Raw genomic sequence first — 144,179 nt, 5'->3', positions numbered from 1 at the left:
AATTTTGACCACCTGGGTATCTTTAACGTGCACTGACATCGCACAGCACACGGGCGCCTGTTCGTTTCGCCTCCATCGAAACGCAGCCGCCGAGGTCGGGTTCGAACCCGGGTACTCCGGCACAGTAGTCGGGCGTCTTACCACTGCACCACCCCGGCGGGGCCCATAGGGAAGGAAACAAAGTAGAGGGAAAAAATAAAGAGAGAAAGAGGAGCCGTAGTGGAGGGCTACGGAGTAATTTCGACCACCTGGGGATCTTTAACGTGCGCTGACATCGCACAGCGCACGGACGCCTCTTCGTTTCGCCTCCATAGGGAAGGGAACTGATTTAAACCGATTTATTTATAGGAAGGGAAAGGCGCGGTAACTGTCTCACTTGTTTTCTGTGGACACAGCAACCGCGCCGTAAGGGAAGGGAGGAAGGTGGGAGTGAAAGTGAAAAGAGAGAAAGAGGAGCCGTAGTGGAGGGCTACGGAGTAATTTCGACCACCTGGGGATCTTTAACGTGCGCTGACATCGTACAGCACACGGACGCCTGTTCGTTTCGCCTCCATCGAAACGCAGCCGCCGAGGTCGGGTTCGAACGCGGGTACTCCGGCACAGTAGTCGGGCGTCTTACCACTGCACCACCCCGGCGGGGCCCATAGGGAAGGAAACAAAGTAGAGGGAAAAAAGAAAGAGAGAGAGAGGGGTACCGTAGAGGAGGGCTACGGAGTAATTTCGACCACCTGGGGATCTTTAACGTGCGCTGACATCGTACAGCACACGGACGCCTGTTCGTTTCGCCTCCATCGAAACGCAGCCGCCGAGGTCGGGTTCGAACCCGGGTACTCCGGCACAGTAGTCGGGCGTCTTACCACTGCACCACCCCGGCGGGGCCCATAGGGAAGGAAACAAAGTAGAGGGAAAAAAGAAAGAGAGAAAGAGGAGCCGTAGTGGAGGGCTACGGAGTAATTTCGACCACCTGGGGATCTTTAACGTGCGCTGACATCGCACAGCGCACGGACGCCTCTTCGTTTCGCCTCCATAGGGAAGGGAACTGATTTAAACCGATTTATTTATAGGAAGGGAAAGGCGCGGTAACTGTCTCACTTGTTTTCTGTGGACACAGCAACCGCGCCGTAAGGGAAGGGAGGAAGGTGGGAGTGAAAGTGGAAAGAGAGAAAGAGGAGCAGTAGTGGAGGGCTACGGAGTAATTTCGACCACCTGGGGATCTTTAACGTGCGTTGACATCGTACAGCACACGGACGCCTGTTCGTTTCGCCTCCATCGAAACGCCGCCGCCGAGGTCGGGTTCGAACCCGGGTACTCCGGCACAGTAGTCGGGCGTCTTACCACTGCACCACCCCGGGGGGGCCCATAGGGAAGGAAACAAAGTAGAGGGAAAAAAGAAAGAGAGAGAGGGGTACCGTAGAGGAGGGCTCCGGTGTAATTTTGACCACCTGGGTATCTTTAACGTGCACTGACATCGCACAGCACACGGGCGCCTGCGCGTTTCACCTCCAACGAAAAGCGGCCGCTGAGGCCTGAATTCGACCCCGCGTCCTTGGGCACAATAGTCGTGCGCCCTAACCACTGCGCCACCTGAGCGGGGCTGATGTGTAAGCAATTTCACGGCATTACACCTCTGCTGAAATGTATAATTAAGCGGTACACAGCGTAAAACGTCATTAATAAGACATCCGCAAAAAGGGCAATACGATATTTATATATAGTTGCATGGTTTACATTCATTTACGGTAAATTATTCTCGGTGATCTATGTGTGTGTTTGTAGTCATATGTGTCGGATTGATACTTATTTAGCTTTGTGCCCTTCGCGACAGCCTTACAGCTATGTGTTCATGTTCATGAGTGCCTATTTTAGAGCAAGTAATTAAATAAAAGTGTAACACTGCTAAGTTACACGGACCAGTCTCTATGAAACGTAAGGACTGTGCTTAACGACTTGTTTGCCAGTGGGCTGCGAAGCTGCAGTATGAAGTTGAAGTGGTCTGCCTCCCTGCCTGAGGAGAAGTTGACATTTTGTTTACGATGACATTCCAGGAGTAACTGCGCCGAAGACAGGAAGCTCTTCAACTGTTTTCTAAACGTCGGCAGCTTCACTTCAATGTCTCTTGGTATAACGTTTTTCGACATCCTGAAGACACGATGCTTTGAATACGGATATCCCACCAAGTGTGCCCGCTACGAAACGTAAGGCGGTCCCACAAATGTTTTACGATAAGCTTTGTATGTAACGGCTAAATACGGGGCTGATCAAAGTGGGGAGCATATTGGATAATATTGTTAAAAGGTTTATTTACACAGTTGTTAGGATGCGCTGGAGATTAGCACACCACAGCGGACAGGCCCAGCTTCCTCGTCCTCTTCTGCTTATTTCGCCAAACCTCATCTTCCTTCAATAAGGACCACAGGAAGTGCGTGACACTGCCCCCTTCGCAGACGATGCCCGCCGGGCGAGTCAAGGTTCGTCACGTTGATAGAAGGGCTTCATGCGGGCCACGTGGACTACTTGAGTCTTCCGAGAACGACGCCCTTGAGTGGTCAGGCGAGAGTCTACAAAGGTTATTTCGCTGAGGCGTTCCAGTACAACGAAAGGGCCACTATAGTGGTGCAACAGTTTCTGGGACAAGCCGCGCTTACGCAAATGCGTCCAAAGCCACACCAAATCACCAGGGGTATAATTAACATCTTGATGACTCTTGTCGTAGAATTGCTTGTAGCGTTACTGGCAGGCAAGAGTGCGAATTCTAGAGAATCGACGAACTTCTTCAACAAAAGAGAGTATGCGCGAGTGAAGTTTCAGCAGGGAGTGAAAAAGGTAAAAACGTGTCCAGAGTAGTTCGCGGAGGTCGTGCATAAAGAAGAAAAAAACCGACTGTAGCCTGTCGTTTCGTGCTTAGCAGTGGTAAATGCGTATGTTATAAACGGAAGGACTTAAATTGGTTCACAGGAAGGGAAAGGCGCGGTAACTGTCACACTTGTTCTGTGGACACCCGAACCGCGCCGTAAGGGAAGGGAGGAAGGTGGGAGTGAAAGTGGAAAGAGAGAAAGGGGAGCCGTAGTGGAGGGCTACGGAGTAATTTCGACCACCTGGGGATCTTTAACGTGCGCTGGCATCGCACAGCACACGGACGCCACTTCGTTTTCGCCTCCATCGAAACGCAGCCGCCGAGGTCGGGTTCGAACCCGGGAACTCCGGCACAGTGGTCGGGCGTCTTACCACTGCGCCACCCCGGCGGGGCAAAACGGAAGGACTTCATACCAGTTTTTGTGGCGGAAGTCGACCTACATTGCGAGAATATTGCTAAGCGTCCGATTGGTGCGTTCGGTAAGACCATTTGTTTGTGGGTGGTAAGGACTTGAATGGCGAAAATGGGATGAGCAGAGGCGAAAAAGTTCTTATACAACTTCTGCCGTAAACTGTCGGCCACGATCGCTTATTAACACACGAGGAGGCCCATGTCGAAGAATGATGGACCGTAGGAGGAACGCCAAGACATCAGAAGCAGTGGCTGACGGTTGTTAGGTTTGGGTCGCGTGCGCCTGGGTAGCGTACCACTGCCACCAGTTATTACGTTCGTGGCTCGCGTGCTCAGCCCACCGCTGACGCAAGTTGTTACATGCGGCACGCGGCCCCTCGGTAGCGTTGGCCTGGCGGCTCCGTGGACGGCGGACGGCATGAACGGTGCCAGCAAAGACGAGGCGTCTTCTAACGAAACAACCTTTACTGCAACATCATGAAGAAACGGGCAGAGAAGCTGACCCGCAGATAATACAGACACGTTCACACAGCTGGTGTCTAGCGTCGTCTCAACGGCGCGTCAAAGTAGTCTCTCTCTCAGCGGAGTCGGCCGCTGCTTTTTATAGGTTTTCCAGTTCACAGGGAAAGGAAAACCCTCACAGGGAATGGAGAGCCCGACAAGTCTGGGCACGAAGGGATGACTCAATAGCAGGTGATCCGACCGCATCTCCTCCACCTCCTGAAGACGGGCGAGGGCGGCGCACTCTCTCCCGAGCTCCAGGCTTGGCCGGCGTTTGTACATACACGCACGCACACACATTCGGCGCGTGGCAAGATCACGTCGAGACATTACCGCGGGAGGAAGCGTTGCGCGGCCGATGAACGGCGCCGAAATGACCGATCCGCTCGCGGTTCTGCCTGTTGCTATGCGGTGGCCGCGTCAGCTGTCCCACTTGTCGGTGGAGAAACGTAACAGACTGCCCCGCCGGGGAAGGGAGATCCCGAAGGGCAGGGGACTGCATCCGCTGTCCGGAGGGATCGGGATGTTGCTGCTAGCCGGGGTCGTCCGACTCTGCTTCTCTTGAGCCAGTCAGCCTGAAGAAGTCCTTGGCAAGTCCGGTCTCCAAGGAACTCTGCAACTTTTCTTCAGAGATTTCTGACAACCCACAACGTCACAACCACGCTAAAGACTCAACCGTTCAGCCAGCAAGCACGGCACAATCTTCACTAAGTTATGCCAGACTATTTCCCTCTTATGCCCCGTCCTATAATAAAGGGCAGCTCAGCAGCGCTTGGAACGCGTCCACAAATTTGAAAAACGCATTTTCAAAACATCACTTCAAACAAATATAATGAATATAAATGTTCAAAATCCTACGTCAGGAAGAAAAAGACCAAGTAAAAACTGGCGCTTCTTCTCACGTTATGGGCTCCGACCACAAATTTCAAAAACGCATTTTCAAAACATCACTTCAAACAAAGATAATACAATACAAATGTTCAAAATCCTATGTCAGGAAGAAAACACCAACAAGTGAAAACTGAGGCTTCTCACGTTAGGGGCTCCGACTCAAGCCATCGGCGTTACCGTTGAGATCACCCTTTTCACTAAAGCTTCGGCTGTCCGTTTCACGGAACAACCGTACCTTCCTGTTTCTGTGCAAAGAAACGCATGAGCATAAGTCACTAGCTTTGCTAAACAAACCTGTCCCTCTCCTTATGTGTGGCGCACCAGTCACGCGATTTCTCGGCACGGGCGCATTTGTGCCTTTGGGATAGTCGCTTTCTTTTTTGCGATAGCCTCAACTTGCTCCATTCTTTCTGGCGCCTGCCTTTCCGCTTTTTTCTGCGGCAGCCCTGGAACACATGCTTTCTGCTTTCTTTTTTCAATCGTTTGAGTTTGCTCTCCTTACGATGGCAGCATTCTTTCTCGCGCCTGCCTTTCCGCGTTTTTCGGTGGCAGCACTTGAATACTCTAGTCCCACTTTCTTTCGGTGCGAGCTCCGGCAAGCTAGCGGTCAACGTTCTAGCGGTAACCGGAGCTAGTAGGACACAGGTGTCGTCTGAGTGGTCAAAGTGTAGTGCCGCGTCTGCATCGCGGCCAGCAGCGCATGACTCACCTCCAGACAAGTCCGAACATCAACGGCTGACGTCAGTCCCCCTTCTAGGCATTTGCTCTGGCGGCTCGCCACTCAGTGTGTCGTCTCGCTCAGAGCTAACCGGCGCACTATCAAGCTCCTTCGACAGCTGGGGCGCTTCGGATTGTGTGAGGGTCATGTGTGCTACGTCCGCGTTCGCACTGGGGTTGCTTTCGCGAATACAACCTAGCGTGGTATTGGGGCAAGAACGATTCTGACTCTGCTCTGGTCGCTCGCTGTCGGCTTCGAAAGTCTCGCTCTCTACAGCGTACGCGCACTCCTCGTCGGTCTACCCTGGCTGATCACAACTCGCGGGCTGCGCAGTTTCCCTGATCGGCACTTCGTTTGTTTGCGTGCCCTGCTCTACGACACAGCAAAACGCAATTTTCTCATTTCCAAGCTGGCTTCCTTCTCCGCCACGCTCTACACAAGCTTCTGCTTTTAACTCGAGAGGCTGTTCAGTTACTACCAGTTCCCCACACTCATTTGATGGAACTGTATCTCCTACAGCTACTTGGGTCAGCGTGCATTCACCTCACTGAACGGCGTCACTTCGGACTTCTCGCCGATTTTAAGCCTGTGCTAACCGTCTCAGCTAGTGGCTCGACCAAGGTAACACGATGCTCTTCTGTTCGAGGATCGGTCGGCTCACTACTGCGGTCACGTTTCTCGGCCGCTTCCCCAAGCTGTGTCTCACACTCCGGTGCAAGTTCGATTTGCTCCGGAACTTCCGCACTGTCTAGCCATTCGCTTACAGCGGCTTTCAACTGATGCGCCAAATCAAAGTACGTCGTGTTACAATGTTTCTCGCTCTCATATGTTTTCCGAAGATCCTGAGGCGTTATCCGATATCGTATCAGCAATGACTCTTTTAGTGCATCGTAATTTTTCAAGCGGTCGCCAACCAATCGCTTGATATCTTCCGACGCTTCAGCGGAAAGAAGAGCTACCAACTTCTGCGCCCAACTATCTCGCTCGAAGCGTTTACTTCTGCAGAAATTCTCGAAGTCTTCCAAATACTCGGCCACATCCTCGGCAATGAGGGACGGTGGCGGACCATCTCGCGGTATTGAACCGTTACACTGAATGACAAGCTTTAATCCTTTCCACGCTCCTTCTATGTGCTGAAATCTCCAGCTGCATCAGTTTCCTTACGCGCGCGTCCTCTTTCTCGTGACGTTCCCTACGTTCACGAATCTCTTTGTCGTGACGTTCACGTTCCTCTTTCTCATGACGTTCACGTTCCTCTTGACGTTCGTCAATGATCTCAAGGCATCCCAAAAGCTCGTCATATTCAACTTCCAACGCAAGAATAGCCTTTAACACTTCTGGTTTTCTGAGTTTGTCTGACAAATCCAGACCCAACTCCTTCGCAAGCTCCACCAATTTTGGTTTGCGCAACGACTTCAAATCCAAACCCATGGCTGTTCCGAGTGCTGCCTTCTCAACTACCCACTATTGCCTTGCTGCAATTAACCCGGCAACAACGACAACACAATTACCAGCTCTGTTCTTTACTTAACAAAATCCTCGCAAAACTCAGTAGAAGAAAGTCCTGCACTCACCAAACCTCGCAGCCAAGAATCCAACGCAGTCGTTCCGCTGCAGGCAACCAGTCATCACACAGGGCTCGTTGCACTGCTCCCGACTTTCCGCTGAGCTGCTTTGATTCACGAGTCACGCCTGGGACATCTCCGCTCTTCCCACCAGATGTTGCACCTCGGTCAGGCCTGTCTCATTTCACCGACCACGGTCACGGCTTGGTCGTCCTTGTCCCTCCGCTGTTCACGTTGTTGGACGAAGGTATCGCCTACCTCGTCTGACTCGTCCCTCCGACCACGGTTATGGTTTGGTCGTCCCACCGCTGCCTACCAGTTATTAGGTGTGTGGGTCGCGTGCGCCTGGGTAGCGTACCACTGCCACCAGTTATTACGTTCGTGGCTCGCGTGCTCAGTCCACCGCTGACGCAAGTTGTTACATGCGGCACGCGGCCCCTCGGTAGCGTTGGCCTGGCGGCTCCGTGGACGGCGGACGGCATGAACGGTCCCAGCAAAGACGAGGCGTCTTCTAACGAAACAACCTTTACTGCAACATCATGAAGAAACGGGCAGAGAAGCTGACCCGGAGAGAATACAGACACGTTCACACAGCTGGTGTCTAGCGTCGTCTCAACGGCGCGTCAAAGTAGTCTCTCTCTCAGCGGAGTGAGCCGCTGCTTTTTATAGGTTTTCCAGTTCACAGGGAAAGGGAAAACACTCACAGGAAATGGAGAGCCCGACAAGTCTGGACACGAAGGGATGACTCAATAGCAGGTGGTCCGACCACATCTCCTCCACCTCCTGAAGACGGGCGAGGGCGGCGCACTCTCTCACGAGCTGCAGGCTTGGCCGGCGTTTGCACACACACGCACGCACACACATTCGGCGCGTGGCAAGATCACGTCGAGATTTGCCCGCGGGAGGAAGCGTTGCGCGGCCGATGAACGGCGCCGAAATGGCCGATCCGCTCGCGGTTCTGCCTGTTGCTATGCGGTGGCCGCGTCAGCTGTCCCACTTGTCGGTGGAGAAACGTAACACGGTATAGCAGCAGTTTCACAGTCCGCGTAAGGCAGTCTACGCACACTATGACCAAGCGGTTTCCGTTCGAGGAACGGGGAAGGGGTCCTAGAAGGTCAATTCCCGCCTGTTCGAATGGGGTTCGTGGTGGCGTTATAGGCCGAAGATGACCCGGTGGTGAGCAGGTTAGGTGCTTGAAACGCTGGCACTGGAGGCAGCTGGCCATATAACGTTGAGCAGTTTGACGCATCTTCGGCCAATAAAAACGTTCCTTAGTCCTGTGCAATGTCCTCGCGATACCCAAGTGTCCAGCTGTGGCATCGTCGTGCATTACCCGAAGAACCTGACACCTAAGACTTGTAGGAACTACCAGAAGAAGCCGCGCACCTACTGGCGAGTAGTTCTTCCTGTATAGTACACCGTCACGAATGCAGGATGAGGCCTTAGGGTTCCGGGAACTTGCGGCATCAAAATGCGGCGCCAACTCGCTGGCGTTCCGCTGCGCTATCTTGAATTCACCAACATCGGGGAAACGTGTAGAGGTAGCAGCTATATATTCATCCAATACCTTATTGTCGCAATCAGGGGTTTCAAGTGGCAACCGTGACAGGCAGTCAGCATCATGGTGCTTACGACCACTCTTAAAACACACAGTAAATATGAATTCTTGAAGGCGCAAAGCCCACCGCGCAAGGCGTCCACAGGGGTCACGAAGGTTTACAAGCCAACATAAGGAATGATGGTCCGTCATAATTTTAAATGCACATCCATAAAGATATGACCTAAACCGTTGCACACCGAATACAACATAAGCATTCCTGTTCAGCTACTGTGTAATTACGCTCAGCCTTGCTCAAAGAACGGCTTGCATATGCAACGACACGTTCATCGCCATTGTGGCGCTGTATGAGCACAGCACTAACTCCAACTGCGCTGGCGCCAGTGTGAAGTTCTGTTGGAGCTGATGGACAGAAGTGGCGTAGTACTGGTCCTGATGTCAAAATGAATTTTAACCGACGAAAGGCGGAGTCACAATCGGCAGTTCCCTTGAAAGGCACATCTTTTTGCAGAAGACAAGTAAGGGGATATGTCAGGTCAGCAAGCGTCTGAACAAAACGCCGAAAATAGGAGCAAAGCCTCCAAAAAAACTCCTGAGCTGTTTTAACAATTTTGGCGGTTTGAAACAAGTGACAGTTTCGATCTTTTTCGGATCAGGCCTGACTCCATACTTGTCTATGAGATGTCTAAGTACCACAGTCTGGCGTTCTCCAAAACGACATTTCTTGAAATTGAGTACCAGACCAGCTTTCTCAATACACTCCAAGACAATCTCTAATCGACTGTTGTGTTCATGAAAAGTAGTCCCGAATATCAGTACATCGCCCAAATAACACATACAAATGTGCCACTTCAGTCCGCGCAAAACTGTATCCATGAATCTTTCGAACGTGGCTGGAGCGTTACATAATCCAAACGGCATCACATTAAATTCATACAGCCGGTCTGGGTGATGAATGCCGTCTTTTCTTTATCTTCCGAGTGCATGGGGATCTGCCAATGGCCTGATCGCAGGTCAACTGAGGAAAAATAGGAGGCGGAATATAAGCAATCAATGGCGTCATCAATACGTGGTAGGGGATACACGTCCTTCTTGGTAACAGTATTCAGCCGTCGATAATCAACACAAAATCGCCATGTGCCATCTTTCTTTTTGACTAGAATCACAGGGGCAGCCCACGGACTAGACGATTCCTGAATTATGCCCTTATGTAGCATATCACGAACTTGTTCTTCGATTGTTTGGCGCTCTGATGGGGATACACGATAAGGCTTCTGAGGGATAGGATCAGCAGTCCCAGTATTGATTCGGTGCTGAGTACGGGAAATGGGAATCAGTGGTGGCGAGTCCCGAGAGAAATCGGAAGCCGCAGTATGTTTCGCCAGAACTTCCACTAAACTGTGACGGTCACTTGGTGGCAGGGATTTGTTAATTATGGCAAGAAATTGTGTCTCATCTGCTCCTGAGCATGCGGTAGGCTGGGAATTGTCTGTGCTGAGCATGGCCACTGATTTAAAAGTGTCTTCGTCAAAGTTGGCAAGTTTTAGACCACGTGGTAATACAACAGGTTCGTCAGAGCAGTTAGTCGCCCACAAAGAAGAATGGCCATTCATGACTGAGATGATGCAGCGGGGAATCAGAATACTTTTCTTCGCGCAGTTGAGGATGAGTGGTTCAACCACAGCGTCGAACGCATCACTGGCACAGCTTGAACTAACAACTTGCATAAACTCTGCTGATCTTGCAGGAATGCCTATGTCGTCCGAAACCGAAAGCGTGCTAGGATTGGCCGGTGAATTTTCACGAAAAACAGGTTCAATTCGAGTGCTCACAGAAATGTCTCCGTTGCGAAAGTCGAGAGTGACCCCACATTGTTCCAGGAAATCGAATCCAAGAATTACGTCATGCGTTGATCGAGCAAGTACAGCGAATACAGTTCGGAATGTGTGGCCGGCGATAACAAGATTCACGGAACAGACTCCAAGTGGGTTAAGCGGTTCGCCACCAACACCACACAATGTTGTCGCATTACCCCAAGCAAACATAATTTTACGACCAAGGCAGTCTTTAAAAGCGAGACTTATAATAGAAATGGTCGCGCCTGTGTCGAACAACGCCATAGCACGTACACCGTCCAGAAACACTTCAATTCAGTTCTTTAACATCGAAACGGGCAGAGGCATGGGTAAGCTAGAACCATTTGCGACCTCACCTCCATCGGCCGCATTCACTAGTTTCCTGGAGGTGGCGACCGTAGTCGGGGAGAAGGGGAGCGTCGTAGGCGCCGAGATGCTGGTATCAGGCTACGGTCAGAGGCCGGTGAATCGTTTCGGTTCACCGCCATTCTGCGTTCTTGTCGGCTAGCTGTTGCTCTGTACTCATTCCGGCCAGGTGTTCTTTTATATGAATCATCATTGTCAACAGGAAACCTTGTACGGGAGTTCACCCACTGTCGGCGATACTGCTGGTACGGATGGCGGTTGCGGCAAAAACACGGGGGATCGATCATTCCACAGGCATAACACACTTGCAGCTCACGTTCATTCGATGAATGAGGCCCATCGTCGCTTGAATTAAACGCTTCATGTTCTGGATGTAGTCGACGAGGAGGACGAGTGCTCGCTATTGCAGGCGTTGATGGTGAGAGGCTGGATGTTCGGGCAATGAGCAGCAGAGCATCGGGTGTCCGAAGGAGGTGTAAAAGAGGGAGCATAACAAGTAGAAGATGGGCTATTGTCTGACGAAGAGGTGCCAGTGTAAACTGGTCTGACGTTGGCCCCCAATATCTTGATGCCTCCGAAGCTCTTCGCGGACGATCTGTCGAATTGTATCTGTATCTGCCATGCTTGTCGTTTCAGACACATCCACACTGGAGACAGCTGTGACATTAGGCAGCCTACCAAACTTCGGAATGATATGGCGTCGCTTCAAACATTCAAACGTGCGGCAGTGTCGTGTTACATCAGCGGTGGTATTCAAATCGTCCTTGCAGATACGAAAGTTGTACACGTCTTGCGCTATTCCTTTGAGGAGGTGACCCACTCTGTCTTTCTCAGTCATCCGAGCATCAACTATTCTGCACAGCTTGAGGACTTCTTATATGTACGTTGTGTAGCTCTCCCCCGGTGCTTGCGCTCGTTGAGCCAGAGTCTGTTCCGCGCTCTTATTTCGAGCATCGGCATCGCCAAATCCCGCCCTCATTTCTTTCATGAAGCGATCCCAGGTGGTGAGGAATGCTTCATGATTGTCAAACCATGTTAGCGCAGTTTTCTCAAGAAAAAATACCGCATTCGCCAACTTGGTATTCGCATCCCAGCGGTTGTATTTGCTCACCCGATTGTAGTGGGTGAACCAGTCATCCACGTCTTCCCCGGGCCTGCCATAGAAGTGCCGGGGTTCCCAATAAGGCTCTGCGTTGGTCGGCTGAGCTGCTGGCGTGGGCTGCGTTGAACCATCTGCTTGCGCCATCTCCGTCCGTAGGGGGGAGGGTAGCCCAGCAATTCTGCTTCGGCGAAGTAGGAGAGGTTCCTTGGTGTTCTGTAGCCCGGAAACTCCACCACACGTTTTACGAGGTTTATTTACACAGATGTTAGGGTGCGCTGGAGACTAGCACACCACAGCGGACAGACCCAGCTTCCTCGACCTCTTCTGCTTATTCCGCCAAACCTCATCTTCCTTCAATAAGGACCACGGGAAGTGCGTGACAATATTTTGATCCGAAGGAATGAGAGCCACGCGGGGGCTGTGTGGCTGTGCTTTGCACCTTCGGTCACTATGGTACATTCAGATGCGCCGGCTGTAGGGGAGGACGGTGTTAAAACGAGCGGATGGATGCCGACTGTAAAGCAAAAAGAAAGGAGAGAAACCCCTGCCAGATTGCTGGATTGAAGTACAATTACTCAGTTCGTGTGGTTGGACCCGACGTACTTCGCGAACATTTCACCGATGGTGCGATTAAATTGTTCAGTAAGGCCGCTTATTTGCCGGTGGTAGGCGGTGCAAATCCCGTGAATGATGTTACACAAGATAAGAAGGCACGGCCTCTGTCGCTAAACAGTTCGCGAGGAGCCCCGTGGTGAAGAATGAAGTTCATTAATAAGAAACCGGCTACATCTCAGGCTGCAATAGTCGAGAACGCAGCGGTTTCGGCATATCGTGTCAGGTGGTCGACGGCGACAATGACCCAGCGATTGCCGTCAGCTGTGCACAGAAGATGGTCATAGAGGTCGATGCCAATACAATCGAAGGGTCTAAAATTACCGATTATAGGCTGCAGCTCTCCATACGAGTGGTGAGAGGCGTGTTTGCGGCGTTGGCAAACCAGGCATGATTAAAGTACTCGAGAACCGAGTCGTACATACCGCGCCAATAGTAGCGAAGGCGGATTCGAGCGTACATCTTGAAAACACCGGCGTGACCGCACTGTGTATCGGGGTGAAAAGCTGTGCATATTTGAGTCCGTAGATGGTGCAGAATCACGAGAAGCCATTTCAGTCCACTTGAGTTGTAGTTGCGCCAGTAAAGGAGGTTTCCGAAATCTCACAGTGGGTAATGTAGCGGCGAAGGGCACTTAAAGGGGTAATCGCTGAGTGGACGGAAGGGTATACCCTTCCGTCCATTCAGTGCGCTATTTTTCATGAGCGCTATTTTTGCAGCCAGCTGAAATCAAGCGCATTCCGTTCCAGCCCGTTCTGTCACGTTCCCGAACAAACGACAAACAGTGTAGCAATGCGGTAGGCCATTGTTACTGTACCCGCACTGCCCGCCTCGGAATGTGATTGAGTATGCTTACCTTTACAGACGATTGCGTAAGCCGTCCAGAAAGCTGTTCGCCTTCGCACCACCGGTGCCGAATCAACAAGTGGGTTCAGTTGGTCACGCAGAAAAACATTTTCACGCATTCTTCCTTCCAACTTCTCAAACTTGTCACGGTGAACCAACCAATACGCTTGAGCAAAGCAGAGCACGAACACTGAAAACTAGCCGGCACGATTAATGCCCGTTTGCCCGAAATATAATCTATCGACGGCACTTCACGGGCGTACACACTTCTGCAACAATTATGCACGCGAAACGCAGCACATTTCACGACGATTCGCAATCGATGCTGCAGATTAACGATCGTCGAAACGTGGTCAAGTCCGCAGCTTGCAAGCAGCCATGTTGGCGAGAGGAAAGTATCCTGGGTAGCTACCGGCGGCCGCCTGGCGGTGAAAGGGTGAAAGCATAGAGTATAGTTCGTTTCTGTTTCAGTTTCGTTACAAAAATGAAGCTTGCGTGTTTTCTGTTTTTTAGTGTTATTTCTAGTGCCTTATTTTGACATAAAGGCATATTGAAGACAGAAGAATCGGAGCAATACCCAGGAAATTGCCAGTTGGGGGCAATGTGAAATAACGACCTGTTGCTTGCTTTGCATTGAGTTTGAAAAGTGCACGTGCCAGTTCAGAGGACATCATTAATACGATTCTCATTTTCCGGCGGTGGATCAGCGAAGCCGAACAAAGTGCACATGAAATTTTGTTGTAGAAAATCAGTAGTTTCGAAAACGAGGCAACTGTCTAAAATATATAATCGGCAGCACAGCAAATGAAGCAGCAGAATTGGAACCCGAGTAGGAAGTCCGTTGTCTATTGTGCACAGAAGTGTCTCGCTATGCGTGCAGATAATACGGTGCTGAACAAAGCTGTCTGGTAAATGTGCTGACAAAGATCAGACGACGCAGATAACTTTCTCTTTTTCTCCTTTCTAATTAGTGCTGCGCGTCGTTTCCTACACGTTTTAAAGGTGTGTAGACAATTCATTTTTGAATTCGTGTTTTATCATTTGTAATAATGCGTAAGACATTACTATAAATGAATCGTCTTATGATATTGGCTTACGCTCGCTGTATAATTTATAAACGAATTTCTTTTATCAACAGTTTTGGTTTCGCTTTCAACAGTTGATTGATTGATTGATTAAAACTTTAATTTCCATCGATTTAGGAGGCCCCCTACTCCCCGCTCCTGGCACGCAGGCCTGAGGAACGGGGGCTGGAACCTCCGCGACTAAGGACTAAGACATCGAGCTATGGCTATGACGTCACAGTCAATTCTAGGTCACGTGAGGCATGAAAAAAAAAACAGCGATAAAATCGCTCCAGTGTTGTTTTAATTCAGCAGAAAACAAAAGCCGTCTTTCTTGTAGGACAAGAATTACAAAAGATGAAGAGTCTGCAATTATATTGCTGTTTTTTCAGGCCGAGCGTCGCGTAGATTTGATTGTGATATCACAGCCATCTCTCAGCTGCTGAAACCAAAACTAGCACGAAACGCAAAAAAAAAAATACTGAGTGGTCGTAGGCAAAGCCGATTGGTAATCCATATATAGGAATGTCTTACGCACCTTAACAAAAAAAAATGCCAACAACATTTAGTGTCTATTGTCCTTTAAAAGTGCTTTATTCGATGTGGTGTAAGGCAATCAAATGCAGCCTTTTTAAAACATCTATGTAGTACGTAATTCGAAGAGGTGCCGTACTGAGGTGCAAAGGCTGCAAACTCTTCACGTGTACGCAGTCAATGTGTTAATGAGATCTAGGCATTCTCGGCGGCGAACGTGTGTTACTGAGAACTTCGCAGAATGCCCATACTCAGCTGAATCTCTGCAATATAAAACCATGTTTGGAAGGGGGGGCTCGGTGCTCGCATTCGCTTGACAGCTTCAACAGAAACCGGGCCAACACGTAATTATACAGAATTTTCAGTCAGCTGACTTAGTTTTAAGAGTACCTTCACCCATTATGTCCCCTCACCCTCCAAGATTTGGTTCATTCATTGTTGATTGTCATCCAACTCTAACAACCCAAAAATCCCAAATTTTCTTGCAAGGACCCCACATCCCTCCAATATGACTTAATATTTCTATTCTCCCAAACAAATTTCCCACACTGCCATAAATTTTATAATCATTACAATTTTTCATGCACTCTCTAAACCAGTACTGATTGTATTTTGCTGATGCAAAGGTCATGTGAGGGATATGTGCATGCTAACTGCAATACATTTGAAAAAAAAAAAGAAATTGAACTAATCAACTTTCCTGACAGATTATATATTGTATACAAACGTTCAATATCTTCTGAGGTTACCGTCGCTCAATTCCACTTTATTTTTTCGTGATACATATTAACAACGACGCTTTGTGACGTGTACACCATTCGAATATATACTGTACTTGCAGCACTCATTTGTTGCCGCACCCTTTGGCGCCGTCGTTTGCACCCTTTTGGTAAATGCCCCATTCTGCACCCTTAATATAGGGCGCATCGGCCGAAATAAGGTGCAATTTGTAGCGCACCCTTTTTCTCACCCTTAAAGGTGAGATAATGCCAAAAAGGGTGCTTAAAGGGTGCGCTATGGGGTGGAAATACGCGGCGCACCCTTTTTTCCACCCTTACGGGTCAGAAACTGTTTAGTGTGTAGTCAGGAAGAGAGATGATCCATGGATCCTTCCATTGTTCTACAGGAATGCCACTGACGTCGAGCGAAGGCGTCATGGAGTCCAATACAGAGAGCAGGCAAGACCGGTTGGAAGCGGGGAGCTAGATAAAGGATCGGCGTCTTGATGCTTGCGACCAGATCGGGAAATAACACGGATATCACATTTTTGCAGACGAAGATCCCACCGTGTCAAGCTATCGGAGTCCTCCTTGAGCGATGAAAAGCAGCAGAGGGCATCGTAGTACGCGATCACTTTAAAAGTACGGCCATAAAGATAAGGGCGAAACTTTGTGAGCTCCCAGACAATGGCAAAACACTCCTTTTACGTTACGGAGTAGTTCGGTTCGGCTGAAGCAAGCGATTGCGTATTCACCAAAGCCAGAGCGGGCGCTGAGGAAGCACAACGCCGAGGCCGACACCACTTGCGTCTGCATGTACTTCAGTGGGCGCCTTGGGGTCAAAATGGCGCGCAGTGGGCGGGGCGGTGAGGAGGTGGCGCAAGGTGTTGTAGGCGACGTCGCATTCTGGGGACCACAGCAAAATATTGCGTTATTGTCGAGGAGTTGTGTCAGCTCGGCAACAAAGGAAGTAAAATTTCATATAAAACACCAAAAAATATGAGCACAGGTCCAAGAAGCTTCTCAGTTGCTCGAGGGTAGTAGGTTTCAGGAAGGCAACCATAGCCCGAAGTTTGGTAGGATCAGGGCGAACACCTTCCAACATGATCTAAATTTGTGCGATCACTAGCATCAAAACGACACTTCTTCAAGTTGAGCTCAGACTGGCTTTCGCAAGTCAAATCAAGCCCTGCTTCATGCGAGAGAGGTGGGTTGCAAAGTCCGGTGAGAGCCTCACAATGTTGGCAAGATAACTGAGACACGCCTTCCACTTCAAGCTATGTAGAATTATATCCACCATGCGCCTGAACGTAGCAGGTGCATTAGAAAGCGAAAGGCATGACGGTAAATGCAGGGAGCCCATCAGGAGTGACTAATGCAGTTTTAGTGTAACAGACAGCAGCCGTGGGCACCTCTGGCAGTAACCGGATCGTAAATCGAGTGAAGAAAAGTTCAGTTTTTTATAAGCAGTCCAATGCATCCTCGATACGTGGAAGGAGATAGACGTCTTTCCGTGTTATTCATTTATACGTGTGTAGTCGACACAGAAGCGAATAGAACCATCTTTCTTCCTCATCAGGAAAGCAGGAAGGACCACGGGCTGTTAGAACGCTCAATTACGCCATTCAGAAGGCATTATCGGTGCAGCGCATATGACGAGAAAAACAGAAGACAGAGACACGGTGCTGTGTCTGTCTCCTCTCGTCCTCGTCGTATGCGCTGTACCGACAAAACCTAACCACATGCCCAAGTGTCTACTTATTGTGAAGGCATTCTGCGAGAGGTACTGGGATTGATACCATGCACTTCCACGAAATATAAAAGAAGGTTTATTTGACGACGTCGAGGTCGATGGGAGATGCGAGGCGATCCAGTCTATACCACAAAGACTTTCGCCTTGTGCGACTGCAATGCGACAGGCTGCTTCTTCTTCGTCAGCTTCTAACGAGGGTCCGTCTTCTTCACATGTGCAACATTTCACGAAATTCGTTATGATTTCACTCGTGCTTGTGACCAAGGCGCCACGAGAGTAAAATGTCGGCGTTGCTTTAGTAAATCCATGATTATGCTCATGAAGCAATGCTTGCCGAGCGGGGAGCTGTGCAATGCCTAAGTAAAAAAGAGAACAAATAATCAATTTAAGATGCATTTTCACTGCTGCCTGAAGACAAGTCAGAACTTTCAAATTCAAGCTCATGAAGTTTTAAACGCGCTTTTAGCAACTCTTTTACTTTAGCTCATTTAAGGTGGGTACTTATTGACTCGATTTAATTGTAACAGTACAGAAGAAGATGAAGCTTACAACACAAGTGAAGGAGAAAGACGTTTTGGAAAAAGACTCTCGTGCCGGACGCGCTGCCGTTGACCAGCTGAGTTCCCTGCCCTATCGTCTTGTTGTTCAGCGCTCCGACGTCTTACTTTCGTCGTAACAAATTGGTGGTCAGGTGCTGGGTACGACTACCCTCAAGACGCATCCTCAACCGCTGGAGCTTCGTCGGAGCCGTCGCCTCGCTGGTCTTCCACCCTTTTCAACAAGAATGCAGCAGACTACCGAGCAGCCCCGAACATCAACACGGGACCCTCTACCCCTGTCTCGCGAAGCGCCGCCGACCACCACGAATGCGACGCTACCGTTTCGCGAGCCTCGTTCCTTTGCCGGCCAAGCAGGGGAAAATGTTGATGACTGGCTCACTCGTTATGAACGTGTGAGCCGCTATAAACACTGGGATTCCGTGGCTAAACTAGCGAATGTTTTTTTTTTACGCAAACCGCCTTGATGTGGTATGAGAACCACGAGGACTCCCTGACGAAATGGGAAAGTTTTGTCGAAACAATCAAGGAATGTTTCGGTGACCTAGCTGCAAAGAAGAAACAGGCCGAGCAGACACTTGCTCAGAGGGCCCAGGCAGCAGGAGAAACTTGCACCACCTACATCAATGCCATACTCAAGTTGTGCAAGACCGTCGACAGCAGGGTGACTGAAGACAATTAAGGAGGCCATCTTCTCAAGGGTATTGCGGAAAACGTCTACCTCTTCCTTATTGCCAAGGAGAACTTGAGTTCGGTCTCTGACGTTATCAGACATTGCCGAACATTCGAGACCCTAAAGACTCGCCGCATTACACCAAAATTTGGACGGCTCGCAAATGTCACTACAGTGGCTAGTATTGAAGAATCGCCATCTCAAAGCCTCCTGTGTGCCATCCGTGAAATTGTTCGAGATGAGATGTCACGACGTGAGCACCTTGCCCGGCCCAATGGCTTCGGAAGTGACGTATATGCTCTTCCAACCTATGGGGATGCGTGCCCACCGATGGCCGCGAATGTCCCCGACTTCGCCTGCCGCGAAGACCTATGCACTACGCGAACAAGACCCGAAAAGAGTTACCAACAATTCTCTTGCCATAAGCGTATAGATCCTCGCCCTTACTCCAGTCGTACATCGCGCCGATCGCCGGACAGCTACATCGCCCCGGAACCACCATCTAGATATTCGTCGCGGTCTATCATGCAGGAACCAGCTGAGACGCCACTTCTTGACCGATCTCTTCCGGTGTGCTACCGGTGTGGTGTCGCGGTTCACATTTCCTGCTGCTGCAATCAGCGCGCATCGTTCAGGAATCCCCCGATGGCAGCAAACCGACGCACCGTCCAGCCCTACATCGACAGCTATCGGCCAGAACATCCCTCCCGGAAAGACCGTTTTCAAAACGAAGGGCTCCGCAGCCATTCGCCAGCGCCAGTCCGTAGTGTGACACCACCTCCGTCATTTCGTGTGCGCCGCTCCCCGTCTCCACGGCTCCAATCTCCGCTACCAATGACAGAAAACTAGCCAGCGCGGCCAATGGAGCTGAGGTCACTGGAGAATGTGCGCTGCTACCTATTATTCCTCCGTCTGTGTGCATGTTAAAGAACAAGGTCAATGTGCTTGTTGATGGTTTGCCAACGATGGCGTTGGTAGACACTGGTGCTACAGTTTCAGTAATGAGTTTAGATTTTAAGAACCTTTTGAAGAACAAAGTTATGGTTGTTTGGGACAAAATTGCTAATTTTCATGGAGTAAGTGGAGAGTCATTGTATCCGGTTGGGGTAGGCAGCGTTAAAGTTTCTTTGGGGGGAACATTATTTCCGGCGGAGTTTGCAGTACTGCCCCGATCTACACACGATGTAATTTTGGGAATTGACTTCCTGCGTAAGTGCGGCGCTACAGTTGATTGTCGAACGAGAGAGCTTAGTGTTAGTGGTTCTCTTCCTCGTGAACTTTTGGAAGAAATGTCAAATTATGAAGACGTTTTGTGTGTGTGTGTGATGAAGTCGTCGTACCGCCACATTCTGCAGTATGCGTCCAAGTGTCCTGCTCCCGTGCTATTAACGACTCTTTTGAGGCTACTGAGGCTTCTTTTAATTTACAGTGCGTAAAAAAAATGTGTTAGTGCCGCATTGTTTGGTTTGCGTGAAAGACGGCCGTACCGGACTGTGGACTATAAATTGCTCACCGGAACCAGTTATGTTTCCAGCGGGCTCCAAACTAGCATCATGTAGCGCAACTCTCCCGAACTGTGTAGCTGTCGTTACCCCTTCCCTAGACAACCCCGCTACTAACTCACCTGCTGACAAAAAGCTTCTTCTGATGATCAGCGCATCGTTGAACACCTCACCACTGCATATATTGAAGAACCGCTTGTCACAGCACCTACCCGTCTTTGATTTTGCGCCGTCCGACGGCTCGCAACGTTTTCCGCTGTCGCGCGCACGCCACAGGATTGACACGAGATCTGCCCATCTGATCCGTCAAAAGCCATACCTTGTGTGGCCATCAGACCGTAAGATCATCACCGAGCAATTTCCGAGACATGTTGAACAGGGGCGTAATACAGGAATTCGCCAGTCCTCGGGCTGCTCCCGTATATTGGTAAAGAAAAAAGACGGAACATGGAGGTTCTGCATCGACTATCATCGCCGCAACTTCATCACTAAAAAGGATGTGTATCATCTCCTGCGCATCGACGATGCCATAAATTGGCTTTTCTTCGTGTCTTATTTCTCTTCAGTTGATTTGCTATCGGGGTATTGGCAGATTCTGATGGACCCTGCTGAGAAGGAAAAAACTGCATTTGTTACGCCGGACGGCCTGTTTGAATTTAACTTGATGCCCTTCGGCCTATGTAATGCGCCGCAACATTTGAAAGATTTATGACGCAATACTTCGTGGCCTCAAGTGTGAAATCTGCATGTGCTATGTAGACTATGTTGTTATTTTTGGCCGGACTTTTACTGAACATAGCACGCGACTCGCTATTGTTTTAGATTGCCTGCAGAAGGCTGGCCTTGTCTTGAATTCTAAAAAGTGCCGTTTTGGCGAACTCAAGCGCTGGTACTCGGGCATCTCGTCGACCGTGATGGAGTTAGGCTAGATCCACAGAAGACTGCAACAGTTGCAGCATTCCAACGACCCCAGACTCAAAAGGAGCTCAGCAGTTTTCTGGGGCTGTGTTCTTACTTTCGACGATTTATTCCAAGGTTTTCCGACGTCGCCTACCCTCTGACATCCCTTCTACAAAAGGACGTCCCTTTCGACTGGAGCTCAGATTGTAACGCGTCTTTCCCCCAACTAAAGTTTCTGCTTAGGTCAAATCCCATACTACGGCTCCGACTCCGCTCCGACTGAAGTCCACACTAATGCAAGTGGGATTGGTGTTGGCGCCTTGCTTGTGCAACGTTCGGCAACCGGCGAGCATGTAATTGCGTATGCAAGCCGTTCCCTCAGCAAACCTGAGCGTAACTACACTGTTACGGAGCAGGAGTGTCTCGCTGTAGTTTTCGCTGTTAAGCGGTTTTGGTGCTACCTATATGGACGCCATTTCACGGTTGTGACGGACCATCATGCCCTGTGTTGGCTCGTCAACCTTCGTGATCCACCTGGTCGTCCGGTACGCTGGGCCTTTCGTCTGCAGGAGTACAACTTCACTGTTTAGTACAAAAGTGACCGCGAACACGCCGATGCAGACTGTCTTTCACGTCTTCCTCTTCCTACGAACGAACGTGACTCTGCTGATTTCGATCATTACATCGCCTCCGCCGTGCCCGAGTTTCCCGACGCCTCGGCTCTGCGGATTGCGCAAGAGACCGACATATGCCTCGAGCCACTGCTTGCGGAGGCGAGGGATTCCACTGCCTCCAGTCCATTTTGTCTCCGTGATGGCCTTTAGTACAAAAAGGCGTACTAAAACACCGGCACCAATTTTCTGCTTGTGGTTCCCGAGAGCTACCGCTCGTGCATCCTGCGTGCCATGCACGAAGACCCCACTTCCTGTCACCTGGACTCTGCACGAACGCTCCATTGTGCCCGTGACCGGTTTTATTGGCCAAAGATGCGCAAGACGACTGAGCGATATGTCGCGAGCCGCACTGAGTGCCAACGATACAAACGTCATACGTCCACGCCACAGGGTCTGAAACATCCTGTGACTCCACCACGTGGTACATTTGAGAAAATCGGAATCGACCTTATGGGCCCCTTCCGGACGTCATTCGACGGAAATAGTTGGGTCGTGGTTTGTGCCGACTACCTCACCCGCTACTGCGAAACGGCAGCTCTTCCTTCAGTCACCGCTCACCACGTGTCCCTGTTCTTGCTCCGTTCTGTGACCCTCCGCCATGGACCTCCGCGAGGGATCATCAGTGATCGAGATGGCCAGTTTATGGCAGATGTTGTGGAAGAGCTTCTCCGTTTATGTGCGTCGCATTTTTGGCATTCCACACCATATCACCCTCAAACCAACGGCTTGACGGAGCGCAGAAATCGCACACTCACAAACATGCTATCTATGTACATCGCATCTGACAACTAGAATTGGGATAATATACTGCCGTTTATAACGTTTGCATTCAACACTGCAACACATGAGACGACCGGCTATAGCCCGGTTTTCCTTCAAAATGCCCGTCCTCCTCGGTATTGTCTATACACCATTCTTCCTTACTCCGTCCATGACGAACCGTGCATCGCGGAAACTTTGTCGAGCCGAAGAAGCTTGCGTGTCGCCCGTTTGCGAATTCTCGCTTCGCAAGAGCATTCAAAAGCTCGGTACGATAGCCGGCATAACCATGTGTCTTACGCCCCTGGAGATTTAGTGTGGCTTTGGCGACCTCTCCGAAAGCGTGGTTTAGCCCAGAAAATATTGGCGCATTACGCTGGCCTTTACGTTGTACTTGAGCGCGTCAGTGAAGTGAACTACCAAATAGCATGTATGACAGCCAGTGGTCGTCGCTCAGTCAGAACCAAAGTTGCCCATGTCGCCCGGATGAAGCCGTGTCACTCTCGTGGAAACGAATAACTACTGGGGGGCTTCGTCTGCCCAGGGAGAAAACGTAACAGTACAGAAGAAGATGAATCCTAAAACACAAGTGAAGGAGAAAGACGTTGGAAAAAGACTTGTGCCGGACGCGCTGCCGTTGACCAGCTGAGCTCCCTGCCCTATAGCTTTGTTGTTCAGCGCTCCGACGTCTTACCCCCGTCGTAACAATATGCATCAAAATTCAGGCTTAATCTGTTCCGCTGCAATATCTAAATGCATTCTTTTGAAGAAACAAACTAGGAAGCGAATTCTTTTGTGGTTTGTAATAATTGTAGCCTAATAATTCCAAATAGTATCACATCGTATTATTGTCCAAACATTGTAGCCTATTGAGTCTGGAAATCGGGGTAGGTGCATTCACCAATAGGCATATGTTACAGAGTTTGTACCTTGGTTGTTTCGTTCTATTGTAGCTTAAAAATAGACCATGCTTCACCCTCTTTACCGAGCAAGGAATGCTTAGTATACGCAGCGCATATGCTGCTAAATGTACCGCTCACGTTTTTGGGAAACCCATATACGTTGAGACCTAAGCAGAGTGAATTGTATTGTTTTCATGCGCTTCAGCAACAATCTTCGGACAGCACTTAATCAAATCATGAGTCAATGGTCACGAACGCGATTTTATGGCTATAACGAGGAACGAGATTACTTGAAGACCGGTATTCTGTAATTGTTAAACAGTTTTTTTTAACTATATTTCAGAGAATTTGCAATGTTTATGTTGTTTTTGTTCAGCCACTACCTTGAGCCGCTACCTTCAGGCAGCCGTTCGCAATCGGTGCCTCTAACTTCGGAATAGGAAAACAACAAACCCAAACTAGTTTCACAACACGAGTATTATGAAGAAATCGTAGCTAAAAAAGGCTTAGCACATTAACCTGCGTAACCAGATTGGCATTTCCTTCCGGAGTGTACAGAATGGTAGCAGGCCCCTGATGTACACCGGAAATTCAGGCGGCTAAGCTTTTCTATTTCTGCTCCATCCTGCGGCAACGACGTAGAGCTGTCCGAAAATACTTTAGCACCCGCGGCACGGCATGGGTGCTAAATTATGGCTTTCAAGTGCAAGTGCCTGCATGATAGGGTTGGCTGCTTAGCAGGTGCGATACCCGGCTGCGGCGATTATTTCTTTGCGCAGTGCAACGGCGAGGGAAGCTGACCTGTGGGCTGCAGCGTGTATATGTATCATATGCTATCGGCCATCGGCCGTATTCATTTTTTTGCTTTGTTTATAAAGTGCCCATCACGTGGTGCGCGAAGCCGCACTTTGACCCCGGCACTGTGGCATCAGCGCTTTCAATCGTCATATCCGACATTCACCGGTGTGCGATCCTTCGTTCTGCGCATTCTTGAAAACACGCCATGTTCAGACTTGAGTTTTGTGAGAATTCGGACTTTACGAGCTCAAAATTGGCGGTGCAAATGCAGTGTTCAATGCCGGTCATGCCACACCAGTGCATGCGACGCGCACGCGTAAATAACTAGATAGCAAACACAAGCAAAACATTGTTAAAAAACTTTTAAAAAGTTTTAGTGCTTTATTAGGGACCTTTAGTTTAGCACTACCGCTTACCGCCTATCGCGTGAGCATCAGTACGCACGCGCTTATCGCCCCGAGGACGACAGATGGCGTCACGTTCCCGTCAAATACCGGCGGACTTGACAAGCAGGGACAATCAGCGCATGCTATGCTGGCGGCACACCATAGGGGTAGAGGGCTGCGGTAAGCTAAAAGTCTCTATTGTTTCTTTGTATCCGCTCCCGGAGGATTGGACAGGGATGCTAACAAGGTTAGCATTTGCTGAGGAAAATTTGGAAAGCTAATAGCACTTTTAAGACTGCAGTAAAAGTCGATGCTAGCTCACCTTTGTTTATTCATAGCAGTCATGATCATCATATGAAGCTTTTCTTTCGAGGCTGAATATGAACTTACAAAATTGAAACTTATGCTCGCTTCCAAACGAGGCTGCGGTGGCCTTCAGGTAAATTATTATGAAGTGGGCTCATGCACTAGCGGGGCGCAACAGCCAATGTTTCGAGCTCTTTGTCTGCGAATTGGAAAAACATTCATGCTGTATAATGCAGTGCTTTAGTAAAATCAATGGATCAATTCTGAACCCAGCAGAATATTTTTCCGACGAGTAAGAGTGCATTTTTAATTTAATGGGCTGCTTCTACTTTTTGATTGAACCGTTAGTCGGTTCACCCCTTATAGCATCCTTCAGAACAAGCAAAGGGACTGGCATTCTTAACTGATTGATTTTTAAACTTTACTTCCACCGATATAGGAGGTTCCCCTACTCCCCTACTCAGGTACGCAGACCCGAATAGGGGGCTGGGACTCCACGACTAGAAGCTCGCAAGAATACATTGATTTGTCACGGCGTCAGCCGCCAGGCGGACGAATTTTTGTTTTGGGTCTCAAGATTTTCGCTTTATAGAACGGATTCCCAATCTTCCGAATCTTGAATGTTGGCCATTACCCCAGGCGAAAAAGGGCAGTGCCAAATTATGTGGTCTAGTGTACCTCTCTGGCCGCAGTGTTTACAGTTTTTGTATCAGATAAGCGGTTTCAAGGATTACACCAGCTAATTACCCTTGTACCGTACCCTGTCGTATTTGTTCCCTCTTGGGGCAAATTTGTCATATAGAACTACACTTAGCCCGACAGCGTGATCTACTTAATCAAGTGACGGCCTTAAACCGACGATAAGTCTCAGAAGGTGGCCTCATAGCCTAGAGCTTTTAGCTAGGAAGTGGAGGATCGCGACCATCAGCAGCATGTAAGTTCAGTGATGAATGCTTCAATCTCACAACCACAGCATTTATTTCCAAGAATGCCGTTCGATCACCATCTTTCTGGCACCAGTAATGTCTCGATTTCTCCTACGGCCTACAGTAACTTACATAACACCCAGGTGGTTGTCACATGCAAGCATGAAATCCCGAATGTTTTCATTTAAAACTAAGTTTAAAAACTTAATTGGGCGTATTTTTCTGCGGTTCTCGGTTTAAACCGTGCTTTTAACCCATAGTTGTCAAAATGAGAGCTACCTCTTCGTGCCCTTCTCCAAGGTCCCGCTTGATATAATATTTGTCACCATACCACACTAGTGATTTATAATAAAATAGGTGTTGGAAAAACATGGTAGATGTTAGGTGGAAAAGTTTTAATATATTTGTTAATTGAAAACCATGGACGCATGTAGCTATGGACAGAAATTTCCGAAAACCCAAATTCAAAGAACATTTTCTATTAGGAAGCTTTACGTAGGTTTCATCTCAACACATCAGTTATTTCCTACTCGCAACAATTGTCAAAAATGATACACTGATGTTAATGGCCCATTGATGCCACTTCATGATATCCACAGCTTCCTAGCGTTAGAGCCAAATATTTTCCCCGTAAAAGACTGGATGCATCAACATGTGCGCCTACACTAGGTACAAGTCAAATGGAGTAAGAACTTGCTTTATTTACATTCGACGTTGAAGTACAGCATAGAAGTTCGAGTTCATCCATCCTGCACTGGGCTAGGTTATAATAGCAAAAAGACAAAAACTATTTTGAAGGCGAAATTGGCTCGCATAGTCTTTTAAAATACACTTGTTGCATATTCATGCAAAGGACGTCATATGACTTTTTGCACGCCTGCAAGCTTTGAGTTGTGTAAGTAGGACGTTGATGTCTAACCTCCTTTTCTTTCTTTAGCCAAAGTTCGCATTCTGCAATTAAAGAAGAGAGAGTCATGTTATATGTGTTATGAAATAGTCAACGTACCGTGTCGCACGTACACATTCAAATGCGTAATTCCTGATGTAGTAGAGTGTTTACACGTAAGATCGAACAAAGGATGGTCGGGCGACCTTCTATATTTATTTCAAAATTTTATATATTGTTGCTTGATGACTGGAAAGAAAAGATCTGCAATCGGCTTTGCAACCAAGATGTTTTTTGAGGCACAGAGAAATAATGACTAAGAGGTGGAGCCCCGGGCTTATCGCCTTTGCTGTTTTGGCCAACTTTGGTTATGAATTACACAAAATATGTTAAAGTTAGGTACATAAAAGTTGTCCGAATAAATATATGCATGTTTTTATTTGTATGCTGTAAATTTTCGTTTTTCTGGATAGTGCACGTTTTTTTATATGTATCAAAATCCACCCACGAAACAAAATTTTACCTAATTTGCAGGCCTTTATTTAAAAAAAAACGTTGAGGCAGAGCAGCAGTATTCGTACACTATGTTCTTAGCATAGTTATCTACCAAACAGCTAAAACATATATCTATATAACGCTTCAATACAGAGATCCGATCATGCTAATTTCAAGAAAACAGCGAACAATGAAAATTTCTGAGGACAATTAGAAAAAAACCTAATTTTTTTTATGTTTTTTAAACTTTGTCCACCCATTCTCCTCAACTTCAGCTTTCAGTATTATTAAAACATATTGCATAATTTTCTTGCACTAGTAATTATGGCCACTTCAATAAGGCCCTTTGCAACGCATAGCGCACCACGCAGATCTCAAGTTTCCATGGAATTTTTAAATCATCCACAATTTTTACATTTTTGCATGTTATTGTAACAGGAAGAAATATATTTACCTAAGAGGATTAAAGATTATACACTGAGCTAGAGCCAAGGAGCTAATTTCAAGAGAACAGGGAACAATAAAACTTTCTAGAGAACTACTAGAAAAAAACCAAATTTTTTATATTTTTCAAACTTTGTCCACCTATTCTGCTCAACTACAACTTACAATATAATTAAAACATATTGCACAATTTTCTTGCACTAGTTTTTATGACCACTTCAATAAGGCTCTACTGTTTCTTTCCCTTCCACAAACAAGAGCGCAACTTCGTCCTCATTATTCTCCAGCCGTAAGTGTTGCTCCTTGTCGTTTTTTTGTCTCGGCGTTGCTAATTAGCTGTTAAAGACTTAGCAATAAATTATTCGAAATCATTTTTGTACGCGTAGAGTTCCTGATGCTCTCTGGTACTCGGCAACACACAGACGGGTTTCGCAATCACCTTCACATTAACGCGGATTACACAAAAAAGGCGATAAAGTTCAATGAGCAAGCAACGTATTCTTAACACTTTTTAGTGTAATTTTTAGTGAAATGAAAATTTGTAAGGGCATGGAGACCTTCCCTATTAAAACAGCGTTTCTGGGCTGCATTCGCTTATTCTAATGATTCGACAGTGCCCATCATTTTCATTCCTGTACACAGTGTCTGTACAGTTCCTGTACATAACGTAAAGTGCGGTTTCGAAGTTCCAAGATGAGAACCTTTACGAGGACCGGGACGGTGACCGAGCTACCGCCACCAAATGTAAGATGTTTATTGGAGCCTCACGGTGGTAGGCGATGCCTTAATACCGCGTTCCTCGGACCAGCTCTGAAATGTCAATCAGGCTTCTGGCTCCATTTCCTCGACTTCGTCGATGTGTTGCATGCGCTGCTGTCGGGCCGGAATTATTAGTTACATATATCACACACACACACACACACACACACACACACACACACACACACACACACACACACACACACACACACACACACACACACACACACACACACACACACACACACACACACACACACACACACACACACACACACACACACACACACACACACACACACACACACACACACACACACACACACACACACACACACACACACACACACACACACACACACACACACACACACACACACACACACACACACACACACACACACACACACACACACACACACACACACACACACACACACACACACACACACACACACACACACACACACACACACACACACACACACACACACACACACACACACACACACACACACACACACACACACACACACACACACACACACACACACACACACACACACACACACACACACACACACACACACACACACACACACACACACACACACACACACACACACACACACACACACACACACACACACACACACACACACACACACACACACACACACACACACACACACACACACACACACACACACACACACACACACACACACACACACACACACACACACACACACACACACACACACACACACACACACACACACACACACGACTTATGGAATAGCCCGCCTGACAGCATCGGGTCGCGGTCTGCCAAGTGCGAACTATGTCATGTTGCCCACTTGAAGCCGTGTCAGCCTCGCACGGCTCACGAACACGCCCAGAGGGCTTCGTCTGAGTAGGGGGGAAATGTCACGCTAATGACGACGATGAAGGATGGTGATGGTGTGGCAGAAGAGGAAGAAGAAGCGTTGGTTTCTGGGCGCTAGTAGGCTTCATCTTGTCCCGCTACATCAGCACTGTAAATAAACCCCCCTTCTTATTTCATCGTAACAATATATATATATATATATATATATATTGGGTGTGTTTGTTCAGGGGTGTGTTTATTCAGTCGACGCAGATGGATCCAGCTGTTTGGGAAGAGCTCGCAGCGGGGCTGCTTGGGAAGAGCTCGCAGCGGGGCGTCAGGCGTAGCGAATCACGAAGACAACGACCAACTTCGTTCTTGAGAGCGCCAGCACGCGACGCACGTTAGTGGCTATAACGATGAAGATTACCACACTACAATATATATTGCCACGTGCCTAGCGCCGCGCGACAGCCGTGTTTGGTGCCGACGACGACGAAGCGGTGGTTGGCACGAGCGGCGCGCTGGTGCTGGACTCTGTGACTCTGTGTTCGGAACTACAAGCCGAACTTATTCGCGGGTCCTCGGCTACGTGTACTTTCACGGCTCCCTCTGACTTCAGTCGTGACACTGGTGGAGGTGCCATCGATGATCCCTTCTCCTGCGGACGACCCTACGCGGCCGCCTCTCGTGACCACTCCTGTTCATCGTACCAGCCGACGGCTCCGAGGCTTGTCCCCCGAGGCCTTCCCTCTTGACGAAGAGACCTTAGCTATGGCAACGACACCGCCCGCCCGTACCATGACTGTCCCTTCCACCCCTTCGTCCTGTCTCATCCTTCAGACCCCACGTACCCCTAAACCATTTCACGGTGAGCAGTCTGAAGATGCCGAGGACTGGCTAGCTCACTATGAAAGGGCCGCGACGTTTAACGGCTGGGACGACGCTGCGAAAATGCGGAACGTCTACTTCAGCCTTGAAGACGCTGCTCGGACATGGTTCGAGAACCGCGAGGCCACATCCTCTACGTGGCCGGCCTTCCGAAGTCAGCTCCTCGGTACGTACGCCAACAGTGACCGCCGAGAGAATGCCGAGCGTACTCTGACCTCTCGAGTTCAGCGTCAGAACTAGGGGGTCGCAATGTACGTTGAAGACGTCATGCGCCTTTGCCATCGCGCCGACCCGTCCATGAGTGAGGAGAAGAAGGTTCGGCACCTGATGCACGGCGTCAAAGAACAGCTTTTTTCCGGCCTCGTGCGGAACCCGCCCACCACCGTCGCGGCGTTTCTGGCTGAAGCTGTGACCATGGAGAAACTGCTACAGCAGCGATGCAGCCAGTTCGGTCGGCCGCTGAATTCCACCTCCACACTACCGCCGTCTGACCGAACCGACTACAATCCCGGGGCAGATATGAACTCCCTTCGCGACCTCATTCGCACCGTGGTTCGCGAGGAGCTCCAGCAACTTCATGGATCATTTACTCCTGGCGCAGCTTCCCTGGCCAGCATCATCCGTGAGGAGGTCCAGAACGCACTCACGCCACCAACAAGTACAGTCGTTCCACCACCACCCCAGGGCCCCACCGAGCGGATGACTTATGCTGATGTCACACGTCGCCCAGCCCTACTACCTACCCCTTCGCCTTACACGCAACCTCAGGTCGCTGTGCACGCTGCGGCACCGCTGCCCCTTTGGGCAGATCGGCGCCAGGCGCCCCGGAAGACTGATCTCTGGCGCACTCCAGATAACCTCCCTCTCTGCTACCACTGTGGCGAGGCAGGTCACCTCTACCGGCAGTGCCCTTATCGCCAGATGGGCCTTAGGGCATTTTCCCCCGACAGCCCTCGTCCACGGCCTGGTCAGCGGCCTCAGGACATCGCCGAGTACGTCACCCGCCAGCGTACGTCACCCGCCAGTCTGCCACATTCTCCTCGTCGCGAGTCGCGCTCGCCTTCGCCTCGTCGCTCTTCACCCTCTGGGTCACGGTATACCACTGGACGCCATGGTTCCTCGAGCCCTCATCGGGAAAACTAGCTCCGGCGACCTTTGGGGGCGAGGCCGCCGCACACCGATTCGCCGTAAAGCTTCCACCGCCGCACCGCTCGATTCGCCCCGACGTCGAACGCCGAATTCCTGTCCAGTTTTCGCCGCACAGACCAGATCACCCCGACGTCGTCCGCATCGCCGACCAGTTATCACCGCCGTGTCGCTTAAATCGCCCCGACGCAGACCACACAACTGCCGCCCAGCTTCCGTCGCCGCACCGCTTGCTTCACTCCGACTTGCCGTCAACATTGAATTGTCCCGACGCCGACCACCCAACCGCCGTCCAGCTTCCGCCACCACACCGCTCACTTCACTCCGAACCGACGTCGACAGGCCCTGGTCTTGGCCGGGTCTCCCTGGACATCCCTAATATCGTCGACACGAAGGAGGTCAGCGCTTTAGTTGATACGGGAGCCGATTATTCTATCCTTAGCTGGCGGCTTACAAGGACACTGAAAAAGGTGATGACGCCATGGAACGGACCACGCATACGTACGGCAGGCGGACATGTGGTTGCACCACTGGGCATGTGTACAGCCCGGGTTACGGTGCGAGGCTGCACATTTGTTGCGACTTTTCTCGTTCTACGCGAATAATCTCGTGATGGTATTGGCATCGACTTCCTTCGTGAGCACGGTGCCACTATAGATCTACGGAACCGCTTGGTGACGTTTTCCGCCAAACTGGCCACTGAAAAGCATGAGTACCGCGGGTCCCACTCCACGCTGCGAGTCGCTGATGATAGCCTCACAGTGCCACCACGCGCCAGCATCCTCGCCAGAGTTACTTGTGACGAGCCACATCACGGCCTCCGGGTTGTTGAGCCTAATGTCTCCCTCTCACTCGCCTTGGGAGTTTCTGTGGCAAGAGGTCTTTGTTTCCTTCGTGGAAGAGAGACGGAGGTACTTGTCACCAATTTCTCCAATAAACATCGACATCTGTTCCGTGGCACTGTGATTGCTTACGTCGACCATCTGCACGAAGTCGCCGAATGTTTTGCTTCAGAGGAAGCTACACCTAGCACTGAACCGGATGATGCCGTACACGCTGTCGACATCAATTCTAGCCTTTCCTCCGTTGAAAAGAGGCAACTCCAAGATCTATTGCTGGAGTTTCGTGTGTGCTTCACGTCTTCATCTAGAGTGCAGCAAACGTCGGTCATTAAACACCGGATTATCACCCATGAAGGCACTCGGCCCATCCATCAGCAGCCCTATCGTGTGTCTCCTCGGGAGAGAGACGCTATCCAACAGCAAGTCAAGGAGATTCTCGCCGATGGCGTCATTCAACCTTCAAGCAGCCCATGGTCGTCGCCTGTAGTCCTCGTTAAAAAGAAAGACGGAACACTTCGTTTCTGCGTTGACTATCGGAAACTTGACAGTATGACAAAGAAGAACGTCTATCCGCTGCCACGGATTGATGACTCTCTCGACCGACTTCGCCGAGCCAAGTACTTCTCCTCCATTGACCTCAGGAGTGGTTATTGGCAAATTGAAGTTGATGAGAGGGACCGTGAAAAAACTGCCTTCGTAACACCAGATGGGCTCTATGAATTCCGCCTCCTCCCATTCGGGCTCTGCTGTGCTCCTGCCACCTTCCAGCGGATGATGGACACTGTGCTCACAGGTCTTAAGTGGCGGACATGCCTTGTTTATCTCGACAACGTAATAATTTTTTCACCGACGTTCACGGAACACCTGCGCCGCCTGAGAACTGTTCTCGAAGCTGTCCGGTCTGCCAACCTTTCTCTCAATCCTCAAAAGTGCCACTTCGGGTTCACCGAATTGATGTTTCTTGGGCACATCGTGAGTGCTTACGGCATCCGAGCTGACCCTGAGAAACTTGCTGCCGTTGCTGCCTTTCCCGTCCCCGCCCACAAAAAAGCAGTCCGACGGTTTTTGGGGCTGTGCTCCTATTATCGTCGCTTTATCAAAAACTTTGCGCAGACGGCCAGCCCTCTGACTCTCCTGACTCGAGATGACGCATCATTTTCCTGGGGCGCCGAGCAGCAGATGGCTTTCGACGAGTTACGACGCCGGCTCCAGTCACCCCCCGATCCTGGCACATTTCGACGATGATGCCGACACAGAATTACACACGGATGCGAGCAACGTCGGCCTTGGTGCCGTTCTAGTTCAGCACCAAGACGGGGTCTAGAAAGTAATTGCCTACGCCAGCCGTGCACTTTCCCGTGCTGAGTGTAACTATTCCACCACTGAAAAAGAATGTTTGGCGGTAGTATGGGCCGCTGCCAAGTTCCGCCCGTACCTTTATGGCCGACCTTTTCGCGTCATTACTGACCATCACTCGTTGTGTTGGCTGAAAAACTTAAAGGATCCTTGTGGCCGCTTAGCACGTTGGGCATTGCGCCTACAGGAGTTCGATTTCGATGTTATTTATAAGTCTGGCCGGAAGCACACCGATGCTGATAGCCTGTCCCGCGCCCCCGTCGGCCCTCCTTCGTCAGATGGTGCCGACGACGATAGCTTCCTCGGAGCAGTCACTACGTCCGATCTCGCCTCCAAACAGCGTGCCGACGGCGAGCTGCAACTGATTATTGACCATCTTGAAGGTGGGCATCCTACAATACCCCGGTACCTTGCTCGGGGGTTGTCGTCGTATTGCCTCCGCAACGGGGTGCTTTATGAGAAGAATTCTACGTCGAGTGCGAAAATATACCTGCTAGTTATACCGGCTGATCTAAGGCACGAAATCCTCCTGGCCTGCCACGACGAACCAACTTCAGGGCATCTTGGCTTTACACGCACCCTGAACCGAGTCCGGCAGAACTTTCTCCGAGCGTTAGACGTTACGTACAGACTTGTCGTCAATGCCAGCGGCGAAAAAAAACCCACGCTCAAGCCGTCCGGTATGTTACAATCTATTGAACCACCCCTCACACCCTTCGAGCAAGTGGGCATGGACCTTTTAGGCCCATTTCCTTTATCCTCGAACGGACACAAGTGGATCGTAGTCGCCACAGACTTCGCCACAGACTACTTAACACGCTACGCTGAAACGAAGGCCCTTGCCCGAGGTACTGCCGGCGAAGTTGCTCGATTCTTTATGAACGACATTGTGCTCAGACACGGTGCACCGTCGACCATCATTACTGACCGAGGAAAGGCGTTTACAGCTCGGCTACTGCGGGACACCTTAACTCTCAGCCATACCGAGCATCGCACAACAACAGCGTATCACCCTCAGACAAATGGATTAACGGAACGACTAAACAAAACTTTGGCGGACATGATCTCAATGTACATCGACGTTGAGCATAAAATGTGGGACGAGATCCTGCCGTATGTTACCTTCGCCTACAATACGGCGCCGCAGGAAACCACGAAGTTTACGCCGTTCCGTCTCGTATATGGCAGAGAGGCCCGCACGATGTTGGACGCGATGCTCCCGTGCGGGGAAGAAGCGGTCGAACCCGACGCCGCCCATTTCGCAGAACAGGCCGAGCAAGCCCGTCAGCTGGCCCGCTTGCACATCAAGGAGCAGCATGCCACCGACGCTCGACACTATAACCTTCGGCACAGGGAGGCCCACTACGAACCAGGGGACCAAGTGTGGGTGTGGACCCCCGTGCGTCACAAAGGCTTGAGCGAGAAACTACTCCACCGCTATTTCGGACCCTATAAGTCCTGCGCCTTTTAAACAACGTTAATTACGAAGTCATTCCAGATGGAACTGTGACCGTCAGTGTTCGACGCCAGCGGCCTGAAATTGTGCATGTGGTGCGCTTAAAGCCGTGCTTTTCGCTTGACTGAGCGTTCCCTGCAAGAGAAACCTTGCGTTATTGTACAGTTCACCTCTCGCCTAATTTTTTTTTCTCACCTTGTCATCGGGACGATGTTTTCTTTCACGGGAGGGGGGGGGATAATACCACGTGCCTAGCGCCGCGCGACAGCCGTGTTTGGTGCCAACTACGACGAAGCGGTGGTTGGCACGAGCGGCGCGCTGGTGCTGGACTCTGTGTTCGGAACTACAAGCTGACCTTATTCGCGGGTCCTCGGCTACGTGTACTTTCACGGCTCCCTCTGACTTCAGTCGTGACAATATATATATATATATATATATATATATATATATATATATATATATATATATATATATATATATGGAGTAGCTGAAAACAGAATATGCATTTTGTTACCAGTCTAGAAACATTTTGCAGGCCCGTGCTCGACCAAAAATTGATGGGCGGTGCGGAAGAAAGGCCTTCATAACTTTCAAGGGCTGGGAACCGCTCTCTCCAAAGCCCTGCTGGGCACGTGAGAAACGTATTTTTGTTGTTCTTTTCTAAGGTTCCTGCTGTCTGCGTTGCAACGTAGGGGCACAACGACGACGCCTTCCACCCTGCCCACAGGAGGGCGCATGGCGCATGCCATCTACCGCCAGCTATGAAGAACAAACGCTGCAACGCGCGCGCGCCATCGCTGCCGAGTAGAGCGGCTCATCTCGAATCTGGCACGGAAGGAGCACTGTATTATCGGCGGGGTTCTGGCAAATAAGCGCTGCAGTAGAATTAGCCTCAAATGATTTCGCCTCTTAAAGGGTCTTAAGCGCCTCAAGAATTTTCATATTCACACTTTGTCCTGTGGCTCCTTGAATGTCAAAGGCTGGCCCAGGCTACGTTGTGTGTTGGTTTATAGGGAAAGAAAGGCACATATCTGTCACATTTTTCTGCTGAAACCTTAACCGCATGGCAAGAGCTTGTCTTCCTTCTCCTTGAAGGTCAAATGAAGGTCAAATTGAAACCCATGTGAGTACCGGTTCTACCTAGCGTAGTGAAGCTTTCGCTTCAAAATGCTCGTGGCATTGCGTAGATCATTCTGTGCGTTACAAGCAAAGTGATAAGGCGGCGTGCCGGCGGTTGCTGGCAGCTGTTCGCGGCAATACGCACGCAGAAGGTAAACCACGCGTGAAACTATTATTCATTGACATTTCGGCCTCGAGTCGGCCGTCCTCAGAATATCTGAATCTATTTGAAAGCACGGATATATAGATAAGAAAATAACAACGAAGGATAACATAGCATACAGCATCGCAAAAAAGAAGGGGGCCCAGCGTGTGGTTGCAAGATGATGCATCATGTCAAAGTAGTCGTAAGAAGCGTGTGCTGAAAAATATAGTACTCCATCTTTAGTGACTGGAGAACTCCATCGCAGTGGTTGTAGCGTGCATGCGCGTAACATGCCATTGCTACACTGTCAGTCACATGAAAAATCCACAAATGGAGGGAAGGAAAAGGCATAAAAATAAGTATTTGCACATCATATACTGAAAAGAGGGAGGCAACAGCAAGCAAAAGCAGGCTGAACGTATTGCTACAGCCGGGAGGACACCTTGTAGTAATATTTCATTTCATTTCATTTTATTACCCTAAAGGCCCAAGTGGGCATAACACAGGGGGGGGGGGGGAGAGAAGTCATCAAAACATCGTCAAAACATTACATAGTGTGATTACATGTCAACAATACAAGCAAAATTGATCGGCCAGGCTGTGCGCGGACTATTTTCGTCACTCCTCATCAGGCTCCAGAATATGTGATAAACCCACATCCTACAACACTAATAATAACGTACTCTGATGCCAGCGTTTCAAGCACCTAGCAGGACGAGAAAAACGAATAAACTGATACTTAGAAATTTGAGCATTTTTAAGAGCGGGAGAATTATTATTAATTTAGGACTTACTTCAGCGCTGTACTTATGAAGCGTTTTCGTTTAGGATTAAAAAGCGGGCATATATATTCTTGGGTAGCTTCTCAGTGCTAATTTGACTTATTTTATGCAAACTGCCGACACCTTCAATTTACTCAGTGGAAGCGTTTCTTCAGATTACCTCTATAGCCTCTCCAGAAGCCAGAAGGCTCGCATCCTTACTGAATTTTGGTGCTCTGTATTGTTGTATCGGCAGCCTTATCATGAATTTCTGGACGCTAGCATTGAAGCGTGATAAGCGTATATGCATTCAATCTACAGCCCCCCCCCCCCCCCCAAAAAAAAAAAAAAAAATGTCCTTTAATGATTTTCGCACATCAGCGTTTCCTGTCAAGGTGCCTTTTGGCAGAGATGATTTTGCCATGACTCGTCAATCGCCGCTTTTTTAATAAGGTAGGTACCAGTGATCACTGTTTTTTATTGCCCTGGTGCCGAGTTATTTTGGTACATATTACAGCGAGCACTTAAGAAGGTCATTGAAATGACAGATACTTGTATTCGGGTTTTCGGGATGAGAAAAACTGTTATTTGCCTAGTGATTTATTCATGTTGATGGGACAATTCAGTTTATGGAAGAGCCGAATGAGGGACCGTCATGCCGAATCTCCATGATCATCAAAGTTTGTATTCCTGGAGCAGTGCGCTTTGATGCAAGGAGTGTAAGCTGTTTGGGAATAAGGGCCGCTAATTTGGCTACCGTGTCTTGATACCGTGTCTTGATACGTGGGTGTGCTTCCCGAAGTTTTTCGCATTTTTGATAGTAGGGAACTGCTGTGAGCGGGTTAGTATTATGCAGCCCCATGATTTGGTGATTTAACGGCTCGTGTCCTCCTTTTTGGAAGTTTTTCATGCAAGAAAAACAGTTTGTGTTTGTGGAGTTTAACTTCCCAAAGAGACTCAGTCTATGAGAGACATCGCAGTGGAGAACTCCGGATATTTCTACCACCTGGACTTCATTAACGTGCATTGACATTGCAAAGCTCATGGGCGCCTTACTTTTCGCCTCAGTCGAAAAATGGCCGGGATTCGATCTCGCACCCTTGGGAAGAGTAGCCATCGTGTGCCGTAACTACTGCGCCACCCCGGCGAGGCGCAAGAAAAAAAGAAAAGTTCCTTGAGTGGCTTAATCGCTAGCATGTGTGGCTCGCATACCAAAGGTCGTAGACTGAAATCCCGTCTAAAGCCTACAATATTTTATTTAGGTACAGTTATTTTGTTCACATAGTTCAATCATTCAATTTACGTGTGGCCTGAATTTGCATTCGCCATCATATTTGTATTAACTTCTTTTAACGTGTGACCTCTCATTTCGCCGGAGTGATGTGGGGTGTTTGAAATACCCATGTACGGTCACGTGGTTGTTGTTTTATGACGTTATCGAGCAATGTGGTCTGTTGCAAAATGCTCCTAAAGGAGAAGGCAGGGTTTTACGCTTATCGGGGTTTAAAGCTATCGCATTTATATGCGGTGACCACTTTATTAAAATGAAAAGGAAGGCAAAGGGACTACGTCATTATTTATGAACACCTTAATTGCGGTGGAGACTGGGGAAGGATTTAACACACTTGATCAAGAGCATTCTTGTAGAGACGTATCACCGCTTACTAGCCTCCAGCAGTACTTCCTGACTGTGACTTTTACCTCAGCATATTAACTGATCTGCACATCATCCGTATATTCCGCATGCTCACGACTCCAACCTGACCCATATCTGCTTTCATCGTCTCGTGGCATGAGTGTGTTCAAATACTTACTGTGCACCTTTTCGTTTCCTTCTTCTGCAGATACTTCTGGGACATCTTCAGATATCTTCTCAACAACGTAGCAAGCGTTTTGCATAACCTCCAGGACTTTATATTCCACGGTACCTGCTTTGGAGAAAACGATAATGGCGCTCACTTTTTTCGTCCGACAGAAAAGCGCGAGCAGGTGTCGTTCCCGTCAGCTTATATTCCTGTTGACTGACAGCGACAGTTTGGACTGAAGATATTTCAACTGTAGAGCTCACGTAGAGCTGCGGCTGTTAATCCCACTCGTTTAAAATATATTTACAATCTCATACTGCGCAGTATGCTGACATTCCATTCTCTCACACTTACTCACTAGCATATAATTGCAAGCAACCGAGTTCCACGAAACACACTTAGTTATAGATACAAAGCCCCGCTTAACAAAGGCCTGTGAACGTGCCTGCGTTGTTTAGGAGCAGCATGCCTCATTATATTGAACTTAATACCAGGGTGCCAGTGGAAACACAAAGACGCGTACACAAGAAAGAGAAGGTAGACACGGTCGGTCGCTGAATTATCAGAGCGTCCGCCCGTGTCTACCTCCTCTTTCTTGTGTACACGTCTTTGTGTTTCCGCTGGCACCCCTGGTATTAAGTTCAACATGCACCAACTGGCCCAAGACCTAACGTTATTATTACGGTTCACCATAGCCTCCTTTATATAAAGGAGGCTAGGGCCTCACTCAGGATCCAAGGCCTGAGAGGTTCAATTCCCATGCTAAAGTAGTTACCCGATTTGGCCGCTCCTGTCGTGCTATAACCCACTGGACTACCAGTTCCTGGAAACATATCTCATAGCAAGGGTGGCTTTGGGACGTTAAACCCCACAAACAAACAAAACAAATCAGTTTATGAACATGTGACTAGCCAAATATTCATTGCCAGAGCTTCGCATCACGTCCACTCCTTTTAGTGTTCTCCTCGACATGTCTGCTCTAAAGCTCGTGCATTAAATATGCGCAAATTGCATTCGAATAAATACGGTGTTCCAAATCCTTATTATCTTGCCATTTTAAAGGGGTATGGTTTGCAGGCAAATGTATTGCAGGATATTTTTTAGGCAATGGTCGGAGCGCGAGGTGTATACTTAACGTCACTGAAAGCATTCAAATGGCATTATCCGCAGCCAGAAATCAAGACTGAAACACCATGACTAACCCCTCGGAGGAGCAGTGGGAGGCTATTCTGCTCAGCGATGATCCTGACCGTCAGCACTGGCTGGTGGGGAGGGCCAGCGCAGCAGCAGCAGCCAATGGATTACCAGACTAGGCGGCCCACCCACATGTTCTGAGAATACTGAATAAATAAAGATGTTTTCAATCAATCAATACATGAATTTCAGAGTAGCGCAGCCAGCGGCTTTCAACGATTTGGATAGATATTAGACAGAGGCGGTATTCATCGGAACATACCACATACCTAATCGGGAACTAGCCCGCCAAGCAACCGTTGCGGGAACTAAGGCACTGTGAAAAGCATTATTCGCACGAGTCGAAAAACGACAAAGGGCTCTCAAAATTGGCATGTACGCAAGGAAATCGTTGCCGGGATTATGTAATCATCAAAAAAGAGCAAGTTCATTGACCAAATCATAGCATTTGCGTTTTTGCGAATTATGGGATTCGTTGTCCCCATGCCGCAAGTGAACTTGTCGATTTTTCACTCAAAATAGGGTGGTTGCAACGTAGCGGCAAGGGTTTGATAGCATACATCCACTTAGTCGTTTCTGTTCACGGATTTCTAGGTATCATAAAGGAAAGGCGCAGTATCTGTCACATTTGTTTCTGTGGACACCTGAACCGCGCCGTAGAGGAAGGAAGGGAGGGAGGTAGGAGGGAAAGTGGAAATAGAGAAAGAGGATTGAGCATTATATCCATTCTTCTCTCGCCTTTTGACTAAGCTCCCTCTGATGTGCGACCAAAAGGAACGAAAACAAGTCGCGAGGGTGTCCCACCGCGCCCTGTTCCGCCACCAGCACTTTGGAGCACCCAGTGAGAGAGTGCGCCCGTAAAGCTGTATTAATGTCAACGGGAAGGGGTAATAAACGGTAATAACTGTGTAATAAACGGCGAAGCGTCGCCCTAACGGGTTGCGAGTAGTCGCCAGCAGCACTCTTTAAAATTTATTGTAAGTTATAAGGTCCACACAGAGCTTTGTAATTTGACACGAGGGCTCGCCTGGACCACAAGTATGAATTTCTGGCATTAAAAGTATACTACCGTGAATATCGTTTCAGGGTCCTTCTAACTACGACTTGAAACGGTTGACACTTAGAATACACCTTTTGCTAAATGTTCTGGGGTACTTATCACTGCTGAGGAACAACTGACGAGAGCTTCTGGTTTTACCCTCTCTCCATTTTACCACAGGCTTTGTTGCGTAAATTTTTTTTGAACAGAATAACAGGAGAGCATAGGTCTAATGCGACCATCCTATCAAATGCTTTGCTTTCCTCACCGGATGCAGAGTAACAACTGGTGATGATATCTTCACTGCGCTGCCCAGTGTGGCTTGGCTTGGTTTCGTTTGGATTATGGGGCTTGATATACCAAAACATCTCAGGCTATGTGAGACGCCGTAGTGGTGGGTTCTGTAAAATTAACTTCCTGAGGTTCTTTAATGTGCACTGACATCGCACAGTGTCTTTCGTCTTCATGGAAACGCGGCCGTAGTAGCTGGCACTGACCATAGATAGTCCTCGCCTGCCTCACTAGCTGAGCGGCCTAACTACTAAAACGCAGTGGCTGGTCATTTTGTTTCGCGACTGTAAAATTATTAGTGTTGAGTTGAGTGCTTCTAGGTCTTGTTCCATCCATCCACAGTCCCTTAGCAACAACATATGAGTTGGGTTGTATACGAACATAAGTATCAGGTGAGATCGAACACATAAAAAACTGCTTCCGAGTCGAATTGTGCGCATAGGTGCTATTCCAGTTCCGTGTCAGACAGAATCTTATTTTACTCTGCCAATATCTACTATCCGGGACAGGAACGTGATATCCGTGGATTTTCACTTGTTGCTTTATTTTTTTTTTAACACCGAAGCACTAATTGTAGGCGTAATGTTTGTATGTCCTAGTTTTACCTATGTTGGCTTCATCTCCAAGGGGCATATATTGCAGCACTGCAGGATCTGACGGCTTCACAGAGGCCATGTACATCTTGGTATCCCTGAAACAAGAATATTTCATATCTTGAACAAATTGATCCTACTGTCCACTTCCCCTTCGAACTTCAAGGCTGGGGGTCCCACCAATCAACCCAAACATAGCTCAAAAGAATAAGGCACTGTCTAAGGTGAGAGGATGAAGGATAAAAGAGAAAATAAGTAACACACTCCATCAAACAATTCCTAAAGATATCTACAAATCCGAATTAAAATCCTCCCACTGCTTCCCTACATACTCATCATTTAACTCAAGTACATAAATATAAATTATACTTCATAGTCAACTTTAACTTACCTCCCTCACTTCTTTCACGTCTCCTTTCTTTCACGTCTCATCCTTCCAAAACCTTTCTCAAAAAAAAAAAAAAAACAAGGAGGGAGGACGGGGGAGGGGGAGGGGATGGGGAGGGGAAGCCAACAATAATACTAATTCTCACTAATTCATTTAACACCAAGCACAGCTCGCCTCCAGGACTGTCTCCTTCCAACAAAAAGTGCTTCTCAGTATACCCAAGGGATCATTCCCGAAAATTAGCTATCTTATATAGGGAACAAAACCTTGGGGGACATCCGGGGAGGGGACGTATCCAGGGTGACGTTTGTTGGGCAGAATATAAACGCGGGGGGGGGGGGGGGGGGGACTCTAACTCTCACTAAATCATTCCAGAACTCAACTGAGCGGCAATAGGCGACATCCAAGCAAGACCCATCTCCAACTGAAGCGCCATCAAACAACATATAATTAAGATTCATCTCCAAAACAAGTCCGGATACCGAAAACCCCAAGCAAGCCCTGATTCATCCAACTAAATCAAAATGTTATCGTCAAGAATCATGTAAATATCTAAATAAAAATGTTAACATCAATAATCACGTAAATAGTAACCCAACAATTCCAATCACAAAAAGCAATCAAATAAATCCGCTATTGGCTGGCCCGTTCCCGTGGCGGCGGTTGGGCTGGATAGTAGACTTTTTATTTTTTTTGTTTACCATTTTTTTAACCTTTCTTTTTCCTTTTTTTTCTCTCTCTTCAATGCAATATTGTTTATTGGAATAATCCCTATTCATTTTATTCTAATTGGATTAAGCCCGTTATACTATGTGGCACGGGCAGAGGCTCTTTATTTTTCTTTCCTTTTCACGCCTCAACGTAATATATGTATATATATATATGTCCACTTCCCCTCACACTTGGAATACTACAAGAATGACCCTCGTGGTTCTTAAATAGTCTCTTTTCAGCAGAGGTACTAAATACTAAACTTTGGCCTGCAAATTATTTAACCGGTAGTGCAAGGTGCGTATCCCGCACCTCATGCTCACGTATACTCCTCACGCGAACACGGCAATTTATTTATTTCTCAAAGGCACTTAACCAACATTGCCGAAGGGGGGGGGGGGGGGGGTGAAATTGTAGTACTTATAGGACTTTTATGGCGCATTAAAAGTGAACGGTACTGACGATCGATGGTCGCCACTTAGGATGAAAGGCCATTGCAGTTGTTGGCTGTATTAAGGAAAAAAAAAAAAACCTGCTGATATGATACAATGCGTTTTGTTGTGTTGTGTTGGGTTTAATGGCGCATAAACAGCTAATGCTATCATGCGCCAAACACGAGATGTAATATGTTTTGTTAGAAATACGAACTGCCAATATTAAGGACATTACAACTTGTTTAGGAGCCCCCCCCCCCCCCCCCCCCCCCCCCATTGCCTCCTCTAAGAATTTAAAAACACTGGATGTATCGACAATTGCATCCTCCCCGAAGAGCAAGGTGGGATGAAATGAAATTTGCTCTCTGTAGAAGTGTGTAAAATATTTTTCTCTCAGTTTCTCGAACTTTATGCAGGAGAATACAATATGGTTTATAGTGACCTCCTCTCCACATCCTTCACATATAGGCCTTTCTTTTTTCCTAAGAATGAAGTTGTGCGTCAGATGGGCATGTCCGAAACGGAGGCGACACAAAAGTACTTCAAATATGCGCTTCTGATGGGTACATGACTTCCATTCCTCGAGTTTTGGTTTTACAGCATGCAGTTTGTTGTTTGCTTCATTGTCCTATGAAGCTTGCCATTTTCTTCTTAGTTCTGTTTGTACAATGTTTTTTACATCCCGATATGGCATACGTACTTTCCGAATTTCTACATTGCAGGCAGCTGCAGCAATTGCATCGGCTCTCTCATTGCCTCTGATCTCTATGTGGCTTGGTATTCAGCAGAACTTTATTTCCTGTCGCCGTGTTTTTGCTGCTATTATGGTATGCATTATGGCTCCCACTAAGGGCTCTACTGCCTTACTGAAATATAGAGCTGTGATTGCAATGAGGGAATCAGTGAAGATTATGCTTTTGCTATGTTTTTATTCCATATATGTTTTACTGCTACGGAAATGGCATAACTTTCAGCAGTGAAAACTGATGCGCATTTAGGTAGTCTTACTATTTTTTCCCATTTGTCTTGCACTATGGCGCTTCCCACATGATTTGTTGTCTTAGAACCATCAGTATAAAAAGCCCTATAATTTTTATATTTTCCTTCCAGAGCCAACACCTCTTGTAGCATGTGTTCATGACGAGAAATGTTTTTTTGAAACTGTGTAATTGTGAAATCACATAAACAGGGGAGACTGTACCAGGGTGATATTGAATCTTGCCTCGGGGCGATGTTTGGAAGGCTCCGCAGTATTTCTAGTTCTATTCATTCTTCCTCAAAACTGAGAGGTAAAGGTTTGATTGAGTGTGGCTTGTTTTGGAACAATATTCCGGAGGTGCACTTTGTAACTATGGGTTAGCATATATGATTTGGCAGGGATTGTAATTTCAAAACATACGAGCGACTAAGTAACGATCTTCTGTATTCGAATGAAGGCTCATTTTTATCTACGTCGAAGCTGTTTATAGGAGATGTGCGCTAAGCACCAGTTTACCGACGCATGCCTAGGTTATGCACCGGATCTAATCATTTCAAATAGGATGGTCTTGTGGACCCATAGACTATAGAGTCATAGTCTAAACAACAACGTACAACAGATCGGTATATGTGTAGCAGAGATTTCCTATCACACCCCCACTGTTTTCGTGAAAGTACTTTGAGTATGTTTAGTGATTTTGAAGCTTTCTTTTTAAGGCACTGATATGCGGTAGGAATGTGAGTTTTTTGTCAAAAGTTATCACTAGAAACTTGTGTTCGTTTTTAACTGGTAGTTCATTCCCATTTATGTACCGAGTGGGATTGACGTTTATGCCTCGCTTTAGCGAAAACATAACCGCCACTGTTTTCTTCAGAGAAAACTGAAACCTATTTTTGTTTGCCCATGTTACTAATTTATTTATTGTTAATTGTACAGATTATGACCAGCAGCTTACCGGTATCGCTCAAGAGGAAAGTACACAACAGTTGCATCTTACCTGCACTCACCTATGAGGCTGAAACGTGGAGGCTAACCAAGAGGGTTCTACTTAAGTTGAGGACAACCCAGAGGGTTACGGAACGAAAAATGGTAGGGACAACATTAGGAGATAGGAAGCGTGCTGAGTGGGTCAGAAAAATCACTCAATTTACCGACATTCTAGGAGATATTAAGAAGACGAAATGGACATGGACAGGACATGTAGTGCGAAGAGAGGATAACCGATGGCCGCTTAGAGTAACAAACTGGATTGCAAGGGAAGGAAAGCGTAGCGGGGGTGGCCGAAAGTTAGGTGGGCGGATGAGGTTAACACGTTCGCAGGGGTCAAGTGGACGCAGCTAGCACAGAACTGGGTTAATTGGAGAAATATGGGAGAGGCCTTCGCCCTGCAGTGGGTTAGTCAGGCTGATGACGACGACGATGATGATGATGAGGATGAAGTTTACTTGTCTTTCACAGGTTGATACATTTGAGGAGGTGCTGATCGGGAGGTCATCGACATAGGCGGAATACATAATAGATTTAGGTATTGCTCCGTTAATTCAATTCATTTTTGCAATAAAGATTGTGGGACTTAAAATACAGCCGTGAGTGACACCGTTTTTCAGGGTAAAATTTTTTGACAGGACTGAGCCAAGACGAACTTAAAATTTACGGTTTGACAGAAAGTCGCTCAAAACTTTCAGCATCCTGTCATGTATGCCTAAATCTCCTAGGTCCCGCAGTATTCCATATCTCCACGTGGTGTCGAATGCCTTCTCCAAGTCGAAAAAGACAGCAAGGCAGTGCTGTTTGTGTATGAATGCATCTCTGATTGTATTTTCGAGTCGGACTGAGTGATCTGTAGTTGAGCATGTTTTTTTAAAACCACAATGATGATTATCGAGAAGTTGGCGAGACTCTAAAACGAAGGTTAGTCTGATGTTTAAAATGGCTTCAAAAATTTTGTCAGGGGAGGTGGGTGGTTTTCCGGCTTTCAGGAAAGGCACAATAAGAGCCTCTTTCCAGACTTCTGGCATTTTGCCATTTACCCATATCTTGTTGAAGAATTTTAAAAGTGTGTGCACTGAGGAATCAGATAGATGTGCAAGCATTTCGAAGTGTATTTCATCCTTGCCAGGCGGAGTCTGTTTGCCAGCAGCTAGGACTTTCTCTAACTCTTGAAGTGTGACTAAACTATTGTATGGTTTGTTTTACCTCTGTCTTTTGGAAGTCTGTTTTTCAGCTGTGCTTTTGTACCTTAAAAAGATTCTGGGTAGTTAGAAGAACTGGAAATATTGTAGAAGTGCTCGCCTAGTATGTCCGCCTATTCTTTTATACTTGTTGATACTCCTGGGGGCGTTAAAACCGGAATTGTGAAGGGAGAGTAAGTACCGTTTAGTTTTTGTACCTGTTCCCGCAATTTTTTTGAAGTGATTGAGCTATTTATAGATGATATGTAGTTCTTCCAGGATGGTTTTTCTGCATTTCGGCGAATATACCGGGCCCTGGCTCTCGCTTTCTTAAAAAGTATTAGGTTTACATGCGACGGATACCTTCGAAATGTTTCCCAAGCTTTGTTTTGTTGTTTTTTTGCATCTCTGGACCACCATACTTTGCGGTGGCATTTTACCATTCCTGTGGATTATGGAATAGCCCGGTGAGCAGGATTTATAATACAAGTTGTGAACAATTTGCTCAGTTCGTCAGTATTATGAGTTTATGGAAAGATTTCATCCAAATTAGCTTCCGTTTTAAAAACGTCCCAGTCTGCCATATGAAGTTTCCAGCGTCGTGGTTTTCTGGGGTTGACAAGTTGGTGCAGATGATAAAGTGATTAGTGTGGGTAAGTAGTCGCTTCCATAGGGGTTGTCCAAAACATCCCAATTAAAATCACTAAAACACCGGGTGAGCTAAAAGACAAACATATGCAGCTCATTTTCTCCGAGCTTGGAGAGCAGTAAGTAGGTTTACCGGTGTTTGGCAAGCAAACGTTATCGCATAAAATAAAATACTCTATAATCTGGCCTCGGATGTCAGTTTTTTCACTCCTCCAAAATGAAGAGTGGGCGTTGAGATCTCCTACCAGCAGAAAAGGTTCTGGGAGTTGATTTAATATGTGGCTGGAGATACACACTGCATATAGTGATTGTTTTGAAAGTTACGAGAGTGGCAGCCACAGCTTCCCACCCAGTTGTTAGTTTGAGTTATTGAGCTCATATACTGTTTTGAACTAGGATGGCAACGCCGCCAGGGAGCCTATTTATCTGCTCTCTGTCGCAGTGAAAGACGTTGTAATTTTTTAAGATTCTTGTGTGCTGGGGAGCCAGGTTAGTTTTCTGTAAGCATAGAGCGAAAGGTGAGTGTACTGCTAGTATGTCTTCTATATCCTGTAAGATATTTATCAGTCCCCTGCAGTTACAATTTACTATGAAAGCCATCCTATCCTAAGTGGGTAAACAGAAACGAACTAGGGAGCTTTTGGCCCCGTAATTCGGGGTTTGTCTTTTTTAGCTTTTTCCAATGAGTCCCGCCGCCTCTGGGATGTTGACGGCTGAGGCCTATCTTGGTTTGTTATGTCCATTACATCTTCTAATGCAATAGACTTCCGTGCAGAACGCAGGGAGAGATTTGAGTTTGGTTTCCCCGTGGGCGGGGAGTCCTTGTGGCCGGTCGGCTGCACGGCCTGCTTAGCGTGAGGTGGAGTAGCACGAGCCACTGCCACCTGGGGCGCAGATGCTCCTGCGCCAGGCTCACTGTTATTGGCCTGGACAGGTGCTGAAGCTTGCTGCGGCGCCGCGCCCTCTTGCGCCACAACAGAGTATGCAGGTTTGTGCAGCAATGACAGCCGGATTCGAGCTTCTTTGTAGGTAATGTTTTCTTTGACTTTCAGTGTTACATTTTCTTTTTCCTTTTTCCATGTTGGACAGGTTCGTGAATAGGCTGCATGGTGACCTTCACAGTTTATGCACAGATATGATTCGTTTTGGCAGTTTTCGACAGCCTGTTCATGCGAAGCACATTTCGCCCAGGTCTGTTGGCCCCTGTAGCTCTGGGAACTGTGGCCATACATTTGACAGTTGTAACAAACGACGTGGGTTGGGAATGTACGGTTTGACATTAAGTTTCATGTATCCCACTTCAACAGTGTCTGGAAGTTTGCTCGAGGCAAATGTGAGTAGGAAGTGCTTAGTCAGTATTTCTTTCCCATCTGGCCGTATTTTTATTCTGTACACATTTGTCACATTCTGTTCTTGCAGTCCTTCAAGTTCATCTTCTGTTAAATGTATGAGGTCATAGTCTGAGATTACTCCACGAACGGTATTCAAAGAACGGTGTTGACTGATTTGTTAGGAGGATTTCTCCAAACGAAGTTAGCCGAGGCAGTTTTTCAAATTGGTGTTTATAGAGTATTTTCAGTAGCAGATCACCTTTTGGGAAGGAGGAGGAGGAAGATGAGGAGGAAAGGCAGGGAGGCTAACCAGTAAAAGCAACCGGTTTGGTACCCTGCACTGGGGGAAGAGGATGAGTGGATATAAAAGTTGTGAGAGGGATAGTTGAAGTTATTACAGTCACATAACAGACACGCCACATCACATCACGTTACAGTCATGTCACAGCAAACTCATAGTCTTTCGATTAGGCCTGTACTTCTCATAAAGCGGAACAGTGCCTGGGAGGCCTTCGCCGCAGACGATCGCCGTGGCCAGGGACCTAAAATCTTAGTTTTACTCAATGGACGTCCACCTAGATGCTCCAGCGAACGGCACAGACACTGTCTTTCCTCACTGTATATCGGGCACTCACAAACAATGTGGCCTATAGACTCGTCGCATCCACAGTTTGTACATGTAGGGCTGTTTGCCATGCGTATCATAAAAGAATACGAGTTTGTGAATGCTACACCAACCCACAAGCGGCACAGCAAAGTTTCTTCGCGTCGGGGTAGGCCAGGTGGAAGGCGGAGCTTCAGGTCAGGGTCCAGGGATTTTAAGCGGCAGTTCGCAAACTGGCCAGAATTCCACAAGGAGAGTGTGTGTTCCCGCGCAAGTGCGCGAAGCCTACCCGCTACGTCGGCCCGGAAAAGGGAATCAACCCACAATCGCCGTCTTGGTGGGCTGTTCGTGCGACTTCGTCCGCCCGATGATTGCCCGCTGTGCCGCTGTGTCCTGGAAGCCACTGGAAGATGATGTCATGTCCTCCATTAATTGCACAGTGATGAATTTGTCGTATTTCCGCAACGAGTTGTTCATGAGCTCCACGGCGAAGAGCCGCTTTTAATGCTTGCAGGGCTTCTTTTGAATCTGTGAAAATAGACCGCCGCTAGGGGCTCTGCTGACTAATATGCCTAATTGCGACACGAAGAGCGGTTAGCTCTGCAGCTGTTCGAGAAGTCTGGTGAATAGTGCTAACTTTTATTTCTGTATTAATTGAAGGTATGACCATGGAGCCTGAAGAACTCACGGCATTCACTGAACCATCGGTGTAGACGTGCAAACGATTTGCATGGTACTCATGGAAGTATTCAAGAGTGATTTGTTTCAGTTCTGTCGTCGATAGCTCTACCTTCTTCCTGATCCTGGGTATTGAAAGAAGCACGTGTGGTTTATGCAGGCTTCATATTGGAGAGGACGGTCTAGATGCGGGGGTAAACTGGGACGGCAATATAGCGCGATGCGCATCAACGGTCTTTGTAAAGGAAGTACGCGGCCTGGTAATACGAAGACTGGCCAAATGATGACAGGGAACCCGAGAGATGTGTCGGAAATGTTCCCTCAGGGAGTCAACTGTTAGATAGATATGGGATGCTCCTGTGCAGTTGAAATGGTACCGGCCGTAGAGGCACATTTCGGCAATCCCAGGCAGGTTCGCAGAGCTTGAGCTTGAACGCTCTGTAGAATATTAAGTTGGTTTCCTTGATATTTTCAAGTGCAGGTAAGTGTACCGACGAAATCCCATAAATATAGCATGGTATAAGTTCGAGCATCGACCGCACGGACGCTCCCCATGACTTTCCCCCAATAAAGGCAAGTACGTGAGTAATTGCTGTCAGCCTCTTTTTCATGAATGAAATATGGGGAGTCCACGAAAGATTTCGGTCGATGATAACTTCCAGAAAGCGGTGGCTGCTTTCGTAGAGTATTGTTTTTCCATCAATGCGTACGGTGTAAGATGACATGTTCTTGCGTGTAAATGCAACTAGTGCACACGTTTCAGTTGATATTTGTAGACCACGCAGGTGGAGGTAAGTCGCAACTATACTTGCCGCCTTTTGAAGCCTCGCTCTAACCTGTGGGCGCGTAACTCCTGATGCCTAGATACAGATGTCGTCTGCATATATTGAATGTTGTGTCGATTGTGGTATTAAGTCGACAAGCCCGACAAGAGTAAGATTGAAAAGCGTTACGCTTAGTACGCCGCCCTGTGGGACTCTACGGGAAGTGAAATGAGAAGATGTTGGGCCATCCTCAGTCAGCATATAGTGAGATCTGTTGGATAAATAACTGCGTATCCAGCAAAAAGCACGACCACCAAGCTCGGCAGCTTCTAGAGCTTCTAAAATGGCCTGTTGAGTGACGTTGTGATATGCGCTCTTTATATCCAGGAACAACGCCGTGGGTAAGCGCTTCAAAATGTTTTGGTGTTGTACAGATGATACCAGGTCCACCACGTTGTCAATCGAAGAGCTTCCACGTCGAAACCCTGACTTAAAATCCGGGTATATGCGGTAGTGCTCTAGGTATCATTCAATGCGTGTAAGCAGCATTCTTTCAAGTAATTTACCAACGCAACTAGCCAGTGCAATTGGACGGTATGATGTCAAGTCCGGAGGCGATTTACCAGGTTTCAGGAGCAGAACTAAACGACTGCACTTCCACTCGTCTGGAACAGTACTCTCACTTCATGATTTGTTGTAATATTCCAAAAGAGCTTGCCTAGCTTCTTGTCCAAGATTTGCAAGCGCAGTGTAAGTTACACCGTCGGGACCCAGCGATGATGACCGTCTGAAAGAAGCCAGCGCAGCGTCAAGTTCCTCCAGGGAGAAGGGAAGGTCCATTCGTGAATCCCGTGAAGCTGGAACATCGTTGAAATGTAGCGTTGCCGTTGTAGTCGATTGGCCTGCTACCCTAGCGCAGACATTTTCTGCTACCTCGACCTCACAACGTCTTTGACATAGTGCGAGAGGTTTGAATGGAGAGAGCTGTTTAAGGGATGTTCGGAGACCCCGAAAGACACTCCAGATGCGTAATAAAGGCTTGCGGGGGTCAAGAGTTTCACAGAATACCCGCCAGCGTTTTGCTAGGAGGGCTTGAATTCGGCGCTGAATTTTCTTTTGCAGGCGCCTCGCATCTCTGAGGTCGAAGCCTGACTTCGTGCGTCGGTATCTACGCTCTGCCCTCCGTCGCAATGCTCGCAGGCGCTGTAATTCCGTATCAAACTTCGTGTAGGTAGGCACTAGGGTGAAGAAAGACGTCGCGTTTATCATGGCCTCCTTAATTTTCTCTTCAGTACCTGCAGAGAGGCCTGCTGTGCAATTATCTTCCATAAGTGCTTGAAATACCGACCAATCGATGTGGCGCATTCGTGGGAGAGACGTGGATGTGGAAAGGCCAATAATGATCACATATGTAGGATAGTGGTCACTTCCATGTGTTTCCATATCTGCAAACTATTGGACGTTGGTGGTAAGGCATCGAGACACGAAAGCTTAATCAAAACAGCTGCTGTAAGCTTCCCCTCGAATAAAGGTTGGTGTACCGTGATTAAGACATTGCAGATCATGATCAGAGGCGAAGGACACAAGATATCTTCTCCTGAGGTTCATTCGAGCACTTCCCCACATCATGTAATGAGCGTTAAAGTCTCCTATAATGATCCAAGGGCCAGGTGTAATCGCCATCAAGTCGCTCAATTATGTGGCGTCAAAACGACTGGATGGCGACATATACGCACCCACAACTGTAAACGTGAGATTGCGCTTCTTCACTGTCAGGCAAACGTACTGGTTGTCGTTTCTGGAAGTAACCGGATGGATTACATATGTGAATGCTCGCCGAATATAAATGATGACCTTGCTCTTTCCCTGGTGCGTTGGAGATGCAAATGCCTCGTAGCCTGACAGTCGCGAGATCTTTGGTACATTCGGGTCACAAATAACAAGGATGGGGATGCGATTTGCATGAACATATTGTCGAATATCTGCAATTCGGGACTGTAGCCCACGGGCATTCCATTGAAACATAGAGGCGTCCTTGAGTGTTTTTCGAAATGTTAATGCTGGGGGAGTGATTGTGTCTGCTGCTGTAGAGCCGCTAGAACTGGTGTTAGCGCGTCCAGAACATGTAGCGAATTCTGTGCTGCTGACGTGTGCAGACTAGATAGCACAGCGCGGATTGCATTCATCATGGACGTGAGAATGGAAATTGCCTGTAAGTCTTGGCCATGTCCCACATCATGACTTTTCTCTAGTTCGGCAGTAGGAGCGAGGCGTTCAAGGAATACAGACGTGACTTGCCTGTTGAGTTGATTCAGATTGTCTGTTGGCGTCTCTGGCACAGACAAGACAGTGTGTGTCGGAGGGCCTCGCGTAGTGATGACAGTGGACGTGCTTGATGAGGAAGAATCTTGGCGTCGGTGTAGTCTTTGCTTTGCTTTCTTGCTAAGCACCGGCACGAACCCATCGTCGTCAGCCGAATAGTCATTATTAGCATGCGAGTGCAGCACGGTGGCCTGGCTGCTTGCGTCACTCGAGTTGTAGAGGCGCTTCCTCTGGGCGATCGCTGCCGACGCATCGGGTTGTACAGGAGGCCCATGAGTGTCCACTTGCATCGCCTTGAGAAAAAGGGAGCGGCACCTCCCGGTTATGTCACAAATTCCAAAAAACAACGGAGACGGGAACGCAGCGCTCTGGTAAAGAACAACTTCTTTCTTCCCCCCACCTTTTGGCAACTTTTTGACTTTGTATCCGGGTCCTATGGCATCAGTAATGGTCTTAGAGACTATGAATGGTGATACGATCTGGGCAGTCTTCTATTGGTTTTCACTGGATCACATGGTAGCGTGGAAAGTTCATGCCATTGGTTTGAAAGAATTCAGCTGTGACGTCGGTGCGGCCTCGTTTCTGAGGCCGATCATTTAGTAGTAGAGAGGTAGCCATAAAAAAATCTTTGTTTTTTGGCCCGGTGGCAGCCACCCACCACAGAGCCCAACAAGAGGACGTGGCAGGAACTTGGAAGCAGCCCTGCCTACGCCAGCTGTAGACCCTGATTATAACCAAATATGGTATAACGCAGGGTGGTTGCCACACAAGGTTAACCCTTGCCGCCTGGAAGAAGGAAAAACCAAGAAAAGAAGAGGAGACAGGACAGTTGTAAGAAAGGAGATAGGAAAGGAAAAGATGGCAGGGAGGACAGGAAACAGTGACTGCCGATTTCCCCCGGGTGGGTCAGCCCAGACGTGGCGTCTGTGGGAAGCATGTGCCAAAGTGGTATATTGCCTCCGCCGAGGGGCCTTAAAGGTCCAAACTTTCGGCATCGGCTCAACCACCAAAATCCCCTTTTCCCCAGATATGATAAAATGCGGCATTTCTCAGGGTAAACGAAATTGGAGTGCGTGGTGCGGGAAAAGTGATCAGCGTGTGTGAGGGGAGAGCTTCATGATTAAACATGTGACAAAGTCTATGACACAAAGAGAGACGGGTAATTTTGCGAAAACATGCTAGTGTGGGGAGATGGAGCTGATGTTTAAGTTGAAAACCGATAGTCTTGTAAGGATAGTTAGATTAAATGAATCTGGAAGAAGGATTCTGCACAAGTTCAAGCTTGGGGAAAAGAGTAGCATAGAAGGGATCATATGCATCACAGGCAAATGCGTATTTTGGACGTATTTTTGTTACGTAAGCAAGGAAATTTATGGAACGAGGAGCTAATGAAAGGTTGCGCAATAAATACCCTAGAACGTGAACAGCTGGATCAATAACATGATTGTATTGGTTTGGTTTGGTTTGTGGGGTTTAACGTCCCAAAGCAACTCAGGCTATGAGAGACGCCGTAGTGGAGGACTCCGGAAATTTCGACCACCTGGGGTTCTTTAACGTGCACTGACATCGCACAGCACACGGGCGCCTTGCTTTTCGCCTCCATCGAAAAGCGGCCGCCGAGGCCGGGATTCGATCCCGCGTCCTTGGGAACAGTAGTCGAGCGCCGTAACCACTGCGCCCCCCCGGCGGGGTGATGATTGTATTGAAACCAGGTTAAATCTTACCTAACTGGATACACAGGCACAACCAAGGTACATTCAATTGATATAATAGGAACAGTGCTAACTTGCGAGAATTATCCTGGAGTCTGCGTCTGTTTGGAACAAAAATGGAGGTATTAGTGATACCTGCGTCTCTTAAAGTTCGGCAGAAGGCGACAAACTATCAATGAGCTTCCAACTGTAGAAGTCGTTTAGAAATTGAATGCCGCAGTAGGCGCAGTAGGCAGTCAGCGACGGTACCAGAACCATGGAAGAATGCAAACATCATCCTCATTCATAAGAAAGGGGAGTCTAAGGACCTTAAAAATTACAGACCAATCAGCTTACTGTCTGTTACGTATAAGGTATTTACTAAGGTAATCGCTGATAGAATCAGGACAACCTTAAACTGCAATCAAGCAAAGGATCAAGCAGGTTCTCGGAAACGGTACTCTACTAACGATCATATCCATACCATCAATCAGGTGATAGAAAAATGCTCGGAATATAACCAGCCCTTATACCTATCATACATTGATTACGAAAAAGCATTTGACTCAGTTGAAAACTCGGCGGTGATGCAGGCATTGCGAAATCAGGGGATAGACGAGCCGTACGTGAAGGTGCTGGAAGATATATGTAGTGGCTGCACAGCGATCATAGTTCTACACAAAGAAAGTAACAAAATTCCCATAAAGAAAGGTGTTAGGCAAGGAGACACAATCCCCCCAGTACTATCCACAGCTTGCTTAGCGGAAGTATTCAGAGACTTGGAATGGGAGCAGTTAGGGATAAGGGTAGATGGAGAATACGTCAGTAATCTGCGATTTGCTGATGACATTGCCTTGCTAAGCAACTCGAGGGATGAATTGCAAATAATGATTGGTGACCTAGACAGTAAAAGTAAAAATGTAGGCTTGCAAATCAATATGCAGAAGACTAATGTAATGGTAAACAGCCTCGGGAAGGAACAGCAGTTTACATTAGGTAGTGAAGTACTGGAAGTAGTAGGCGAATATGTCTACTTAGGACAGGTAGTAACCGCAGATCTGGACCATGAAAAGGAAATAACAAGAAGAGTAAGATTGGGATGGAGCGCATTTGGCAAGCACTCAGAGATTATGACTAGCGGCTTTCCAGTATCGCTAAAGAGAAAAGTATATAACAGTTGCATCTTACCTGTACTTACCTATGGGACTGAAACGTGGAGGCTAACCAAGAGAGTTCTACTTAACTTGAGGACAACCCAGAGGGCTATGGAACGAAAAATGGTAGGGGTAACATTAAGAGATAGAAGGCTGCAGAGTGGGTCAGAGAAATAACTCAAGTTACCGACATTCCAGTGGAAATTAAGAAGAAATGGGCATGGGTAGGACACGTAGTGCGGAGACAGGATAACCGATGGTCGCTTAGGGTAACAAACTGGATTCCAAGGGAAGGAAAGCGTAGCAGGGGGCGGCCGAATGTTAGGTGGGCTGATGAGGTTAAGAAGTTCGCTGGGGCAAGTGGATGCAGCTAGCACAGAACCGGGTTAAGGGGAGAAATATGGGAAAGGCCTTCGCCCTGCAGTGGGTATAGTCGGGCTGATGATGATGACGATGAGTAGGCGCACACTAGCATATGCCTGGCGGCCCGTGGAATGCGTCCGGGGACAACATTATAGACAATCTGTACCTGTGATCAATGGCCTGCTGGATGGACCGCCTACTACACAGTGCAGCTTGATGATCATGATGATAAAGGTGATAATTGTGTGACCATGATGGCGATATGTCGACACTTGGAGAATTCTTGCATGGTAATGATGCAGTAGCAGCACATTATAATTTCACCGATGGCAAAATAATTTCAGCTACCTCTTGTTCTGACACTGACGGCGAACAGCAGCCTATGAAAAATAGTCTGCAAATGATAGGGACTCCGTGGACTTCAGTTTGGTTAGAGATACCCTACCCAATATTTACAGTATAATGGGTCTTCTGCAAAAAGATGTGAACAAATTATACCGAAAACAGTCAGAGATGGCTTGTAAGGATATTTATTATGCAAGAAAATCTGCATTGGAAGCTGCTTTCCTGTCAATAAGCCTTTAAATGCCCGTGAGCGTGCAGTAGAGGCGTACGGTGAGGCCCTTCATTAGTAGATGGTAAGCGGTGGTGAAATAGTGCTTAATGGAGCAGTAGCGGAAGACTTCGTCGACTACTCTAGCCTGAAAGCAACGGCCACCGTCAATGAGCAACTGGCGTGGAGCATCATGGAGCCGGATGACATGATGGAGAAGAAACGTAGCCATGTCAGTTGCACAGATGGTGGGTATCGCTTCTGTGATAGCCTAGCGCGTAGGATAGTCCGTGGCCACCACAATCCGCTTATTCACCGATGCAGATAGTGGGAAAGGCCCGAGGAGATCACGGCAAACTCGGGAACATGGGTCTATGCAGATGTCGATCGGCTACAGGGATCCTGCAGGCACAACCGAGGGTTTCTTCCGTCGCTGACATCGGTCACAAGAAGCCACATATGTGAAGCATAAACAAAGAAAGGGTAGCGCCAGGGTGATCAGTGCTGAGACGGTTGATAATGCTGCAAATATTGCGATCTAAGCGCTGCTCATGGCGAACGGTTCCAATGTCAGAGATGAACAACACACAGGTGTCATCATCACACTCGCTTTCAGGTGGCGGCTCTACCGGGTTGCGGGACAGGCAATCGGAACCAGGGTACAGCCGGCAGGACTTGTGGTTGACGCAAAAAAATGTATTCTTGAAGTCGCAGGGCCCAACGTTCTAGACTATCAGTAGATGCCTCTAACGTAAAAAGCCAACATAAGGCGTAGTGGTCGGCAATGACGGAGAAAGGGCGGCCGAACTAGTCAGGGCGAAACTTTGTGATGGCCCTCACGTTCTGTGATCGAATAATTTCGCTCAGCTGCAGAAAGGAGGCGACTGGCATAAGCAATGACGCGAGTACAACATGTCATCTGTTGGGCGAGAATGGCACCAATAGCGTGACCAGTGTCATCGGTGCCTACCTCCGCTGGTGCCGAGGGATTGAAGTGTGCCAGGACGTGCGGGGTGGTGCGGGCTGCAGTGAGCGAGAAAAGGCTTGATTAGCCCCAGGAAAATGGAACGTCGTTCTTCAGAAGAATGTTGAGTGGAAAAGCCCTCTTTGCAAACTTTGGGACAAAACGCCGAACATAGGAACAAAGGCCAAAAAATTACGCACGTCACTGGTACAGCGTGGTGTGGGAAATGTACTCACAGCACGAATTTTGTCGGGGTTGGGGTGAACACCACGAGCGTCGACGAAGTGTCCGACCACCTTAAGCTCACGTCGGACGAAGCTATACTCCTTCAACTTCAGCTGAAGGCCAGCTCTTTGGAAGACTCCAAGAATGTCACCAAGGCGATGATGATGGCTCTCGAAGGTCGAAGAAAATACAATGACGTCATCGAGATAACATAAGCATGTCGTCCATTTGAAGCCACGTAAAAGAGAGTCCATCATTGCGTGCGCTCGAATGTTGCGCACGCAAAATGCACAGGACAAAAGGCATCACTTTGAATCGGTACAGGCCATCAGTAGGTACGAAGGTGGTCGTCTCTCGGTCCCGTTCGTCGACTGCGATCTGTCAATAACCGCAACGAAGATCAATCGAGGAGAAATAGCTGGCACTGTGCAAGCAGTCGAGGGCATCATCTATCCTGGGAAGGGGGTAAACGTCCTTTTTTGTAATGTTATTAAGGTGTCGGTAATCAACGCAGAAACTGCAAGTATTTTCCTTCTTTTTAACAAGCACGACAGGGGACGCCCAGCGGCTACTCGAAATCTTTATAATGTCTCTCGCCAACATCCTGTTTACTTCACCTCTCATGATGCGATGTTCAGAAATGGTTATTTGGCGAGGTTTCCTGTGAACTGGGCTAGCGACTCCGCTATCGATGCGATGAGTACCTAAAGACGTTAGACCCCAGGGGTGATCATCAAAATAAAAAATATCACTGTACGAAGTCAGAAGGCTCTTAAGTGCTTTAGTGCAATCATGACGCAAGTCAGGGGCGACCACTCCTGATATGCGGGCATCTAGAGGTGTGGACGATGCAGGTCGTGCGGTATTCAGTATTAGGGACAGGCAAAATAACAGGTACATTAAAGACAGACAATGGGGTCAATTTGATGAGAGAAAAGCCCTTAGGAAGTACTTACACAAAAACTGAACTTCAATATCGGAATATAAGTGTGGTTGTTCGCTACGTGCGTGATATTATTGTAAGGGAGAGATTTTACGCTGCAGAGTGACGTCGGTTATGGGGCAAACAACGTAGTCGCCATCAGAAAAGGAGGAAACAAGCGACATGAGCACATACACAGCGGCTTCTGGTAGCAGGCGAGTAAATTTAGCGCAGCGGAGACGGGACGTTGAAGTTTGAGAAGCTTGTTCATCGGGACAGAGAGGCAGGTCTAGAGGAAGCAGTTCAGAAGAACAGTCAATTAGAGCGGAGTGTGCAGTTAAAAAGTCGAGGCCTAATATAACGCCTTGAGGGAAATTGGTCAGGACTGTAAATAACACAGAGATGTGGCGGTCGGCAATGCTAATTCTCACAGTACACATGCCAATCACAGTAGCTGCGTTGCCATCAGCAACGCAAATGATAGATAAGGTAGCGGGTGGTGGTGGTAGAACTTTAATATCCAACACATACAGGATAGGCGTCAGCCTATCAGCCTACACGGCGGCCTGGAGTACTTGGACCCGAGAGGCGTGTTCGGACAGTCGTATTACACCAAGCCGAGTCTCAAGGTGTGAGCTCAACAATAGATCGAGTCTTTCAAAATTCTTCGTTTTTGTCTGTTCATTTACATTGTTATTTATGGACGCGTCCGTATCATATGTACCAGATCCGTAATATACTGACTTAGTTTGCACCTATCCGAGAATTGCTCCGGGTACCACTGACTTAGAATAGCTGGATTCGGAAAAGTCCTTGTTTGTAAGCGCCTCCAAATTATTTCTTGGATCTTATTTAGTGTCCTATCTGCCGGTGGGTATTCTGCCCTTTTTAGCCGATAGTGTTCAGTAATCTCTTTGTAGCTGACTAGCCTGTCCTTGCTAAGAGTGTACTGAGGATCAGAGCCTACCCGGCAGGTGAGACAGCGGCAAATATTATGAGCTCCATCATTTCCCGGAAGCTGGGAGTAGGCTGGTGCCCATATTAGCCGGATTATTTCGTCAACCTGACAAGTTCTCAGCATCATTTTTGCCTGTGGAGAGACCCTTCCCTTGCGCAAATTGCACACTGCTGTTTTCAAATCACTTAAAGTTGTAGTAGATATTGTCCCTGCTATTTCATGGGTAATCGCCACCTCCTCAGCCTTGTCAGCTACGCTCGCCCTAACCGAGCCACTTAGATGTTTTTCTTCTGACACTACTGCAACTATAACAGGCCTGTCGTCATACTCGGCGGCGTCGACATAAACCACGTCCTGTCTTCCTTGATATATCTTCTGCAGCGTTCCCTCCCTTCTCTTCCTTCTCTCCTGTGATGCTCTTGATGCATGTTTCGTGTAGCGGGGGGATTTGTAGTCGCGTCCTGACTTCCATCAGGCATCCGTATTCTAGTTCCCTTGGTTTTCGTATCGAATGCCTAGTTTTAGCATTATGCGTCTTCCTGTCCGAGTCGTTGCCAGTCTTTCGTACTGGGAGATTTGGTTGGCCTCTATCACCTCCGCCGGCGTGTTGTGCACCCCAGCTTCATTAGCCGGTTCGTAGACGTACTGATGAGGAGAATTAGGGCTGTTTTTGTAGTCTTCCTGTTTGCTTCCATCTTAGCCTTCTCGCAGTTGGTAGGGTTAAGTACGGGACTACGTAGGCGATCTTACGGATGACAAACGCATGTACACGCCTTAAGAGGTTGCTTCTCTCATGCCCGACGCGATTTGCGATGCGTCTAATTAGACGTATTGTTTGTTTAGTTTCTTGGGCTCCAAGATTACCCCTGAAGGAGACTGCAGCCATAAATTTAGGAGACGCCTGCTTCTGGGAAAGAGAGCCATGGTTAACCTTGACCGGCTAGTAAAGAGCAGAGACATTAGTCTGCCAACCAAGATCCGCATATCTCGTGCTATGGTCTTTCCAGTTGTGATGTATGGATGCGAGAGTTGGACTGTGAAGAAGGCTGACCGCCGAAGAATTGACGCGTTTGAATTGTGGAGCTGGCGGAGACTCTTGAGAGTTCCTTGGATGGCCAGAAGATCAAATCAGTCGATATTATCGGCCATAAACCCTAACTGCTTATTGGAGGGTCCAATTCTAATGTTAAAGCTCAGCTACTTTGGTCATCTGATGAGAAGAGAGGAGTCGCTGCAGAAAGATTTGATGTTTGGAAAGGTTAAGGCTCGCCGGATGAGGGGTATAGGGAGCGAACGCGATGGGCAGATGGCATCCTCGAGGCGCTGGAGATGAAGTTATGTGATGTTAGGAAGATAGTGAGAGACCGGAAAGCGTGGCGTGACATGGTCCATAGGGTCACGAAGAGTCGGGCACGACTGAACGACTGAACTGAACTGAACTTGTTGAGCGCAGCCTTCGAGTTTCTTTATGTCTTCTCCATGACGACCATTTTCCAGCAGCCACGTACCTAGGATCCTAATCTTGTCCACTCTGACGATGGTAACTCCGTCGGCTTTTAGTTCGATTTTAGGTTTTTCTTTGTCCAATCTGCTGTCTGGTGACTGGTACACGAGCATGTCGAACTTTTCGGGAAAGCATTTCAGGCCTTTGGGGTTACGCATTCTTCAACAGTTTTCACAACTGCCTGAAGGATGTCTTCAGTTTGTCCATCACTGCCTCCCGTGGTCCAGAGTGTGATGTCGCCTGCGTAGAGGCTGTGGTTAAGCCCCTCACATTCTTCTAGCTTTGATGGAAGCTTGATGAGTACAACGTTGAAGAGCAGCGGTGGGGGGAATGAGCCTTGTGGTGTTCCTCTGCTGCCCAGCGTAAGTTTGTCCGACTTGATGTCTCCAATTTGTATGGTTGTTTCTCGCTTTGGGAGAAAGTCCATGCATAGTTGTAAGTTTTTTCACCTACGCCGAGAACATTTTCGAGTATTGCTTTGGGCTTTGCGTTATCGAAGGCATTTGCTAAGCCCAGGCCCAGGATAACACACGTGTCTTTAGAATGAGCTTCAATGATTTGTTATTGGATTTGCAGCATGATGTCCTGGGTCTACAGACCAGTTCTAAAGCCAGTAGTAGAGTTTTGGTAGAGTCCGTTGACTTCCATGTATCTGTTTAGCCTTGTTAGGATGATGTGTTCCATGGGTTTCCCAACGCACGATGTCAAAGAAATTGGTCTTAGATTTTTAATCTTAGCTTTCTGTCAGGATTGGGGATCATAACGATCTGCGCTGTTTTCCATATGGTCGGAAGTCGTCCTAGTTGTCAGCAATCTTGCATGTATTTTGCGAGGGCTGCGATTTAGTCGTCGTCCTGATTTCAGAAAGTTTTGTTGCTCTCTCCATGTGGCACCGCTGCTGAACGTTTTAAGGCGAGCAAGTTCGCGTGTTAGACCTTTCTTCAGGTGTCGACGAAGCGTGGACCAGAGAACAGCAATGTGGGCGTCAGTGTCAGTAAGGGCAGGAACTGGGACTCCATCAACATGTATATCAACTGGTCAGTACCGACTTGGCCGTGCCGGTCCATAATGCAGCGTCACTCCAGGGTGCTGCACTCGCTTGTTTCCCGAGTAGGTGCCAGCGTATGAGGAGGAGAAACGACGAGGTACCGGTGAACGGGAGCGACGAGGCCGTAGAGATGGAGATCGGCTGAAGCGATGGACACTTGAGACGATTTCGGTACAAGGCTCGTCTGGTTGAGGAGTAAAGTGTCCAGGTTCATCATATGCGGGACAGAGCTGCTCAGGTTCAGCAGGGAAGCGTCTAGATGCATAGTAGTGTCAGAGTTGTAATATGAGCGATGGGTGAGGAAGGTACTACTATGGCAAATATGCGAAGTGTGGCCGGCTCGACAGCGAATGAAACAAATTGGCCTGTCGTCTGATGTGCGCCACTCTGCTGGATTGCGACTAAGGTAGTGACGTGGCGGGCTTGGGTGGTAGTTGCAGCAGCCACAACAGGAATAGGATGCGATGGTGACGAGGGCGGTACGGTGCTGGAGGAGAGGCCGACGTTGGCAAGTTCCTGGTGGATAACTGCCTGTATCATGGCCACGGTGTCGGGAAGTGGAGACGTGAGTGTTGCAGGAGCTAAGGCCTCGAGTTCTCGCCTGACGACCCGAGTCATATTTGTCGCATGAGAAGGCTGTTGTAAGGTGGCAGGTCATCGCAGGATGATGTAGCCGCCGTATTCGGATGGCGCTCATAAGCGATGTACGAGACGTCGGTGTTTAGCCTACTCGGATATTCGGCAGGCTTGAAACACCGAATCGACGGTAGAGATATCTGTGCAGAAGAGGATGTTGAACGCGTAATCGGATACCCTTGAGGATAAGCCTAACATTTTCACTTCCGGCATGGAGCTGTTCGCCTCGCGACACAATGCAAGCCCGTCTTGAATTCACGCAAGGTGGGAGTCCGTGGAGGACTGGGCGCTTGGCGAAAGTTCGATTCTGGCTGCGAGAGCATGTCCAATGGGATTGAGCGAGAGTAGAAAACTGGGAAAGTTGGTAAGTATTCATCTTGTTGTGGCACCACAGAGACGAGGGCAGATACGGAGAAAGACAGACCAAGTGCACACTATCAACTGTCAAAATGTATGGCGACATGTAATACACATGAAAAAACCCAACATAATACACAAAGAAACAAAAGGCAACACATGCGCACTCCGGTCCATGGTTACAAGGCTCATATCAAAACCGACCTGGTGTGAAACCGTATCACCGTAATAAATGTCGAGATAGTCAAATTCAGCATCAAGCATCAATAAGGACTGCGCGCTTACACATTTGTCGGATGACTCTTTTATTTTAAACGCCTCCACAATTTATCGGGCTGTCTTGTCATAATGTTTCCAGATAACGCGTGATTCATGGGATTCCAATGGGATTCCCGAACAGGTCCTCAAGCTTTTGCTTGCACATTTCCCAGGTCATCAGCTCTTGTTCATAATTTTTGCATTGCGTGCGAGCTTTTCCCGCGAAATAGAAAATGAGGTTACCCAACATGATGGTCGCGTCCCAGTGGTTGTTCTTGCTGCAGCGCTCGTACTCTCCCAGTCAATCGTTAACGCCTGGCTTGTCTTTGCCTTTAAAGATGGGGGGTGGCGGAGTTTCATGAGTACAACTGGCGGAGCCGATGTCGCCGCGGTGGTAGGGGCTGCCTCAGAGGTCATAGTGGCCGTTGATGACGTTGTGATGCTAGGTAGGTGGTGGCGACTGCGCAAATCTAGCTTTTGGCAGCATAAATGGGCTTATCTGTGCGCACGGGGATCTTTAGTTACCTCCACCAAGATGTGACGTAGCAGGGTTAGTCAAAGAGACACAACAGCTGATGAGACCAACCGAAGCTACCACTTTGTCTTCAATTTCTGTTGTCGATCGTCGTCTTCTGTCTTCTGCAATGGCACATATGTAGCAATATCAATATTTCCTAGGCACTGCAACCAGTAAAACCATTCGGCGTGATTGGTTCCTGTTGTGTATCATAAAATAACCGGAATGGCACGCCGGCGATCGTTGTTAAAGCGACACTTCCTCGTAGCTCCAGCTTTTCTTACCTGGTACAAATTCCTTCTACGCTGCTGACACAGCTGACACAAAAACAGACATTCGGGCGTCAATGCAAATGCGTTTTGTTTACTCGCACTTGCGGCATGTCGCCTGTTTTCAATGTGCGGACTGCGACAGACACTTCCAGGCATGGGGACAAGGCGAAATATCGATACTTGGCAAGGTAAGGCCAAGAGATTAGTCCAAGATGATTCCGCACACAGTACAGCAACACAGCAGCGTTAACCGGGCACCAACCAACACTGCTCGAACGTCGTCTTCAAAACTCACGAGACTCTTCTTCTTCCGTCCTTATGCAGATATCAGTGCATGCACCGCCTAATGTAGCAATATATTGCGTACTGCAAGGGTTTTTCTAAGAAAAGTACAAGGCATATTATCGGCAATGGTTTTGCAAGCGTCACAGCCACAGTATTAAGGCATACAAAGGTGCCATGCACATGAGCGAATCATTTGCTCCACTTGTGGATGCTGTGCTTGCGCCTGAATTGCGAGATGTACAGAGCGGTCTTGCCGTAAGGCTGACATTCACCTTCGACGATTTTGCGAGCAGCCAGTCACAAAAAAAAATTAGCTGTGGTTTAATTTCTGGCTAAACCGGGAGTTACGCCAGAGCTATCTGCATGGTTATGGCTTTGGTTCCGCTTGAAAATAAAGGCACAGCTTTTGCACATTGTGGTTTACTATATTATTTCAACTCTATTTCTGCCATAGGGGAAACTTTTGACCACTAAAGTGCGATGAGATGAAAGCGTCTAGCGGTGCGCGGTGTTCCGAAATCCTCCACAACTGCACCTCTTTCTTTCTGCTTTCACTCCCACATTCGTGATGACATGATTGCGTAAGCCACCAGTCAACATATAAAGCCCCGCTTTAACCGAGCCGTATGAACGTGCCTGCGTGGTCTAGGGATAATGTGAATGCAAAGGCTTTGGCAGGCTGGTTGTGATATCACCCACCCATTCGAAAAGAGAGACCCGAGTTGGCAGCTCCTGCCAATTCTTCTTTTTCTAGCGGTTGCTAGGCAATGGCTCAAGGTTAGTGCGACTACGGCCAAGGTGCGACCACGATGAAAGTGCGATCACGGCAAAGAGGCGAAGTAGCTGGCTAGTGTAGCGCTCGCTACAAAATTCAAAGAAGTGTGTAATGTGTGGCCAATGGCCACCTCTTTTGGCATTCGATATCCGTCGTTTTGCTAAGGCGCCGATAAGTGGCGATAAAAGGCTCTGAAAATGGTGGCGCTAAATCTACCCTCTGGGATCACGTCTATCCTCCTTCACAAGGACGTCCCACATGTGCAACTAGTCAATTACCGATAAGCAAATTTATATAATAGTCTTGTAAACAGTTATTTATTTTTTCTGCAAACTTATTCACGTGTACACGCGACGTTCAGTTAGCTCAAAATGTCATTTTTTTGTCAACAATAAAACAAACCCATCAGTAAGATAAGTTTTCTTTTCTATAGAACATCGATGGCTACAAATTACAGCATAAATATGCCTTCTTACGAAAAGCTGTGATTTAGACTGAATCTTACCAGAAATATCCTGGTGCATGTAACAACAAAATTGGGTTTCTTTTAAAATATTGTTACATATGTGCCCTGCGTTCCTGAACATCCATTGAAGAAGACGACGATGAATGACAGGGGGACAAAAGACGTAGCAACGGGTAGCTTTAAGAAGAAGGCTGGCGCTTGCCAGAACATTTACGCAAGTCATCGGCTGTTGTGCTTCCTGGGTTAACCTTCTTGCCACTTATCATATTGGTGAATGCGAATACAGATCATTGTGCGCACAGATGAGCCCATTTACGCTGCAAAAAAGCTGGATTTGCGCAGTGGCAGCCACCTACCTGAGATCATAACGTCAGAAACGGGCACTATGACCTCCGAGGCAGCCCCTACCAGCGAGGAAACATCGGCTCAACCAGTCCTACCCACGAAAATTCGCCACCCTTCCGTATTTAATTGCGACGACAAGCCAGACATTGACGATTGGCTGGATGAGTACAAGCCCTGCAGCAGGAACCTCCACTAGGATGCGAAATTTGGCGGGAATAGCTCGCACATGAGTCAGGAATCACGAACAATAGCTGTTCATCTGAGAAATCTGTAAGGAAAAGCTTCAAGACTTTTTCGGGAAGCCCATTGGGTGGGCTGTCGCAGCAAAAATAGAATTTTCTTCTCACGCCCAATCCCCCACGAAGCCTTACCTTGCCTACATTCAAGACGTGGTCGCATTGTGTCGCAAGGTTAACAGCTCCATGCTGGAACGTGACAAGGTGACAATTAGCCTGCCATGACATTTGAATTCACGTTGCCTCTATGCCACGGGCAGGAGCTGCCAACTCGGGTCACTCCTTTCATATGGGAGGGTGATATCAGAATCAGCCTGCCAGAACCGTTTGCATTCTCGATATAAAGTCGCGCTCATGCGGCTTGGTTGAAGTGTGACTTTATATCTGGGCTGGTAGCTTATGCTCTCGTGTGATACACTTAAAGGATGAGCTTAAGCGTCCTCAATGCTGCGCACTTTACACTGATAGGGCGTGATAGGGGGATAATGTAGCAGCCAAAAATAAACTTAGGCAGTTTCTTTCGCAATTCAACTAGAGTTAACGAAAGCTAAAAGAGAACTAATTTTGTTTTTGTTTTTTTAAATTCTGTCTGCAGTCCTCGTGGCCATTTCATGTTCTTCCATTTGCGGAAAAATGTATTCATGATTCATAAACGGGTCCTGTCTTCGCATTCCACCAATAACTCTCCCTGCTATTCCGAAATATTCTGCCATAATAATTCATCTTATGGCCTCCAGCCTGCTTCTACCCTCCTTTGCACTGCAGGCGCCCATCAGTATGGCAAATGTGCTGTACGTTATATTTTGCGTGCTCCTCCTCTTAGCTTTAGGGTACCTAGATATCATGGCTGGATGGAGGCGCATTTGCTGCCCTCCCAGTTAAATATGAAAGGTCTTCTTCTTTCTTCTTGAAGTTATCTTGTCTACCGATTAACGTGGACCACTCTGATTGCAGAATGCAGAATTTATTTACAGCAATACACAAACTGCAGCACAATAACTTCCTCTCTGTCAGGGTGCGACCTCTCGTGTCAGCACACGAATCCAGTCTCTTCTTTAATCTCAGGTCGATCGGCTCGGTTAAAAGTCTGTCTCTCTCTCTCTCTCGAAGTCCTCCTCGCCGGGCTCCTGTGGGAACTTCCTCCTTCCGGCGGTAGAAAGCAGACGCTTTCCACCACCGCTAGAACAGTTGAGCGCCCGTCAAATTCCCAGTACCCGACTCGCTGGTCTGGCAGGGGTTGTTGCGGGAGGGATGGATGTCCTTTCGCGAGCGGCACCTTTCTGCGGCCAACAATACTTCCGTTGGCCGTCCGTGCGGAGCTAGTCCACAGACCTCCTCACAAGTTGCAACCGTTCAGAGAGAGGAGGAGTCTCCAACTGCCACTCAGTTTTTGCGTACACACACAAGGCAAACGAACACACACACACAAACACACGCATGGCAATCTTTACAAATATTTGTTCTGTCCGCGATGACGACAGCGCAGCTGCGTGCTTAACAATACTTTCAATTTGTATCTCTTTTTACACGGCTTCTTAGGATACATGCCACTCTTTTGTCAATGCTCTAGAATTCCTTTATATTGCCCGCTGTATCCTCGTCGATTAAGAATCTGATACGTACTTGTCCTCTACTCAGGACGCCGGGAGTCTAACCGCTGTCGAAGTGAACGCTTTACCTCATCGGCATACCCGCATGCTCTAAAGAAACGCACTTACATTTCCTCCTTTTTCCGATCTTCACGGGCATCCAACATAACCATGTCCCTGTTATCGTCAAATACAACGTATTCTATTTCAACGCAGCGTCCATTGCCAGTAAACGTTGTGTCCGCACCCAAGCTTCTCTTGAAAAGCCAGTATGAGTGAGGGGGAACAAGAACCTAGAAATGTAAAGACACGTAGGGCGAAATTGGAGGAACACTTAGACCCCGCCTTGAAGAGCATGGCGCAACGTAATTAGCGGGCATCTCTGGGCTGATCTTGAGGAACTCAGTTCACGTAATTGCAGATTGCTAGTCGCTAGTGAGTAATCTTTGAACTATGTCTCTAGTATCAGACACACACCCATTAGCAGGACGTTTTGAAGGGTTAGTTGGTATATGATCTTGATTTTTATAGCGCTGAAGAAACATCACAGGAAGAAAGACACAAAAGGACAGAAGAGCTTCTGTCGTTTTGTGTCTTTCTTCCTATGGTGTTTCTTCAGCGCTATAAAAATCAAGAACACCCATTAGCATACATTTATAAGATAATTTATTATATGAAAGAACACCCGTTTGAACCAACGCATATACGAACTTGCCTTCTTGGCCTAGAGCGGTGTGAATAAATCTAGGGACTTGATTAAACTGAAATCCAAAGGTACGGCAGGGCTAGATTCCAATCTTCCTCTCCCATCTTAAAAAAGTTAATAACTTGCCGCAGGCTGGTCGAAGATTCATCTTGGAAAGTGCCAGCGCAAATAAAAACAGGGATGAAGGTGAAGAAATATGCACGACCGGACAAGAGCTAAGAAACATGGCCGACAGGACAGGCCCTTGTCCCGCTGTTAATGTTTCTTCAGTTTCATCCACATTTCTTGCGCACTAGCAATTTTTTTGCAAATTCAGAGTTTGCAGCCCCTGCAATTCGATCATATTATATGGCCTCATGACGTCGCACAACCCGAAGACCAGGCAGTGCATGGCCATATAACTTCCCAATGATCACCTGCCAGAGGTATTTCCGTACGTTTTCGTTCACAACGCCAATACCTACGACTCCAACACTGAAATTTCTCCAGAAGGAGACATTTAACGATATCGCATTAAAATCAGTGGGAAATGTCAGTGCGACCTGATCTTGCATCTGAATTTTCTAGCCCCTCGAAAAGTGACCTGATGTCCTTGGCCGCGAGGTCACTGAGAAAGTGAACGCTAACAAATTATGGTTGTTTTCATAATAAATGAGAGAAAAGAGTAGTGCGTGCTGTTAATGACTGTAAAAGGGATAGCCATACAGTTGTAAATGCGGAGCAAGCAAACTTCCATGCAGTAGACAGTAAGCATAGAGGACGCTATTGCCCCTATTGTTAGTGTACCTGACGTGGTGGTTATTGTGATCCATGCAAGTGTAAGAAATGTACTTTGTAATAATTCCGACCGACAGCAGCTCACCTTGTTGACCGAAGCCTTGACGCTGCAGAGCTGGTTCGAGCGATACTCAGTCGCTTATTTGGTTCTCGGGTATTGCCTACCGTCCTGATGTTCCAATAAACACCTTACAACTTTTATATTTTAAGGCAAAGCCTTTCTAGGCTCATTGAGTGAATTCCCGTGCAAGAGAGTTGTGCAGGAGATCTGTCATAGTCCTCGAGATTCCGCGAGTTGTGTTCTTGTCTAACGTTCCTGATATCTGCGATACCGCACTTGAAAGCGCGCCAAGAAACGTCACGCGAGAGGAGAGATTGTGTACCGTCCAAACTCACACTTGCCGGAGAAACTGTGACAGATTCTGTGCCTTTCCTGTAAACCATATAAACTTATATTGTTACGGCGATAGTTCGTGCTGAGAGGGGCAGAACTCGGTGCTTAGACTACTAAGGCCGTCAAGCATTCATATTGACTGCGTCGTCGTCTTCTCTTCATCTTTCACGCGCTCCTCGGTTGTCGTCGTCTGCGACCACACCACTTCGTCGGCCACGTGTTCCCAGGTAACACTATCCCCCTCGGCAAAAGGCAACGTCCCGGAGCATGTTAGGCGTGTTATGTAGAGTGGGAATAACAAGGCTTGAGGTGGACTACATGCGCTATTTCGGAAGTGGGTGTAGCGGACGGTGACTTTGGGCGCAGTCACTTCGCGTAATACACGATCAGAACCTGTGTAGTGGGGCAGAAATATTTCGCACAAACCGACACGGTGGGACGGGAGCCAGAGCAATACCAGAAATCCGGGAGGATAATGAAAATCATGGTGGTGAGCGTCGTAGTGGCATTTTAAGGATTCTTAGGAGGCAGAGAGCTTGTGACGAGAAATTTGCCGGGCAGCATCTGCTCGGGCGGTGGTATCGCGGGCATAAGTACCGACGGGAGGGTCCAGTTGCGGGAAGCAAAGTGCCGAAGGGCAGTAAAGTCTCTTCGAAAGGGAAGATAGAATGAAGAGTTCCTAGAAGTATCATGGCGCGAAGAGTTGTATACGAAGGTGACAAAAGGCAAGCTGATGTCCCAGTTGCGATAATCATCGGAGACATATATGGCGAGCATGTCGGTGAGTGTGCAGTTAAGACGTTCCGTAACGCCATCCGTCTGAGTGTGATATGCCATCATGAATTTGCGATGAACGAAGCACGAACGAAGTATTTCAAGAACTCGCGAAAAGAAGCAGCGGCAACGGTCGGTAAATAGTCGACAGGGAGCGCCATAGTGATGTATGACGTCGTGCAGAAGAAAGTCAGCAGCGTCAGTGGCGCAGCTGTTTGGAATAGCGTGAGTGATTACGTACCACGTAGCATAATTGGTGGCCACAGCGATCCATTTGTCTCCTGACGAGGACTCCGGGAAGGGCCCTAGGAGGTCAAGGCCAACACGAGCAAACGGCTCAGTCGAGGTAGTAATCGGCCGCAGGTGTCCAGGAGGTAGAACAGGGAGTTTTTTCCGGCGTTGACAGAGCTCGCAAGCGGTTACATAACGTTTAACGGTAGGAGGACAAGATGATCAGCTGTAGGAACGTCATGCATTTGTTCTAGAAAGGCAGATCATATTTGTTGGGGAACGACCAGCCTCTTCAGAGCGCCATCAGGTAGCATCTAGCGACGGTACAGCGTATTCTTATGCAGCAAGAACATGGCGAGGGAAGAGTCATGGCTGTCTGTGCGGAGGCGGTCGATGAAAGAGCAGAGGGTTGAGTCCAAGCGCTGTTCTTCAGAGGTGTGGATGAAGTCGGATATGGAGAAGACGCAGAGGTCTGACACATGGTCTGTAAGGAAAGGGTGTCGATGGGATTACGTGACAGGCAGTCTGCATCCAGGTGGAGCTGACTGGAATATTGCACAATGGACAAGGTATACTCCTGCAAGCGTAGTGCCCAGTGACCGAGGCGGCCAGCAGGATCCTTGAGGGAATACAGCCAACACAAGGCGTGGTGGTCGGTAATAACACTGAAGGGTCAGCCAAATAAGTAGGCTCAGAATTTTCCAATGGTCCAAACGAGAGCCATGCACGCCCGTCCCGTAACATAATAATTCTGCTTCCCTGAAGACAGGAGGCGGCTGGCGTACGCAGTTACGCAGTGCTTGTGGCGTTGTCGCTGTACAAAAATGGCAACAATCCCGTGGCCACTGGCATCGGTGCGAAGTTTCGTCGGGACAGACAGGTTGAAATGGGCCATCACAGGAGGATTGGTGAGAACAGCGATGAGGCTGAGAATACGTTAGCCTACTCTGGCCCCTAAGAACAATAAGAACAAGGAACGCCTTTCTTCAGCAGGTGCGTGAGATGGCGAGCGACAGTTGCGAAGTTCGGGACTAACCGACGAAAGTAAGCACAGCTGTATAAAACTGCGGAAATCACGCAATGAACGGGGAGAAGGAAAAGCATTAACAGCGCGACCTTTGTCGGGATCGATTTGCACACCGGTGACACTTACCAAATGGCCAAGCGCTCTAAGTTCGCGGCGACAGAAACTACGCTTCTTTGAGTTCAGTTAAAGTCTTGCACGACAGAGAAGTGCAACGACGGACGAAAGGCGACGGCGGTGGCTTTCAAATGAGGGCGAGTAAACAATGACGTCATCCAAATAGCTCCGTTCAAACGCGGCAGGGGCGTTACAAAGTCCAAAAGGCATAACTTTAAATTGCTAAAGCCCATCGGGAAGGAAAGAAGCCAACAGTCGGCGAGGCCAAGGAAAGCATTGGGGATTTTACTTTGTCTTTTTTTTAATTTCTCTTAGGTTCTCACATAAATTAGTAATGTAATCTGTCTAGGGGAAAGATAAACACAAAGTCGATGGCAAAACAACGTGCCGATGGTGGGGACCGACCCACGACCTCCGAATATCGCGTCCGGTGTTCTTCCAACTGAGCTACATCGGCCGCTGTCCCACCTGCTACTTTCTTGGGTATTAATGTTGTCTGTATACGAACCTTGAGATTGTTCACCAGCGCCGCCCTCAACCATAGCGGTGGACACGGCGTCACGTTGTACGTGACGCTGGCGGTAACTCAGGACGTTCCACGTCCACCACTATGGTTGAGGGCGGCGCTGGTGAACAATCTCAAGGTTCGTATACAGACAACATTATTACCCAAGAAAGTAGCAGGTGGGACCGCGACCGATGTAGCTCAGTTGGAAGAGCACCGGACGCGATATTCGCAGGTCGTGGGTTCAGTCCCCACCATCGGTATGTTTTTTTTCCTTATACTTTGCGTTTATCTTTCCCCTAGACAGATTGCATTACTAATTTATGTGATTACCGAAGAAAAATAAAAAAAAGACAAAGTACAATCCCCAATGCTTTCCTTGGACTCGCCGACTGCTGGCCTCTTTCCTTCTTGTATTATAACGAGTACCCTCATTTCCCCTTCATTTATCTGCTTAAAGTCCATCGGGTGTGAGGAAAGCTGTCTTCTCGAGGTTTTGTTTGTCTACAGAGATTTTTCAGTAGCCGCCTACGCAGGTCGGCGGAGGAAAAGTAACGAGCTCCATGTAAACAATCCAACGCATCATCTATTCCTTCTTTGTGATCTTGTTCAGATATCGATAGTCGACGCAGAAGCGCCAACTGCCGTCTTTCGTTTTAACGAGCATGACAGGGGATCCCCAGCGGCTGTTCGAAGGTTCGATGATATCGTGAGCCAACATCTTGTCGACCTCCCTCTGGATGACTTGGCGCTCAAAAAGGGACGCACGATAAGGTCGCTGATGTAGAAGTCTGCATCGCCGGTGTCAATGCGGTGAGTCACAACTGATGTTTGACCCAGAGGGCCGGCGGCAAAATCAAAAATATCGGTGAAGGACAACAAACGTTTGTGAAGGTCCTGAGCGTGCCCGCGGCTGAGGTCGGAAGCAATCATCACGGAAATAGGGTCTGTAATGCTGGTGGGGAATGCGAGTGCTTGGAGGACGCTTGAAGGCGGGCTAGGGGTGAGAGAAAAGAAGGTGCAGTCTGTGAGAGAAGACAAGGTAGCAAGGAATATTCCTTCGAGGAGAACTTGGGGCGACAGACTGAAGTTCAGGATAGAAAGGTAGGTGCTGTTCTGAGTAACGCGTACGATGAGATGAGGAAGAACGACGTTGCGGAGGAGAGAGACCAGGGTGATGGGGCACGCAACATAGTCGCTGTCAGGCACAGGCGGGAAAAGTGACAAAGGCAGGTAAACAGCAGTGTCGGTGGGCAGCTAAGCAAAGTCGGGGGAGTGAAGGCGGCGTGTTGATTGAGGATCTTCTGAACAGACAGGGAGATCTAAACAAAAAACGCGCTGCAGCAGTCGATAAGGGCTGAGTGGGTCATTATAAAATCAAGACCAAGGATCACATTGTGAGGACACTGATTGAGGACAGTGAACAAAACAAGGATGTGATGACTGGCAAGGATGACTCGAACTGTGCACACGCCAGTCACAGCAGCAGTACTGCGGGGGTCTGCACGTTTTCAGGTGGCAGCAAAAAGATGAGCCGAGACTTGGGCACCAGTGTCAATGAGAGAAGGGATAGGAATACCATTCACAATGGGGGAAAGGAGATTACAGGGCGAAGCAATGAGCAGTAGAGGATTTCCAGGTCGAGGTTCCACTGCAGCGTCACCTCCGGGAGCTAGGAAACTAGAAGCGGACGGTTGAGGATGGTGAGAAACTGCGGCGACGAATTGGCGCACGGGAACAGCGAGCTGGCGGGGAGGGAATGCGGCTGGGCGCAGAAGGAGGCGGAATGATCTCGCTGCGGGGCGGCTCATAATGAGGCGAGAAACGGCGGGAGCAATAGTCGGAATAGCGATCAGTGTAGGGGAAAGGTCGAGGTAATGAGGACCAGCGGCTACGGCAGGGGCGAGAAATGTGGCCTACACACTAGCACCGCACACAGATCGGCCGATTGTCAGGGGTACGCGACTCATCAGAATTTCGAAAATGGTAACGTTGTCTGCAGGTGTTTTGAGGCGTAGCGAAAGCGACCATGGGGGGAAAGGGGCTCGAACTCTGGTGTTCCACAGTGCGGTTACACGGGGACGCCCAAGTTGGCAACCTCCTGACGGACGACGCTTTGCATAACAGATATAGTCGACATGTTGCTTTCCGAGAAGAGCGCGTTAGATGTAGCAGGAGCGAGTGCTTCTAGTTCACAACGCACGATGCGAGCAACGTTTTCAAGATAGTAAGGCTTTCTTAGAGTCAGCAGATCCTCGCATGGGGAGCTAGTGACGGTGTTTGGGAGCCGATAAAAGCGGTGCGCAATGCATCTGTGCTTGGCCTGCTCAAAGCAGCGAGACACCTGTAGAACGGAGTCAATCCTAGACCAGTCCCGACGTTGTGACAGGTTAAAAGCATCGCCGCATATGTCTTTGGTGATGTGCCCCACCTTATCAGCTTCGGTCATGTCATTATCAACCTTACGCACAGGGTCAAAACGTATTGAATTTTTGCTGATATAAGACTCTGTAGATGTCTGGGCGCGAGTTGCAAGGTCCCTCTTGGCGGCGAGCTGACGGCCAACAGGCTTTCCGAACAGGTCATATAGTCTTTTCTTGCGAACATCCCAGGAGGAAGTATCTGCTCCATGTGTTTTGAACCACACGCGTGCGGTGCCGGTGAGGTAGAAAATTACATTGGCCAGCATCAGCGTGGTGTCCCACCTGTCGTGCTGGCTATCATGCTCATAGAGCGACAGCCAGTCGTCGACATCCACCTCATCTATACAGCAGAAAGGGCCAGGGTCTCGAGATTCAGCCACGACAACACTGGGAGTTGCAGAGGTAGATGAAGCCGCGTCGGTACTCATTGTGACGACCGACATCCGAGGTGACGACCGCTATGAAGATCCAGCATAGAGTCATCTCGAACCCGCGACCTCCACCAAAGATGTTACGGGGATGTATTTGTTAAAGGTTGAGCTGCGACAGACAGAATTCGGCGCACTGACGTAAAGGGCCGCCGAGAATCCACACTGACTGCGCCGTCGTCTTCTGGAACAGTCCTTCATCTTTTACGCGCTCCTCAGTCGTCGTTGTCGTCTGCGACCGCACCACTTCGTCGGCCACGCGTTTCTCGCCAAATATGTAGCGCTGCAACGAACGACGACGATAAGAGGCAAACAATGAGAGGCAAATGCTAGGAGAGGAATGGTGGGCTTCCGCCACGTTCCACTTAAGAGACATCTAAGAGAACTAAGTTTTAAAACAAATTTCTTAGTTTAATGTCTCCCGATTATATATTATACTATCTTAAAAGACATGCTAGTCAACAATGAAAAACTGCATAGTGCAACAACTAGAAAGCGACCAAGCAATATAAGGTAAGTTCACGACATCTAATAAACGCATTTCTATAGCATATATATGGAGCATGAATCGTGGTAGCTACCGCAGACAATTTTGAACAGCACCGATGCAGTCGACACAAGTTCATTACCCCGATGCCGATCCCTCCTGAGCTGCGGAGCTATCCAAGATGCGTCGAGTTCGGAGTTTGTCGCTTCACCCGTGCTTCGAGTTCTCCAGAGCTTAAGCCGAGTTTGCACAATAGCAGCCAGTAAACGCAGATAGCTTGAAGAATGCGAACGCAGCAGACAATAAAATGACGAGATAAAGCAACATATTGTCCAGTTCTAGCCAAAGGACGGGACGATGAAAGTGACCGCAGGTAAGTAAGGCAGCAGCAGGAACCAGCGCGATAGTGGGGATCCCTAGAACACCAAAACGATCGCCCGCATCAGCGTCTTCTTTCACCGAACTCTCGCACTTTGTCTTCTTCGGCTACACTGCCTCCTCCGAAAAGAAGCATCGTCATGATGCTAAGCACAAAATGATATGACCGCGCGCAGAAGTACACACGGTCTCGGAACGTTTGCTAGTAGAAGGAAAGGTTCTAGGTGATCACTGGTAATACGGCTTAGGCCGCACTATGTGCACAATGTCAGGACGCGAGGAACAGCGTGACGACGGTTGCGTTACACAGGGCAGAACATCATAATTAAGTTCACTAATGCGGCGAGCAACTGTGTACGGCCACAAATACCGCTTCATGAGTTTTTCTGAAAGCCCTCGACGGCGAACCGGTGTCCACATCCAGACATTGTCTCCATGCCGGAAATTGACGTCACGTCTCCGGAGATAGTAGCTACGAGCATCGGTACGCTGTTGCTGGCATAAGTGGAGTCTGGCCAGTTGTCGAGTTTCCTCCGCTCGTTCGCATACTAGCCGAGCATCATCAGCTACGTCGTCTGGCAGAACATGAGGCAGCATAGCGTCAAGCTTGGTGGTGACTTGCCTTCCATGCACTAGCTGGAAAGGCGACGTACGGGTGGTTTCCTAGACTGCGGTATTATAAGTGAATGTGGCATAGGGCAGAACCTCGTCCCATTTCCGATGGTCGACATCCACGTACATGACGATCATATCGGCTATAGTTCTATTGAGCCTCTCCGTTAGTCCATTAGTTTGCGGATGATACGCTGTAGTTCGGTGGTGGCTGGTACAGCTTAAACGCAAGTTCTCCTGAATGAGTTGCGCCACGGTCAGCAATAGCACTGCTGGGGCACCGTGCCGGAGGACAATGCTCTCGATGAAAAGCTTGGCTGCCGCCGCAGCCGTCCCCGAAGGAAGTGCGTGGGACTCCACGTAGCGCGTTAGATGGTCCGTCGCTATGATAATGTATTTTTTGCCCGGTTGCGACATTTGAGCCCAAAAAAATTTATTCCAATGGTATGAAACAGAGCACTCGGTGATTCAATTGGCTGGAGAAGACCCGCCGGTCGAGTAGGAGGTGTTTTTCGCCTTTGACACTCGTGACAGGTTCTTGTATATGGATGCACGTACTTTGCGAGTTTCGGCCAGTAATATTTTTCTCGAATACGCGAAAACGTTCGGCTGTATCCTAGATATCAGCAGTAGGATCATCGTGGCACGCTTCAGTGTCCCGCTGCGCAGATTTCTGGCACGACAAGCAGCCATGATCTCTGGCTGCTGTCGAAGTTTGTCTTGTACTAGACATCATTCCGAATCTTAACTGCAGGGAGAATACACTGGAAAACCCTAGGTGCCCCACCTTCGTGTCCTGTGAGATGCGCCATCAGTTGATGAAGCTGTGGATCATGTCGTTGCCGATCTGCCATACTGTCAGGATTCAAGGCCCCAAAGAAGTTATCTTCCTCATGCTCTGTGCCTCCTGGTGACGGTCCCATGGGTTCTCGAGACAAGCAGTCAGAATCAGGATGTCTTTTTCCGGATTTATGTACGATCGTGGCTTCGTACTCCTGTAGCCGAAGGCTCCATCTAGCAAGCCGGCCCGCAGGATCCTTAAGATCGGCTAGCCAGCAGAGCGAATGATGGTCGGTGACCACATGGAACGGGCGGCCGTACAGATAGGGCCGCAACTCGGTTATGGCTCAGATGACGGCGAGGCACTCTTTCTGTTGTGGAGTAATTGCCTTTCGCCTTGGAAAGAGTTCGGCTTGAGTACGCAGTACCCCGCTCAGCTTAATCCTCGAATTAGACGCGCACTGCCCCTAGTCCTTTGTTGCTGGCATCCGTGTGCAGTTCATTATCGGCATTTTGATCGAAATGGCCTAATATAGGTGGTGATAAAGGGCTTGCTTTAGTTGCCTGAATGCTAGCTTTTGTTCTACCTTCCACACAAAGTCGACGCTGTCTTTCGTAAGGTGGATAAGTGGCGCTGCGATCTGGGCGAAGTTGCGAACGAAATATTGGAAGTACGCGCAGAGACCAAGAAAGGTTCTGACAGTTTTCTTGTCCGATGGTGGTGGGAAAGACGCCACGGCCGCTGTTTTCTCGGTGTCTGGTTTCACGCCTCTGTGGCTGACTATATGCCCAAGAAACTTCAGCTCACCATACGTGAATCGACATTTCGAAGGCTTGAGCGTAAGTCCGGCGTTCCGTTTAGCACGAAGAATAGCTTCGAGGCGCACATGATGGCCAGCGAAGGTGCTTGAAAAGATAACGTCATCCATATAAACTAGACACGTCTGCCACTTCAGTCTGGCGAGCACAGTGTCCATGATGCGTTGAAATATTGCGGTCACTATAAATACGCCAACGGCATCACCGTGAACTCGTAAAGGCCATCCGGTGTTATAAACGCAGTCTTCTCCCGGTCTCGCTCATTAAATTTGATCTGCTAGTATCCACTTTTCAAATCGATAGACGAAAAGTAGCCGGCGTGACGAAGCAGATCGAGGGTGTCGTCGATTCGCGGCAGTGGATATACACCATTCTTTGTCCCCTTGTTGAGTCGTCTGTAGTCCACACAGACCAAAGCGTCCCATCTTTTTTCTTTACCAGCCCAACAGGTGCGCCCCACGCACTGTTTGAAGGCTGGATGACATCTTCATGTAGCATTTCCCGCACTTGTTCTGTAATGTTTCTCTTTCCTTCACGGAAACTCGGTACGGTGGTTGGCGAATCGGGTGGGCCGCGCCATCGACAATAATTCTGTTTTGCGACAGGTGTCTGGCGAACGCTGGATGTCGTTGAAAAACAATCGCGGTAACGATGCAAACGTTCGAGCAAATCGCGTGTCTGGAACGACTGAAGTTTTTCCTCGATGCTCACTTGCAAGGTTTTTTCTTCCTCGTGTGGTTCGGGCGGAATATCCCTTTTAGGCAACACAACAGCCTCACGAGTGTAACTTATCTCTTCTCTATGGGCTTTAACTGCCACTTTTGTCACGTCCTGCGGCTCGTTCCTAAAGTTCGTCACCAAGATGTTGGCACGTCATCCCTGAACATCGTCTATTCCCTTTGCAACACCAATTTCCTTCAAACCAACATTTGTACACTTCCTTCCAGGAGGCCTTCGCCACAGGTCTCGGCTCGAACAGGTAGAAATAGTGTCGAGCGCGGTGGCAGGCTCACATGCTTGGCATCAACTTTAAGCGCAACTGGGGTGGCTCTACGAAGCCTCGGCAGTAAAGTACGCTTTCGGAGGGTTAACGTATTCTGCCCTATATAGATGACTGCGCCATATTCACGAAGGAAGGTCATTCCGAGAATAACATCCTTGGAGCAATTCTCTAAGATCACATATTTGACGGGACATGTCTCACCGTGAATTTCGACGCGGGCGGTACATTTTCCAACTGGAACGACGAGGTGTATCGGAGGTCCATTCCATTGGGCGGTAACCTTCCAAAGTCGACGACATAACTTACCGCTGAATACCGAGTAATCGGCGGCAGTGTCAACGAGTGCAGTGACCACGTGACCGTTGATAATAACGCCTACATTACTAGAGGCCGCAAAACAGTTTTCGTTTCCGCGTGTGCCGTTGTTCGTGATTGATGTCAAACGTACGTGGAGGCGTTTTCTTTCGGCCGAATTCGGCAACGCTACCTCCAGGCCTCGCTGCACTCAGCTTTCCCGACGACGTAGAGGAGACAAGCTCTCATGGCGAGACATGAGAGAAGGCGTGGGAGCGTGGCGTGGCGAGTGCGAGCGGGATACATGGTCATCGGTTTGCATCGGCGATGAAGAGCGTCGAAGATATTCACGGTCATCGGTTCGCATCGGAGGGGAAGTGCGTCGACGACACTCCTAGATGTCTAGAGGTTATTCAGCGTAACGAAGTAGCCGGTCGCTCCGGCTGAATCCTCGCAAGCCGAGATCTTGGTATGGGCAGTGGCGGTAGATATGGTCAGGTTCACCACAGTGGAAACACAACGGTCGGCTGTCCGCAGTTCTCCAGACGTCGGCTTTTCATCGTATCCGCGGCTTCGATTATGTGTCATGCTGTGCCAGGAATTCATGGCGTCGAGACCCAGAATCCGTAGCCCGTTGGTACTGGTGAGGTACGGGCGGAGGCCGACGGAGAATGGCAGCATAACGTTCAGCCGGCTGTTGTTCTGCACCAGCAACCATTGGCCCAGTAGAGATGGCTTCTGGTTTGAGTGCCTATCGCACGTCCTCACGAACGGCCGTAGCGATGGATACTGGGGAAGGCTGCTCAGGAGCTGGGAAAAACCTCTTGAGCTCCTCGCGCACGACTTCGCGAATGATTTCGCGGATGTTGGTGAGGCCAGCACCACTAGGTCCAGCCGAGGCAAGGCTCGAGACGTTACGGTAGGTTACCAGTCGCTGATAGTGGCTTGTTCGCGTGGCCAATGCGCGCTCAATGTTAGCCGCGTCGGCCACAAAACTGGCTACTGTAATCGGCGGATCGCATATAAGTCCGCCAAAGATCTCATTTCGGATGCCCCGCATAAAGGCGTGCACTTTTTTCCCTCCGTAGTCTCTGGGTCCGCGCGAGCACTTAGGCACAGCCCGTCCTCTACAAAGCTTCTCACACTTTCGGCAGGGCCCTAAATTCGAGCTTGGAGGAGATCTTCGGAGTGCTTTCGCTGGTGCTGGTTCGCAAACGTGCGCAACAATTCGTTCTTGCAGAGCTCCCAAGAGGTGAACGAGGACTCGTAGTTCTCGAAGCAGTATCATGCCGTTGCCTCCAGATAGAAGTAGATATTCAGAAGGCACTGATCCGGGGTCCACTCGTTGTGGCGGCAACCCACTCGTAATGTTGAACCTAGTCTTCAACATCTTCCAAGCCACCGCCACGAAATTGGGTGACGGTCCTTAGGGTCGCCGGCACGTAGATAATCCGCGCAGCAGCCGCACTCTCGGTTTGCTGCAGCTGGAAGGACATGGTGACGTTCGCCCTGGCGGTCTTCCCCTCGGGCAAGAGTCTGAATTCCGGCGCTTGGCCTTGGTGACGTCGACTGGCTCGGGTTTCAGATGCTGTAGCAGCCAAGAAAATTTGGCGGCCTGGACTTAAGACCGAGCTTGAATTACGTGTAGAGCTATGCTGCATGAGATTCGTATACTTGGCGACTTCACCAAATGTCATGTCCTAGCCAAAGAACGGGACGACGACAGCGACCGCAGGTCAGCAGGGCAGCAGTAGAAACCTGCGCGATGGCGGCGATCCCCAGAACACCGAAAGGATCGCCCGCATCAGCGTCTTCTTCTTTCTTGAATATATGGCACAGCCTCGAAGGGGGATTGGCCAGGGTGCAGTGTGGACTGCCAAATGTCCTACGCAAACTGAATTAGTGCATTAAAGTAATTGTCAACTAAACAAAAACATAAGATTTAGGATCACGAAATTGAAAGGAAAAATACGAATAAAAAATTTCGAAGTTAGTAAATTTGGAATACAATTAGCAAGGCGATCTGTACGTAGCTGTGATGTAGTTATGTAAGTACTGACAAATGTGTGGCAACGCAAATCCTTCCGCAATCGCACCGAAGGAGAGTAGAAGCGGGACCGACAACGTAAATCCCAAGAGTGCAATTGGAGTTTCTAAATGCACCCTCCTCTGATGTGAAAACCTTCGGCAAGCGAGTAGGAAGTGATCAATATTTTCAATCTTACTGCAAGCCTCACAAATGTTTGTGGGGCTGATCCTGCATCTACATAAATAAAGATTTAGGCGAGGAATCCTGCATCTCATGAGAGTCATCGGTACTTCACACTGCCGTGGTTTACATTAATGAACTTTCCATGAGTATATGAGATGCTGGTGTTCGGCTGTAGATAGTAAGGGATCATTGAATGAAGCGGCTAGGTATTGATAACGCTAAGAAGAGGACCTTCCAAAAATGATGATAATAGGGATGGTGCATGAAACAGATGCATCAAGAGCTGATTTAGCCAAGAAATCTGCCGCTTCGTTCTGGAAAATACCGCTGTGACCGGGCGCCCAGATGAAGCGTATGTTAAGCGGGGATCCAGGCACTGGTAGCGGGCACTGGTAGCGAGCAGGACAGGAGCGGTGGTGGCCTAACGTTTAGTCAGGTAGTCCGCTAAAGCACCTCCTCTTCCTCGTTCTCGGCTATCTGTCCGCTTAATCGGAACTTCTTCTTTACAATCTGGCCCCGCAGAAAAGAGGAGCCATCCTGGCGACTCAAGGAGACTAAATGATAGCAGGATCGTAATAAGGCTTTAAGCGGTCGACGTGAAAAATCTCACGCCTACGGCGGCGAAGGTCGGGAGAAGCGGCTAATGGTTCAACTAGGTATCTGATGGGAGGAGTCTGTTGGAGCACTAGATAGAGTCCGTGGTATTTGGAAGTAAACTTGCTGGTCAGACCTGGTGGCGTCGATGGGACCCAGAGCTATACGTGAGAACCGGGAGAGAATCGGTGGACAGAGTGGCCGCTGTCGTTGTGCGCTTTCTTCTGGGCTTGCTCGTCCGAAGCGAGCGAGCAAGCTTGCGACATTCTTCAGTGTGCCTGGCAGCTGCTGAAAGTGATGTATATACTCTGAGATATCAGGACGGTAGGGGAGGATGGTGTCGAGTGGAGACGAAGGTTCACGCCCGTACAGCAGAAAAAATGGCGAGAATCCGGTAGTTGCCTGAACGGCGGTGTTGTAGGCATAGGTTATAAATGGGAGAATTTTGTCCCAATATGAGTGGTCGGAGGCGATGTTCTTGGATATCATGTCACCGAGTGTGCGGCTGAAGCGCTCTGTGAGGCCGTTGGTTTGAGGGTGGTACGCGCTGGCTGTCCGGTTGATGCTCTGACATTCACGTAGGACCGCTTCGACAACCTCGGATAGGAAAGATTTGCCTTGATCACTTAGAAGTTCACGAGGGGCTCCGTGCCGCAGAATGAAATGAAGAAGAAAGGACGCGATATTTGATCCGATGGCCTCCAGGAGTGCTGCTGTCTCCGCATAGCGAGTAAGGTGATCGACGGCCACGATGATCCAGCGATTCCCTGCAGGTGTATATGGCAGAGGTCCATACAAATCGACGCCAACACGATCGAATGGCCGGTATGGGCACGGAAGATTCTATAGTGGAGCCAGCTGATGGAGAGGAGGAGGCTTGCGACGCTGGTAATCGATGCATGAGCGCACACACTTACTGATGAAGGTATACATACCGCGCCGGTAGAAGCGCTGTCGCAACCGTTCATAAGTTTTAAATGCACCCACATGGCCACACTGCGGATCGTTATGATAAGAAACACAGATATCACTACGATGGTGACGAAGTACGACTAGCAGCCAATTACGGCCATCTGGCATATAACTGCGTCGATAGAGGACACGGCCACGAAGGGCGAAATGCTGCGCTTGACGACGAAGGGCGCGAGGAGACGGTGAAAGTGACGAATTCGTAAGAAGATCGATTAGTGATGTTTGCCACGGATCCTTGCGCTGTTCTGATGGCATGTCGTCGATGGACAGGGGGACAAGGCGGAGCTGGGGGCAGAGAACAACGGAGCGTCAGGAGGCACCGGCAAGCAAGATAAAGTGTCTGCGTCGGAGTGCTTGCGCCCTGTACGATGGATAACTCGTATACCATATTCTTGCAGTCTAAACGACCAGCGGGCGAGACGGCCGGTGGGGTCTTTTAATGAAGAGAACCAGCACAAAGCGTGGTGGCCTGTAACAACATCGAAAGGGCGCCCATACAAGTATGGCCGAAATTTCTGAAGCGCCGAAACAATAGCCAAGCATTCCTTTTCTGTCACCGAGTAGTTGGTCCCGGCCTTGGTCAATGTTCGACTTGCGTACGCCACAACGTATTCATCAACACCGGATTTTCGTTGGGCAAGAACAGCGCCGAGGCCGGCGTCGCTGGCATCGGTGTGCACTTCGGTAGAAACAGCCGGGTCAAAATGGCGCAATACGGGGGGTGAGGTAAGTATCGAGCGCAATTTCGTGAAAGCAGTAACGCAAGCCTGCGACCAGGCAGAAAGATCTTTGTGAGCGCTGAGAAGTCGCGTCAGAGGGGCAATGATGGTCGCAAAGTTCCGAACGAAACGCCTAAAATAGGAGCATATATAAGCCTATAAAGCTGCTAATTGCTTGATAGATGTCGGCTTCGAGAACTCAGCGACAGCGCGGAGTTTACACGGATCTGGAAGGATGCCATCCTTAGACACTGAATGCCCTAAAATACTGAGATACCGAGCGGCGACATGGAACTTTTCCAGATTGAGCTGCTGACCGGCATCGCTAAGACATTGCAAGACAGTTTCAAGGCGAGCTAGGTGGGTCGCGAAGTCTGGTGAATATACGACGATATCATCCAAGTAGCAGAAACATGTATGCCACTTCAAACAGCAGAAAATATTATCCATCATGCGTTCAAAAGTGGCGGGCGCGTTACACAGGCCAATCGGTATGACAATGAACTCAAAGAACCCGTCGGGGGTGAGAAAAGCTGTCTTGGGGCGATCGTCCTCAGCCATTGGAGCTTGCCAGTAGCCAGAACGTAAATAGATTGAAGAGAAAAATTCTGCTCCATGCAAAGTATCCTGCGCGTCGTCTATGCGTGGTAGCGGATAGACGTCCTTTCGTGCGATCGCATTAAGGCGGCGGTAATCCACACAGAATCGAATAGACTCGTCTTTCTTGACTAAAACGCCCGGGGGCGCCCAAGGGCTACTGGAAGGCTGAATGACACCCTTACTGAGCATCTCGTCGACTTGTTAATCAATAATACGCCGCTCTGAGGGTGATACACGATAAGGACGCTGGCGTAATGGGGCGTGCGCACCGGTATAGATGTGTTGGTCAACAGTTGATGTACGACCCAAGGATAGCTGCTGGATGACAAAGGAAGCTCGGAATCGGTTTAGCAAGTCGATCAGCTTGGCGCGTTGATCTGGAGCAAGCGCACTGTCGATGGCTTTATCGAAGGCAGCCAGAGGCGACGAAGGATACGAGGAACGGGGTGAGCTAAGGGCACTGACGTTGTCGCGGATTGTGTAGGCGCAGGTGGAGAGAAGTGGCGGGATGGTCACAAAAGTTTCTGATCGAACAGGCTCGGCATGCCCAACGAACTCGCCAAGTTGCAACTTGAGTGGCTAGAACGAATCATTACTAACGACGTGTTCAGTGCGGACGCATCGTACGCTAAGGACGGCGCAGGGGAGGGGAAGACAGCGTCGTGAGACGAAAAGGGAAGATGGGGTGAAGAGCACTGTAGAGTCTTGTAGGGAGGCACAGTTTATAGGCACAATCGCAGCAGATGAAGGCGGGATATCAGTAGCATCTGCAACGTGGCATTTGGCTTCCCCAAGAACGTTAGCGACGCTCGGTGCGGTGCACAGCGCTGAAAGCTGTACTTCGGCACGAGCGCAATGAATTACGGCGCGATTGCGACACAAGAAGTCCAATCCTAAAATAATGTCATGTGAGCAGTCACGGAGAACGATAAAACTGATGACATAGCGGACGACCTGAATGGTGACTCGAGCCGTGCAGGTACCGAGCGGTTCGGTGTGTTGAGCAGGGGCGGTGCGCAAAGAAATCCCAGAATACGGCAGAACAACGTTTCGTAACAAGCGGCGCAGTCTAATGTCAATAATCGACACAGCAGCACCAGTATCTACAAGCACAAGAGTACAAACATTTTCAATGGTAAGTTCGATTAAATTGTTTGGTGGCGAAGCAGGACTTTCACTTGTCGACGAAAGCGCAGTTCTTGCCTGCTGAACTGCGTCTAGTGGTTTTCCGGCATTGGCGAGGTAGAGCGACGACGCATCGGTGACGGCAAGCGACGACGCGGAGAAGTGTGGCGGTGGTCGTGCGAGAAGTGGTCAAAGTCAGACACGAGCTGAGGTGGCGCACGGGGTGGGGACGGCGGCTGTGGGTAGGCAACCGGGCTCCGATCGAAAGCGTACGGGGTCAAGCGACGGCGGCACAGGCGTGCAACATGGCCAGGGAGACCCCATGCAAAGCAAATGTGCCGGTTGTCAGATGTGCGCCAAGGGCGTAGAATAGGTGGCGCACGGCGCTGAGTGAAAAATGCGCGCTGAGGTGGACCATATGATGGAAAAGGCGTAGGAGGGGGTGGTCTTGCGGCAACCTCAGCATAAGACAGTGGAGTGGGTTCGGACATCGGAAGAGCGTCGGCATGAATGAGCGGAGCTGTCAGTGGAGCGGCATGAAGAGTAGGTTTTCGGGGGTGGAAGTGCGTCGGCAACTTGTTCCTGAATAACCTGGCGTGGTCGGAGCCAGGTGTGAGCTGGAATGCGGAACGTGTGGAATTAGCGATAATTGCCCTGCAACTTCTTCCTGTACGAAGTCTTTGATTTCTTGAATAAGTGTGGAGCTTAGAGTGGCATTTGCCGTAGCCAAGATCGTAGGTGCAGGTTGTCGAGGGACGACGCGTTGGCGACGAAGGTCGTCGTAACTTTGACACATCGTGACAACATCACTGAAAGTGCGGGGCTCTTTTGCCATGAGGATGTTGAATACACCTTCATTGATTCCCATCATGATGTGGCGTATATTTTTGGCTTCACTCATCAATGTATTTACACGGTGGCACAAATCTAAATCATCTTCGATGTAGCCAGTGAAGGTTCCGCCTGTCTGTTATACCTAGCCCGTTATACTGTGTGGCACGGGCAGAGGCTCTTTATTTTTCTTTACTTTTCATGCCTCAGCATAATATATGTCTGCTATACCTAGTGGCACGGGCAGAGGCATATTATCTTATATTTTGTGATAGTCTCACCATATATTTTGTGGTAGCCTCACCATATGTCTGCTGCACCCGCTCGCGCGAACGGTGTTCGGCGCAAAGCTTGCGGGCCGTAGGGCGACCGAAGACATCCACAAATCGGGATTTGAACGAGGCCCAAGTTGAAATGTCAGCCTTGTGATTTGTGAACCATAACTTTGCTACTTGGGTCAGGTAGAAGACCACATTGTTAAGTTTCAGGAAGTCATCCCACTTATTGGGGGTTCTTACGCGTTCATACAAAGAGAGCCAGTACTCCACGGCCTGAACGTCGGTACCGCTGAAGATCGGCGGGTCCCGCTGTCCAAGTACCCCGGTGCATGGAATAGAAGGGGCCGATGGAGCGGGGCCAGTGGTGTTGGCGCTGGAATCAGTCATTGAGGTCGGAATTTGGCGGCTACGGAGCGCCAGGGCGAGGAAATGGAAGATAAATCCCGCGACCTCGACCAAGTGTTCAGCGGGGATCCAGGCACTGGTAGCGGGCACTGGTAGCGAGCAGAACCGGAGCGTTGGTGGCTTAACGTTGTTGTTGTTCTCCTCTAATGTGATGGCACATACCCACACAGGAGGATCGGCCAAGAATTGGGGTGCTGATATATTAGATTTTGAGATGTATAACTACACTGGAAAAAAATAAAATAATAATAAATGCTAGGGAATAGACAAGGAAATGCAAATATGATAAACCAAAATATATAAGAGTCAATACTAACGCACGCAGTAGAATAATAGTAAGATTTATATGTACAGATTAAAACTTCAAAGCATATTAGCCAGGTAGATGTTTTGTTTCTATTAAGAAGTTTTGAATGACGTTGAAAACATACCTGTGGCTGTACCCAAGCATGGTGGCACCGAACGATAATAAAATTTGGCTGCTCAAAGTAAGACCCAGCTGTTGTAACGGCTTCTCTAAGTACCGCTTTCTCATCATGGTAAAACAACGGCAAAATATCAAGAAATGGTCTATTGTTTCCGGTTCCCCGCAGAATGTGCAGACAGGAGAAAGCGCCAAACCAGACCTGTGCATATAGAAATTTAGGGGCGGAATACGACAGCGTAGCCTGGTTAAAGAGACCTCAGTCTGCCTTGATTGACATGATTTCCTATTCCTGGAATACTTGAGGTGCAGGTAGTCATCCGAGGATAAAATAGATCCAGACTGCGTGCTTAATAATGCACGCCGCCAAAATCGTGCTGCTGTTATGTACGCTGTTGCCGGGAGGATGAGCAATACAGGGCCGTTCAGAGAATCTTTGGCTAGTCTGTCTGCAACCTCATTGGCTGTCACATTGCTGTGTCCTGGTACCCACACTATATGTATGAGGCTCAAATGTGAGGGGAGCAATGAAAGAAAGGTGTTTAAAATTGGCGAGTGCATATTCGAAGAAAGCGACAAGCACAAAGAATAAGAGTCTGTAATTACAGCCACTGTTGAGTATGTTGGGTCTAGTTTGCGCAGAGCAAGCACCACCGCCAGCAACTCCACCTGGAAAATTGGAGTAAAATCCGGAAGACAGACTGAAAAAGCCCAGTCTAAAAGCGGACTGTATATTCCAACGCCGGCTTTTTCATTAAATTGAGAAGCATCCGTTGCTATCGTTATGCTAACGGGAAGACTTTGTAAATGTTCTAATAATCCATTTAAAATGTGAGGTGGTAAGTGTTTTGCATTATTTGGGAAAATGTCATCATAGACAATTTGAACCGACGATGCACTTACTTTTGTTGGAAGGATGTTAGAAAGGACTACGTGCAAAGGTTGTAACAGATTTTGCACTAGAATTACCTGCGGGGTATGAAACCGAGGCCATCTGACCCCAAAAAAGGAGTCTGGCTCGCAACAAAAAATTGATATGGAGCGGTGGAATTGTGATTCATATATTTTCAGATACGTCTGGACAGTCAAGAATTGTAATCTAGTTAACAACGGTGGTATTCGGGCTTCAAGGTATAATACATTTTAGCCACGAATTCGGGGAGCCCAAGACATAATCTAAGCGCTTCCCGCTCTAAAAGAACAAGCGGACGAATTTTGTAAGCAGGTGAACCAGAAAAAAACACAGATCCAAATTCTATAATTGGGCGTACATACATAACATAAATCATTAAAAGTGCGTCTCGCCGCATCCCAGACCTTGGATTGCTTAACCTGCGCAACATACCCACAGCACGTGCCCCCTTCGCTGCAACGTTTAGTCAGCTAGTCCGCAAAAGCACCTCCTCTTCCTCGTTCTCGTCTATCTGACCGCTTAATCGGAACTTCTTCTTTACACGTATTTCTTTCATCCACCCCGGTATGAAATACTTTAGTGAGCGGCTAAGAGCATCTCGTGCTGACTCCAGTGACAACAAAACAGAAAGAGAGTCTGATAGAAAAATTATTTTTGCTTGACTGCTGGGAACTTTTAGTAGTGCTATCCCAATTGCCATAAACTCTGCTAAAAATATCCGTGTATAATCCGGGACAAGCTCCGAAAAACTCCAGCAAAGAGAATGTTAAAAAATTCCAATCGCTGCTTTCTGCGCAGTCACAGACGCACAAGTGGCAATTACAGTGTGATCAGGAAACTTTTCAAGGTAGCAGCTTCTTTCTTCACCGAATGCTCGCGCTTTGTCTTCTTCGGCTACAATCTGTCAACGCGAGGGCGCCCTGAGAATGCAGCCAACTATTTTCAAACAGCAGCTTGAGTAATGCAACGCACCAGCACAGTTTATTCTTCTCAATAAAACTCTGAAAATCACAATACCATGACTTACACACCACCTTTCTGCACATTCATCAGAGGCTGATTAATAGTAATAACTGCTACTCCCGTTTCGAGCCCATCATTGGCTTGCTTGATCTTTGATGTCTATGTGTATCCGAAGGTCGCGGTCAATAAATAAAAACTATCATTATGTGAGCTAGAAAAACTACGAAAAAGGAAGCATTATGAGGTTTGACTCGTTTAATTTCTCGATAACTGCATAAACATGTACCAAAAATAACATTTATTTCAGCAATGAATCTAGTAGAAATTGAAATGTTCTATCTACCGTCAACGGTTTGGGTAACGTATCTCAAATTTTAACCCTGAAGGCAAATCTAAGAATACAATAGCCACTGTTTTTTCAGGGTAGCATAGACTACTGACTGCTTCGGAGGGTGTTGGATTTGTTATTAAACGTGTCGTGAGGCTTAAGCTTACTTATATCGTGAGAATATTTTGCGAGCTAGTCTCCAGCCATTATGACTGCCAATCAAGCATTACAAAACGGTGTTCAATAAGGCAGTGATTGTTGTTTAGTAAACGTATTTATGGACTGTTGGAACTATTGAAACACACGAAACCTGAGCACGTAATTTTTCACTTGACATGACAAAGAAAGAGCTATAGTAATAAGTGAATGACTGAAGGCTAACGAGCGAATTTTTAAGGCTGAAATTGACGTAAGAAAATTAATCGGTGCGCTCATGAGTTTAATTGCTACTAAATCATTAATTTACGGTCCGTAGAGCCGTCTTGCACCAAATGATGATACAAAATTTGTGGTTGTTAGTAAAGTACTTAAGTTTAAGATATATATATATATATATATATATATATATATATATATATATATATATATATATATATGCTAAAACGCAAAAAAGCTGCAGCCAGCTGTGCGAAAGCAGACCAGTATTCATCGTTCCTTCACCACCGCCGTAGACAATGGGGTACTGTTATTCACACATGAATGAGTACGCGAACCAACTTTCAGAGCCACTGCTTCATTAAAATCACACGCGCAGTCTGCCAGGCCACGTAAAACAACGCCACCATAATATTCCATCTACATTGTAAAATATAAAACATTAGAAGTTATTCTAAAGTGCATTCGGTGCATACATATGTGACCAGAAATGTTTAAAGTGGCACAAAGGGCGTAATAAATTTCGCAAAAGTCACCGTTTAAAAAAAATTTACTCGAACAAATAATGCACTCAGTGTAACGATAAACAATCAAAAGAGAGCGTCGACGACGCCTTCAAGTGAGCCGTAATTTTGTGGACTGTACGCAAAGGCTATGAAGCAATGCCCATGTGTTGATTACCCCAGAATGACGAACTCCAGACAACACATTGAAGCTGGAGGCATGCCGGTGGTTGAAGTTCTTGATCTGATACCACTACTTCGCTCATGAAGGGTGTGGCAAGAACATGAGAAGGTACTGAATTTCAGAAAACACGGGACATTCTGCATAGCCCACCAAGTTATTTTTTTTTTGTTGTGCCTGAAGTAAAAATTCTTACTTACTGCTGGCGTGAAGTACTTTCTAGCCCTTTCTACTGTGTCATTTGTTGGCCGAACTGAGGCCATAAGGGCCTGCTATATGTAAAGTTTGATGCCCATTAATGAAGACTCCAAATCAGAATATATTTTACAAAGAACCTTACAAAATCCATTGAGAACAAGGACTAACAGTCCGTTGGGCAACATGGCAAATTATCCGTATTGGTATCTTACGAGATACAAAAATTCTGTTTATTTACCTTCATTGCATCCGTGTCAAATGCGACAGCGGATTCATGGTCTGGAGTGCACGCAAAAAAGAATCCTAGGAAGGCACATAAAGACGCAACGGAGGACATATTCTAGCAGCCGTGCTTCTACTACCCACGTTGAAACAGTTGTCACGCGTGCATATATAGAGACTCGAAGCGTATGCGTACTTCGACAAATGCCACCTAGATACATACAAAGAAAAAAAAATCTCTTAATAAGGCCGCATTTAACACGTCGGGATATTCGCAGCCAAGCGTGAAGACGCATAATTTATGCACATGAGTGCAAATAATAGCGCTATGAAATCTTTTAGGCTTGAAATATGGTCTAGAAAACTAAAACATGGGAATATAAATAAGAAATATGGGAATAGAAAACTGAATAAGAGGCACTGGTGGTGACCCGAAACAATGAGCTTCCACTGGGCCATTGGCCACTCAGTTATGCCATCAACATAGCCATGCCGTTCTGCATTCACCTCCCAGCCAACCACTGAGGCCTTCACGAGGCATCTGTTTCGGTCTCATATAGAAGGAACTGCGTACATGGAAAAGTAAAATTGGCGTCCATTAAGTCGTTCATTAAGCGGCCCATTAAGCGGTAGCTTGATATATGCGAGATAAAGAATTTGCGGATGCTGAGCACGTGCATTGTAGGTATTGTGTGTGATTGAATCTAGTCGATAGCGAAATGTTTACTGCGATTTCATACTGTTGAACATTTTTAACACCATGGGTGCAAATGCACACAAAGTTACAACAATGTTTTATGCATTCATGAATAATTTGAATTGCTGTATGAATACAGCACCGGACATAGCACACTAATATGCGATTTTGCTGCATATCACGTTTGTAAGCACACTGCAATGCTCTATAACACAGGCATTTCACATATATGTTCTCACCTTAGTCTGACAGATCTGCCACACTTGTGCTTATAATAGAGTTCGGGATGGTATTATGTTTACTGCTGCACGGCTGCTTAGTGAAATCAATTATTGCGGTGACATTTCATTCATTAAATCTGGTATAGCCGTGTGGGTTGATGCACAATTCTCTGTTAGTTGAAAGCCATTGTTCGCGCCCCAACAAAATCAGCTCACCTAAGGGCTGTCGATTTTTCCGCAAAGCCAGCCTATTGAAACGATTACCTCCATTGTATACAAACATGTCACTTACCTTACATTGTATGTTATCATTCTGTTCACTGAAGCATTCTGGTTAAGGCATCGTAATGAATTACAAGTATGCAATGGTACTGATAGTGCAATTTCGTTGCATGCCTCCTTAGCTAAATCCTCCTTTCAACTGAGCCACTGTTTAGTTGAAACTAAAAGAGCATAAACAATTGCTAGTATAAATTATTTATTGCGTTATGAAATGAGGTTATTCATACAAAAACAAGATGCATAATGCGTCTTTCAAGAAGAAACCTGCACTAGAAAGTTTGATGTCTGCACCTTTTCGAGTATCCGTTTCAGCGCCTGTTCAAACGGAGCCTTTACAAATTCCTCATTGCAGAATAACACAAATCTATAGAAATGAAGTTACGGTTATGATCATGGCTTTTCATCTATCTACATTATATTATTCGTTGTCAAAAATACTTAAAATCTTAATTTCTCAGACCCTGTACAGTCAGCGGCACATATCTAGTAGAACAGTCAAGCAGTGCGCAGCTGTGGTCGATAAGAAACTGAGATGACAGCCAAATGTCTTCTTTTTATGTGTCAGTTGCAACTTCCTTTGTACGTTTGCATCGCTGTGCTGTCGGGCACGCGTTACCTTTAGAATCAAGTAGCTGCAGTGAAATGTTGCTTTGTTAAGATGGAAATGTAGCGCTCGAGAGCTCAACCAAAGATGTGTGTGTTGAAACTAAAGTACGAGCGCTAATGAAGATGAGGACGGCAAGGATCTGGAAACACACGAGCGCTAGAACTAACTTGTAAAAGTTTATTCCGGAAGACAGAGTGGAATATAAAACAAGTGGTGGCCCGACATCACACATGCGCAGCGAACAAACGGTTCAGGGACATCGCAACTTATTTCAGTTTTTTTTCTAGACAGGGCGCTATATCGCTTCCTGTCTTTCGAAGCCTTTTATCGCCCTGTGTAAGAGAAAGTTTAAATATGGCCAATGCAACTGAATAATTTGCCCGTGGCGCTTGCTTGATGTCAGACAGCGATTTTCCTTTATATTGCGTTCTGTGTTTCGAAATAAACTGTTTCAGGTTAACGCTCGTGTGTCTCCTGTCCTAAAATCCCTTGATAATTTGAAAGCAGCGACACCCTCCTGTGCACCGCGCTTTCCTCCTCGATTCTCCTCGCACGGCGGTGGCGACCGCTGCGCACGACATGCTTTTTCTCCTTGGCGCCCGGCGGCCGGCCGCAGCAGTGAGTGAAGCGCGAGCTTTTGGGCCAGGTCCGCGCTCCAGGAGTGCAGAAACGTTTTCAAAAATTGCAAGAAAAGCATTGAGAATGCCGAAAGTAACGTTCATCAATTGATTGGTTTCTTTTTAGAACTGTTTGAATGGGGAATACTGATCAACAAAGCTTTCAGGCGAGTTTTGTGCTGCAGACATTTTTTAAGTCACATGATAAGGTGTTTTACTTTGTGCACGTAATCTAGTACTGCCTCTGACTTCGTGTTGTTTTTTTAGACTGTGAAATCTGTGAAACTTCGGAAAACGATCCAGGCTGGTGCTTTGAACTTCAAAATCAAAGAAGGTCAAAGCAGGACTTAGTCTATTTCGCTACTGCAAAACTCGGTCAAGACGTGGTTTGAGAACCACGAGGCATCCTTGTCAACTGGGCAGCTTTTCGCGGTTAGTTGCTTACAACATTCACCTAGAGTGCAAGCAAAGAGAACGCAGAGATTGTCCTTCATTCGACGTCTTAACAGTCCAATGAGAGCGTGGCCATGTTTGTCGCGGACATGACGTAGCTTTTCAATCGGGCCGACCCTACCATGCCCGAAGCTATGAAAGTATGTCACATCATTCGCGGGGTGAAGGAATAGTTGTTCACTGGCCTCATTCGCGACCCTCCAAGAACTGTCGCAGATTTCGTGAGAGAAGCTGCCAGTATGGAGCGCTCAGTGCAAGAACGGAGTACTCAATACGGCCGTCAGGCAAGCGTAGCGGCCACACCCTACAGCGTGGCCGTGACAGCAGCCAGGGACGAGGGATCGCGGGAGCTTGTGAGGAGCATTGTCCGCGAATAGCTGCAGAACCTCTACTTGGGCGCTCCACCTGCACTGAATTCTTCTCCCAGGGAGTTCATCCATGATGAAATCAGGCGAGCGGTGTAGCCACCACCAGCATCACAACCGGAGCCATGCATAATGACTTATAGTGATGTCCTACGTCGACCTGCCCTCGAGCCACATTCATTCCACCCCGTTGCCGGATCACAGCCTCGCTACCTGCGCCCCGTCGAGCCGCAGCAATACCAGCGTCCCGCTATCAGCAAGGCGCACTTGTGGCGCATGCACAACATACGGCCGCTCTGTTGTCACATTGGAGAACCTGTCTATATTATTCGCAATTGCTTATACCGGAGAATAGGTTAAGAGGATTTCCACCAAACGCGCCTCGACCCCGCTATGGCGAACGCCCACAGGAGACTGAGGAATACCTGGTTGTTAACGAGATGCACCCGTCGTCACCGCAACGGCAGTCGCTGTCCAAATCCAAATCCTTTTTATTCAGTATTTTTTTGTACATACATACTAAGGCAGGAACAAAAAGCTACTGTACCATATAGAAAGAGATTGGTAAAGAGCGGACACTCCCATAGAGCCCAGCGGCTCAGTTGAATGTAGCGCACCAAGCGGCCGGCGGCAACCACTTCCGGTCTTAGTGAAAGGCGCGCGATTTGAATGCTAGCATGCGCTGCGTCCTGCCCTTTTGATGCATTATTTTAGTTTTACATGGTCTGCTAGTATTTGTATTTATTTTCAGCATGCATAACAACATTTTTCAGCTGACTTCGAATTAAAATTCGCTACAAATAAAAGCTCTGCCACGCTATGCTAGGTTTCAGTAATTATTAGCTAGCATTCTGAAGAATTTTGCGTTCCGCTTGCAGTGCTTAAGAATTGCCTGAAAAAAATGAGAATTCATGCGTCACTTTCTTTGTTTGTCCGTTTAGATTTTTGCCATTAGATACATCTCTTGAAGACTTTGCGAATGAAATGACTCATTTTGTTTTCTGCAACGCTGGGTTTTACGGCGCATTTCAACGTCTTGAAAGAAAGAAAGTGAAGGAGCGGCCTTCTTGTTTTGTGCTCTGCGCTTTTTTTTTGCCTGAATTACGTATTTGTTAGAGGCCTGTACAAAAATGCAATACCCGTAACCAAAGGCCAAATAAATCGGACGTTTACACTGTTTCCAACAGGAGAAATACTTTCTTTATCGAGAAAGAAGCAAATGAAAGCCTCGCTGAGTTGTAGGCCTTGCGGCTCACCCGTTTTTCTTTAGTTCCTGAAAACTTCCTGGGGCTTGTTGCTATCCTGTAAACAGAGTGCCCCGTTTTCCTCCAACGTGATTAGCAGTTCAGGTGAACTGCGCTTATGTGAAGGGCGCCCGCTTATATTAGGCACGTAAGTTTAGCCAATTACTCCACGCCACGGAATAAGAGAACAACGACAGTCATTTCAGGACATCTCCCAAAATAGTGTTGTTGCTTGCCTGAAGTATATATCTCGCTGTTGGCCCCCTCATACTGGTCATTCATTTAAGGGAGCATAATGCTGCTCCCTCCAGCTTGTTTTCTAAATTTTCTCCTGCAGCAGCTCAGTGGCTTTGGCTGCTGGAAAAAAAAAATGTGAGATGAAATCGCGGCAGTACATGACCAGAAGGATCCAAGGAAAATACAATAACACCCGTATACTATGCAATCATAGCACCTTAAGGAATAACAGGTGGTCGAAAGTGACATGGAACGTTCCACTGCGGCGTTGAGCAAAGCCAACATGCAGAACCACTGGTGGTTGAAAACCATCCGAAGCCCCGCATTACGCCGTCATTCGTAGCCCACAAACAGCCTTGGTGTAATGAGATGCACATACTTTTCATTATTGGCTAGTAGGAGCTGGTGGAAATGAGCAGATTCCTCGGGAAGGTGGGCAGTTCTGGAAATTTATTTTATAGCATTAGCATTAGAAAAAAATATCAGGAAATCTCAAGGCACCCACACGAGGAGACCGGGTATAGAAACGCACGAAGGAAACATGTGTTTCCATACACGGGCGCTGCCTCCCTGTATTTAAAAACGAAATGAGGGGAGGGGTTGATGACCGTAGTTGAACTGACGTCTATTCTTTAGAAGGGCTTGCCGAGAGTTCGTTGACTAGCGAAGGGCACCGTCAAGCAATGCAAACATACAAAAAGCTGCCGCGTTTGCATTTAAACAGGTGTCAGGCTCTGCGCGCTTCGCGCACTGCGGAGTAAGCGCGTCAGTGCGATCACGATCCTCCTTCCTCCTCTTGCGAGCGTGCCAGCTACGTGGCAATGGTAGCCAGCCAAGCAGTCCTTAATAACTAAAAACAAGCCCTATCGCCCCACCATTCCATGAAATACTCAGTCCCTCCGTAGGAGGCATGCGGAGCTGGCCCAAATCCTCCCCCACACCCCTTATGATATCATCGCCCTCCAAGAACTTTATGTGCAACCATCCGCACTACCCCTCCGAGGCAACGTCGTATATGCGAGCCTAACAGATTGCACTCTCAGTTCCTGCTTCGATCCCCCTTTCACATCACTCATCCTCGGGGCAATCCCACAGCATCAATTTACATAAGAAGACCTACCCTCCTTTGCTCAGTTTCGCTCATCTCACGAAAGCACCTTTGGACTGCTGTGCGGTGATGGTCCGTCTCGTTGGCCTGGACACCACGGTGGCAAGCGTTTATGTCCGCCCTGGGGAGCCTTAGGATGCTGCCTCACAGGCACTGCTTTGCAGCAATCTCAAAAGGGATGCGGTAGTCTTTGAGGATTTCAGTGCTCACCACCGGGACTGAGGCAGCCGCTCTTCTACGAGCAGAGGTAGGCACCTGCTAGATTATATCCATATCTCTGCCCCTAAGATCTTGAACAACGACGCATCCACATTACTTCGTCCCAGTACCATCCCCATTTGCATTGACATCTCCCTGGCATCTGAGTGATGCTCCTACAGTTGGGCGACCTCCCCGGACACCTGAGGCTCCGATCACCTCCCCATCTTTCTTCCACCTGATTGGGGCCAAAAACTGCAAAAAAGAACTTAAAATCACCAACTGGGCCAATTATCGCACCACCTTAAATAACATACCCTGTGACCGGGACATCCTGTATGCTATCGTCGCCTGCGCGGAGACATCTTCCAAAATATGCCCCGTTAGAATCACTGCTCCTGTACCCGATCTGGAAATGCTGAACCTTCGCGCTAAACGGCGATGGGCCGAGCGTCGCATACTTCTCACCTCGCGCTCCAAGCACAAAAACGAATATAAGCGCTGCGATGCATAGTGCCGCCGACATGCCAGCCGATGACGCTCTGAGAGCTACGGCGGCAATATATGTCAGTCTGGAAAACTCCAGAAGTTTTTTCCGCATCTGGCGCTTGATTGGCTCTCTTTTTCACCCATCCGCCTTTTGCATCCTGACTGCCGCAGCTGTCACCCTCAGAAGCGACAATGCCGTACTAGCAGAACTCTTACTGGCTCCTTACCAGACACATGAAAAAATGAGGTCATTGTACCTATTTTCAAACCAAGGAAAGCTGCATCTACCATCACCTCATACCGGCCTGTTTCCCTCACCTCAGCAGCTTCCGAGGCCATGAAGCAGATCGCACTTAAGCGCCTTGAATAGATCACCGCTATTCTCAAATATTTCAAACCCACCCAATCAGGCTTCCGTAGGCATCGTGCACAGCATACTCGATATCGGATGTCGTCAGCTCCCTCGAAGAAGCGCGCACCAAATGTCAAGCAGCACTCCTACTTCTCCTCGACGTACAGAGTGCGTTCGACCTCGTCCAACACTCAACCATTCACTGTGCCCTCGATTAAATGTCTATCGCGGGGAAGCTTCGCCTCTTTATCTCTTCCTTTCTTGAAAATCATACCTTCCAAGTCCGAGTTGGTCTTTCTTCGAGCATGCCTCACTAGTGTTCCTCAAGGTTCTGTCCGCCTCATCATTATCGCTACCCTTCCCCGTCATTCTTGCCATTTACGCGAACAATATCGCACTCTGGGTTTCGAGTCCTACACGAAGAATGACTGCTCTGCGCCATTCCCTCCAGCAAACCCTAAATGCCATCATCGCGGACTTGGCTTCCATGGGTCTCACTGCTTCGGCTTCAAAACGCGCTGCCCTTCTCTACAATCCCACAGCTGCCGCCAGACGATCCACTTCACCTCTCACCCTCAATTGCTCTCCATTGACATGGCAGCGGCAAGTCGCCCATCTCGGACTCACTATTGGTCACCGTCTGACCTGTAGACTAGCGGTCAAGTCCCGGCTGACCCAGACAGCAAAAATTGCGTAATCCATTCATCTCCTTGCACGGCCCAATGGATGCTCCCCAGCTTGGGCAGTTGAGCTCTTTGAGGCAGTCGCCACATCTCGTCTCACGTATGCTCGCCCAATCCTAAAGCTCTTCGGCGCAACTCGCAACAAACTCGATGGCACATCGCAGAGCCATACGCTCCTTTCTTGCCCTTCCTCGCTGCTCACCGATCGGACCCTCCCTCGCAGAAGCCAAACTTCGGCCCCTCTCCCTTCGCTTCCTCAAGACAGCTCTTCTCCATGTTGACAGGCTCCTCAAAGCCCCTGACGGTCACCCTCTTGATGGTGACCTTCGCGCTCGCCCCTCCTCTCGCATGGGCTCCATAGCCCATTTGTATGAAGGCACCATTAGGAACACTCCTTCCTTCCATCTCCTCCCCCTCTTCCAGATATTCCTCCCCTGAATATCAATGTTGGCCTAGACCGCCATCCCAAAAGAGCCTCGCCTCACTGCGCCATATAATCCAGCTAGCTCTCATGAACTCATACATGAACATTTAGCCAATCACCTCCTCATCTACACCGACGGATCTATTCTTCCGGAGTCCGGTTCTTCTGCCGCTTCATGCATTGTTCTCTCCCCCGGTATCACCAAACAACGCAGCCTCCCCATCCTTACTTCCTCGACACTTGCAGAAATTGCAGGGCTCCATCTGGCTGCGGATCACATTCAGATTCTCTACCCCTCCCGCCCAATTTATATCTTCACCGACTCCAAGTCAGCTCTCCTCCTTAAGAGCAGAACCGTGTACGCCCAGGGCGTCACCTCCCTTATCCTCAAGATACATTCACTCGTAGAGGTAGGGCTTGCATTCACCTTCATTGGATTCCATCGCTTTCGGGAATAGAGGGCAATGAAGCTGCTGATTTCTCTGCAAAATCAGCTCACGACCACGCCCCCTAGACCACCTCCCTTATGAAATTTGATGAATTCCGCCACATACTTTCCCACAACATCCTCTCTCTCCACCCGGACCCCTGGGTAACCTCTGGTAGGCCTCCTAGACCTCTGCCCAAGAAGTTCAAGGCATTGGTGTCAGCATCAGTTTAGCATTTTATTAAAAATTCTGAATTTGTATTTTGCAGGACATTTGCAAATACGGTCGTACACGTTTAGAGACGAAGAACATGTCCTGGCATTTGTTGTTTCTGTGCTTCATTCAGGTTTCAATGCAGAAACTGCCCTATGGAAAAGGAAACAAAGGCCTAGATTAGGGCTCCAGAATGCCATTTGGATGATACCATGTAATTTCTAAAGTTAGATGTGAGAGGTGTCCACAGTTTCAATATTTCAGGGCTTTCCTAATCTTTGGCAAAAGTACTGTCACCAATACGCCATATACAGCTACAGCAGGTATGCCTGACAATGATAATTTCAGCACACAACACGGTGAAATTGTCATGGCATTGGAACAGAAATATATTGCCTGAACCTTATCCATCTCAGATGCCACTTGCCATTATTATTATATTTTCTGTTCAGGGTATGTGCAGAAAAGATCGAATGTCTGCTTAAGAAAAGCAATAAGGACTCAAGACATCATGAATTTGATCTTTCAGTGGTTCACTGCTATCAATCGAGAATAAACATAAATATTACAGAAAACATGAAATATCCATGACATGGTATAGTATCCTGCAAAATGTCTTTTAATGTCAAGTATTTATTGTTTTGGATAACTAAAACAAAATCCCCCTGCAACTTATTTCCACAGACTTTACATTTGTATAACTGCATATTTTATCTATCTCTGGTGCACTTAAAGAAAGCCCATGAACTGACTATAAACAGCCTTTGTCAAACATTCTGACCCTAAGGGTCTCCATCAGGACAGCGGTGTACAGCTCAGAAATTTCAACCAGCAATCCATATATGGGTGTTTACGTAAAATCGAACAAACGTATGGTCCGTCGACCTTTTATATTTATTTCAAGATTTTATATGTTGTTGCCAGATGAATAGAAGGAAAATGTCTGCAATGAGGATTTCTGCCAAATTTTATTTTGAATCACAGGGAATTAAAAATGAAGTGGAATGCCGCTCATATCTTCTGTGCTGTTTTGGTCAACTTTGGTGATGAATTACACCAAATATGTTAAAGTTAGGTAGCTGAAAATTAGTCGACTAAATATATGCATGTTTTTATTTGTATTCGGTTAATTTTTGCTTTGGTGGGTAGTATGGACGTCTTTATAAAATTTGCCAAAATCGGCGCGGAAACGAAATTTTATCTGCTTTGCTCTCCTTTATTTCACAAAAGCTTTTTGTCAGAGCAGTAATAATTCACACTATGTTCTAAGCATAGTTACCTATCAAACAGCTAAAGCTTATATTTATAGAAAGTTTGAATACATAGATACGAACGCGCTAATTTCAAGAAAACAGCAAAGAATGAAAATTTCTGACGACAATAAAAAAACATTTTTGATGTTTCTTAGGCTTTGTTCATCTATTCTCCACTGCTTCTGATATCCTTAAAAACGTGTATAATTTTTCTGCACTGTTAATTACGGCCATTTCAATAAGGCCCTTGTGCAAGGCATAGCGCACCACGTTGGTTTGAAGATTATACGGCATTGGTGAAGCGCCACGATTTTTAAATTTTGGCATATTGCAACAGGAGAAATATATTTGCAGCAGAGGATTAAAGACATTGAGAGACAGCCAAGCAGCCAGGCAATGAGGGCCCAGCGTTTAGCGCACTTTTCACTTTCCACAAACGAGCCTGCCACTTCGTCCTCATCATTCTCCATCTGTAACAATATTGCATTTCATCATTTTTTGTCTCGACGTTCCAAATTAGCTGTGACAGACACAGCAATGAATGATTCGGAATCATTTTTGTACGCATAGAGTTCCTGATGCGCTGTGGCATCGGGCAGCACACAGACGTTTTTCGCTATCGCATTCAACATAACGCGGAAAAAAAAAAAGACGACACGTTCAACGAGCAAGCAACGTATTCCAAATAATCTTTAGTGAAATGGAAAAAACGTGAAAGGCATGGAGAAATACCTCTTGGTATGGTATGATAAAACTTTATTTCCCACAGTAGGGGCCCTGAAGGACACTCGGCTAGGCGCCAGGTGTAGAGGGAAGCCCCCACGCGGCACAGAGAGCCCTAAGCTCTCCGCCGCCGCGCGGGCCTCCTGGACAGCCCGATGCTGATCATTGTTTATGGGCTGCATTCGTTTATTCAAATGATTCGACAGCGCACATTATTTTCATTCCTGTATACACAGTTTCTTCCATGCGGTCCCGGTTATGCGCGCTGGCATGAAGTGTGAACAGCAGATCGAACGTGCGCGTATCGTGCGCACGATGGTTGTATCGAAAAGGTTAGTATAATTTCACTTCGCTCTAGCAGTATCGAAATTTTCGTAGGTGGGGCCCCTCTTAGCTACGCTCTACCATGCAATCACGCTCACGCCTTGCGTGCGCATTGCAAGGCATAGCATCAGCATATTGCGTATAAGCAAATGATGGATACGTGTGGAGACAAGTGAGGTGAAGAGTGCCTACGGAATGTGCCGGATAACGGTGAAGTAGCACCCGCCTGCATACTGCATATACTCTCTAAACTTGAAGGCGAATGCCTCGTAGTTAGCGGCAAGGAATTTGCGGGGTGTCTTGTGTCAAAGTAGACCTCTTTTTTTCTTGGAGCCGGGATGGGGGCGGCGGGAGGCTTCATAATTAACGTTCTCCGGCTGCAACAATAATTCATAATGGGACCGGCATAAACCTAATTCTTATCAGTATTGTTTCAATTCAGTCACGTGGAAATAAACGTATGGGCTTAGTTCGGCAGCAAAGAACATAAGCATCCACAGTTCTTAGGTACGAAAGTGAACATGACACAGAAATAAGAGTAGACTGGAAGTGCCTTTAACACGTCGCCTTTTTATTCCGCGAATGCTTTTATATTTTTGTTTAATTTGGTGGTTGGAGAAACAAAGGCGCAGAGTCTCCATTCTCAGGGGACGCCTGCAGTGGTCCGGTGCGCATATGTCGTCGGTTTTAATCGCAATCGCAAACTAGCCTTCATCTGGATTAGAGAAAGGACGTAAAATTTGGAGCAAAATGATATGAAACATCACTGAACGGTGCAAAAAGTATTTGATCTTACGTATTTGGGCAACAGTAGTTTAGCGTCCTGACCACTGCGCCACTAAAACGGCGCACCGGCTATTTGCAGCACTGTAAAAGGCAAGGGCGACCTGATAAATAATCAGGACCGTACGCACTCATGATTGAGCTCGTGCTCTATTTTGCCTCACCCGGCGATAGGAGCGTAGGAGCACAGTCATTAGTGTAACCATCCTGTCAATAACATAGGTCGTCCATACCTTTCGTACTGTGGCGAACAACTTCTGAAAAGGATCGAGTATAGCTTTCATAGCTCAGTATCGAAAGACGCTCGGGATACAGGTGTTTGAGAAAAGATTCACATAAAGAGACCCTTTCTGTTAAATTAAAAAACAACCATGTTCATTGCGTAAGCATTTTCGGTTAATTTCTAGGCAAAGTCCATATATAGCACGAACTGAAAAAACCTGTCTTATAAATGGACAATATTCTGTTATCTTTATTTCAAGAACGTTTCAGTACCCAAAACAAAAAATCGCCGTTTTTGTTGTGTTATTTACAGAATGATTTTACAGTGTAGACAAATAGAATGAGCATTTTAGGGAACTATATTATAACAGATACTCGTCAGAAAACGTTCCCTTTCAATGAATACTCTGATACTTTGTCTGTAAATGTTATTTTTATTTTCATTATGGTATTTCAACATTCAGTGGTAAGTGTTACATCTTCAGATTACGTAATATGACTGCGCAATCACTGTTGCCCTATGATTTCGCCACTCGTATAGGATTTCTCTTATAGATAACTATTGAGCACATTTTAGAGAATTGTAGTAGCATAATCACATATACTGGTCAGAAAACGTTCCCACTGAAATAGCACTTTGATACACCGACTGAAAATGTTAGTTTACACTCATTGTGGTATTGTTAACATTCACTGGGGCTACATTCACAGACTACGCAGTATAACTGCGTCATCACTGTTCTCCTCTGGTTTCGCCACTCAAGACTTATTTTTCGAAGAAGTTTATTCTCCGTTTGTCTCCACACGCGCACTTTAGTTCGAAAAAAAAAAAAGCAGCGGTGCTTTCTGCATCAGTTCCTAATGAAAATGCAATCCGTTCAAATAAAAAGGTATATCCGAGGCAGGTTAGAAGAGAATGGAAAGAAAGTTCAGAGAACAGGAAGATTACATTATTTGAACCAGGAGCCACTCCTTGCGACTACGGATTTCGAACATTTAAATTTCCATTGGAATGCCAGGTATTGTAACTCGAGGCATTGTGAGGTCTCCATGATGCTCATGCGTTGTAGAATTTCTTACCTCAATTTTTATTTATGTCGCGGTGGTTGCACACCGTCGAATCTTTGTGGGTCATGTGATGATGTGGAAACAATTGAATATTACATCCTCTCCTGCTGAAGGTGTGCTACTACAAGAAGAAATTATTTAGGAATACCTCTTGCTCGCATAGGACTGCCGTTTACAGTTCCTGTCCTCCTCTCCTTTGGTGCAACCATCAAAGGGTATGCCCTAAAACCGGTGTTTGAGTTACTTCACAACTATAATATTGCTACCGGAAGATTTGTGTGTTAGCGCTTATCTGTCTGAATTATACTTTAATTTCTATTCCTAACGCCTCAAAATTTTCCAAATTACTTTAGCAACACTAATATCTAATTAAAAATTATCTATCATACAGTATAAATCGACATCATGAATTCTATTCTTACACTGAAATGAACTGTCAACAACAACTTTAGCCAATCCCCCAATGTGAGTATGTGTCATATGCACCGAAGGAGGAGAAGAAGAAGAAGAAGAAGTCTCCACTTCAACTCCAGTTCAAGGCGTAAAAGCTCCGTCATTTTCGCGACTATGTTCGGCTTTGATCACAATGTTAGTGGCGCCAAGGGCACCGCAGTCAAGGGCATGCCGAACGCGCCGTCAGGCCAGAGCTCTAGTCTTCGAGAGAGCGGTGGCGTCGACGAGTATCTGCAAAATGCGATGAGCCTCGATGATAAGGACCTGGCAGAGCTCGCTGCCATGTGCGAGGAGGGTCCGCAAGCGCCAAAATCCAGCGTCGTTCCAGCAGTACGAGGCCCAGAAGCCCCCGCGGAGGCATCGCCTACAGCCCAGATGCCCATTCCGAGTTCTTTCGCAGGTGGCACCGACCAGACGCAGGCGCCACAGACAACCGGTATGCGCAGTTTTGGAACAACGTTGGACAGGCATATGGCAACATATACTAACAATATTCACTAAGGCCTGGGTATTGAGCATGCCGCTAAAATAGCAGCACTAATGCGGCGAGGATTTTCGGTTCTTTTTTTTTGGTCATGCTCAACGTCGCTTAGGCACAACTTTATCACTTTAATTGTAGCGCAAGATTCGCTTTGATGAGCTTCGCATCATCGCAGCCACGTGTGTCGATCTCCAAATTGTTCAATACTGTTTTAGTCGCATCTATAGCGGCTTTACCACACTATTTCCTTGTCGCCTTGAAATTGGGTGCTACCGAGAGCAGCTTGAATTCTGTAGTTTGGTAACCGCCGTCATGTTTTATCGGCATCTTTGCCGTCGAGTTCTTTTGCGGGCGTAAGTAAGCCCATTAAAGTTGTTTCTTCAACGCAATCTCAGCCTCTTCGTTTGTTGCCTACGGCATTGTCATGACCGCGTGAGAGAGTTAGCTCGCCTATATCTCTGCATTTCTCCCATTCCCAAACGGACGTACCCGGAATACCACGCCGAGAGAAGGGCCGACCGGGCACGTCAATTCGAGAAACGCTTCAGCGGACATCCGGACGTTATGTATACGGACGCCTCTTACCATTACTCGAAGTCAGCGATAGTGGCGGTATCTCTCGCTCCTCACTGCAACTGGTACAGAGCCTGCATCATACGCAATGCAGAAACAGTCACCGCACCTGAGAGGTTGCCATTGCGCTAGCGCTAGCTGACCCTAATGCCAAAATTGCCATCAGTTATTCTAAACAGGCTATCCGCAACTACGATGCTGGCGGTATCTCTTGCCAGGCGCTACATATTCTACTTTCTACTGCACCCTCTTCCACATCTCGCTTACTTCTTTGGGCTCCAGCCCACGAGTCGCTGAGCAGAAACACCCAGGCGCATACTCTCGCCCGAGATCTCAGCTGCCGAGCCGAGAGTATGATCAGCCACCCTGCTTTCCCTGGTACTATCTCACGCGTTTCTCGACTCACCACTCACACGGACATACGTCAGCACTACCGAATCGAAAGCTGCTCATATCTTCCCGCGCACCGCCATCTAACAAGACGTGACGCCGTCCAATGGCGCAAACTACAAACTGGCAGCTTCCCACACCCAGGTACAGAATGTAATCCTTTTTTAAATCAGCAAGCTATGGTACGTGTTGCAAGTGTTGAGTTGTTCGCGGGTAAACTTACAAAAGCTTCACAGAATATTTGTCGTTTTCAGTTGGGCGGCGGAATGGGAACGCTGCAGCAGGACGAGTCTGTTCCGGCGGGTTAAAGATGGTGGTTTGGGGCTCGGCCATCTCTTTTTATGCCAGGTGATCAATCGACTTTCGTTTTTTTCGCGACATTTCCGACCCATTCTTGCGCAACGTCTGCCAAGTTAGGCTGCGGCGCCTGTTGCCCGAGTTTGTTGTCCCCACCGAAGAAGTAGCGTGTGGGATTTATGGATATTACAGGGAGGTCATCAAGAGTGTTAGATTTCTTTCAGCGCGTTTCTCTTTGGAATATTTATTTGGTGTAAATAGGAAAAAGTTGTACCGCAATCAGTGTGATATTGCCTTCAGAGAACCCTTGTACAGGGCCATATACAGTGGAGGCCCTGACACGGATGTATTAAAGAGAGTAAAGTACAAGTTCCGCCAAGAGCTAACACCTTTTTTTTTTTTTTTATTACATACCGGAACATTACCGGTAAAAAAGTTTTTGGAGGGAATTGGGAATTTTTTTTTTTTCACGGTGGGGAGCACTTTGTTTAATTTGTATGCAGCCGAAAACAACAGAACATGTTTTTTTACGTTGTTGGGAAGGGGTATATTTTTGGGACGTATTACTACGCACCGTAAAGAAGGATTTTCCACTAGACTCGCAAGGCACTCGATATTTAAGCATAGAGAATGAAGATTAGGTTCGGTTTGACATAATTGTGCTTATGTTCGTCCACTGTATGCTGTCCGGAATGGCAGGCTATAACGGTGGCAGGAATGCCAGACCTGCTCGAATTTATTTTCGAGAGAGTATGGAGTGGCTTGTTGCCATTCAAAAGTGGCTGCAAACCTCCCGAATGGCTCTCAAGGGTATAGCCTTTGTTGTCACTGCGGGAGTTTTAGAGCAACGAGGCAGTCTAACACTGGATAATCACGACATAAATTCATGTACATACATAGCCTTGTGTGTATTTTTTCATGTTCTGATCGTAGTTTCCTTTTGTGTTATGCTGTGAATCAAAGCCAGGCAATAAAGAAAAAAAAAAACCGGGGCATGGCGCAGGCGTCAATGCACTGGGCTGGGGATCCAAGGAATGGAGGTTCGATTCCCGGTGGAGACAATGTCTATTAATTTATTTTTAACTCTCGTTCTCGAAAGCGTGACACCTCTGCTGGCACCGTTCTGTTGACGGTGAGGCATTAAATGCTTTAGCTTTCAAATTATGATGTGTGTTTCACGGTATGACAGGCTGAGGGATGTGACCTGGTTAAATCGGGCTTGAAGTATCATGCAAAAAATAAAAAAAAATTCCCGGGCGTGACGCAGTTGGTAAAGCGCTCGGTGGGAATCCCAGGGGCGGAGGTACGTTTCCATGTGGTGACAGCATTTTTACTTTTCTGATGACGTCATCATGTCGTTATTTCATTGAGAGCTATTATGTGACCGAACGGACGCCGACAGTATGAGCCATTAAAGGTCTTCGCCTTAAAGCGCAGTTGCATCACTTTTCGAGAAGTTAGCAATATTCTAGGATTCAGATCTACATATAGGCTGTAGGTAATGCATGCAAAGTACTTTTGCGCTATAATTTAAACTGATAGCAAAATCGACGATTAAACCTCAAGCCTTTCCTCACAACATTCAAGTTCTGCGGAGAAGCTCGCTGATGACGTCACGGATGGGAATATTTCTTATATTTGTTGCCTTCGCCCAGATCTTGCTGTGCTTTTTCGGATGGTGGTAATCAACTTTTCCAGGGCTTTGATTTCGGCAGCCTTGTTTTCGTTTCTTCAAACCAAGTGTGTCTATGCAGGAAACGTACCTGTGCCTTAAATGACGTCATCATGCGTCCCCACCCATTGCTGTGCAGTGCAGTGAAGCCTGACAGCCCTCGCGACTTCAATCGCTAATTGCGGCATTGTTTCAATTGCTAGCGCCAAGATATTTCGCATGCTTAAACTGCAAGCTATAGTCATTAAACCGTTCGAAACTCATCGAACTCTTAAACCGGTGCAGCTTCACTTTAATCTGAAGGAACGAAAGCAGCCGCTGTCTTTCCTGGTGCAATCTGGTAAAAGAATTCGAAGCCGGTTATGAGGAAGCGCCATCGACTATAGAGTGAGTTGTTCTATGCAGGGGCGCCGCGTGCAGCCTCTTCAAGATTAAGCTGTTATCGTGACGAGGACACTAAGACGTTTCAAAGCGATGCCGTTATAGTGCACGCTCGAGGAAAATCCTTTCTGTTCGAAAATAAAAAATGACACTTTATTTACTCATTTACTTAGGAAAAACTATTATACTTGGTTTTCTGGCCGAAGTTGGTTAATTCAGGTTGATGAATGGGCGCCTGCTGGGGAATGCAAATTCGTCCATTAGATGGCAAGTTCGTAAAAACGATTTTTGTTAGAATGAGTTTTAACTGTATATCAGTGGACTTATATGTCACCGATGGATCGATGGATGTAGTTTCTAATACAGGCACCTCTTTGTTTGTAGCCGATAATATTATTCACTTGATGGTCTATGAGTATGCGACCCACGTTCATCTAGAAGCTTGCAGACTCTGTTTGGGTTTGCCATAGATAAGCGGGGTTGTTTGGTACATGGTACCTAGGTAACCGTTCAAAGGCGCATGTAAAACCTTGTGGTGAAATGTATTGTTCGATTCATTACAGCCTGCCTCCACACTTGCTTTAGCCGCGTTTCCCTAACTGTACTAATTTGACCTGCGTTACGATTTGTCGCGGGCAGTCCCGTGGCTTTCGACTGAAGCATCCGAGTGTACCGCTCTCGCCGGTTGCCAAAAATAATGAAAACTCGTGAATTATATGAATATTTTAAGCGCTTATCAATTGTCTTTGCCTTAACAACTCTATGAAACTTGCGATAGTGCTAAAGCATGTCACGATGGTCGCGATTATTGATTTCGGAGAAATTGTTTCGGTATTTAACTTTACTACACAAAGATATCAATAACAATGGTTACCATAAGAAAACTTGAGTCATTAGCGTGGCATGTGACCGCAGCATCTCAACGATGCTACCAGTAATTACGATAACACGTTGGTATCTAACAATGCAATACTGAGAGTAACTTTTTGAGTGATTGTACTCATCCTGAAGCAGTCCCGTCAAAATTACATAGCCTAAGCTTTGCACGTTGCTCTCTATAATCTGGCAAACTTCTGCAGCATAAATACCAAGACGAGTGGACGCATGTTTTGGTTGCGTAGATTAGCTTCTAGACGCCAGTGACCCATTGACCATCACTTGCGAAGGAATAATGCAATCCATGGGGTAATGTCCACTCTAATAATACAACTTTTCCCACTGGAATAAAACTTTGTACTGTGGCCGTTATCGAGGTCCTTCATCTTTGCTCATTTCATTCCGTTTTCATCATCCACCTGAATAAGCCCAAAATCGCATTGTTTGCAGGCAGCCCCAGCGTCACGAATGCTGCATGCGGCTCGCCAGCGGCCGCACGGCGCTGCCGCTCCCTCGGCGCTTCGCCAGTCTCACTGTTCGTGGTCATGGTCCTCCTCGTCGCCGTCACTGCGGTCTTCGTCTATGCAGTAGTCTTCGGTGGTGGCCGTGGTTATGGCCCGGGCCGAGACCAGAAGATACATGTGCATTCTACCAACGCCACAATGGAAGCTTCGTAGTGATCCGGAAGATATTTTTTGCCTAGTATTATATGAATCAGCCATGCTAACACCGGTTGCCGCAGGTGTGGGGCATAATAGAGTTCCTCCGCTCGGCGGGTGGCTAAAAGTACAATTTTAGACGTTTTTTCTTGACTGTTAAATTAAGATATTTTTGTGCTCTTTAAGGAAATCAGCCTTATTTATTATACAGGGGCAAGGCAGAACAACCTCTTCGGCAGGTACTATTACGCAAAAGAAAAATGCTTGCATACTTCTGCATCAATAAAGGTTAGTCGCAAATATACATGCCGCCAGAAAAAGTAGGTCGTTACAATTCCTGCTTTATTAAAAACGTACGGGCTCACAATATATGGAATGGACGTAGATAAAAAAAAAAGGTAATGTTCATAATTAGAGAAAGATAGAATAAAGTAGCGGCAAAAATCTAAGCGCAACGTTAGGCATTTCTGATTCAGACAAGCCTGCAGATTATAGCTGTAAGATACCCCAATAGTATATGCATGGAAGGAAGTTATGTATTCCTTTCAAGAATCCACAGTAAGATTGATGGGCACCCTGGCAGCTCGATTCATACAAATGGATAATTTCAATGGCAATGGGGGAAAACGAAAAACTGTAGTTATGGCTCATGTTCCTTGTCTTTTTTTTTCATGGGAGGCATACGTGCAGTGTACTGCATGTTTTTGCCTTTCTCGCCTAGGGTTACTAACAAGCTAAAGGAAAGCTCATGAAGCTATAGAAAAACTGTAAAAACATCTGTAGCGTGTTAAAACATTGCCTAAAGCATTGTAGTTAGTAAAAAGTGACTTTATTTTTAAAAGCGTATACCTCGGAGAGTGAGAGAGCGAGAGAGCTCTTTAATGAAATACAGAGATTCTAGCCGGCGTGAGTATTCGCTGACATGCTACTCTGCGTAAAGCGGGGGAGGGAGAAATTGGGGAATTAAGATTGGAGAACGGTTTAATGAGGCTTTTACATATTAAAAATTGATCTCATTTTAATAGGAGTAGAAGGCAACCCTAACTAGGCCAGAATTATTTCCGTCAGAAATTGAAGTTATACGGCAATTATCAAAAAAAGAAAATTGCTGCTTTGTTACTGGACTGTTGTTCATAATGGAAACTTATGAAAGTAAGTAGTGTGATCTGTCCACGGGGTGTAAACAGAGTTCTTTTATTTAATCTTTGATCATATCGAGTGCGTGTGGCATTTTCATATTGTGATGTAATATGCTGCTGTTTGTGTCAATCTCATTCTTCCGATAGCAGCCTGCCAGCTGGACGCTTTGTCCTTGAGCCAGAGCCTGTATAGCAGGCGCAATTTTTCCTACTCACATGGGGAAAGCGGCACTGCGCTGCGGCTATAAGTCTGGAAGCTATGCTTACTATCTCCTCCTTCAAAGTCATGACTGTGCTTCAGAAATACAGGGTCGTCCACTCTTAGTGGGAACAAGCATGCTTCCTTCAAAGCGTCATTGTGTCCGATGCGGCCGCACATCGAGTGACCGCTGCTCAGGATCAAAGCGGCCAGACGGCGGGGATTCGCACAGTCAATCACTTAGTTTCAATACGTGGCCGGATCGTACTTTAATACAGTTTTTGGCATTGCTTTTGGTAAACAGCAAATTTTTGACCCTCACACAAATAACATAAAGAAAGGTTCTAGATTTCATAACATATTAAAAGGTCTCTCAAGGAAACACTGGAGATCTTGGAGATCTGATTAAGCATACCTACTAAACATTCACCACTCTGTCTGCCATATCTAAAAAAAGATTAGACAGTTAAAAACCTTGGTTCGTGTCTTTTAGTTGAGGCTTGCAGAACCTCCTGAATGTGCAATCAACGTAGAAAAAATCAACCACTCCTTCCAAACAGTAGCGTGATGCTTACATGTGCACATGTACTGAAAATGAGATCTCTGCCAAAAAACCTCTGTTACTCCGTACTTACGAAATGCACTTCCAAATAATTGTTTAGTAATTAACACAAGTCAGGCAGTCGTTTATTACTCCTTTTTGAAGATATATGAAAATAACTGGGAATAGTCGCTGCCGTCCCCAATATTGCCTAAGGACATGGCCCCTTGCTACCACTGGTAGACTTTAAAAAAATAGCAAACATCACATGAACATTTAACAGAAATACGTATCACAGTGAGGTAAATATACCAACTACAGTAAACTTCATACAGAACCCTCAAAACAGCAAAATACGTCGGGTGTGCAGTTCAAACAAATGGAAAAAGTTAGTGAGGCTTCCGTAGTAAGCATCCATATATATCACCGAATGTTATGCTGTCCGTATAGCTGTCGGCGAAATATGAGTCACGAAAACAGTATATTTATACGCACTTCCTGAATCTGCATTTGAGTGAAGTTGAACCTTCATTCGGAGACATTATTCACATCTCACTAGCTGGATTACGAGCCACGTAGGAGAAGGTGGTAACGAGAAGACTGGCTTATGTGCGGAGCAAGCTCGAAAGACGAAATCCGAAATGCAGGTTGCCTACACCGATTGCATTTAGTTAGTGCAAAGAAGGGTGAGAGATAAATTGTAGAGTTAATGCTATAATGAAGAAAAAAGTAAGCTACCCACGGTAAAACGCATCAAAGGAGAAAGGACGACATGAACACACAGGGAGCGTTTACATAAAGTAATTTTGTGCCGTGTACGTATTGGACGTACAAATGTGAGAGACAAATGTTTACTGATAATGCTAAAAAAAACCTTCCTGCGAAAAATATGGAGGTGATCTCACAATGAAACATCTTTTTATCTCGTCCACAGAACTCGGACATTGGATAAAAATTATTTAGACCAATTCTACAACGAATACATCCCATTCCACTCATCACTCATGGAAGGCTACTCACCTGCTTAAATTTCATCTGTCTTTAGTTTTCTAAAAGAATTTGGGATCCTAATCAACTTTTAATATATTATTTTTCACTTTTATCTGTGTGTGGTTTGCGCATAATAAGGATAGGCGCCGAAAGCTTCAACACAACCTAACACACTACCGATTCGAACAAGGTTAAAACCTAATTTTCTTAGCTGCGCCAATCCGCATAATTTGATGGATAGAGCTCAGTGCATTCTGGCTAAAGCGTGATACGCAACAAGGCACGTGTTAATATTTGCTCGAAATCATAACTCGGGACAGACATTAGTCTCAGAGAGGTCTAATGCCATGTGACGATGTAAGCGATTCGGTGTAACCTTGCCAAGGTGGCTGCCATGTGAACGCAGGAAATCTTGTTAGCCATTCTATGATGACAGTAACGGTGACATGGTTTATTGAGGTGTGTTCATTTTGCGCTGTCTTGTAAAGCCATATTGCTTTGCCGTTCAGTTCAGTTCAGTCGTTCAGTCGCGTCCGACTCTTCGTGACCCTATGGACCATGTCCCGCCACGCTTTCCGGTCCTTCACTACCTTCCTAACATCACATAACTTCATCTGCAGCGCCTCGAGGATGCCATCTAACCATCGCGTTCGCTGCCTACCCCTTCTCCGGCGACCCTCAACCTTTCCTAACACCAGATCTTTCTCTAGCGACTCCTCTCTTCTCATCAGATGACCAAAGTAGCTGAGCTTTACCTTAAGAATTTGACCCTCCAATGAGCAGTCAGGGTTTATGGTCGACAATATCGACTGATTTGATCTTCTGGCAGTCCAAGGAACTCTCAAGAGTCTTCGCCAGCACCGCAATTCAAACGCGTCAATTCTTCGGCGGTCAGCCTTTTTCACAGTCCAACTCTCGCATCAATACATCACAACTGGAAAGACCATAGCACGAGTTATACAGATCTTGGTTGGCAGACTAATGTCTCTGAACCAAGATCCGCATAACTTTGCCGTTAGGTTTACATAAAAATAACGTGTAGAGGCGGGTTCATATGATGTGTGGTCAATAAATAATTGAATTAGAGTGACCCATTATAAAAAACGGCGCGGAAAAAAAGCAACCAAAGTAATAAATAAGGCTCACTGCAAATTCTTATAAGGTGTTTGCATCTTTGGTCATCGTGGTTTATCGAAAATGCAATAATACATATTGAAGTTCACACAAATTTCAGTATTCAGTTACGTTAGGCATTGCAATATGCAGAACCAGGTGCTTCTAGTTCAGTACACTAATGGTCATAAGCTGATTTAAAACAAAAATTAAAAGGGACATTTAAGCTCTGCCTCTAAGAGTATGACACGATAGCGTAGGGTACCACTCTACATATAAAGTCCTGTTTTAACCAAGCTCTATGAACGAGGTTGCATGACCTAAGTTTAACACGAATGCAAGGGCTCGGGAAGGCTGATTTTGATGAGGGCACTAAGACCATATGACCAAGCCTGTTTGTTCTTTTTAATATGGTTTCACCAATTATGACAGGGAGGTCAGTTGCTAAGTCCGATTAATAACTGTTATTGTTCTGCGCACAGTTCAAAAGAAATAGCCGCTTGAGTACACGAGAGTGGGCGGACTTGAAAATGATATATCCTACTGCCACAGGGCGAAAGCGACTGGTATGAAATGATGTTACGAATCTCCATTATTGGTAATCTAACGGGCACCCTGGCCACTATAAGGACTGCTGATATTGTCATTTGGTATTGACAAGGCCGTAGGCAACAATCGAAAGCGCTGGTATTTCACGGACATAGTCTGTATTGGGCTGACTTGCGCCTACAAAAGAACTAAGCAATTCAGCGTCGGCGATTGCTGGCTTGCCTATCGGTCGTCGAAATACGAATGCCAATTACGCTTGTCAGAGCTCAATTTAAAGCCTGCGAAGAAGCACCTAGATAAAGACGAAAAAGATTACCTGGAGCATTGTGGAAATTATAGTGAACTAGAATATTCTAGTACAATATAGTGGAAATTAACAGACGCAAGTGTCTCGTACCCTTGGAGACTATCTTAGCGAATCGTGCGCGACAAAAAAATAAGGCCTCGTCTCGCGACGAGCATGAACAAACAGATAAATAGAATGGCGCAAGGAAACGGTCACAAGAAAAGAAGATGGAGCCTTTTTGGCCCTTGCGCCGTTCCATTTGTCGGTATGAGCAAGTAGCCCTACAGTAAGGCCTTTTATGAACGAACAAGGAGTAGAAAATCGGTCCGTGATAACGCCGCGTGCTGGCAAATGGTGAAAAAAAAAAGAATTAAGGATTTAAATGGTAGGCGTTAATATGATTTTGACGCGTGCACAATCTCCAGTCTGCTTTCAAAAAAGCCCTATTTACGACATCTAAGACAAATTCCTACTGCAGCGAATTTGTTTATTTATTGTACCTCAAAGGCCCCTGTTATGGGACATTGCATGAGGGATGGCATGACAGTTAAAAAAATATGGTTTCGATCTTTTTCTTGAAATGGATGGGGTTGATAAGGTGCACGGCTTCCGGCGGCAGATCGTTCTAGTCCCTAGATCATTTCACAGCAATGATCGGAGATGAGCAGACGTTTTAGCTTGGGGAGGGTAGACGGTCTTGTGGTGGTCAATTCGACTGGAGAGACGATGAGCTGGTGATATGACGGGTGCTCCTAGAGATGAATGATAAAACCTGTGAAAAAGGCACAATGTAAACATTTTTTGCCGTGATTCAAGATGAGGTAGTGAGGCTCGTGCTTTTAAAGCAGACACGCTAGTATGGTATGCGTAATCTGAATATATGAAGCGGATAACGCGATTTTGAATTTTTTCTAGTGTTAACGATAGGTTAGCTTGATGAGGGTCCTATACTGATGAAGCGAATTCTAATTTAGGCCGGACGAAAGTTAGGTATGCTAACAATTTATAGAGGGTGTAGCAAAGCGAAGATTACGACGCAAAACCCCAAGGGTGCGATTAGCGTTATTAGCAATATTACTTATATGTAAGGACCAATTTAGGCTATATGTTAGGGTAATGCCTAAATACTTACAGGTGGAAACGGGAGACACTTCAGAATGGAAAAGAACATATTTGTGAGGAATGTGGGAATGCCTGCGATGAACAGAGATCAAGCATGTTTTAGTAATATTAAGAGACATTAACCAATCCTTACACCAAGCTTCTATTTCTAAAAATCTTTTTGAAGGATGCCGGCGTGAGCGCGGTTAGAAATCGGGTGGTAAATTACACAATCGTCAGCGAATAAACGAATGTAGAGGTGATGTTAGACGGAAGATTGTTAATGTAAATGAGGAAAAGCAAGGATCCAAGCACGGTACCTTGAGGGACACCCGGCTTGCTGGTCCAGGTTGTCGCTGGTCAGGGCCGCCTCCCACTGCTCGTGTGTCGGGCATGGCACTATTAACGTTGGGTCAGGTTTGTCCTGGCATTCCCAAGAGATGTGAAAGAGTGTGGGGCTTGCACCGCACCAAGGACAGTAACTCGTGTATTTTGTTGGGCTTATCTTATTTAAAATTTGAAGATTAGGGAATATGTTTGTTTGTATTTTTCTCCAGTCCATAGCGTCCGAGGAAGGAAGGTGTTTGTGTGGTGGTGAGAAAATTCTTCTTTCTAACCGTAGGTGTTCCAGCCTGTCGCCGTAGGGTCCTAGGAGAGGGGTGAGGTAGGGATGGGGATCCGCCCGGTTAGTGAGAGCTCGGGCTAGATCATTCGCTACCTCATTTCCTTCTAGGCCTTCGTGTCCAGGTGTCCATGTAATTGTGTGCGTCTGGGAGATGGAACGTAATATTGCACACGCTCTTTTGTGAGGTTTTCCGGCCAGGTAGTCCCTGCAGGCTGGTTGGGAGTCCGTCACTACGTGTGATGACTTATTTTGGTTGTCTTGTGTTTTTATGGTGATGGCTATTGCCAGTGATTCCGCTTCCGCAGGATCCTTGGCATGGGGTACCGGAATTAAGACTGATAATGACAGACTATTTGCACTGCAGCGGAGGGCCATTAGAGCATTATATAAGGAAAGTTTAGACACCGTAACGTTCATGGCAACACATAATATCCTACCTTTCCACGATATATACAAGCAGAATTATCTGTGTACGTATTTTCTGAAGTGTCGAGCAATTATAATAGATTTTCTAGTCATTATCTAAATAGGGATACTGGTCACAATCTGCGGAGGACTTTCATTGTTGTAGATAAACCTCGGACTAATTATGCTAAACAGACAATTGATCATCAAATCATGAAACTATGTAATAATTACCCAGACATACTTGATATCGCAAGAACAAGTAGAAGTCTGCCAACTTTCAAACGGAGAATAAAACCTCTTTTCACTTCAATAGAAAACCAAATACATGACTAAAGTAGATGCGAAATCGAAATGTATTGTGCTATTCCTTTACATTGTTCCAGAGTTTCATAACTGTTGTTACATTTCCTTATGTTTTGTTATTGGCACGTGTCTGAATGCGTATTTTGTACTGCGGTGATAGTTTTTAACTCGGTGTTTTTGTTTCATATACGGTGAAGATTGTTATATGTAGTTGAATGTGCATTGCCTGTACTTTGTACCCGCTGCTGTTGCGCCCAGTGGGGCCAGGACCTCGTCAGGAGACTAATTACCTCCTTTTGTCCTGCCCCACGGGCAGTACCATGTATTGCCCACACAATCACTGAATAAATAAATAAATAAAGATCGAAGCCTGAATAATTGGCCTCTTCTTGTGGTCAACTGCAGCTATTGTGAACTTGCCAGGTTCGCCGCAAGCCCCTATGTCCACGTAGACAACTTCCGCGTCTTTAGACAATTGTTTTTCCAGTGATTTGACTCTGGCTTTCCTTCGACCCTTTTGTAACTCATGGTGCATGTGTTTGGGTATAGGGTTCACATAGATGTTGTTTCTTGTGGATGTCGGAATTTGTGATTTGATCTCAGAAGTTCTTAGTGCCTGCCATAGCCCTAGTTTTGACAGGATTTCCCTACCCGCCTGCGTTGTTGTTAGGCGTTGTTTCTGACTCTCTAGAACCGCCTCCTTGAGCTCCTCGAAGTTGTTGTGCACTCCGAGTGCCCAAAGACGTTCCGTTGATGTTGTTGGCGGGAGGTTTAGGGCCGTTTTATAGGCTCCTCTTATGATAGTGTCAATGGCCCTTTTATCAGTGAATCTAATTTCGTGATATGGGAGCCCGTAGGTAATTCTGCTAACGACTAGGGCCTGTACAAGGCGTAGGGTGTCCTCCTCCCTCATCCCTTTCCGGTGGCAGGTCACCCTTCTAATCATTCTGGAAATTTGGTTGACTGTGGTTTTGAGTGTTTTGATTGTATAATCCACTCTCAAATTGCTTTGCAACCACAGCCCCAAAACTCTGATCTTGTCCTTCTCTTGAATTATCTGGTCTCCTAGAGAGAGCTGAATTTCTCCTGGGGACTTGTAATTTCTTCTGTGTAGCCTGATAAGTTCAGATTTTTCTGGGGAGCATTGAAGACCACTCTCCCCGGCAAATTCCTCGACTAGGTCTATAGCGGCTTGCAGAGCTTCTTCTTTTTGCGCCAAGGATCCCTGAGTAGCCCAGATGGTGATGTCGTCCGCGTATAAAGTGAAGCCAATATCAGTGCGGGTCAACAGTTTTTTTGCTAAATTTATCATTGCTATGTTAAATAGCATTGGAGAGATTATAGAACCCTGCGGTGTACCTTTGTTCGGCATGGGTACTTTTGGGATCGGATCTCTCCAATTCCTATGGTGGCTGTGCGACCTGAGAGGAAAGCCTTCACGTATTTGAAAATTTTCTCCCCGCAGTTGATATTGTTTAATTCTTGCAATATGGTTTGGTGGCCAATGTTGTCGAATGCTCCTTTGAGATCTAGTGCCAGAATGAAATTTTCGCCTTTTCGGGGTATGGCGTTGATGACTTCTTCCTTAATCCGGAGGAAAGCATCTTGCGTGCAGAGTCCCTTGCGGAAGCCCAGCATGCAGGAAGGAATGATGTTGTTTTCGTCGATGTAATTTTGGAGCCTTAGGTGGACTACTTTTTCATAGAGTTTTCCCAGGCAAGAAGTGAGGGAGATAGGACGGAGACTCTCCACAGCCGGTGGCTTTCCAGCCTTTGTTATGGTGATGATATCCGCGTGTCTCCAAGCTGATGGGACCTGTCCCTTCTCCCACAGTTCTTCGTTGATGTACTTCGTTAGGTCTTGCAGATGTTCGGTGCTTAAGTTCCTAATCATAGCGTAGGTGACTTTGTCTCCTCCAGGGGCAGTGTTTCTTGTAAATTACGGGCGGCTGAGTAGACCTCCGCCAGTGTTATGGGGGAGTAAAGGGAGGGGTTTGGTTGACCCGCATATGAAGTTTGGCAAGCCGGAGTAGGGTCTCCTATGTATTTCTTGTGCATGGCGGTGATCAGCTCTGCATCTGTGCCCGGGTATTTATGGGCTATGGTGTGGAGGGTTCTTCTTGTGGCCGTTTTGGTTTTTGATGTGTCTATCATGCTTCTTAATATTGACCATGCTTTAGCCGTGCTTAGGGTACCTTTCAGCGAATTGCAGAAATCTGCCCAGTTTTGCTTGGCGAGCTTTATAGCATACTCTTGTGCTTCAGCCGTAACCTGTGCTATCTTCATTTTGAGTTTTCTATTTAATTTTTGCATTTTCCACCGTTTTAATAGACTTTTTCGGGCTTCCCATAAATGTAGGAGATGTCTGTCTGCTTCTGGGGTTTTTGTCGTGTTGATAGTCTTGGTCGTTTTTGCATGAGCATCCTTCAGGCTTTGAACCCAATCTTCAATTGTTGTGATGCCGTCGTGTGGCCGTCTAATTTGTCTGAACTTATCCCAGTCTGTTATTTTAGTAGAGCCAATGTTCCTTTTCATACGGGTTGTCATTAGGGATAAGCTAAGGATTTTGTGATCGCTGCCAAGTGTTTCTTCTAGATTGGTCCAGGTGCAATGTCGTATGTTTTTGGTGAAAGCTAGGTCTGGGCAGGTGTCTCTGCTTACACTGTTTCCTATTCTAGTGGGGGACATGGTGTCCGTCATAAGACAGAGGTCCAGCTGCTCAGCCGCTTCCAACAACTTGGTTCCCTTCGGGGTGTCCTTGTGGTAGCCCCATGCCGTATGTACAGCGTTTAGGTCCCCCATAATAATAAGGGGGTTCGTTCCCGCTATGCGTGTGCATTCCAGTAAAAGTGGCTTGGAATCTTCCTGCGTGTTGCTTGGAGGACTGTAAAGGTTTAGAACAAACACACTCTGCTTTCTTCTTTTTTGAGAGATGATCTCGATGAGAACTTGATTAATTTCACGGAAGGGAAGGTCGTGCGGTATGACTGTTAGTGTGGGGGCCACTAGTGTAGCTATTTTAGGTGCCGTGTCATGGGTGTATGTGAGGTATCCTTTGAGGTATGTTGTGCATCCTGTTTCTTGGAGACAGATGACGTCCGGAGGTATCGGTTGATTTTGAATAAACATCTGCAGGGAGTTGCGTTTGCTCTTGAAGGAGCGACAGTTCCACTGCCAGAGCTCTAGGTGGTTTGGTTGCCGGTTAGGGGAGGCAGCCATCAGCGTTACTCGCCACTGACTCGCAGTCGCTGAGATCTGTCATGCCAGCGGACCTTCGGTGGGTTTTTAGTCGAGGGTCATCGGGGATTCCCGTGCGTTTTCGCACCCCCTGAGTTATTATTTGGATTTTCGAATTGAATTCTTCTTGAACTGCCGCAAATTAAGTTTGCGTGGCAATTTGTTGGTCTTGGAGTTGTTTGGTTAGTTGTGTCATGGTCTGCTGCATTTGAATAATCATTTGTTGCATTTGAGTAAGAATGCTTGGTGCGTTTTCTTGAGTGAGAAGTCCGAGAGTTTGCGTAAGCGTTTTCTGCCGTTGCGTTTGGAGTACACTAGCCTGTTGAGGTTGAGATGCGGAGGTGTTTACAGCATTTTGTACCGGTTGTACGCCGAATTTATTCCCTGTCTTTCTTGACAAGATGTAAAGAGCTGTTGGTGCTAACGCGGGGCAAGAGGATGGATTTTATAACTGCTTACCTCTTGTTTTAGACAACTTTGCATAATAAGTTGTTTTTATTGCCTAAATATTGTGACGCAGCACACAGTCATGGACACGCGCGTAGCCGTCGGGAATCGCTGTGGATTTTCTTCAGTCGAAGAAGACGAGAAAGTGCTTATAAGACAAAGACGTGCCGTGTGTACATAGGAAAGAAGAAAGAAAGAAAGAGGAAAGAGGGATTTACGTTGTCGGTCCCGCTTTTACTCTTCTTCGGTGCGTGTGCGAAAGGATTTGCGTTGCCTCAAATTTGTCAGTACAGATTCCCTTGCTAATTGTATTCGAAATTTACAAAATTCCAAATTTTTGCTTCATATTTTTTCTTTCAATAATTTTTGTGATATTAAATTTTATGTTTTTGTTTAGTTGTCAATTCCAAATTTTTGCTTCATATTTTTTCTTTCAATAACTTTTGTGATCTTAAATTTTATGTTTTTGTTTACTTATCAACCACTTGAATACCCTAATTCAGTTTCTGTAGGACATTTGGCAGTCCACACTGAACCCTGGCCAATCCCCCTTCGTGGGTATGTGCCAAATATCAAGGAAGAAGAAGAAGAAGAGGAATATCGACATTCGTCCTGCGAGCTGAGCCGACTCGGGTTCCTCATTGTTCGAGAATGTCCTCCATCGAAGAATCTGAGCCCAGCCTTAAGGGTGCCGTCAACGCAGAGACGGCTACTGTATCATCGGGGCAGCAAGCTGAAGAGCGCGCCGAAGTCGGCGAGTACCTTCAGCGGGCTCTGAGCCTCGACGAGCAGGAGATCGAAGAATTGCGGGCCATGGACGACGAAGGGCCGCGAACGCCTACCAACAGCGTGGCCGCAGGGGAGTCAGGATCGGAGCCCTCCGCCGAGGCTCTGGCCGCAGCCCAGTCGTCCGTCCTCGCTTCACCAGCATGCGGTGGCGACCAGCGGCAGTTACCACACATGACGGGTACGTGCACTGTGGGGCTCACAGGGCACACGCACCTTCTGCTACTCGCTCGTAACGGGCCCGTCGAAGGCTAATTAACAAAATATTTGAAGGGCGGATGGTGCCAGTCATTCGTACGTTTTTATGAACTAACAGCGGTCAATTATTTAAGCTCTTTCCGGCTCCACAAACGTATTAGCATACTTATATTGGTGTTTATTCCAGATAAACAGGGTTAATAGCAGGGCGCATAATGCAACACCTTGGAGGGCTGCAGTGTATTTCTTTGCTAACAAGCATGTTGTACAGGCTCACTGTTGATACTATTCTGGTTCTTCCTGTAGACCACCATGCGTGCACCCGCACTTCAGTGGTACAAGAAGAGAAGAGGGAAGTTGTCGCTATTAGCGACTTTCCTTGCATTAAGGCCAAAAGTGTTGCGCTTCTTAATGGGCCCCTGCCCTGTAAGGATTCTTGCAGTAATATTGTAATAGAAGCAATTTCTAAAGCTGGTCTTTGTGAATATTTTAGTGGTATTTAAAAGCTTTGCGTCGAGTTTATATTTTACAAATAACTTTAAAAAGTGCTCCTTGGGACCACTCAAACCCTATTAGGGTGACACATCGCGCGTTCCTCCGTGAGGATGTCTTTGTGGCTTGCCGGTTGTGCCCACTCATTGAACGCATCTAAGTGAATAGGGCGAGGCGGGGCCCAATGAGGCGCGGTGGCGACTTGTTTCCTTTATTTTTGAACTCTGGTTTGTGGGGTTTAGCGTCCAAAAGCGACTCAGGCTACGAGAGACGCCGTAGTGGAGGACTGCAGAAATTTCGACCACCTGGGGTTCTTTAACTTGCACTGTCATTTTTTTAACTCTACAGCCTTAAATGCCCCGTTCACCGAAAATGCTGCGTGGGCGTTCATCTACCGACGTTGGCCTTGCGAGCGAGAAATCACGAGCAAGGCGGTGACAGGTGTTGGCTGGCAGCGGATATATCCGAGCAGCGTATTTGGGTTTGCTCGGTACGGTGGCTCCGCAAGGGACAAAACGATAGAAGAGACGAAGAAAGCGGGCTGTTCCGACTAGCATCTACCGCTCCCAGGAGCCGAGCAGCCTAGCGATTAGCGGCGCATGTTTTAACGCGGTAGCGTTAAGGAGCTCGTGTCGCAGAAAAGCCCACCGGCTTTTCTCGTCGGCATCCAGTGAGCGATAAATCCCGGCATGCACTTCATAAATAAGCATGCACTTCATAAATAAAAAGCAAGTTCCAAGATGGGCTGGGTGGGAGTCGAACCAGGGTCTCCGGAGTGTGAGACGGAGACGCTACCACTCAGCCACGAGTTTTTTTTTCTTTATTGCCGGCACTCAGCCACGAGTTCGATGCTTGAAAGCGGTACAAAAGCGCTTCTAGTGAATGCGGTGTTGCCTTAGAAACATGCCGTAGAACCTTATACTGCAATGTATCTCGGTAATTATGAGCATGTTACTTACAGAAGTCGCAGTTACACGAGTAGCGAAGTACGTTTCCGCTACATTTCTTCTGCGCTCTGCCCACATGCAGAGCCATCTTGCGGCAAACACAGAAGAACCCCTCCTCGCAATGTGCGGCGCTGCCCCGACACGTGGCGCGCCACTCGCCCCTGACGTTTCGCCGTGCACCCTCACAGGTTGTAGAATCAAGCGTCTTTCCTTTCTTTAGATCACTAGGGAGTTTTAGAATAGGGGGACCCTATCGGTTAGGGGGATAGGGTAATAGCGGGGCGCGAGTGCGCATGCGCAGAACCCAAGCGGGCCTTGGGTTTTTGGGTCAGCGGACGACGGCGACCCTATCTCGGCGAAATAGCGTGGACCCTATTGCCGGATAGGGTCGGGCAATATGGCGGCGTCCGGTCAAGCGGCCGCCGCTCGCCTCGGCACACATTCGTCGTTACCGCTGCATTGTGTCAAGCGTTCACAGCAAACGAAAGGCCAACGAAGCTTGTGCTATGTCTCATGATGCCCGCACCACCAAATTTAAGCGATAAAACGCCCCATATTGCCTGATTGCTTCCGGATTTACCGAGCTGCTAGGCTTAGCGAGTTCGCATCGTGTGGTTGCCATGGCGACCAGGCGTCGGAAAGCGCGGAAGGTTCAAATGAGGTTTCCCGGCTCAGCCTGGATTGATTAAGATTGGTCGATTTCGTATTGTCTGAAGAAAACAGATTATATAACTGGTATTTTTAGGATATTTTTGTACAATGACAGCAGTGTCTGTTTAATAAGATAGCGTTGTTTTGGCTTTTATATATTTAAATGCTTTCACGGTTTACCGTCAGGGCGCTGCGATCGACGAACGCAAGCCCCGCTCCGCTGCGTCGGCAAACCCCTATTCTAAAACTCTCCGGTCGGCTCGAACGTTACGCCACGGCACGGTATTTTCTTGGGGGCCCCAATCCTTGGGTTCCCCTATTCTAAAACTCCCTACTATCTTCGCTCACCCGCTTCTCCCCTTCGGGCCGCGCGGGTACCGGTGCGAGGATGCCCCAGTACCCTTGCGTTTAGTAAGTTTTCTCGACGAGGTGCAATAATGCTATCGCGTTCCACTCTTGAAGGCGAAGCTTAATCGTCCTCCAAATTTTTTCAATGGGCGTCATGTTGGACGCGGCACTAGCTTGAGAAAGCCTATACTACTACTACTATTACCACTACTATTATTATTATTAGTAGTAGTAGTAGAAGTAGTAGTAGTAGTATAGAGGAAGACTCGTTTGACTAAGTTGACACTGAATTGTCTGTAGGTAACGGCCAAATTAACTGGCTAAATATCTTCACAGTTTTAATTATTAATGATAATAATATCAATTGGTTCACAGGAATGGAAACGCGCAGTATCTGTTACACTTGTGCCTGTGGACACCAAGGGATGAAGGTGTCCGCAGACACAAGGGAGGAAGAGAGAAAGAGGAGCCGTAGCGGAGGGCTACGGAGCAGTTCAGGTGTCCACAGACACAAGTGTGACAGATACTGCGCCTTTCCCTTCCTGTGAAACAATTATTAATATTATTATAATTAAAACTGTGAAGATAATATTTAGCCAGTTAATTCGGCCTTTAACTAGACAATTCAGTGCCAACTTCGTGAAACGAGTCTTCCTCTATACTACTACTACTACTACTAATAATAATGATAATAATAATTATTAGCAGAAAAATATTACTGTGTATTATTAATATTATTATTATTATTTAGTAGTAGTAGTAGTAGTAGTAGTAGTAGTAGTAGTAGTAGTAGTAGTAGTAGTAGTAATAGTATTATAGGCTCTCTCAAGCTAGTGCCGCGTCCAACGTGACGCCCATTGAAAAAGCATGCGCCGCTAATAGCTAGGCTGCTCGGCTCCTGGGGGTGGTAGGTGCTAGTCGGAACAGCCCGTTTTCTTCGTCTCTTCTGTTGCGTTTCCCTTGCGGAGCCACCGTACCGAGCAAACCCAAATACGCGGCCGAGCACTAACTGAACGTAGTGTTGCCGAACTTTACGCTGGCAGTAGCTCCAAACTCGACCTCTCCTTTGCTGTGCGATGTCAGAGCACGCTAAAGATCCCTAGGTGGTCGAAATTACTCCGTAGCCATCCACCGCGGCTCCTCTTTCTCTCTTTCCACTTTCACTCCCATCTTCCTCCCTTCCCTTACGGCGCAAAACAAGTGAGACAGTTACTGCCGTCTTTCCCTTCCTATGAATAAATTATAAATCAAATCTCCTTTCATATAGGAGGGTGATTTCAGAATCAGCCAGCCAGGATCGTTGTAGTTATGTTAACCCTAAGCCACTCCAGAACATTAATACGGCTTGGTTATAGCAATAGCCTACTCTATAGCTTCATAATAATAATAATCGGTTCACAGGAAGGGAAAGACGCAGTATCTGTCACACTTGCTTTGTGGACACCTGAACCGCATCGTAAGGGAAGGGAGGAAGGTGTTAGTTAATTGGAAAGAGAGAAAGAGGAGCCCTTTTGGAGGGCTACGGAGTAATTTTGGACCACCTGGGGATCTTTAACATGCGCTGAAATCGCACAGCACACGCACGCCACTTCGTTTCGCTTCCATCGAAACTCAGCCGCCGAGGTCGGGTTCAAACCCAGGTATTCCGGACAGCAGTCGGGCGTCTTACCATTGCACCACCTCGGCGGGGTATTAAAGGCGCAGTTGAAGTGTCACCCATAATTTTCCTTGCGCGCCGGCGTGCACTGAGTTGAAGGGGCATAGAAGATAACCAAATTCGATCGCCGATATTTTCAGTGCTAATGAAGCAAGCTTAAACATGGTTGCTTCGCGGACAGCACTGGTTGGACACCTACTGCTCATGCGGGGTTTCTAGTTTTATTAAATTGTTTTTTGTGCGCCCTTTAATGATTACACTTCAGCATACCGCAGGCTTTCCATTGCTTTCTATCATCACTTTAGAAGTGCAACCGCTGCAGCCAGCAGAAACAAATCAAAAGATTAGCATCCCACATCCAGAGATTGGGTAAGCAAGACGTTGGTCGAATACCTAGAGGAATCACCCAGGGTGGAGTAGATTTGTAATAAGGAAGTAATTACTCATTGGCATCCACACAAGCGCAGCCATACGGCTACAGAGAAATCTATACAGCTTCCTCAGAAACTTCGTAGCTAAACGAAAATTCCTCCTTGTCCGATGATTAAACTTGGGACTACCGCATTTCCGGGGCAGTCGCTTTACCAATTAAGCTAACCAGGTCGGCCAGCAGAACAGATGGTAGAGTGAGAGCAAATGGGTCAATTAATGACCCGAGGTGGGAATGGTGTTGTTCGAATATTTAGGGGAACGCATTTAGACCAGCACTACTCCCACTGTGAGAAGCGTCCGCTTCTATGGAACAGAACAAATGATGGTTTTCCAAAAAGGAGCGTCTTTTCCAGGCCGATAATACTCGTCGAGAATATCAACAGATCTGAAAGCACATTGTGAACCCGCGGCGTTGCTGGTAGCTAGCGCTTTTTTCCCGGATGCTGCCTAGTGAAAAAAAAAAAAAGAGACACGTCCCGAACAAATGCACTCGCAGTGCAGCGTTAAAAAGGATTGTAACGTCGCTAGCACAGCCCGAAGCAACGATCGAAAAGCGCGCTAGAACTGCGCCGACGCCCGATAGAGCGCCTGCGGGATTGGCGGCACCTCCGTTGGTGACGCGGATGTCAGTGCGCTGGTGGCGCCGCCCGACGATAACAGGTTCACTATACTGATCTGTACAGTAGCCAAAGCAGTCAAGACAATGATATTGGCAGTAGGTAAAAGCAATTAGACGTTTCGGCAGTGACGGAGGACGAGGTCAAGATAGCTTTAGGAACTATGAAAAGGGGGAGAACGGCTGGAGAGGATCAGATCACAGCTTGCTTAGAGGAAGTATTCAGAGACTTGGAATGGGAGCAGTTAGGGGTAAGGATAGATGGAGAATACCTCAGTAATCAGCAATTTGCTGATGACATTGCCTTGCTAAGCAACTCGGGGGATGAACTGCAATAAATGGTTGATGACCTGGACAGGAAAAGTTGAAAAGTAGGCTTGAAAATCAATATGCGGAAGACTAAGGTAATGTTCAACAGCCTCGGGAAGGAAAAGCAGTTTACATTAGGTAGCGAAGTACTGGAATTAGTAGGCGAATATGTCTACTTAGGACAGGTAGTAACCGCAGATCAGGGCCATGAAAAGGAAATACGAAGAATAAGATTGGGATATGGACCGCATTTGGCAAGCACTCACAAATAATGACTAGCAGCTTACCGGTATCGCTCAAGAGGAAAGTATACAACAGTTGCATCTTACCTGTACTTACCTATGGGGCTGAAACGTGGAGGCTAACCGAGAGGGTTCTACGCAAGTTGAGGACAATTCAGAGGGCTATGGAACAAAAAATGGTAGGAGTAACGTTAAGAGATAGGAAGCGTGCAGAGTGAGTCCGAGAAATAACTCGAGTAAATGAAATTCTAGTTTACATCAAGAAGAAGAAATGGGCATTGGCAGGACATGCATTGTCAAGAGAACACAACAGACGGTCGCTTAGGGTAACAAACTGAACAAACAGAAAGTTTGGCGGGCGGACGTGGTTAAGTTTGCAGGTGTCAAGTGGATACAGCTAGCACAGGACCGAGTTAATTGGAGGAATATGGGGGAGGACTCCACACTGCAGTGGGCATTGTCCGGCTGACGAATACGTTCAATGCAGGATTTAATGATGGACGCTTAATATGATGTCGGGCCCCATGAGGAACGTGTATGTGCTCATGTACAGCTTGAAGAACGCACTGTGCGAGTTGAAAGAAGGTGGTTTTCTTTTTCTTCCGTTAGGCATTAGAGAGAATTAGCAGCGCGGTGCTGTACTGGCGCAGTCGTACACGGGATTACAGGACACCCGATGCGTATGGGCAGTGGCGGGCGATGGCAAAGGTATGGCAAATACGCGTTCGCAGCGGCAGCCGTCCTGCACACTGGCATATGTCTGCGCCATTGAAATGATTCCAAGATAAACAATTGCAAAAATGAGACTCGAAGGTGTAAAAATGCTGCAATTTAAGGTCAATGCTTGAGGATGCTAATTAATAAAAGTTAGTGTTTATTTTATCTATGAAGGGATTGAAATATTTGAAGAAAAAAAATGAAAAATTGAGAAAAGCGAGTTTTAAATGTTTCAAGATACTCAGAATGAAAACCCAATGTTTGATGCTAATTTAGAACTGAGTGTGTAGTTGCTCAGTTGATTACAAATTCGAAAATGGTAAAAGGGTGTTCAAAGGCGTAAAAGTGCTCGGAACGAATAGGCAATGCTTGACTGTAATTGGTCAAATAATTGTTTGACATAATTCAAAAATTAAAATAATTGCAAGGTTTGTTTTGGTTTATGGGGTTTAACATCTCAAAGCAATTCAGGCTATGAGACGACAAATTTCAAGGGCTGCTAAAGGTTCCAGAATGCTCTTATGAAAAGCCAATGCTGTATAATGCTAACTAAACTGAGTGTGTAATCAAAAGTCCTTCCAATGATTAAGGATAAAAAATTGGTTCAAAGGTTTCAGGCTGCTAAAAATGGAAAGGCAATATTTGCTGGTGAGAACAGCGTTGCATATAAAAAAAGCTTTTTAAAATACAAATCAACTACTACGAAATGTCAAAAGTGAAAAATATAGACCGTCTCCGTGGTGCGCTATCAAGACATAGCCTAAGCGGAGGAGCTTAAGTGTTCCCTTAACTTTCAACATGTCTTTCAAGGTTTTCAGGAAAATGGTTCGCTTGATTATGATCTTTTCGCCAGTCATGTTTGGAGATATTTGCCTTTACCAGCTTGTCACTTTAAAGGATTTTGAATATAACCAGCCCTTTCTAATTCTTCATTTATTTCAATTAATTGATCAATTGCCCACTCTAAATTTTCTTTTTACCATCTCATGTATTGGCTTCGCATTCTGAGAGTTTTGTCACCTTGAGGGCCATTTGTTCTAGTTCTCGATTCATTTCATAATTTTGCGGTTAGAATGATTTTATTAACTCGTAATTGCCTATCACGCACCTATTATTCATCAATTACTACAACCACAAATTACCATGACGCAATGTTTGACGCAGCCTCCGATTATTTGCTACACGCAGTGCCGACTACTACTATCCCTACTACTATTACTACTACTACTACTACTACGCCGACTGTTTGTCTACCGAACCAGCTGTATAGGTTATATCGAAAAACGAGGATGCCGAGCTTCCAAGGGAAGCTCTCTCATACTCGCCAGTGGAATTTGATCCCCGATGCCAAATTCACATGATTTGTGCATCCCTAGGCTACGCATGATGCAGGCCTGCATGTTACATTAGCGTTTGAAAGCGCTCGAGTTTGCAAGTACGTTTTGTTCCGGAAACATCACTCCATTGCGGGACCTCACATCTACTGCTTCGCTTCCGCTCAATAAGTTCTTTATATCATCCTAGAATAGCACCTCCTGTCGACAAACGCCACGGACTTTTCGCTTTTATCGGGCAGTAATATCCAGTTTAGAAGGCATCATCCTTGATGTGAACCTTCCATCTCCAATATTTCAAGTAATGCTTAATTACCAAGAAAGGAAAGAGCCACTAAAGCAAGGAAAGTTCCTATTTTTTAATTTGGATATGACTCAGTGTGAGATTATTGAAGGGTTCATTTAACGGTTAAAATATTGTATACAGTGCCGAAAATAGCCGGAAGGGACCGTTTTGATTCGAACCCACACCCCAGGAGCCAAACTCGAGAACCTTAAATCCGTTACTTTTGCAAAGCCAGTGACTGAGTTCCATTACTGCTTATAACTAACATTATTACTCGTTAACACCAGAGTCCCGTTTACCGAAATATGACCTGCGTTAGTGTTCGTGTCTGAAGCCTTGGTGGAGCGAAAACTCGCCTCACCGCTTTCAGCATTGGTGGTAAAGTGGGCAGAAAAAGAGAAGGCGGGACCCGAAGGTTAACGATTGTGAGACCGCGGTCGCTGTATGGAGAAATAAGGATCTACGTGAAGAGGAATGAAGGGTGACGCGTTTATTGGTGGATTGGAATACGCCTTAATCTGGACACCGGCAGGAGCTGTCCGCACAAAAGAGGGCACAATAATAGCCATGCAAACTCGGCGCATGGGTCGCATTTGAACGTCTCAACTTTTATTGTTTCTTCAAGGGTGTAGAGGAATTGATTTCATTGCACCTCTATGGAGTGTCAAGAGGCAGTCAGCAGTAGCAAAGAAATAAATACAAATAGCTTATAAAAATCGCAATGCTTGCAGACGGTCCCGTCGCTACCGATACTGCCTGCCGTACGTCAGTGGTCAGTGAACGACGGCGCTCCATATTCAGCACAGCGCCGCTGCCAGCTGGCCTGGTCGTGGTTCTCCTGGTCGGCATCATTGCGGCCTTTGCCTACGCAATCATCTTCCGTGGAGGTCGGCTGTCCGGCCAAAAACAGATTTACCCAGTGTCGACCAACGACACCGCTAGGGTTTTCGGCTGATAGGAACTTATGGAAGCGTATGCCTGTCCGGTTGAGATCGGCGGGATACTGGTTTTACGTCGCCGCACTTGCGGTCATCGGCTCTTTGCACTGAATGGGCTATAATTTAGAGTTGGCGTGAAATCAAGAATTACAATGTGAATGGAACTTTCTCGTTGTGTTTTTTTCTTTCCGTTCCGAACACTGTAGCATCCATAGAACCAGAAATACCAGTGCGGAAAAAAGTAAATGGAGCACGGAGAGCCGTTTCACTTGGACAAGTATTGGTTTATTATCTGTGGTACAGAAGGCGTCATTTTAATTTGAACGAAAAAGCGTGCTCCGCTTACTTATGTCGGCATCTGTACGTCTTTTCCTGGAAACTGCGAACCAATACTTCCCTCCCCGTTTATGGATTTGCACATAAGCTTCTATGAAAAACAGCATCCGCTTTCGTCACTGATGATCTTTTTATGCAAATTTAACTTTTGTTTGCTGAAGTTAATTCACAGGCTTCTCCTTTCCGCATGAAAATGTCATCAGTGCCGAAACATTCACTGCGAAGCTTCTCCCTAGCACGTAAGGACGCTTACTGCATTGCACTCTCACCCCTGAAAACAAGGCTAAGGCTCAGCTGCTCGCCATTTACATCAGCTCTCACCAGACGGGCCGCTCTCAATTATCAGGAAACAGGCGCGAGTTACAAATGTGCTCAAACATGGAATGCCAGGCTACCGAAATTAGCCTTTTCCTTCTAGACACATTTTTTTCTGTGGGCTAGCTAATTGAGAAAATTCTACATTCAAGTGCTTAGCACTATAAGAAGGTTGTAATTACACACAAATAATTTCCGGAATGTGAAAAGGACGCAGCTAGCAGCGTTTACAATGCTATTGTTGAAATTTTGCATTAAAAAGCGGAGAGCGGAGCTGTCAGTAACTATTACTGTGCTCCTCGACCTCAAAGAAATATTAGACTACGAGGCCACCTCTCAAACCTTAAACTACACAGGTTTTCGTGGGCGCATGCACATGCTACCATTATTTAAATATCATCCGAGTGTCGAAACTTCGGTTGATCAGCGCCCTATGATGGAGTGAATCAGCAAAGGAGGTGAGTTGCCGAATGTGCAGGAAGCACTGGACAGGACAACCATCACCTGCTAGGCTGAACCTAAATAAAGCTGTTCGCTGCCCCATATTTTTCTCTACCTTATATTATTACTGGGCATTCGCGCAACCAAGGTTCAGTTCAATCCACGTGGTACGCAAATGTAGCTCAGTGCTCAACGTTTAAAGGAATATTCCTACAAACGACGTATCAGTTTTCAAATGTTGCCAAAACTATAGAGGCGAAGTGGGGGCGGGGACTATGGCATTGGTTCTAGGAATAGCAGGGGGGAGTTACTAGTTGAGTTTGCAAAGCGCAATAACTTACGAATCATGAATACCTTCTCCAGCAAATGGAAGAACCGAAAATGGACATGGAAAAGTCCTAACGGGAAGACTAAAAATGAAATTGAGTTCATTTCATTTCATTTTATTACCTTAAAGACCCCTCGCGGGGTATTACATAGGCGGTGGGATGAGCAGAAAAGGTACAAGACAATGCAATATATGGGATCATATACAAAAAATGTTTAGATTGCTTGCAAACGATAAAGGGCAGGTGATGTCGACGATATGCTGGGGAAGGCCGTTCCAATCTTTAGCTGCACGTGGGAAGAAGGAGGCTGAAAAAGTAACAGTTCGGGCACGTGGGCGAAACACTTGAAGCGTGTGGCTAGTGCGGTGGGAAATGTAAGATGCTGGCGTGATGTGGGGGGCACGGTTAAGTGATGAGTGAAATAATTTGTGGTACAGTGATACCGTGGCTATGCGACGACGAACGGAAAGAGGCGACAGTGCTGATTTAGCTTTTAGGGCTGAAACACTGGCGTCGTACGAGTAAGAAGAATGAATGAACCTTGTATCGCCGTTTTGAACGGCTTCTAGATCGTTTATGAGGTTAATATGATGCGGGTCCCATATGGCGGATGCATATTCAAGTTTAGGTCTAATGAGTGACTTGTAGGCGAGCAATTTCACGTGATCGAGGTGAGGCGAAGGTGACGTTTAAGAAATCCCAGAGTTTTGTTGGCAGATGATATCACATTAGCAACATGTGCATTTCATGTTAGGTCATTAGATAATGTGACGCCTAAGTAATTGAAAGATGATACAGATTCTATGGACTCGTTAGCGACTTCATAATGTGTTCAACCCCCGCTATTCTGCAAGATGTAGAGGTAATTGGGAAAGTGCGATGCAGTGACCACAGGATGGTGAGGTCCCGAATTAGCCTAGATCTGAAGAAGGAACGAGACAGATTAGTAAGAAAGAAACCCATCAACGAATTAGCGGTGAGCGGGAGGGCAGAAGAATTCAGGATGTCGCTACAGAATAGATATTCGGCTCTAACCGAGGATGGCGGCATTACCATGGAAGCAATGAACAATAATTTCAGAGATATCATTACGGAGTGTGCGGTAGAAGCAGGCGGTAGGATAGTTAGAGAGGATACCGGTAGGCTGTCTAAGGAGACGAAAGATTTGATTAAGAACGCCAGAATATGAAAGCTTCCAATCCAACAGACCAGATCGAATCGGCCGAGATATCAAAGCTAATCAATAAGCGCAAGGTGGCTGATATAAGGAAGTATAACATCGAGAAAATCGAGCATGCTGTAAAGAACGGGGGAAGCCTTAAAGCGGTAAAGAAGAAATTGGGCATAGGCAAAAACCAGATGTATGCTATAAGAGACAAGGCGGGCAACGTCATCACCAATATCGACAAGATAGTCAAAGTATAGCCGAGCAGTTCTATAGACATCTCTACAGCAGCCAAAGTAGTCAGGACCGTAACGAGATTGGCGGCAGGAAAAAAGTCAGACGTTGCACCAGTGACGAAGGGTGAGGTCAACAAAGCATTAGAATCTAAGAAAAGGGGGAAATCAGCTGCAGAGGATCAGTTAACTACAGATTTGCTAAAGGACGGGGGGGATATCGCGCTAGAAAAACTGGCCACTCTGTATACGCAGTGCCTGGTGTCATCGACGGCACCGGAACCATGCAAGAATGCAAACATTATCCTCATTCATAAGAAAGGGGACTCTAAGGGCCTTAAAAATTACAGAAAAATCAGCTTACTGTCTGTTACGTATAAGGTATTTACTAAGGTAATCACTAATGGAATCAGGACAACCTTAGACTGCCACCAAGCAAAAGATTAAGCAGGTTTTTGGAAACGGTACTCTACTATCGATCATATCCATACCATCAATCAGGTGATAGAAAAATGCTCGGAATATAACCAACCCTTATACATAGCAGTCATTGATTACGAAAAAGCATTTGACTCAGTTGAAACATCGGCGGTGATGCAGGCATTGCAAAATCAAGGGGTAGACGAGCCGTAAGTGAAAGTGCTGGAATATATATATGGTGGCTGCACAGCAGCCATAGTTCTGCATAAAGAAAGTAACAAAATTCCCATAAGGAAAGGTCTTAGGCAAGGAGATACTATTTTCCCAGTACTTATCACAGCTTGCTTAGAGGAAGTATTCAGAGACTTCAAATGGGAGCAGTTAGGCATAAGGGTAGATGGAGAATACCTCAGTAATTTGTGATTTGCTGATAACATTGCCTTGCTAAGCAACTCGGGGGATGAACTGAAAATAATGATTGATGACGTAGACAGGAAAAGTAGAAAAGTAGGCTTGAAAATCAATATGCAGAAGACTAAGGTACTGTTCAACAGCCACGGGAAGGAAAAGCAGTTTACATTAGGTAGGGAAGTACTGGAATTAGTAGGCGATTATGTCTACGTAGGACAGGTAGTAACCGCAGATCCGGACCATGAAAAGGAAATAACAAGAATAAGATTGGGATGGAGCGCATTTGGCAAGCACTCGCAGATTATGACTAGCAGCGTACCGGTATCCCTCAAGAGGAAAGTATATAACAGTTGCATCTTACCTGTGCTCACCTATGTGGCTTAAACGTGGAGGCTAACCAAGAGAGTTCTACTTAAGTTGAGGACAACCCAGAGAGCTATGGAACGAAAAATAGTAGGGGTAACATTAAGAGATAGGAAGCGTGCAGAGTGGGTCAGAGAAATAACTCAAGTTACCGACATTCTAGTGGAAATTAAGAAGAAATGGGCATGGGCGGGACATGTAGTGCGAAGTGAGAATAACCGATGGTCGCTCAGGGTAACAAACTGGATCCCAAGAGAAGGAAAGCGTCGCAGGGGGCGGCAGAAATTTAGGTGGGCGGATGAGGTTAAGAAGTTAGCGAGGGTCAAGTGGATGCAGCTAGCACAGAACCGGGTTAAGTGGAGAAATATGGGAGAGGTCTTCACCCTGCAGTAGGTATAGTCAGGCTGATGATGATGATGATGATGTGGGCGGGGAAGGGGAGCAATGACTGCCGTTGCGACTTGTTCTTTTCACTTGTCATGTTTAGCAATAATACCACAAGAAGCGTAATCGAAAATGCATTTCCTATCATCTGTCTTCATCCCCCACGCCTCCGCCCTTTGAGCCAAAATTGTTCTGTGATCAATTCTCACTCCTTGTTGAGCGATACGAAAAGCACTCAACAGTGCTGCCGCTACTACCTGGATGTTGCGCGACCGGCACCAGTGTCGGCCTGCTTAACTTGTGGGCTGCCCGCTATCAAGTCGAGCTGGCTGCTACGCGAGACCCAACTTCGGCGCAGGTATGTACACGACAGCATTATCTTACTGCTAAGGCTCGCAGTTATTAACAAGATCTCTCGCGACGCCAGTGGCTTGCATGATGTGAACACGTTTCAGCGAAATCCTCGAATGCCTCATTCTGGCGAAGGTTCCGTGCAAATGGGACATTTTCGCCGGTCTACTGGCGCATCAGCAACAGCATGGTTTGCAGTTAATTTATCGCCGGGTGATTCGCAAAAGAAGCAGCAAAAAAATTATATTTGCCAAAGTAGTATGCATTGCCTCCGTTAGTTTCTAGTTTTAATTTAGTTGGTACTCCAGCAGATGCATAGAAACTTCCATCTGCTGCCGGCACAGTTGGATTTGCGAGTCCCTCTTCTATGCCTAAGCTACTGCCAGTAACTGATGATGCGAAAGAAAAAACAGCCCCAGTCCCGGAGGATACTGAGTATGAGGTTTAAAAGAACCTTAGTAGCATTGCGCTCTCTCCCCGCAGGGGCATCTGTTAAAGCAGATGCTTGCGTGTACTGTGCGACACCACGGACCCCGAGCACCCACGCTTAGGCGTGGGCGCCATCGCTTTGTCTGGGGAAAAAAGGGATACTGGTGGGTGAGTCGATGACGAGCGTTTATACCTTTAAGGCCGTTCGGCGGAGGCAACACACTACTTTGACACACGCTTTCCATAGATGCCACCTCCAGGCTGACCCTTCATCTTTTACTTTCCTATCTCTATTTTACAACTGTCCTGCCCTCTCCTCTATTCTTGCTTTTTTTCTTCTTCCTGGCGGTGAGCGTTACAATTGTGTGGCGGACCACCCTCAGTTCTGCCATATTTGTTTATAGTCATGGCGTACAGCTGGCTTGGCATTACTAGTTCCCGTCCCGTCCCCGTGTTGGATTCGATGGTTGGTGGCTGGCACCACGGCCGAACATAAAACATTTGTTTACGACTTTGTAACTTCTTCATTCCGATCTCCCTCGCGAAAGAGCGCGCACCGATGCAGCGCATTTTTTGAAGAAATATCCTACTAGCTTTCCACGATTCCACATTGTTCACAGCGAACATGCGGAGAAAACTTCCCTACTGATTTCCCCATTTCTTGGGGAAATTATAGTTACAATAACCCCACACCGATTATTGAACACTGTCCATGGTGTTATTTCCGACGAGGATTTGAAATGTGTAACTGCAGAGGAGCTGTTGGAAGACTTGAAGGATCAAAATGTCAGAAATGTGCATACGATAAAAAAAAAAAACACGAGGCAAAAGGAGCTACTGACAAAACACATCGTGCTAACATTTGCGTCAAGCATACTCCCGGAATCAATAAAAATAGTGTAGATAAAGGTCCAGGTCAGACAGTATATCCCGAACCCCCGGCGCTGTTTCAAGTACCAAAGGTACGGCCATAGCTCCCAGAGCTACCTAGGCCAACAAACATGCGTTAAATGCCCTTCCCACGAACAGGACTCTCCGAGCTGCGAATTTAAACCACAACTCTAATGCCTCATTCTAGCGAACGTTCCGTGCAAATGGGGCATTTTCGCCGGTGTACTGGCGCATCAGCAACAGCATGGTTTGCAGTTGTTACCCATATGTGTCAACTGTGAGGACAGTCATCCTGCATACTCACGTGCTTTCCCAGTATGGAAACAAGAAAAAGAAATCACTATCAAAGTCAAAGAAAACAGAACTTTCAAGGAAGCGCGAAATCAAGTTTTGTCGCAAGACAAACTTTCCTACTCTTATGTGGCGCAAGAGGGCATGGCACCACAACAGCCTTCAGCTCCTACCCAATGTACACGTAGTGAGCCTGAAGCAGGGTTATCTGTGCCCATGGTGGCAGCACCTGATGGTACGGCACTACAAGAAAAAAAAAACAGACCACGTGGACCCCCATGCCAGCTGGCCCAAAAGCCTTTCCCCACACTGGGAGGCCAGACACTAAAGCTCATTTACGTCCTACACAATCGTCCAACACATCAGACGATGTGATCGAGACCAGTCCGTCGTCCTCGCAACAGCGGCGGTAAGGCTCTCTTGAGAGGAAAAGAGCAGCGAGAATTCCAATAACACGGCCAAAAGACCCCCAAAGCAAAGGTTGTATCCCTATTCTCAACATTGTTTAATCGTGACATTCCTTATGGATTGGAATTGTCGAGAACGTTTAAAAAACTATAGTGAAGTAAAATATATTCTAAATTCACTTTTGCCTATAGTTCTATGCCTACAGGAGGTAAATGTAGGACCGTAAAAAAATATGCTAAAAATGATAAAACTTGCCATCGTGACCGTGAGCACTCAAACAGGCTTTCTGGTGGTGCAGCAATTATAGTTCAGAGTGGTGTTGGAATTCGTGATAGTGACCTGAAAACTAACTTCGAAGCTGTTGCCGGCATCATCCTTCACTTTGAATTAATAACTATATGCTCTGCTTACATTAAATCACACCCAACAGTCATTATTCATGAATATTCAAGCACTATTAACAGAACTGCCAGAGCCATTTATTTTAGTTGGAGATTTCAATGCTCACTCCTCTTGGGGAAGCGAGCAAACAAACTAGGAGACATATTTTAGAAGATTTTACCCTTTTTTAATGACATCAGTCTTTTAAATACAGGCGAACCCACATACTGCTCCCTGAACAATGGAAACACGATTTGCTTGGATTTATCCTTCTGGTCACCAACTATTTTACTTAAGTAAATCTTGTTGCTAGGCTTGGTTCATGATCGTAAGGAAGAAAAGTAAGCGCAAAATGGGATGGCCTCGATGGCCTTATAATGTATGCGTACTTGGCCACTTAAGAAATATACAGCGAAGTGTACGCTTAATTCAAAGAAACATCTTTATTGGACTCGACGTTTCTGTCGGGGTACTGATGTTTTTGAAGAGTGATTTCTCTTGTTTGCTGCTTCCCCTCTTATAGGGCTTGGGCAAGCGAAAAGACAACAGAAGTAAAAAAATATAAACTAAAAAGTGAAAATTGAATGCAGATGGGAAGAAAGGGTGTAGGAGCTGTAGGAAGACAGGAGACTGCGAAGGCATGCAAGCCGTAGGGTAGTAGAGTATTCCGGTGCGACCCCTGTTTTTTTCGGTACTGCCAAAAGCGTTCTGTGTTGAGGTGGTAGAAAGCGTCCGCGGCCGCGCAGCAACATTCGTTGCAGAATACGGGACTTGTCCCTCCTGCCGGCCGGGACGGCATTGGGAGGCGGGGGGGTAGGGGGGAAGAATCTTCACCCAACCATAAAGGAAGGAGGGACTGAAGTCCTAAAGAAGTGCAATGTGTGAAAGACCACAACTTATAGCAGCTAAAAAAAGCAATACAGGGGGAGGTGTACTCCGAGTGAGAATGGAAGGTGAGTTGAACGGGAGGTGGAGATAATTGCCCGAACTTGGTATGCAAAAGGGGTATGACCACAGATGACGCAGAGAGTGGTGCTTTGTGTGTCAGATTTCGTAGGCCTCTGAACTCGGAGAGAGGACAGGGTGCCGTGGCTTTCCTTTCGGCAATTTCGTACAGTATCGAATTTAAAAACAAACTGATTCCTGTTGCTCACACTCACGAGTGTTTTTCAAGCCATTTTGTAAAATTGTTACCTTAAGGTTAACAAACATATGGCCTTTCACACGTAGGTGTCTTGAAAGAGGGAGGTTGGGGAGAGATTGAAAATGTGAGGGGTGATTGTTAAACCTGACTCAGAAGGAATTGCCTGTTTCGCCTATGTAAACAATGTTGCTGGAATCACTGTCTTGGCAATGTTCGCAAAACGATGATTCATGTCTGTGGATAATACACCTCCCCATTCTATTTCTTCGATGTGATTCCTTTCAGCGTGGGCTTTTTCTAAACATGTGGGCTTGTTTCGGTGAAGCTTCGCCTGCAGCTGTGTCTTCGGCCCTTGCCCTAACCAGCGCTCCCCGGTAACGTTGTTCCTCAATTCGTTCTAGCTTTTGTTTGGTTTTCCTTATGTCCTCCATCCATTCCCCCGGTGCTCGGCTTTCCTGTTTTACCATTTTATGAAGCAGTGTCTTTAACTGCACTTCATTTTGCTTCTCTTCGTGACTTATATAGCAAATCTTTCAATTGCTTTTAATTTAAAGGCTTCTTTACGGAGCTCCCACTGCGGCCAAACCTTCATGTTTTTTCGTGGGTCTATTTTTGGTATTTCTTCTCTTACTGCTCGAATGTACAATTCATCCTCAAGTAGCTTGGGGAGCCACCCCTAGTGGGCCGCCCCCCCTAACAATACTAGGTGGAGTTCCTTATTCCGGGACTCCATTGGTCTGGGCCGCTACACGAGCTCGCTGGGCCAGCGCTTGTTGTGCCGCTAGATCCAGGCAGCCGTGCAGGGTCGCCTCTCAGTCCTCTCAGGTAGGGGAAGGGGTTATGGGTAAAAGAGAAGGATTTAGCTGACATGCCCAGACCATGTGAAAGGTGGCAGCCACCTCTCCACAGAAAGGGCAGAGGCCAGAAAAGGAAGGGTCGAAATGTTTGAGTACTGCCGGGCACAGTAGAGTGTTGGTAAAAATTCTAAGTATTCTTTCGCCCACTTTGCCTAGCCCCTTGAGAGGAGCCGGGTACTGACGGTGCGAGTCCCGGAAATAGGCACATATTTCTTGAAAGGTTAAGAGAGGATAAGTGTCCTGGTCCAGATCGGTAGGGTCTACGCCGGGGGCCCGGTTAGCGAGTGCGCGGGCGGCCGAGTTGGCGGCCTCATTCTCTGGTAGGCCCTGGTGGCCTGGAGTTCAAATGAGAAATCGGGTCTGGGGACCCTGATCCCAAGCTGCTCTCCGAAGTATTCTTTGTGCTGTAGGCGTTATCCAGCCCAGCTCATAATTCCGACAGGCCCCTCGCGAGTTGGATAGGATGAATTTAAATTGAGGGTGGGAGGCAGCCAGGGCGATTGCTACCTCCTCCGCGTGGGTTGCGCTAGGGGCCTTAAAAGTGAGTCCATCCACCTGTCTTTCCTTGTGAACGACTGCAGCCGTGCACCATCCTCCCATGGAATGTTGCGGGCCTATAAAGGCCCGCAACCATAAAGGCGGTGCAGGACATTTGCCCGCACCTGACGCCGTCCATTGTGGTCTTCTCTCCATTTTGGTAGGAAGGTGTCGAACACGGATGACGCCTCTTCATAGCTCTGGCACTCGTACTCTTTCCTCAATGTGATGGTTGGGTTGTATATGTAGCCGATCCAAAAGGCGACGACCGGACACAGTCTGGGCAAGACGCGTGTATTGATTAGAGAGGTGCGCCTCGAGTATTTTCCGATAGGTGTTCACCACCCCCAATGCAAGGAGCCTCGCATTTGAGGTAGATATCGGGAGGTCGAGCGCCCTCTTGATCATCTTGCGGAGAGTGACCTCCAGGATGTCTTCATCATGCTTGCGCAAGTTAGAGTTGAATAAAGAATTCGAATCGTCAGAAAAGCATGGGCGAGTCGCATCGCATCCCTGCTTCTGAGGCCCCCACGCTTGTTGGAGACGCGGTGGACCATACGGCCCACTTGGTCGCCAACCTTGCGAAGCTTGGCTAGTGTTGTGTCAGCGCGACGATTTTGGTGAATAAAGAGTCCGAGGACTCTAATCTCTGTGGCTTCGCGTATGGGTCCACTAGCCAGAGAGAGAAGTATTGGTGTCTTGCATCTCGGCGAGGGGCGTAGATGCACCAATTCTGATTTTTGAGGAGAGTACTGAAGACCACAGTACGCGTAGCACAGCGATCCACTATGCTCGAGCCTCAACAAGACAAAAGCTACCGTTCTGAAGTAAAGGCAAGAATGAAGGCGGTTCATGCAGGCGGCATGTTTTTATGGACGTGGTACACGGCTTGTATTCTGCAGTTTTAACATGATTTAAATGTCGCCCTAAGTATGAATTGAAAGGGGTTTTACTTAAGGTTCAACAGGGAATATAGATCGCTCTAAGCTGCACGGCGAACAGCACAAGAGCACAGTCCGTCAAGGCACAAAACCAGCGAGCTCGAGCAGCGCAGCGGGACTTCGTCGTTCTCTTCCTCGTCATTGTGAATCCGCTCTTTGTTCACTACAATTTCCCCGGGAGCGGAGGAGCCACCCTGGCGACCTATGGCGAGGACAAGACGAGCGGGGCTTAGTACGTTTTGAGGCGGCTCACATGCACAGTTTCGCGGCCGCGATGACGCATGTCCGAAGAGGGAGTGAGTGGCTTCACGATATAATTTACAGGGGAGGATTGGTGAACGATGCGGTAGGGGCCGTGGTACTCAGTTCGAAATTTCGATGACAATCCCGGTGGGGTGCCAGGAACCCAGAGCCAAACGAGGGATCCTGTAGGGAAAACATGTGGCCTCTGATCTTTGTCGTGACGATGCTTTTGGCGCCCTTGAGATTCCAATTTCAAACTGCGGGCCAGCTGCCGACATTCCTCCGCATGCTTTGCAGCGTCGGAAAGGGGAGTCCACTCGGAGGAGTCGGGATGATATGGTAATATAGTGTCCATCGTGGACGATGCCTCACGGCCATAATGGAGGAAGAAAGGGCTAAATTTGGTGGTTGACTGCGTGGCGGTATTGTAAGCGTACGTCACGAAAGGAAGAACAGCGTCCCAGTTAGTCTGATCGGCGGTAACGTACATCCTGAGCATATTTCCGAGAGTATGATTGAAGCGCTCAGTCAGCCCGTTAGATTGAGTGTGATAGGCTGTGATAGTCCGATGTATGATTCGACATTCGGCCAGTAGAGCTTCAACGACGTTGGAAAGGAAGACTCGGTCTCTGTCACTCAGTAGCTCACGCGGCGCGCCGAGGCGAAGAACAAAATGATGAAGCAAAAACAGGGAACCTTCACGGGCAGTAGCGGCAGGTAAGGCGGCGGTCTTTGCATATCGGGTGAGGTGGTCGATCCCGACGATGATCCAGCGGTTCTCAGAGACACTGCAGAGAAGTGGCCCGTAAAGATCAACGCCAACGCGATCAAAAGGATGGGCTGGGCATGGAAGGGGTTGTAAGGGGCCAGAAGCACGAGGTGTGGATGACTTGCAGCGCTAACAGGCGATGCAGGAGCGGACGTATTTGCCAATATAATCGTACATGCCACGCCATTAGTAGCGTTGAGAAATTCTTTGAAACGTCTTGACTACACCAGGATGGGCACACTGAGGGTCGGCATGAAAAGAGGCCCAAATTTCATGTCGTAAATGTCGAGGAATGACGAGAAATCACCGTCGACCATCAGGCATATAATTGCGGCGGTAGAGAAGACCGTCTCGTAGGGCAAAGTGTGGTGCTTGATGGCGTAACGTCCGAGAAGGCGCAGCTGCGTTAGGAGAAGTGGACACGATGTCGATAAGAGATGCGAGCCACTGGTCTTTGCGCTGCTCCGCAGGCATATGAGCGATGGCTAGAGACGAGAGGACGGGACCAGCCGGCGTAGTGCAAGCAAGTACGTTGGAGAGGGGAGAACGAGACAGAGCGTCGGCGTCCATGTGTTTATGGCAAGAGCGATATATAACGCGGATGTCAAATTCCTGAAGGCGGAGAGCCCATCGTGCGAGGCGGCCGGACGGGTCTTTAGGAGAGAGAGAGAGAGAGAGATATTTTAATGGCAACAGGAGATGTCTGCCTGGTGGTAAGCCTAGCATGCTACTCCTGATGAGGGTTGAGGGATGAGGGTGACAGAGTGTGGGAGGGGAAGGGGAAATAAATGAGAAAAAAAAAAGAGAATCGTTGTCGCACACTTTCACACGCACATAAGCACACACAGATGAGTTTTAAAGGGTATTGATCAACCCTGTGTCCTTAAGAAAAGCTAACTTTCACACGCACATAATCACACACAGATGAGTTTTAAAGGGTATTAATCAACCCTGTGTCCTTCAGAAAAGTTAGTAAGGCCTTGGTAGCTCGCGCAGCAGACGATCCGTCGCACCAAGGACCCAGGACATGTTCAAGGCGCAAGGCTGTTTCTTTAGGTAAGCTTAAATTATTGCGCAGTGTCCTGCGATGTGCAGTAAACCGTTGACAGGAGGTTACCAAATGTTCAAAATTTTCACACACATCACATGTAGAGCACAGAGGCCTGCTCGCTATGCCTATTTTATGTAGGAAGTAGTTTGTGTATGACACATTTAAGCGGATTCTGTGTAGACAGTTTCGATGCCACCTGTTCAAATTGTGAGGAATTCGAAAGACGCAAGTGGGATCTATTCGGTGTAGAGGTCGATATT

General features: G+C 47.3%; 1 protein-coding gene across 2 annotated transcripts; it reads right to left on the bottom strand.

The window, feature by feature from the left end:
- Nucleotides 1-26,420: 26,420 nt before the first annotated feature.
- LOC146196213 (uncharacterized) lies at nucleotides 26,421-91,710 on the bottom strand. Of its 2 annotated transcripts, none has more exons than XM_084596350.1 (5): nucleotides 91,583-91,710; nucleotides 68,101-68,264; nucleotides 41,836-41,921; nucleotides 38,716-38,832; nucleotides 26,421-26,684 (listed from the first exon to the last, which is right to left on the bottom strand). In XM_084596350.1, the coding sequence occupies exons 1-5, from the start codon at nucleotides 91,679-91,681 to the stop codon at nucleotides 26,521-26,523; spliced, it is 630 nt and encodes a 209-aa protein (XP_084452476.1). In that variant the 5' UTR covers nucleotides 91,682-91,710; the 3' UTR covers nucleotides 26,421-26,520. The 2 variants fall into 2 exon arrangements, with proteins under 2 accessions (XP_084452476.1, XP_084452477.1); XM_084596351.1 differs by having other exon boundaries at nucleotides 38,716-38,829.
- Between the last annotated feature and the right edge of the window lie 52,469 nt (nucleotides 91,711-144,179).

The sequence above is a fragment of the Amblyomma maculatum genome, chromosome 3, assembly GCF_055883805.1.
Source record: "Amblyomma maculatum isolate TAMU_Amacu chromosome 3, ASM5588380v1, whole genome shotgun sequence".
Classification (NCBI taxonomy): Eukaryota; Metazoa; Arthropoda; class Arachnida; order Ixodida; family Ixodidae; genus Amblyomma; species Amblyomma maculatum.
Note: the sequence above shows the minus strand (reverse complement) of the source record. Positions and strands in the feature narration are given on the sequence as shown.

Excerpts from the sequence above, each read along its gene's own strand:
- LOC146196213 (XM_084596350.1), bottom strand. The coding sequence starts at position 91,681 with ATGTCCTCCGTTGCGTCTTTATGTGCCTTCCTAGGATTCTTTTTTGCG. Across the intron at positions 41,922-68,100 it reads GATCGGAAAAAGGAGGAAAT|GGATACCAAGATGTACATGG; the intron begins GTAAGTGCGTTT and ends TTCTTGTTTCAG. Across the intron at positions 38,833-41,835 it reads TGGAGATGAAGCCAACATAG|CAGGTACCGTGGAATATAAA; the intron begins GTAAAACTAGGA and ends TTTTCTCCAAAG.